The sequence below is a fragment of the Anguilla anguilla genome, chromosome 9, assembly GCF_013347855.1.
Source record: "Anguilla anguilla isolate fAngAng1 chromosome 9, fAngAng1.pri, whole genome shotgun sequence".
NCBI classification, from domain to species: domain Eukaryota; kingdom Metazoa; phylum Chordata; class Actinopteri; order Anguilliformes; family Anguillidae; genus Anguilla; species Anguilla anguilla.
The window spans coordinates 11,431,556-11,575,734 of NC_049209.1; the positions used below are offsets into that span (position 1 = coordinate 11,431,556).

The window sequence follows — 144,179 nt, forward strand, 5'->3', positions numbered from 1 at the left end:
TGTCGGACCATGCTTCATACGTAGAAGAGGACAAGTGACTGTCATGCATTCTGATAATGACACAAACTTTGTTGGAACCAAAACAGTTGTGTGAAGCATTCAAGAACCTGAACCAGGCCAAAATATAAGATACCATAGTGCAAAAAGGAATCCAGTGGATTTTAAGTCCACTTGCAGCCTCCACCATGGTGGTGTATGGAAAGGACAGATGCACACTGTAAGGAAGCTTCTCAGTTCAGTGCTCAAGAAATAATCATTGGACAATGAAGGCCTACAGACTGCCATGTGTGAAGCTGAGGCCCTCATCAATAACTGCCTGATCACCATGACATCAGATGATGCCAAAGACGTCAAAGACGCTGTTACCCCTAATCATCTGCTATTGTTGAAGACACAACCTAACATTCCGCCTGGTGTTTTCACTAAAAACATAAAAACATGCAACAGTATGCGTGCCTATGTTGGAATCAAGTCCAGTACATTGCCAATCTATTCGAGACCAGGTGGACTCGGGAATACTTATCATTACTTCAAGAACACCAGAAATGGGCAAGGCCCAAGAGAAACTTCATACCTGGAGATATCATACTGGATGACTCCACCCAATTAAATTCCTGGATAATGGGAAGAATTATCAAGACATTGCATTATACCAGCAGTACTGTGCACAGTGTTAGTGTGAGAACCAGAACTACCAATGTAAGACCTAGAACTAAATTCGGTCTGCTACAAGAAACAGTATGAGAGTTCATATTGAAGCCATCAGTAAAATGGCTTTATTACATTAGAGACGTTTTGTGGCTTTTTGTTTCTGCTTTTTAAGTCATTGGTATTCTCCACATGTAGCCACTCAGTGGTCAGAATATAATTTTGTATAAATAAGCAAAAAAAAGGGCATTTTTCTGTTTTAGATTTATATCTTAGTTCACGTGTGATTTCATAACTGTAATCTCTGAAATTGTTATACCAGATAAATATGCTAACCATAATTTAAGTGTGATAGAAATTCATAAGAACAATGAAATATCTTATTTGTATTTAAATTTACCTGTTTGATGTTAAATTAGACTATTGTCATCTGTTTGTTGAAGGAAGGCCACGGAGCAACATGGACATTCGTTAATATTTGTTAATATGCATCTGTAGCTTTTATTTTCAAGTAAACTTTTCGAATGAAGTTACATTGTTTAGAGACGTTTTCATCATGTCAAGCTTACCTATATGAAAACAAAAGGGCAGCGCCACTGCATCCACAGTGTACACAATGTTAGGCGAGCCAATGATGCAAGTGCAGTGAGCAGGTATCAGCTTTGGAGGTAAGGGGAGATGTTCGTATTTGGCTTCTGTAGTCAACTTGTATGAAAACATTACATTCTTTTTGATTGATGTGTGGGATGGGAAGATTTGTCATGAATATTTAGTAGAGTGAGAAATTAACAATGTGATAGTGAAGTAAATGTGTGATACCTTAGCATTTCCATTACATGATTGCCTATTTTCACAAATTTGCACCACTGACATAAACAGGCAATTGTTTTTGCACTATGAAAGCCAGGCGTCCCATATTTTAGTATGGCAGGTAACATTTTAACTTAATGAGAATATGGTAAACATGATCTCAGTGGCTCTGGAGCAGTATTGGAAATGTAATCAAGAAGGGGAACAGGTAATTCTAGGAAATAAAGGTTACAACTGTCAATCACAATTCAGCCAAAGAATCATTTCTGGTCATTAATAATGGCTTTAGATAGAACACAATTTTCTTTTGATGGATCTGGACAGAAAGTTCAGGAAGGGTGTACACCCACTATGAGCTTCACATTACATTTTCCACAAACTAATTACACAGCCACACTCAACTGGAGGAAAACAAGTTGAAGCGCTGACTGCTTTGATATCTTAATATCGCCACGCTTGATACAGTATAGACCCCATTTACCGCTCAAAGACACTGCCTTGGTTTAATAAAACAAATTTTATTTACAATTCATTTAAATTTTAATATAAACTTTAATCATATATACACTTATAAAGTCTCAAATGCAGCCAGTTAAGAAACAAAAAATTGAACAAATACTATGTCCCTTATTCAATTAAAATACTTTGGAGAGCTCCACCTCCATAGTTTTAAAAACATCTAGTAAAGTTACAAACAAAATAACATTATATGAAAAATCAACAATAGCTAAAGCATTTTAAGGCACACATCTTCAAAGTGGGTAAAAAAATAATAATTATAATGTATGTTTGTGTGTGTGTGTCACTGCGAAATGCGAACAAAATAATTTCCAAAAAGTAAATGAACTAATACAAAACGAATATCAGTAAATGAACATTTTGTAACACAATGCTGTTACAATTCCCATTATGCATAATGTCAGGCAATATGAAAGGGTTGAAAAGTGATAAGCTTATGTAAGGAACAATAGACAAAAGTGTCCAGTAGGTGGAGGTAACCTCAGTTGTTGCATTTTCAGTGCCTGTGAGATAAAGAATTTTTGCCATCCGTGTCAATTCTAAATGAATTTTTCATATATTAGGGCCATACTATTCATTCCTTTTCCATTAAAGTTAAAGATGATTTTGAAAAGCAAGCTAAAACCAGGCTTTAAGTACAAGATAACTGAATATGTAATTAAAGTGTTTAAATGACAGCTTAATTTCAGCATGTAAATCAACTTAAGGGTACAAACTGAATTAGAAAGCCACTTTCGCTGAACCTATTTAAAATGTACTTCACATTTTGAGGCCTTCAAAATAAAATTTCATCTTTCGAGTGACTTGAACTATATCAGTAGATCAACAATGAGACTGTTACGGGCATGTCTATCCAGATTGCCTGCTTCAAAACCTAGAGGTAATAACTTTTTAAAAGTACAATTTATAACCCTACGTCTGATTAACTTATCATTAGACATACATACACTTGCAATCAGAAGATTAAAGAACACACTACGATGTAATTTAAACCAAACAGCATGGAACTGTACAATGCAGGACAGAAGATTCTGTAGTACCATTTTCATTATAGATGGCTAAAGACAACAAAGTGGTGCCCTATCCAATCTTTACATTTAGACAATATGCATAGACAGAAACATACTTTTCTAGCAGTGATCCCACATTTTCTGTGCTGGTTGTGCATTGTTTGCCAGATATATCTCTGTGACATCTCTCTCTTTGACAACCACAAAACCAATTTCAGTCTAAGTCTATTGTGGCACAAGTCCGGCAAGAAGTCTGGTTCCAGCTTTAGTGTTGGAGTGCAGAGACTGTTTACGTCCTGGGATTTTGGTTGGCCCGAGCGTCTCCCTCGAAAGCCAGGTTGTCGTAGTGGGGCTGGCTATCCATTCGGACTGCTCCTGGTTCCGGATCCGGGCCGGCAAGCTCACGTACAGCTGCAGATCAGAGACACAAGTAGTTAGGGGACTTCACTCAAATTACGAGGTCTCACTATCTTGCATATACACTTAATCCAACTGTGTTTTGCCACACACCAGAAAGCCAAGCATTCATAGAGTGCTAAACTAGCAGAATAACATATGAAGGCAGGATGTGTACATACAATGCTTATATAAGGACAAAAGATTTCGCAATACTGCTTGTATACTGTTATGCAATGACTCGATGACAGAAAGCCCAGAGAAGGAATAAATAAGGTTTAGGAATGCGCTCCAATCAAGTAAATATTACAATAAAGCCTTGTGTTGACAGACATGAAGATAAATGTGTGGCATAAACAGAAGTACTAGCAAGATGGGAAAAGAAATCATGCAGAGAGCATGTGCAGACCAGACCCCAGATTTCAAACACAGGTGTTAAGACACAAAGTGGACTTTCCCAGAGCCAAGAGTAAATAGCCATAGACACTAGCACATATTGACAAGGTGATGCGAACCATTGAACTGGAGGGTCTATGTACAGAAACAGGAAGAAGATAGGACGAACAGTCACTGCATATTAGGAAGCAACGCCACAAATTGAATGAGGAAACGATTCATGTGACTTTTCAGCAGCACATTTCAATGAGCTGCTATTGTCTTTTACAAACCTGGGCATACAAACTGAGTTTTTTGGAAGAACGGAGTAAGTTTTAAATGAATTAGGCAAATTCTCATATAGCTTGCAAACAACCATAACTTATATTCGGTGAGATCAGAAACCTCACCACTCTATCCTAATGTTCTCAATTTGTCATATGTAGTTCTACTTCTGCTTTAAATTGAGAAGCTGAAGTGACCATGCGTTACGAATTTGGTTCTTATGCAGACATGGTAAAATTCATGATAAAGTATTTAAGTTTAAAGAAGGAACCCTTAAGCCTTAGAAACTGTATTCAGTTAAGCTCAGCTAAAGGGCAAATGTTCTAAAATAGTAAATTTCAATGCTGGTGGCAGTATGCTACTGAAACCAAAACAGGGCTCTGTAGGCAAAGAAAGAATGTTAATTAGCATGTAATGAAATCTGCAGCTCAGTGAGAAGAACAGCCCAGGTCAGTGGACTGTACTCTACTGTCTCTGTAGCATAAAAAAGGGCTTACTCTCAAAAACAGTGGTGCCTTCTGTGGGGATGGGGTGCTCCTCCATGCCCTGCACAGAAGCATAGCCTGAAGAGGCAGTCTCGCTGTGTGTGTCCTCAGGGTTGTAGGGGTACGATCTGAAGTCAGGTGGGATGGAGCCCTGATGATGGTCCTCCTCGGGCTGGGGAACATAAAGGAGATTAGTTACTTTTTCAAAATGAATTCATGGGGGTCTGGACTGTAATTTTTCTACTCATGATCCTGAGTAGTGGCAGAACGTGAGGCAGAACAAAACATGTAGGAGAGGCTGGGAGACATTTTGAAATTTTCTGTCCTACTTAAACATGCACATTGACCGACTGTTCACTTGAATTTATTTATTTATTTATTTATTTATTTATTTATTTATTTATGTATTTGTTTGTTTTCATTTAAAACTGGTATCTCCAATCCCACCCAATTCGCAAAATATATTACAAGCGTGCTCATATACAACTTGCGGTTCTCCACCGAAATGTGCGGTGCCAGCCAGAAGCTTCTTTTCACATCATAGCTACAATCCACATACGCACACTGGGGGCTGAGGAGACCCAATCATACTTGTTCTCAGAGAGTGAGCCACAGGCAGCCCCATGGAGCAACAGGGTTGCTTGAGCAATGAACACTGCTATCCCTGTCAACTGAATCCCTCCCATATAGTGCAGTCCACAGGAATTTGGACAGTGATGCATTTTCCTGTTGTTCTGACGCAGTATTCCATCACAATGAATCAAACGAAGCAATGAATATGAGGCTAAACTGCAGACTGTCAGCTTTAAATTTAGGGTATTAACATCCACATTGGGTGACCCACATAAGAATGACAACCCTTTTTACATGTAGCCCCCCCCCCCCCCCCCCCCCCCCATTTTAGAGAACCAAAAGTAATTGGACAAATTAATATAAACTTAAATATAATGTCATCATATTTAATATTTGGCAAATCCTTTGAATTCAATGACTGTCGGAGGTCTGCAACACACAGACATCACCACATGCTGGGTACCCTCCCTGGTGATGCTCTGCCAAGCATGTACTGCAGATAACTTCAGTTCTTGTTTTTTTGGGGGGCTTTCTGGTTTCAGTTGTCTTTAACAAGTGAAACACATGCTCGGTTGGATTCAGGTCTGGTGATTGACTTGGCCAGTCAAGAACATTCCACTATTTGCCCCTGAAAAACTTTGTTGCTTTAGCAGGTTATTTGGGCTGCTGCAAGTTGAAATGCATAGTTACTGTAGCTGCATGTCCAATGAGCTTCACGGCCTTTGGTTGTATCTGACTAGATAAGATGTTTTTGTACGCTTCAGAATTCAAACTGCGGCTGCTGTCAGCAGTCACATCATCAGGAGACAAGTGAGCCTGTTACAGTGGCAGCTGTACATGCCCAAGTCATAACACTGCTTCCACCATGTTTCACAGATGAGGTGGAATGCTTTGGATCATGAGCAGTTCCTTCGGTCTCTACACTTTCCTCTTTCTGAATTCTGTCACTCTGGTACAGGTTAATACTTGCCTCATTTGCCCATAAGACTTTGTTCCAGAACTCTATGTACAGTACTTTTCTTACGCACTTTTTTAGCTTTGACTCCAACATAGCCGTTCTGTTCTTGAGGCTTATCAGTGGTTTGTATATTGTAGACAATCCTTTGAGGTTACACTGGTATAATCTTCTCTTGACGGTAACAGCGGTCTTGTGTGATCTACCAGGAAGTTTGCTAATGCTGAGCTCACCAGTGCGTTCTTGCTTCACAACACTGTACCAACCAGTTGATTTTGACACACCCAATGTTTTGGAGTCTGTCTCTGATCAGTTTATTCAAATTCTTCACCCTCATGATGACCCGTTTTACTGGCGCTGAAAATTCTTTCATCCTCATGTTGACAGACAACAGCAACAAACACAAAGGTCACACCTAGAATCAACTCCTGACCTTTTGTTAGCTTTCTTGTGCATAAACTAATGATAAAGCAACACACAGATGGCCAAGAAAAAGCCAAGCATTCAATTTTCCGGTTACTTTTGTTCCCCTAAATCGGTGGAAAAAAATTACAAAAAAGGCTGCAGTTCCTATACCGATCCGCCAATATGCATGTACATACCCTCATACAAAATCAAATAAAAAAAGAATCAAATCAAAATCAATTTAGTGCATTTCACAAACAATTGTCACAATATGCTTCACAGACAACCCTGGCCTAACCCCCACAGGAACAAGACTAAGGCAACAGTGGCAAGGAAAAACTCCCTGGTAACAGATAGGAAGAAACCGTGGAAAGAACCAAACTCAAGGGGGGAACCCATCCTCCTCAGGTCAGCTCAGAGTGTAGCTTTGTGACCAACACGGTCAGTCAGTCAATGTACATATTGATCAGATTAGTGGCAGCTAGAGAAATACAGCTGACAGTCTGCACTTTACCCTCATGTTCATTGTATCATCATTTCAAATCCAATTTGGTGGAGTACAGAGCCAAAATATAGAAAACTGTGTTATTTATCTGTTCATAAGCACAGATATCTCTTCTAAAACAAATATGCATTTGCAGTTAAGTTAGGGCTTCCCTAGTGACGTTGGGACTGTGTTGAGAAAATCAAAAGTGCACCCACCTCAATCCCTAGGGCCTTCAGGATGTCACATTTACACATAGGACAGGTCCTGTGCTCCAGTAACCATGGTTCGATGCATGTCTTGTGGAAGAAATGACTAGAAGAAAAAAAAAGGATCAACACAATAGATAACAACAAAAAGTGGACAATAACAGGTTAATCTCATCTGAGCCACCAGTGGGCTTTTAACAGGCTTGTCGGAGGTGGACAGATCACTAATCAACAGCGTGTACAATGGGCAACCAGCCACCATCCACAACAGCAGCCACAGGGCAGCCAGATAAGTTTGTTTTCCAAAGGGCATGGGATCTGTAGTCAGCTGTATTGTGGGTAAGTCGAATCTCATCTTTAAACTGTGTTGCTTTCTGTGGAATGTTCTGTTGTAGGTCAGTCCTCCTCAGACACTCAAAGGCACTTAAGAGTGTTTCCAAACGACCTGTTTAAATGACTGCGAGTCAGAGCAGGTGTTCAATACCGCTAAGTGCATTAAAATATGCCAGGAAGTGTCCTGCAAGCAGTCTTCATGCACAGCAGCCTTGTCTCAAACATAAAAAATAATTTTACTGAAATGGATATGCCAAGACTTGTGGGTAAGTACTGTGGACACATCACATGGGTCCAAGCTTTTCAAAGATAAAAATAACATGCATATGAAATAGCACTCATACATTTTTTTACATACATATTTTCTTCAGAAGGGACGACCTTGCTTTTCAACATGAATGTGAAAAAAGTGTGCTCTCAATTTCAGCTTTACCTTCTGTTGCCAGTGCAGGTTAATTCAAATACTACTCACTTACACTAGGTAAACCAGTGTCTAAATATCATATTCAATTCAGCAATGTTGTTTGAGGTTCAGGTTGCAATACTTTTGGGGGGAATTGTCTAAGTATGAAAGTATGAAATTAAACAATAAACACACATCGGCATGTGCAATGACTGTCCACGTAACCCTTTGCACTGGCATGTTACAAGTGAATTTTTCAAAAGATGTTGCATCCTAAAAAGTACAAAAATGACCAGTTAGATTATATCCAGATGTGCAACAATATTTATTCTGCTTTGTCGGACTAGGCAAGTTAATTTCTAAAGCAGATATAAAACAAAACCATCAACCAAAATGCTGGACAATCGAGAAATACATGAGTGTGCAAAGCAGAGGACAAAACTTAAACCACGCAAGTACACACGAGAACAGGGACAGACCTTATGTGGAATTAAAAGCAAAGGAAAAAAGACTGGATTTGAAACAAAAATAAAACAATGCAAAGCAGCACTGTATGTAAAACTGCACCTTCATATTAGCACACCAAAAAAATGCAACAGCACTGAATAAATTTCACATTTATTCAGTGTGAAATATTTGCATGGCGTGGTATATCTGTGGAGGTTCTCTTCACTTTGAAAGGCCAATACCTACTTGCAGGTGAGTATGGAGAGCACGTCACCAGGCTTGTAGGCCTCAATGCACACAGCACAGGTGTCAGCATCTGGTCCCGTTTCCTAAGACACAAAAAGAAATTTTGGACTTTAAAGGCGAACCACGTCTCTTTGCCTTGGCTGATGATATACAATACACCAGCCACAGAACTTTGCATAAAATATAATGTCATGTGATTTCATTAAGCCAATCAGAATAATTTGACAGGTGTACCTGATCTCCCTGCTTCAAGGTCCGAATCTGCAGCTGGCCAATGGCTTTTTTTGCCTCTGCTTTCAGCTGTTTCTGCAAAAGGGAATGCAGGAACATGGTGAGGGTAGGTAACCACGAGCCTGTGGTACACTGGGATCTGTAGTCTTACATTATATTATTTGCTTTCTTCCCCTCACTAAGCCATTACACCTGACGCACTCTGCAGCCCTACTACACAGCTGAGTTTTACCACAGCTTAAGGGACAGTTACCTTGGCAAAAGGAGGCAAAACACAAGTATTACTCTGGGATTCATATGCTGTGTGCTTAGGGCCAGATATCAGGGCCCTAAAGACCAACCCACGCTGCTGTTTGCTCTCACTGTACAGAGAAATCACTGGGTAAAGGGCATAATTATGCATTCAGACAACAAGAACACCATTGTGCTCCAGCTGCACTGAAGCACTCGCATGCATCGTGCTTAAATAAGAACAAGCCTATTACAGGAAACAAATGACGTGGTGGACTTCGGCTAAACCGTTCGGTACAAATAACAGTATCCACACAACAGTGCAAGATCTTTTTTCTTTTATTACTCAAGTCAAACAGAAAGCCAGACTTCATTAAGTAAACAACCTGTATTTGAAATGCAAACAAAATCTGGCACTGTTTTTTTTTGTCAAGTCACCGCTACTCAAGGGCACAATTTGGTTCAATGAGAAAGAAAACAAACCAAAGTGATGATGTCACGGTCAAGGCCCGTATTCCCCTGATGAACCCAAGCACTTGATTACAACTTCATTAGGAGACATGACCGTGTTTGCGTTATTTAACTGCTCCTGAGAGGAAAGCTTCACTGGAAATATTACATCAGCTTCTGCAGATCGCGGTGTGCACCACCTCGAGCACCTAACGCAAGTTCCGCTCATGACACAGCCGTGTTTGTTTGCGACATACACATATTTCTAACAAAACTAAATTGATATTTACATTTAATTTACCGATGACAAATTTACACTGTGATTTTGAAATCAAAGAAAAGTGCAAATGTTATGAAAAGTAATATTAACCCAGCCGCAAAACAAGCCATGAGCAGAGCTGTTACATTTGTACGTGCCATTTGTCTGTATTTGGCCAGGCAGGTCACGTGAGACCTTTCTCTTCAATGCAGTAACGACCAGGGAAAGAAAGTTGAGCAGATAGTGCAAGTAATTGAATAGCCAGATGTAGCAGGATAATTAGGTGGAGGTTAGGACAGATTCAGTATTCCTGTGAATTTGACCAGGACACAGGGGTAAACACCTCCACTCTTCCAAAAGCACCATGAGATTCCGAATGACCACTGGAGGTCAGGACAGCAGTGCCTTGGAGTAGACAGGACGAAAGGGTCAGCACATGACTTCTGGTTCTGCGGTGAAAAGTCCACTGGAAAGCACCGATGCTCACTTAAGTGAATCACCAGAGCCAGGAATGTTTCAACATGTTTTTGGGTGAAGTAAAAAAAAAAAAAAACATGTCGCAAACATTTAAAATGCGTCATCAAATTTATGACAGCGAATGAAGAAATACAATGCGAAAATAAATTCAGTTGCACGTAATTCAGTTTCTCTCAAACAGGGCTGTTGTCATTTGGCAGAGAGCGAGATGATTTTGCATACTATTACGGCCTGAACAAAGGGCTCCTGTGGTGCCACAGCCGTCTGAGTGGGCGGGGCCCCGTGCTGGCCACCGCGTTCCTGCATAATGGAAGAATTTCCACGTCTGTCTTTCTGGTTTTCTACTCTTCCTTCTGAAAAATATGGGCCTTGTGCAAGGGTGTCCGCTTTTATGTGCATTCCACAAACTCTTCAAAACTTTTCAAACCACAGTTGCAATTCAATACGCTTTACACAAAAAAAGGGGAAGTGATAAAACTAAAATGACATCATTCAGTGATAGCAACAGCAGCTAAACAGAAAAAACAGCAAACAAGGTCAGATAACTTAGAAAAGAAGGACACTAATGAGTGGATTTAAAAGAAAAGAAAATCAAGGGATAATAAATACCGCTAGGTAAAAGAGATACCAAAAAGGTGTGTCTCATGATTCCTTTTAAGAATGTCCACAGATTCAGAGACTCTCAGATCCTCTTGCAGGCTGTCCCAGGGCTACAATAGCTTGAAAGCCTCTCCATGTTTTTTGTTCTAGCCTTTGGAACATTTTAGGAGACCAGTGTCGGAGGATCTAAGAGTTCCACACCAGTTTACGCTGTGGTGTAATGCGGGTGCGTTACAGGTGGACTCTCCTGGCACTGTCTGTTCTACGCTTTAGTTCAAGTGACAGTCTCTCCTGTTCGCAAAACTGAAAAATGACAGATAGGCTAATTCTGAACACAAAGCCTCACAAAGAGTTTCCAAGGCTTAGACTTTCCCAACTCAGAAAGAGAGAACCGAGTTCCTCTCACTGTCCACTGAGACATTGGGTGATAGCTGCTGGTGTTGTCTGAGGAAAACGCAGACTGGCAAGATTTATTTTTACCGCTGGTTAACACCGACGACGCACAAGGTTCAGTCTGCCAGCGTGAAGTCAAGAAGTCCTGCCAATTATAAATATTTCATAAGTGAAGCTCAACATCTCTCTGCAACAGGAACTCACATTTCACAGTAGGACTGAAGTCTGAGACCACAGTGCCAACACAGGAAACTTTGTGCTTTCTACAAAAAAAATATATATATTAGTGTTTCAGACTGCGGGCGCCTGAGACACATACAAAAGCCCATAAGCTGTGAAGATGATGTGTAATTATATTACAGCGCAACTTGGAGCACAGTGAGCACAGCAGGATTACGATTTAGGACTCAGGGGCATTCATTACACAGATTATCACAAATTATCTTGGTTCAAATGCAGCCCCGTTCAATGGCCTGAGCTCCCCCTGTGTGCCGAGAGCTTTGCAACATGGTTGTGCAACAAAGGCAAATAAATGTGGGGCAAATGCAAAAGGCTCTGACATCATTCTGCAACAATTCAACACCCAACCAGTTTGGCTATTTAAAGCAACAGGCAGGACAGGCGGTGTTCTGGACATATCTGTCAAACAACTTTAACAGGAAGAAATAATAAGAAAATAAGAAAATTTAAAGAAAAGCAGCCAATTCACCTCAGATAAAAGGTCAGATTGTGCTTCTCTGCTTTGGCTTGACTTAAGACCAAGTAATGTATCCTGACTTACGACTTTGAACCTTGATAAACCCACAAGTGTCAGAAAAGCCTTTGATTGCACGCTGACTCCTCACTGCAGATTACACACAATCTAAAACACGTTGTATTTACCTAAAACATTGTCTTTGAGGCTACTGGGCTGAATGGTGGGAACAAGATGCGTGTGTTCAGCTGTCGAGTGCTCCTGATTTTCGCTGTTCCACCAATCAAAGACAATTATTCATAGAATCCCTTTATTCCAAAGGACACATTTGAAAAAGCACTTCTTGTGAAACCAAATTATCCTGCTGCACAACCATGAGACACATCTGCGATGGCAGAGATACACTACACAGATTCAAAGAGCAAACAGCGGCAAACTGCTTTCCATGTTCTACTGTCCTACTCTGCATACATCACCTTAAAAATCTCAAAGCCCGAAGCTCATTATTGTAGTACAGTACAGGCATGTACCAGACGCTCTTATTCAGAGCGACTTATACAGAATTGTTTTGCATTTACACATAGCATCCATTGACACAGCTGGATAGGCTATATACTGAAGCAAAACAGGCCAAGTACCTTGCTCAAGGGTACAACAGCAGCATCCTTCCTGTGAATCAAACCTGGAACCTTTTGGCTAGGCCAGTTCCTTAACCATTATGATACACTGCCGCCCCCATGACATGAATTATGCAAAGAAATGTTCAAGTCCGCAGCAGCGACACATATATTCACCAAAGGGAAAACTAGAGCACTGCATCAGAATAAGATTGTTTCCTTTTACATAGAGCTTGGGCTCTCGGCGTCTCACCTGCTTACGGCTCTGTTGCCGGACGCTGTTCAGGCGGCGGGCCGAGTAGAAGATAAAGTAGCCGACGGTGGCAGCGGTCACCACGAAGAAGGAGATGGAGACAAAGAAGACAGAGTACTGGCTCATCCAGGGTCCGTGCTGCTTGCCCACCTCGATGCTCATGGTGACAGAGATGCCCCTTTTGATCAGGCTGACAATCTCCATGCCCCGCGTGTGTCCGATCATGATGGCCACAGTGTTCCCGGTGCCTGTGGGGGTGAAGACACCAAACTCAGAAAAGAATATTCTGTCCACTGTCATACCATCAAGCGCAACATAACATTTTATTTTAAAGCTCTATTTTTGGCCAAATTTTCTACCATCCCCAACAGTAAAATTACTTAAAAATTGCCATGAAAGGATAGGATAGAACAGGACACCTATCAGTTTTTTGCCAATACTGCTCCATTGAAATGGTACATTACTCAACCTTTGGGATCAATTGGAAAGCCAACTGCGAGCCAGGTCTAATCACCCAATCAATGCCCGTCCTCACTAATGCTCTTCTGGCTGAATGGAAGTAAATCACGTTATAACGCGTGATATTTACAATTCAAAATCGGGCTGACCCCCAAGCCGATCGGAAGGGTTAATATTCTGCCTGTAAACACCTTACAATACAAGATAATCTAGGCAGGTAATCGGTAATCCTGTAGTATGAGGGGATCAGCGATGGAATCTTGAACTGAAACCCGCCACAGCCAGTGAGAGCCCAGCTGACTCAGAAGTGGAATGCTTGTTTCGCTCTGAAGTCACACTGGATCATGTGAGTTTGAGCACTCATCATCGTGAATCATAAAATAATTGGCAAAAGGTTTCAAAAGTATCCTTGCTAAACTCTGACACATCTGTGATAATCGCATTTTACACTGGTCTTTACAATAGTAAAAAAAGAGATAAATTATACTTTAGTTTACTCAAAAAAGAATGGTGTAATTTTTTACCAAAAGAAGTGTAAAACCTGTGATAATGACAGGGAATGAAGTTGGTCAAAATGTATAACATAACATTAGGTGAATTATACTTTACGTTTGCTTTATAAACAGTTAAATGGACCACCCGACAGCTACACAAACAATAGAAAGATGACACATTCACAACCTGAGGGTTAACTATCCCTAACTGGAACTCCGGTTTGTTGCATTTTAGTATCAGCCATTTTCTCAACCATTCAGGAGACAAATTCAAGTACTGAGTACAGAAGTAGTTTCCTGTAGGCTAGTTGTAAATTCTTAATTTAAAATCAGTCCTTCCCAACAAAATCAAACACATACCCTTTTTTCCCTGTTACACAATAAAATTAATCATATTTTAATATATAGGCTACATTCAGTTTTCATTATGATACTGTCGCAAAAAGATAAGTAATGTCAATGGATAAGCAATCCATTCAATGCTTTACTTGAGCCACTCTTTTCTTGTTCATTTCTTTGCTGAATGCAGAACAGGTGAAGAAAGTTCTTACAAAGACTACACTAATCCACCAAAATAGTGAGCTTGTGACAAACCTTACCAGTTAAGTGACTGCTTTGGCTAGATATTTCCATATACAAAAACATGCATTTGGTAGTTCAAGTTTTTTCAGCTATGTCATGTACTTTGGTCCTGTACAATTCAACAATCCTCATTTAAAATAACCTCAGAACAATTTCACATCAACCAAATTATCCCCCATTGCAACCAAATTATCATCCATTTTATAAGACGCATCACCTTTAACAAATAAAACTAGTTACAATAAATTCTTAACCATCTCTATAATGTTTTCTTATTATAGAGAAAAACCTCTTGCAAATCCATCAAAATTAAAATCAGATATAAGCAAGGCATAGTTACCTCACTGATATATCTTGATGGGGAATGGCTGTATAAACAAAAACTTATAACAATAATTTAAACAAAATTGCATCTAGGTGGATCCTCGGACGTCAGTTAATCTGCAATCCTAAAGTACATTTACTTGTGAATATGCAAATAAAATACACCAACAACACAAACTGAGATTACACAAATGCACCCCTTCACTAGAACTATGAATTTTGTTTAACTGATTTCCTTATCTTTTATTTTCAATAGTTCGTATTAGTAAGTATATTTTCATAAATCTGGATAGATTTGTGTTTGTCCATTGTACTGGAATGTAAGACTACTAAAAATGGGTGGCTTAACCACTAGCCAACTCTATGAAAGTTATTGTTTGACAAAACTGTGTATTGTTCATTACACAAGCCTATACCATGTTGACAAAAGTAGTCATCTGAAAACTGATGCACGTGAGGTGTAATAAAAAAAGCAGGGTAATAAAAAATGGAAGACTTGCTGTGGTTTCCTTACCAAAGAACTGAAATTGCCTTTAGCTGAAGGTGTTGTAAACAAAGTTAATATGGATCTGACCCCCTCAGACAAACACTACAACACTACGGCATGACAGATTCCTCGCGTTCGATGTGGAACAGCACTTATGTAACCATTACTTGTGTATAATGGCTAAATTGATATGTATACATCAGTAGACCAAATTGATTTTGTGACAGAACAGTAATGGATTAAGTATCCCTGTTGCATACTAAGCAACTGGAACACTGGATGATACAGTGCTGTATAATAATAGAAACTGGTTTAACTGGCTTGTGTTTACTGTGGCAGATACTGCTTGGCAGATACTGCTTGGCAGATACACACGTCTCACACCAGAAACCTGTCGAACAGGCCCAACGGACTGTAGAGCACCATTCCGGCGAGTGGAATGTTTTTATTTTCTTCTGCTCGGCTGAGTGTTGTCATCCCTCTTTCGGGCTTGCTAACTGGTGGTCACGCCGAAACCACGCCTAAAATATGGTACGTCCGCATTTGAGGCAGTCTAAGGCTGTCAAGCAAGTTGTTAGGAATTCAATCGCTGGGGCAGAAGTAAAGCAGGTGAAAATGTGAACGGTGTAAAAGTTTTTTTCATTGAAACAATTTGTTGAGATTAAAAAATATATATTTTTGCACACAAAATATTTTTTCAGGCTTGCTGGTTCATCTCCACCTCCAGAAAGCTATTTTTCTGTGAGAAAAGGCCTACATTTTCATGCGTCAAGTCCAAAACATTGAGGCTTCCTGACTGAGATGAACATAAACACCAAGCCTTATAACAACCATGCAAGTGTTTCTCTTGACTCATTTGCACATTTTCCCCTGAAATTTCAGCAGAGCTTTTTTTAAAAAAAAAATTTTTTTATAAATGCAAAAGACTCCTTGCAATTTTGACCCTGTAGCCATTGTGATCAGACGCAAATCTCACACGTTCAGAAATCTTGCTGTGTGCACAGCCTACAGCTCAAACCCATGCAAATAGGAGGGGCTGTCTGGTACCACAGTTCACAAATGAGTGCATACACCCAGCCTGTGATCTTGTTCTGCTAAGTGCGGTGAAAACCCCGTCTTATGTCTTAAAAGCCAAGAAGATAGAAAATTGTCCACCCAGTAGAGCTAATTTCTGAAAGGAGTGCAAACAAACATATGGGAAAATATATCGCCACAAGAGCTGGCATTAAGGTCCCATAGCACAAGTGTCTAAAGGCTTTACTTTCTCTCATTGTTCAACAGAAAGAAGGCATTTGGTACAAGAATATGTGGATGAAAATTAGCCAGCTGGGAGAAAATGAATCAATTTATTTGCAAGCAGACACCGTTTTTTGTCTGCCTGTATCCATGGGGGAGGGGTTACATTTTATGGATGCATTAGGCATAATTGCACCAAACCTTGTTGTTTGAGCAAATGTATACACAAACAAGTGTTCTGCAAGGCCTAGTTTTTCCATTTACCAGCGTTCAGATCTTTATTAGTATCATCCTCCATCTTCTGCTTAAGTAGGCTTGCTACTACTAAAAAAAAATTCACACAACCAGATTTTTCTGGTTTAAGTTACAGCTGGGTGGGGAAAGCCCCATACCTACTCTATACAGCACAGAGGGTATGACACTTTTCAGGGTTTCCTACAGAAATAACCAAAATGACCACAGACTCTCAGCCCTGAAGAACATGGCCTTCTGTACCTTCTGACCTCATGAAAAACACACAGAACCCAGATACAACTGAACACGTTCACAAAACAAAGTCTCAGACTTTGCTTATTTTTCGTTCCCCATATTCTTCTTTTTCCTGCCGATTTCATCATCACAAATACTCCAATCCCACAATCAATAATTCTCTCCAATGGAGATTTAGCTACATCTGCCAGTAACAACATCTGATCCAGTTAGTCGGATCAAAACAGCCAATTGCAGGATACTGGGATAAATAGGCAAAATGGACATATAAGGAAGTGCACATGTGATACTATTTCAGCCAATAAAGCACATTTTTAAAACTTTGTGACTGTCATCTTTGTTTTATCTGAAAGCTAGCTTGCTTGCTAACAAATAATTGCCAAAAAAGTCAAATTATTGCTTTTACAGCTGTAGGCCAATAATATTTGTGGGAAACTCATGTATATTTCTGAAATGCATTCTCTGTCATTTCACATGCAAACCCCACATGATATCGTTTCATGACTAGGGCTGGGTATTTTTTCTGATTTTGATGATACCTGTACTAAAATGATACTTTTGAAACAGTCCAGTGCCTAAGGTAATCTACCTTTTTCAAATTGATATGAAAATGAGGCCAATTTGCAACACACAATCTCTATTCCAAAGCAATGCTACCCAATGTATCATGAATTATTTAATGAAATCGGCCCTGTGTTTTTCATCTTACCATCTGAAGAGAATGTGATCATTCAAACTTTATGTGTCTTATCAGTTTAAAATAACAAAGACTTTCCTCAAGGAAGAAGACACCATTCAAATTAATGTTTTTTAACAGCTGATACCTTTTCCAGAAAAGATATGTTTATACTTGGTTGTCAAGTTAATTTTACAAAATGTTTTTGTATATTTACAACTTAAAAGAAGTATTTATTGCAAAATAGATACTGTAAATAGATTATCATAGAGTACTTTATAATCACCATTGAGAAATTACTTTAGCAGCATAATGACATTCACATTTACAAACAAATTTACACCAAGAAACGTGCAATCATTTGCACCAGGGAAAGTGGGAATTAATAATAAAATATAGATAAAAATGACAAATATTTAAACAAATATTGAATCTTATAAACCTATCCAGACATATGTTTGCCCCATTAATGTACTGTATGTCTGTGGGTCAGATAAATATAGCCAAATAAGCAAAATAGTATAATTTATTTAAAAATGTGAAATAATAATAAATAAATTTGTGAACACTTCCCAGAACAAAATAATGTCAATACTACTACTACTATTCATGATATGCTATTCAAGCACTGTATGGAGACAGTTGTTGAAACATATAGTGTAGTCAATTAAAAAATGTAAGCATAACAGCTAAATTGCAGATTACTTCCACTGTAAATGATTGCCATTCCACATTTTCATGTGACACATAAATTTAGATCACATTGGGCCTCATTCACGAAACATGTGTACGATCACATTTGATTGTAAATTGCGTGTAAGAATGTTTCCAAGAACATTTCGGCATTCATTCTTTTTTCTTATCTGCATTTGTTCATAGCTGTTTCCTTATGCAGATTACATGAACAGGATTGCGCATAAAATTTACAGCCAGCATTCATCATTTCATACACCTGGGATATGCGCAAAAACAAAGGTCTGCACATGGGTCATGAATCTCATATTGTTGATCATAGAAACATTTTTAAGAACAAAAGTAAGAATAATTTAAATAGAGTTTTGTGAATGAGGTTCATTCTCTTCAGATGTTAAGATGAAAAAACACAGGGCCAAATTACATGAAATAATTTAGGAAACACTGACAGCACACCTACTGTTGGCAGTGTAGGGTTAGAAATCTGTCCTTAACCATCACAAACCTCTTGAGCCAGGAACAAAGACATCAGTCTTGGCTGAAAACGTGATGGTCAATGGCCCTATTTCGAATCCTACAATGTGAACAGCCAATAGGTGCGCTGTCTTTGTCTGATATCAACACACCTGAGGAGGGCTAAGATAAAAATCTCCAAAAGAATCCTGTTGGAGTGTTATAAAGTGTGAAGGTGCATGATTCCCAGTGTTTGCAGAAACTTAAGATGTACGAAACTCTAAGACTAAAAAACCATGATTGTTGTTAAATGTGTGAGTGTGTCAGACTTTAACTGTATAGAAGTAGTCTCGTGTAAGACCAACTTAATCATAGTATTAAACGTTTGAATTGTCTCGGAGGCAGTTATAATTTTGATTCTGCATCACAAATCAAACAGATTTCGCTTACTCCGGAACACTGCAGCTATTGTGAATGAATATGCTCAAACAGATCATTTCCTTTAGGCACATTCTTACACTAAGTTCAAGCGAGAATTGGGGGAACATTATATCCTAACTGCTCTAAACAAGACCACCAGGGCACAGTTAGACAAAACGACCTGAGAAAGAAACTATTTAAAATGCGTGAAAAAACCATGAAGTTCTTGTCGTGCCTGCTAAAATGCCTGTATTTCCAAAGACCAGGTGCATGGCAAAGACATATTATGACATCAAACAGAAGGTATGAACCGTCTTCCTGGTTCCAGGCAAATAATTCAAAGGTGAACTGACACAGAATGGTAACATGAAATTTAGAAAACAACTTAGTTCAATTAGCCTATCTTGATACTGAGTTTTGTTTCCAATCGACACCTTTACAAATGTTTGAATAACCTGGAATTTGAATAACACCCATCAACAACTAAATAGTAACAATCCTAAAGTCACAAGACCAAAGATAGGTTAGGTTGCCAAGCAAAAAAGTCGCGTGTATCTGTAATTAACAATAAAAATACATTGATCCATCACGTTCAAAGCAACAGCAAAAGTAATATTCGATCAAGGTGCGCAGCTGCGTAAAATGAACACAGAATTAGAGAAGACATACCTGGATGAGACATCTGGATCACCCTATTTTCTGTGCCTGGCTCGTTATAGATTACGACAGCTGTTGCTCCTTTACTGGCCGCAATATTGATCTTTTCTGTAAAAGTACATCCATATCCACGCTGAATCAGGGCGATCCAACTCTTAGCATCGCCTGGTACATCATATAAAGTCTCCAAATCACAGCTGTGGATCGGCTCCGGTAAAAGCACTTCCCCAGTCACAGGCTCTCTCGGAGAGTCTTGCCCGTAAAGTCCACTTTCCTCTTGTCGCCAGAACGTTTCGTTGTTTTCAGAATCAAAAAACGAGACATTCAAATATGCAGTATATAAGTAAGTCGCTTGCGCGAAGTGTAAACTCGAAACCTGAATTATATAAGCAACAAACAACCACGAAAGCAAATACCGTTTCGTATGAGGACCCATATTTCTTATTTGTTGTGTTCTTAGTTAAGTGCTTTTCGGATGCAAGTTACCATACGAAAATGTGGTTTTTAAAACAAGACTAGGAAGCAAGTCAGAACTCCACGAAGGCTTCGTTGGACGAGGTTGACAGGTGAACTAGCTGAGCTAGTTGGATAAAGCTGCCTCCCCTCCTAATGAGGTCAAACTATATTTGAACACACCCATCTAGTCCTTAAAGCGACATTGGCCGATTTTCTCTCAACCAGGAAGCGACTGGTCCAGTTCAATCTGTCGTAAATATCCGAAACTGCGTAAAGAAACATAACACCACTTGTACACTTTATTAAACGATGCGATCCCCACTTTAGAGTAGCTTTTTTCATGACCTTTGACATTGCACTGGGCACCTCGCAATACACTGCCTAAGGTGGTCTTCCCGTCATCGCGTATTTCAGTGCACACATTATTCTGCGCACGTACATAATATGAGAAAAAAGAGATCAATTTACACATTGATGTAAAGCTGATTATACGATTAGGGGTGTTTCAGAACAGTTTATTTAAAAGCACTTTAATTGTTGTCTGTGAGTCTAGGATTAAAAATAATGACATTGACAGTGGAACAGTCAACATACAAACGCTCGCGCATGTATAATGCCAACAACCATTATCTGAGAATACAGTGAGCCACATAAGACGCGCCGCAAAGATTAACATATTCAAATTTCCACATTAGCACACGTCGCCATCTATCGGTTGATGCAAATAAGACTGTAAATAAATTCAATATACAATTTCGCTTCAATTGTGGCCCATTGGGCCAGTGTTACGCAACTCCAGATCCACACATGCAGTTTCTGTGAAACACTCATTATTAAAATCACGAAGCATGACATATATTCCAGTATGGCATCACATTTAAAATACACATTTTAAATTTACAATTTTATCCTACCCCCTTGTGACCAACCTCAACCTCTCCCATGAGTGCAGTGACCAATTTCGTAAGGCTCATTTTCAAACATAAATGAAAAATTCTGTATTTCCCAGTTCCAGAAAGTGTCAGCTAGCCCATGCTGGATAAACTTTGTGTTCAACAAAATTATTTGTTTTATAGCATGTATTCATGCAAGTCAAGAACTTACGGCTTCTGTGATATACAAGTGAGACACACATAAACCTCACAGCACATCACAAACATCTGAGCTTATTTGCATGTTTTATATTCACAATAGAGAATAACACAAACAAGATCCCCCAAATATATAATTTCATAAAAAATGAAAAAGTAAAATCAACACAAAATTTAATAGCATTTGGCTTTCAGTCTATGAATTAATTAAAAATCATCAATGTCAGATATATCTAAATCAATCAGGCTGTAAATACTAACTGTGTTTTCCCTGGATTCCCCTATACTAGCAAAGAGGGCAAACAATGACCATTGTGCTTTTACTGTTCTGTTTATTAACATGTTAAGCTTTCCTTTAGAAAGATTTGAAAAGAAGAACTCTGTATACGTTTTAAAACCATTTTGTATGATCAATAAGCCCTGATAACTATGTAGAACGTATAAGAACACTGCTTGAAATTTTAACGCTTAATGCAATCAAGTGATATAGTTTAACACTTTATTTATATTTGAGTAATTATCTGTATCATCCTGTATTTTAGTTCTCGATGCACTTTGTGAAGCACTTTGTGGTGTACTGCTGGAAAGGTGCTGTACAAGTAAATATTTTATAAATTAGTTTTTAGTATTCATGCAGTATTGTTTCAGAATTTATACTTTACGGATACAAGTGTATTGACACGTATGCAGTTTATCAATATTTAATAATTTATTTAGATTAGAGATAAATACACAATTTCAAGCTGAGTGGGTAACTGTAGTTTGAAGCTTTGGTGTCTATTGCAGTTTCAATTCTGATGTAAATAAATAAATACACCATTCACATTCTCTGTTTCTATAATTTAATGTTTCACTAAATAATGCAGTTTAGTGGAAAAACATGCTTGCATACTGCAGCACCTAGCAACTGTTTTGTTTGTCTGCAATACTGCTGCACATCACCTGGATACAGAAGAGTCTAGAGAGGAACACTGATGCTTCATTTGCCTGATCTCTTAACTACGAGTGTGAAAACCCACATCCACAGCAACACGTTGGCTCTTACTCAGATCGCAACTTTATATGTACTTTACACTCTAATCTCAGGACCTTCTGAGTTAAAGTAATGATGAAACAGTGCAGAAACACTATAACCTCACTTAGTCTCCTAGTTTCCTTATATAATGAAATTCATTTTGCAAAACACTATTTCTGCAGGAATAATAAATGTGAAATCTAATACCAGGCCTCTTAATGAATCTCCCGAAATGGTAAGAATCTCTGGTACCACATTTTATTTTCATCAGATACAATGTTTCCCATTGGACAGGACATTTTTGTTTGAGAATTTTTTAAATGGCGTTCTCTGTATTATTTTCTATATTTACTGTAATCTATCGCAGCACCACAGGCATGTACAATAACTTCATAACAATCAGTATTCATGCAGAATTTGAATAAATGACATGGCTCATCTATCGACAGCCAAAACCAAAAATACATTAAAATGAATGCCAGAGGCTTAACTACATTTAAATACCTAGGCATGTGGATTCAAGTCCCTGGAAAACATAGCAAAGACAGGCACCCTTACCACGGTGTATCATGGGGCTTTTCTCATCACCAGTTCCAGCCAGGTTGTAGATCACCGCAGCCACAGCTCCATTTTCTTTAGCTGCCTTGATCTTCTCGGCAAAGGTGCAGTTCCCTCTCTCGATCAGGGCAATCCAGGTGTCGGCTGAGCTATTAAAGCTGGTGTACGGGCCACAGGCCAGGGGGTCAGAGGCAGGCAGTTCCACCTGCCCTACTACATCACCAAGGAGAGAGTTCAGCCCATACATGCCACACTCGCAGGTCTGCCTCACGGTCTGGTTGTCAGTCGAGTTCCGGTAGCTTATTCCCACATAGGCTGTCCAAAATACCGTAGCTGACCAGGTGTGTCGAATGGCTGTCATGGCCAGCGAGAGCCACAAAAAGCAGCTAATGTCAAAATGTGTTCCTCGCCTTCCCATTATCTTAAAAAACACGAATGCCACACAAAAGCCTTCAGCTTACTTCAGCAGGAGCTCGTTTGACCCAGGGCTGCACCGAATGGCGTTGTTGGTAAACTAACACCTCCCATTCGTAATCCTAGCTCACCCTACGTCAGCTGCAGTTCCAGTTCTGCGTCAAGACTCAATAACTTTGCTCAAACCCTTTTCATCTGAGCGAGCCTGCCTGTTTAGACAGGACCGGAATATTTGGGAATGGCTTGTTCACTTCATTCCTCTGTTTTAGGAGGGGGTTGCTTTGCTCCTGTTCTATCACAGTGCTAACCCTTCATATTAACAGACTTGCCTACAGTAGGTCTTAAAATAACTGCAATTTATTGAAATCAGTTTTCACCCAAAGTTGTTAAAATAAACGACACAATCCAAGTGCGGGTAATGTAAAAGAAGTGGGATATGAATCAGGAATCACCCTGAGCCAGTTCGGGACATAGCACATGCATTATGCAATGTTCCATTGGATAACTTTCTCCTGAGAAACTAGTCCGGGCAGTTACCATGTAAACACCAGAACAATGACTTGCATTTACTGTGTTGAAAGTCTGTGAGTTCTCTATGTCAGTTTTTTTTAACCCCTCTGCATCCTTCGGAAGACATTCCATCTTATAGCAGTCTATGTACTTTGTGAACATGGAGGTCAGAATTAAAAGGAAGTTGAATTATTGCTTATCCTTTAAAAAAACCACTGGACTTATAAAATAATGAGTGAACAAGCAGAGTATTAAACAGAGTCCAGAATATGCCTACTCGTGTGTTATACTCGTGTAATACTTTTGTGGACCCCAGGAAGAGTATCTGATTGCCACGGCATCAGCTAATGGGGATCCTTTAAATAAACAAATAAACAAACATTTTTTGTGCCATGTTACATCTGTATTACATAGAACTCACAAAGGGAAGGGAAAAAGGAAAGGGCAGCCTATTCACTACATCTTCATTTGGGATCAATGTTCAATGTAAAAACGCACTCCACACCCACTGTCGTTTCATCAAAATCAAAGATAATCACTGACCAGTACAAACTACTTAGTACATTTGTAGCCTTTACGCAAATATTTTAAATGAAATGCTTCACAAATATAAGGCCCTATACTTCAAAACAGAGTAACTGAACATTAATGTGAAACTAGGGGGATCTATCTCTCAGACAAATCTTTGACCGCATGCAAAATTAAGTAATATGGACACGTTGTCCTATACAATAGGATAAATAAGGTAGAATGCAATTACATAAAAAGTCAAATAGAATTGGGGAAATATGACAGACGTTAGGATTTGTCCCTCCTGCATTGCTCACAAAGAATCTCTACCAATGCAACATCTGTCATCTTATACATCTCTTTGATGAAGACCTTCACCTTCTGCCCTCCTAGGTGACAGAAACTAATCAGGCATACATGCCTTCCACCTCAGCTGTATGATGTCACCTGAAGAAGCAAAATCAAGCATTAATTAAAAATCCATCTATTAAGCTGCCCAGTAATACTTAAAGATGTATATATTCCTAGGTATATATCAAGCACTACACCAAAGAGTACAACAGTTTCTGTTCATCATGGACTGCTTCATCCATGTCACTCATTCACAAGTCAGACCCCTTGAACCGCAGTTCCTTAATGCTGCCTTGTGATCCCAGTGCTTTCGCACGAGGAAGTGCGCTCGCCAAATCGTACAGCTGTGGATGGAATTCACGAGTGAGCGAGCATGCCTCTGATGTGGCTATGCTCTGCACTGGACCGTGCGCTCTTGTGTAAATAAACTCAGATAAAGGCCAAGTCTATGAAAGGTAATACTGCGTGAACTGCCGCAGTGAACTAACCATGTACTACGAATAACAGTTGGCTTAGAAATGACTGGGGGCGTCTGCCCGGTCTAAAATAAGCTCTCCATGCTCCCCCCCCCCACACACACACACTGTGTTTTATTTTGGTCAGGGAGAATGGGGGCAAATGATGGGGCTGACAGATCCGGTGGAAAGGCATGAGACCAGCACTTTGTTGTCAAGGTCTTGCGGCAGTCCGGCTTTCTTTGGGTCACCGGAAGACTGGCACTGGCATAAACAGCATGTCAATGGCTGTCTGCTGGTTTAGGCCTGGCAGAAAATTGTTAAATTCATTTTGCCATCAGTGTGGAACTGAGCGATTCATTGCCATTGGTGTCATGGCATTCAGGCGCTGCCACTTTAGCCTTTCAAGATGTTTTTTGAAAATAGATTTATGTGCTTAAATGCTCCCTTTCCCCCCGACTGTCCTTCGACAAAAGCCAGGTAACAGATTCCTCCCACACAAAGATCAGCTTGCTGCTGGGTCTGCTAAAAAAACTGCAGTGTACTTGGGTGTGAACTGCATAATGCATGAGCGGGCGCCTGGATAAGGGAAATGGTAAAGTAAAGAGTGAAGAAGAAAGTTGTGTTTACATGCATCTCACAGTCTTACTGAGCAGAATACGACTGACCTTACCCAGGATTATGATTCTGAAATAACCTTTGCAGGCTACTGGAGTGTTAGTTTAGGTTTTAGTTGGGCAGGAACTCATCCAGTGTACACTTGACCGGGTGAAAGTTGTTTTTTTCTGAAGGTATTTTCTGTCCCCAAAGCCAAATTTTTGTGGAATGCACTCTCGCTCCAGGCCAATGTTAAATGTTCTAGCAACTTCCCTCCCAGCAATGTCCATGTGCGGCTTTCCCACAATGCACTGAGGCGGTCCCACACCAGCTGTTTTTCCTGTACTTGGGCCTTTGTACTGAGCAGGCACCCATTAGGTAGGGAAATATAATTGCCTTAGGCAAAAATATGTAGTTACCAATGGACACGACAGACAAACACACCCAACAGCCCAGAGGCTATATGATTAGCCTCCATGCTAACAATGGAATGCTGTGGTGTCATGCCAAAACTCAAATTGCTACAGTTGTGGTAACACAGAATAACAACTAACTGCAGTCACATAATTACTAAAATATATTTGAGGGAAAGATAATGAACTGCTGACATGCAATGATTATTTAAATATTATCTGTACATCAGTTTTGACACAAATAATCAGTTTAAGGGTAGGGTTTCTGCCTCCTGAACTGAGGTGGTTTTGTGTACAGTGAAAACATTTCTCTTGCAGTGCCCAGCATAGAAATGCCCTCAGTTTTTTCAGGATGAGTGTTTCACCGTGGATGAATCCACCAATGAGATGTAATTAAATGGTATGAAAATGGGCAATTCTGTAATTGGGCTACAGTGATTTTATACCTGCTGAATTCTGAATACAGACTGCACTCATTTGCACCTGTTCTTCCGTCGAATACAGATTAGCTTAAAGCAGTGATCATTCAAAGGTAAGCTTATGCAAAAATCTAAATGTGTAAGTGTGTGTGTGTGTGTGTGTGTGTGTGTGTATAAAAAAAACCATTAGATATATACCATACAACTTTTATAGATTGTTGTATCAGCAAGCTCCTGATTTAAATGACAAACATTCATGCCAGTGGAGATAGGGATTTAAATGGGTGTTCTTACAAATAGGTCTCATTTGCACATGACTGTTGGTTATATTAAGAGTTGCAATATTGCAATAATGACATTTTGTTACATTGTAGGCCCCAGTGGAAAACAGTGCAAAATTATTATTTATTTGTTTTTGTTTAACTCTTTGGATTTATCTGTTAAACGCTTGGAGCACCATGAATGAACATTTATGACCACTATAAATTGTCCTACAGGGATCCTCTCTCAGAAAGTAATGCACAACACATAACCGAAGGAAAGTGTGGTGCGAATGCAGTACAGGGGCTGAAGGCCATTACGTCTCCTCCTGTTTCACATTGCCGTCTGGGCGTGCTGAGCTTAGAAAAATACAGCGGCATTCCTCAACACGGAGACCATAAAATACCCCTGGCAGATCTTCAACCTGTTCTATTTGCTCAGCAATTTGTAAGGACAGCACACCGAATGAAGCCGGTTTTCTGTTGCTTAACTGCGCGTGGCTAATCCTCCTTCATTCACGATTCGCCCCGGACCACGGGAGAACCTGAGGCCCTGCATCATATCTCTACCGCTGCTGCATTTTTTTGCCATTTGTGCGGTGAGAGGACCGTGTCGGCAGACTGTGTGCCACTGCTGAATGAAGTCTGGGTCACGGTCACGGTTCAGTGGTCCACTGGAGGCAGAGACCTGCTGACACCGGAGCTCTCTGGGGTGACCTGAATCACACAGCATTAGATATCCTCTTCCAAATTCTCCTGAAGAACTGCCCTCATTATGTCCCTTTGTAAAATGGCAGGACTCCGAATCTGTACGGGGACTATAAAATGTGAGGTATTGATAATGGGCTTTCTTCTGGTGTTGTGTTTCCATTATTCCTGTAGATCCCTTGAATTAAATAAGTATTGCAAATAATAGCAGGCCTATGCATATGCTATAAATATGTATACCTGTCATTTGTTGAACAATGTCTCCAAGCATCCTCTTAAAAATACACTGCAACATTATTTTTAATTTAGAATATTTTCCCAAAAGCTCATTAGAGAAACAGGCCAGTACATTGATTATATTGTAACAACTTCAGCAATAACTCCCTGGTAGTCATTTTTATGTATATATGTACAGGCACTGTATGCATGTATACAAGAGGGCAGAAAGCTGAAAACATCTGCACTTCAAATCCTTTTCCAAAGCAGTAGGGGGTCCTGATTAAAGAGAGCATGAGTGCTTGAGATTGCATTCTGGATCACACTTACCTGTTCAGCAGGCTGCAAAGCAACCTGTTCTATCTCTGGCAACGTCACATACTGCACAGCTGTGGTCTGGCCCTGAATAGCCAGCTGCTTGTGCTCTTGATACTGCAAGCTCTCCAGCCCCTCCTGCAGCTTGCTTGCAGGAACTACAGGAACCTCAGCTAAAAATAAAAAATAAAAACATTACAGAATGAATAATAATTATGTCAGTGATCAAACCCACAAATTGTAATATTTCAGTTTTTATAAATAATGATATCTAAATTATTTCTTAATGCTGAAGAGCACTATATAGGTATATCACTTCTCATTTTTAAACTAGTTTCCAGTTGTGTATTCCCCTGAACAAAAGGAAAGACTGAGCAGTGTGTTGAAAATATATTTTTTTTAAAAGATTTATATCTGAATGGTTCTCACCAGTGTCCTCGGTGATGTCATGGGTGAAGACTGGGGCTGCTGGGTGAAGCAGTAATGGCCGCCAATGGCCGTCTTCTTCAGCACTGAGCTGTCCTTCAGAGTCTTAGTCCACTGGATGAAGGCCTTTACAGCGAGACTAGAGATGTATTACATGTATGACTGGCCCTTGTGATACCCTGGCAACAAGCATATGTTGCTAATCATTACTGATTTGTTCCAAAGTCTAGCAATGACACATACATTTTTCATAAAGCAAGGGTGGCACTAAAACAACCCACCAGTGGTGAATATCTTCTTCTCACTGGAACTGGTGACCACAGTGGAATCTGAGTTAAGACCAGGTATGTCACTGTATTGTGGAGAAGGTTAGTTTTTCATAGCTGTTAATTATTGACCTTTCATAAATCAGATTGCTAACACTTGAATAATTAATATAATTGTACAGCAGACAACAAAGAGAGCAACATTTCACCTAGTTCCAGCTTTATTAGTCTTATAATTAAATTATACATAATTATACATATTATCCATGTGGCTGTATACAGAATGAGAAGACCATAATAAAGGGAGAAACTTACTTGGATATACCCCACTAAATATTTCAAGCTGCGATTAAACAAATATTTCCAGATGGGAAATGGGGAGTGTGAGGTTCGGTCTATGGCATACCCATTCAGTATTTCTCAGGAACTGAAAAAGAAATTAAAAGAATCTATCCAAATCTTTGACTGTGTGTTAAGGGACATTCAACATTTTTTCTATGGTTTTTCCATCTCATAATGTGGGCAGTTGAGGGTTAATAGTGGAACAATTTGACAGCCTTGGAGTTCAATTCTGTTTGATTTTATTTACTATTAGCCATATCTTTCATTGTTTTTTTTCCATCTAAAACATCACCAAGATGAACATTCAAAGTAATTTTTATCAAGTTTTAGGAGTTATTTTAGTGGCAATTTTCTGAAATCTTTTATGCAGGCGACCATGTCCCTCCTCAAACCCCCCTCTTTTTGCTGTGATGAGGACCCACCACACACTCCACAATTACTGGACAAAAATATTTCCCTCCTCCCGTTTCTACACACACCAGCCATCATGCTTTTTACACTGTTACCCAATTGTGTAAAATGGTGTTATTACATTTATTTTAACTGATGTCTCTTCTCACACAATAACAACACCACATTTGGTGGAGGATTTGCGGGATCCATAATCTAGCGTGTGGGTCCTCAATATTCCACAATGACTGTAATATTTCCAACTGATCCTAAAGTGGCACATCAATACGACTAACTAGAACGTCAATGGCACCAAAACTTCTTAAAAAATACATCTCTTTGCAGTTATATTTTTTTAACCTGTTAACACAGAAAAACATGCAGTGTAAACAAGGGAAAACTGAAAGTCTTTAGATAAATAGAATGAACACCGCCAACACGTCAAATAGACGCATTGATTTTTGACATGTTAAAATTTGACATGTTGACCTCAATTAATTCAAAATGAACATAAAAAATACAGTATCTGTTATCTCTTTTTCTGTGGAGTTTAATGGCTTTTGTCATCCTTAATGGTGTATTAGTACTATCTTTGGTTTTTTGACTGTCATGAAGTTTTATCAAAATACAATCCAGTAAACCACATTAATTCAAGAAGTGAAACATAGACTTTCATACTCCATTATTCCATTCAATGTCAGATGCTTTAATCCAGATGTTAATAAATTCTCAATCATATAACATCTCTTTCATATTTACTCAATAGCCTAACACATGCTCCAAATACTCCTCTCGACATTCCTCACACACACCAGTTGAGTGTTTACCTATGGTATGCAGGTTTTGTTTTATCGAGTGTGCCATATCCTCAATCTGGAAATAATAACCTCCTCACTTCAGTTCCTCCCGATCACTCACGGCATACAGTACAGCTCCATAGTGTAGATGCAATCTCATGCTACAGACCTTCCTTTAGGGGGCATCAGAGTGCTTCAGCACATTTCTGACAATGTTGTCTACAGGTCCCGAGTTCTTATATAGTTGCACTAGAAGTTACCAACTATTTTATGACAGGTTACTGGAAGGTGAGTGAATTCACTCCTCAATTTTGTGGGACATTTTCACAACCTCAAAAAAATAATTACAACTTCTCAGGTTTAAAAAATCCTATATTTAGGGATTTATCCCCCAGTCTCGCAAACCTGGACAGTGAAATCTGAAATGAGAATTTGGAATGACATGTAAGATTAGCATTTAAACTATTTACTGCAATTACTATTTGAACATAACAGTTAAATACAGTAGATATAAACATATTTGTTGCAATGGCAGTGCAGCTTCCTATATTTCTGACCATCAGGTATTTGGTGAAAACATATGAATGTAATATTTAACTAATTTGAATATAGGCCTAATATTTAAACTGTAATATATGGAAGGATGTGCTCTAACCCCTGCTTGTTTGGAGAGAGATCTGCCTAGTTTTTTTTTTTTTTTTTCATAGGCCACGCACTTCATAGCAAGAAATCCATTTATCTTACAGGCCATTGCTACCTGAACTTTAACAATAGTAAAGGACTTTTATTCAGCAGTAGTTTAGTATGAATACCGTTTCATAAATAAATAACAGTAAACAACCAAAAAAATGACATCAAATGAACAACACAAAGTTATTCTCTTGAAATATTTATTTGAAAGATGTAACACATCTAGATTAAATAAAAAAGATTCATATATCACGGTCACAAAGTTAATAAGCTGTTTCAGAATGTAAACCTTTTATTTTTCATATTTGTTTTAAAACAATATTAACAATATGTTAAAGCTTATTCTGATGGTATCTGTACAGAGAAACAAGCCATACAAGGTCATCGACTTTGTGCAACACCAACTCGCGCAACTCAAGAATATAAAGACTGCACCTTTCCCAATAAGACACTTCAATAATGATTCTGTTACAAAATACATCTGTTTGTTTTACTTTTAATCATAGAACATTTATAAATGTATTCCAATCTATTTAACATCATATAAAATAAACTACTATTTATTCTAAAGAATTTTTGTACATTTTATAATACAATATCTACAAAATTTATTCTGCTGCGTGATGGCAGAAATGGCTGTGGTTTTGTACCAGATTTCATTTCAATCATCTTGTTTTAAGCCAGTACATGCAAAGGGCCTCATTTAATCAATATTTCATTTTCTACCTGAGTGTCATTCCCACTCTGCCAGAATGAAAGAGTTTAAGAACAATCTGGCAACTCACAGAAGGACAGCCCAAGTGTGAGCTGCGCACATCCTACACACTGCTGAAGCCTCAGGGGCTGACACTCGATGGAAATTACTCGATAAATGGAACCCGAGACACCAAAACAAAAAGTGCATAATAAGTCAGGGACAAACAATTGTTACAATACCAAGGACAGACCAGTACCATTTAATCTAGTAAATAAATCACAATGAACAGGTACAAATCAATAAACTCTAAATTCAGAAAAAAACTGAAGCAATGCACAGCAAACAGGCAATGGCTTCCAGCAATATTGTTTCTTTCTCTCTTTTTTGAACATAAATACCTGCAGTTAGAGAATTAATTGACACCTGGGACAATACCACTGCTTCATGAGAAAATTGTCTTTCTTATAAACTAATTTTTTAAAAATTAGTTTAATAGGCAATAGAGTGCACACTTCCTTTTTACCAGCACTTATTGACCTGATAAGATATTCACAAGCTGTGGTGACAGTTTAGAACACATGCTCCAGGTCCTTCAACCAGTATTAAAATATATTAAAATTACATTTCAAGTCTGTTCATTATCAATGACGGTGCATTCAGTATTCTGAGGGGAAAAAAGCATTAAAAAGTTGAGGCTTTCTATGATAACAAACAAGATTCATACAGCGAGCCGAGCTAAGCATGTTGAACTGCTATACGTTTCAAACTGTAAGTGGTACGTATCACAGATGTCAGAGACATACTGATAGAATTCCATCAGATTAAGATGAATAACAGAAATGTTTTACGAATGTGCTGGGTGTTTACAAAAAGAAGGTTTACTCTGAAGTGCTGTGGTTAGGGGCCATTGCAGGGTATGTTAAATGCAGAATTGTACAGCCTCCTAATTTGCTAGTGTTCAGTGAACTCAGAATTTGATCAAGTGCTTTCTGAAGAGTAGGTAGCTCATGCTAAACACACAGGAGGGAAACGTCTCTTTGAATGGTTACTACTGATATACATGGTTGAAGGAATGTCTAAGATATTTTTGTACAAAAATATTTCAATCTCATTTACACAGTACCTGGTTTATGCTATTAAATATTTCTCTTTTATACATGAAGACATATCTCTCAAAAGACATCATTTAATAAGTATAAATTAAAACATTCTTGTTTCAAAAAACAACATTGCACACAGTAAAGGGTGAAACTGTGTAGAGGTCTTTGACAATTTTCGGCTTCAATCCCTGTACATCTGAACACAAAGAGCATCCGGCAGGAACTCAACAGTGACAAACTGAACGGGTAGTGGGCAGGACAGTCATTCAATGTCCACTCTGAAGCCAGGGGTCTCACACAGAGACAGGCTGTGTATAAAGTCAGATGACAGCAAAGTGCGAAAGACTGCCCTCATATCTTTACAGCATAGGCTTAAACGCCAACTCAAAAATGACATTCACTTTCAAATTTTGGCAAACTTCTAATTAAGAGTGGTACTTCAAAACTGACTTTATTATACACCTTAAACTCTGTTTATACAAACACACAAAGTGAATGAATGAGTGTAACCTCTCCCAAGTAAAGAAAAATGTACAAAAGAAGCAATTTGTATTAATTTGTCCGATGACTTTTAATTTGTACTATAACTTAAGAAAACAAAAAAGCACGTCTGATCTTAGTCCTTTAGTTTTTCAAGGTAGCATTTCAATTTGAGATCCAAATGAAAGACAGACAGCATCAGATCATATGACAAGGAGGGGCATTTCAAGTGTAATGCATTATTATCTGTTCAAGTCACTTCAGATATATTGTATATGTTAAACTTCGTAATAAAATTTTTACGTAGAGAATAAGCACTGCAATGGATAACCCTTCCACGGGTATGCAACATACAACAAGCATGGTGTTAAAAAGGAGTCAAAATGCTATTGTTATCTGAATTGTTCAGTTGTTTTTCTTCTGGATTACATTCTTCCCCATATATACATGGATACCAAATTGGACATTTAAAACTTCAGAGTGTACATAGTAGACCATGGAAATCTGCAAACCCCTCCATTGTTTCTTATATCACAGAACTAACTCTTACAACGCAAGAGAAAATAAATCATCAAATTAATAAAAACTAATTTTTTAAAATGCTGTAATGTAATACTGAGAACTTTGTTTCCACAAATAACCTGAGAAAAGGTAAATGTAATCATTGTATAACACCCACAACACGCTATTCCTCATTTTGCAGAACCCTTTATATTAGAGAGTGTTAGGACATCTGAAACATACCATCATTGCATGTCTTTTGTAGTTTGTCATTGGGAGTTCATGTACACTGGCATTATGACATCACTGTCATCCATACCTTAATGGAACAAAAATTCTTCTTTTATTATTATTCTTGCAAATATATGAATAATTTTTGAAAAATGATTTCATTTCATTTGTCGTTAATTTAAACATTTAAATGAATGATATACTGAAACTATGTAAAGATTTTGTATGAATGCTGAATCACATATTTTTTTGCAGATGCAAAGCTTTGAATGAGTCGCATCTCATTAGTGTTTTATGGTTTTGACAGTGAACCCTAAACTATCCATGCAGTAGTGAGAGTTTCCCAGGGAAACAGAATTGTCCAGCAGGAGGATGTAATGGCCAAATAGCATAACTGCCCAAGCTGAAATGTTTTCAGATAGTAAGCCCTTTCCTATTAAAGAATCGATGTTTCTATCTGGGTTTTTGTTTATAAAGCTATTACGGAAAAAGGACAGAATTGGAGAGAAAAATGAGCCATTGCACTTGGATAACTTGGTCGACCAATAACAAGACTGTTAAAACGGTTAAATACTGCATTCATGTAATACTGTGAGAGGGAGGGGGCTTTTCTTGTTTCCATATTTCGTTTTTCATTTTACAGACTGCTTCACAACTCCTTAACACTAAACCAAGAGGTGAGGCCTGGTACAAAGCAACAGCAATCAGGTGTACTAATCCAAGACAGACACTATTTCTGTGAAATGATGTGCACCTTTTTTTCCAAACTGTGGCAATTACAGGACATATGGTAAAACTACTGTAACATTACAGTACGACAGCTAATGACAAAATTCGATCACCTCCTAAAGAGCCAATCACTAGCAGGTACCTGCAACAGTGCAGATTTTCCACTAGGATTTCTTTCTTTATGTACTAAGAAGCCCTGCGAAGCATGAGACTCAGTCGGAGGGGCCCTATCACAGGGCTGGAGGTGACCTCAGTGTGGCACGTTAGTGCTTCCGTTCAGACGCGTCGAGCACAGAAAGCTTCCACTCGTCAAGGCGGATCCTCTGCCCGCGATCCGCGCTCGTGTTAAGCACAAAAATAGAACTGTGAGTCCACGCAGAAGGCAGAAACTTATCTAGAGAAAGGCCACCTCAGCCAGGGCCTCCTATCTCAGGGTTTGCCGTCAGGGGTCAGGTGGCTTCCGCTTGACGCAGCACGCTGAGGCCCATGGGCATGGCGTGGCGCGGGCCGACTCCGCCCGCGCGCACCTTCGTATCCTGCTGTAGAACCACAGTCACAAAAGAACAGTGCCTCCTGTTTGCTCCTCTGGGGCTACCGCGTTAGCATGTTTCGGAAATCTGAAATGCCGCCCATCTGGTTTTGAGAGTGACGGTGCTGCTGCTGCTGTTGCTGCTGCTGCTGCTGCTGCTGCTGCTGCGGTTGTTGCTGAATGTATCCCATAGTACTTTGCTGCGGGATGTGGGTTGCCTGGAAGAGAGTCTGGGTCTGTCCTCCATGCAAGAGTCCCTGGGGCTGCATCTGCGGGCGAGAGGGAATGAGCGTGAACCCCTGTAACCGTTAGAGCAAGGAGACCCCCTCTCTTTACTCCCGGCGAGAGCTTACCTGAAAGAACTGCTGCGGCTGCTGCAGCTGCAGAGAGTGCTGCGCAGCCTGCGGCTGCGAGGCGTAGGCGGGCTGCGCCTGCTGGGGGATGAAGCTGTTGTGGGGGATCATGATGGGGGAGCTGAAGACCGGCGAGGGGACGATGACGGCGTTGCAGTTCACCTGCTGCACGGGCAATGAGGGGGCGACCATCTGCTGCTCCAGGGCATACCTGTGCAGAGACGCAACCCGTTACCCCACAAGCACGATGCTCTTCTCTCGCTGAGGTCCAAACAACTCAACATTTTTGCACGCGCGAGAGAGGAATCCAAGTCAAGCGGGTCCTGCGACGCTGCATTTATCCTACTTACTGGGGTGTAAACCTGCTCCTCATACATGCCAGGCCCCTCATGATATTCTACACTGAGCGTGTTCACACAGCACCAAAATATGCTAGTTCCCCTCTTCTCTAAACGCATTCAAGTTCATACACTGAAGAGCTACACAGTACAGCACTTCAGTGTATGCATTAGTACAGCTACCACATAAAATGCAAATATCCTCTGCTCTTCGGACAGGGGGTAATGACCTTGTACAAGTATCTACTTGACACAAGAGCACTGAGGGATGTTCCTTACTACCACTGCAGAGCCAAAATGTAATGCGTGTAGACTAGCCACATTCACGGCTTTAAGGGGACCATATCGAAGCTGGCAGTAGCGTGAGGAGGCGGAGCCTAAACGCTGAGACATGCTCACTTGGTTTGCTGCATGGCTGTACTGCACTGGGAGGAGGCCTGGGAACTTCCGCTGTTGTCTGCTATCAGGGTCTGCATTGGCTGGTTGAGCAACATGCTGCCAGTGCAGGGAAAAACAAAAACTGGTCAACTGAGGAACTGAGCTTCTGTCTGGTTAACTGGTGTACTAGATTGGTGGTGCTCAACTTATATGGCCAAGATGTGCTGTTGGTTCTTGTTCCAGCCAAGGCTTAATTAGTTATCCTGGCTTAATTTTCTAAATGGCTGTGTTCACCAACGCTGGTTCACTCCTAACCTGAACTGCAGTAAAATGTTTTTAGCCAAGGATGCACAGGTAGTTCACATATTCCTCTTTTGCAAACAATCTGAAGAGAAATTGGCATGACTTTCAGATCTGAATCACTTTCAGTTACCACCATAGAAAAAGATCCCCCCCCTTTGTATTTACTTATTAAAAAATGACAGGAAAGTTTACGGTTAGTCAAGGCTACGAGAATTACAAATGGACCTTAGAATTGGTCAGACAAATAACTTCTTAAAGAGCAGGATGGAGTTTACTGGATGAGAAAGCCACATTATTAATATCACAGAAATCGATTTAATTCTCTTATCATAAAATTTCACATTTTACTCCTTGCGCTTAAATTATCCTTCAAGATTGTTGCTCATATTTCAGTGAATTCTGCATACTATAATACAATACGTAGCTTAAAGGCCTTTCATGTTGCAAAGAGGATATGTTCAAATTTTGTCCCTCTCCTGGAAATGCAAGTGAACTGCGTAACAAACACATTGCAGGAACAGAATCTAATAAAACAGGGCGAGGGTGCACTCTCAGAGACTGACTCATCTTTCCCCTCACCAGAAGTGGAAATTTCCAGGTGTAGTCACAATCTGAACAGCACAGAAACACGCTGACGAACGACATTACCAGTATAGAATAAATCCACTTCCTGTTTGGTACAGCTGGAGACGGGTTACCTACCGTAGCTGTCCCTCTTGGCTAAAGTCTGCGTCCGAATGTCTTTGGCTAACGTCCTGGGACATGGGCATTTGCAGGGGCCGTGCGCTGGTTTGGGAGAACATCATGGGGTTGCTGTAGAGTGGCATTGTCAGACTGGTGTGGGTCTGCACCGGAAGGCTCACAGTCTGCAATGATGAGGCCCGTATAGACCGCTGCTGCAGCACCTGCCGAGAGAGAACACAGGCCCAGCGGTGATTTAACGTGCGAGGCTGAGGACAGACTCGATCCCCAACTGACTGGTGCCTGTTACTCCAGCTAATGCAGAACATCATTAAAAAGTCTCTACCGGAGATGTCGAACTCCAGTGTTTGCAGGTTTTTTGTGTTGGTTTCCTTCATTAGGCAACCAATCTTAAGGTGTGTGGACTCCCCAGCCAATCAATGACTTAAAATAAGCACATAGGTGTGGGAACACACTGAAAACCAGCAGACACTGGTGCCCTCCATAGACTGAGATTGACATCCCTGATCTAAACAGCTGTATCACAGGCTGCTGCACAATCACAGCATCGCAGCAGTACCGGGAGGCACAAAGTTGTGTCAGCTAGGTGGAATATGAGGCCAGGATCCATTTATGAATAACAGTTAAAATTATTTTTATTTCACAATCACAGTTTGATTTCGGAACTCACTGAGCTGTGTTTATCACAATTCTTTTTCTCCCAATTTCAGAAGGCCTATTTTTACTTGCCAGTCAGTCTTGAAAATAAAACAATCGCCTTCAGTATGGGATGGTGCACATTGTGTGTCCTTCAGAAGTGTGCAACTGGTGCAAGATGACCAGTATCTGATTAGCCAGGGCAGAGGTCCCCAGCCCTGGTCCTGAAGCCTGACTGTGGATGCTTCTTTCCAAACATAACCGCAGTTCTCAAAGTATAACCAGCAGTTCATTGTTTTAATTAGACACGTTTAATGTCTAAGGAGGGATGACTAATCCTCTTAATGCCAAATCGTCAGAACTCCATATTAGGAAATTTTCACATCACAAAGAATGAATATTCACATCACCTTATAGACCGTTTCTGTTCTTAAGACTACTTTTGTTGTAATCTTAGATTGGCTGGAGCAGAAACCAGCATACATAGGGGACCCTTTGTATGAGCACTGAAGACAGAGATTTAGATAAAAAGTACAGAGGTCTGCTTGATTACATGGCATCCTCTTTTGATTGAACTAGGTCCTTTTTGTGGTGACTTGACAGAAAAAGGCTGCCCCGATCAAAGTCCATTGTGATTACAGTCTCAGCATTCTATTTCAATCCAGAAAGACTGAAGAGCTGATATAGACCCTGAAACCATGGCCTGCTTGTAGTGTAATTACAGGAGTTCTGATACTAAATCTGGATGCTTTCCGTAAAACGTCCTCACATTAGAACAGAGAAATTAAAGGAATAGAAATGGGCATGTTTACTTCACTGAAAGGAGACTATGCCCTTGTAAAATAAAAGCTTTCACATTTGGGCTGGATTTTGCAAGATACGTATATGAGAGTGTGTGTCTGTGTTCCTGTGTGTGTGTGTGTGTATGTACAAATCACACTGCAAAGTCACAAAGACTTCCTTTAGCTACCCTTTTCATTCTTAAAAGTGTTACTCACTTAAATAGTGCTCATTAGTGCAGTGTACTATAGTAAGAGGTAACTTTCAGTTTTAGCAACTTGCTTCTAGCTGGATTGTGAATGTCTCTTCCTTGTGTAATCATACTGTGTGTGAACCTGACTGAATTAAAGAGAAGAAATAATTTTTCTTATTTAGGCTCTGTACAGACAAACATGATGCAGAATATCAATAGGGGTCTGGCTGGCACAGAACATGAACAGGCTTTTAGTGATGTACTGCTGACAAAACCAAGCACTGAATTCAGTGCTGTGCCGAATTGAGATATGGGCAATTATGGGCAAAACGTCCAGAGCCAGGAAGAAAGAATGACCCCATCATAACTAATTCCTCAGTAATTCTGCCAATTTGCAAACAAGGTAATAAAAACTCTGTAATCCATTGTCAAGAACATCCTGATTCAAAGTGTCACCATAAGGATCAATTTCCAAATTAAAATCTTATGTAATGGTAAAATGTTATCATCATTAACATCACAGCACAGGAAAAGGGCACAAATTCTTCAAATTGGACTTGTTGTCTTATGCAAGAACACAAATGTTTCAGTCCACTCCCCTTTGACGCACTGAATGTAAGAGAAAATAACGGCAAGAGAATAAAAATGTCTTTTGTGGGCGTGTAAAAAGCATGTTTCTAATAAAATTGAACCAAATTCAACTGATAAGAAGTAGCACTATTCCATTGTGCTGACCTCACTCATGAACAACCAATACCAATTTAGGCAGGCTAATCAAATTACTCCAAACAACAGTCCACAGACAAAAAGCAACACTGTGTGGTATAGTACGTATATTGGTCTGGGTGAAGAGACCGGGACGTCTTGGAGGAATAGTACCTGTGGGGACGAGGTGCTGGCTTCTCTCAGGAGCGAGTGGGGTGAGGAGTTATGAGGACCGCACAGGGTCTGCTGGGACGACTGCCTGATGACGCCAGAATGGGACTGCTGGGCTGGTCGGCCTGGGCCTTGCTGCTGCTGCTGCTGCTGCTGTTGCTGCTGTTGCTGCTGCTGCTGTTGTTGCTGCTGTTGCTGCTGCTGTTGCTGCTGCTGTTGCTGGACCGTGCTGAAGTCCATAGGAACAGGCGGCTGAAGCAACATCTATGGAGACACACAACATGGTGAACATGGACCAGCAAAGGGCACAGAGCTTGGGTTGTGAGCTCTGTCAGAAAAAAAATCAGTATTTCTTTTGTGGTTGTCAATAAAGCATGATGCAATGTAAACTTGATTGAAAAATTGACTGAATTATACTTTGCGTCAATGTTTTACATACTTTGAATTTACATGAGATCTTCAGCCTGAAAACACGCAAATCAAATACAGTAAAGCCACCTATTTATTGTTTTTCCCCAAGAAAGTCGAGTGGTAATTTCCCACTGTGTTTTTCTCTCTCGCTACGTCCTCAACCACAGAGAGAAAAAGACAGAGAGAACCCACTTTCCATCTGCGTGGGTGGAGCACATCAATTTTAAAAGCAGCCTGAATTGATTCACTTTGATCTCCCACTTATGGAATGCAGCAAAAGAAAAAAATGCAATGTAACCACCTATTCCATATTCCCCATTCTTTTACATTTTTTGAGTGATGGAACAGAAAGTGCCAGAGACACGTGGAAAGCTCTTTGGTGTGACAGCCTGCTCAGCGAGCTTGCGGGCCTTTGGGGTGGGGGGGGGGGGGGGGGGGTGAACAGGTCCTGAGGTGCTCACCTGAATGTTGGAGCTGTTCACCAACTGGAGCTGCTCCCTGATGTCGTGCAGCTCCTGCTGCTGGGTCATGATGTCATCCTGCAGAATGCGCGTCCTCTCCTCCAGCTGCTTCTTCAGCTGGTGCATCACGCCCAGCTGCGGCTGCTGGAACTGGTACACGGGCGTCTGCAAATTAAGACAGGGGGCCGTGAGGCATAACGGCGGGGGGGAGGGGGGGCAGGAGCCATGGCACACAAAGCTACAGGTCTCAAGAGTCTGGACAACCACGGGGCTCAGGCTCCAGAATCAGAGCGACAGTGCATTAGGCCAGAGGTCTCCAAGCCAGGTCCAGGAGAGCCGCTGGGTCTACTGGTTTTTGTTTTCACCTGAAAGTTAGCAACCAGTTCTGACCTATGAAACAAGGTGAGGCAAGTTTGTGCTTTAAATGCTAAAATAATTGCTAAGCAACAATGAAACCCAGCAGAGAAAAGATGAGCAACAACAGCTCAAGTGGTTGATTCAAAGGGATGACAGACTGAATGAGATGCTGAATGGGTGGAACAACAGCCAGCATAACAGCCACCAAATATATAACGTTTGGAATACTGCCTTTTCAAAAAGCACCATACAGTGAACATAATCAAGTAGGACATGCATAAACAAGTATATTTAATCTACTGACCAACTAACTAACTGACCATTGTCAAAACAGCAAATACTAATTATCATCTCATTTCTAAAAATATCTCTGGCTGATTTTAATTATAAAAATTAGGGTTGGAAAAAAAATGAAACTAAGGTACGTTATAGTAGTATCTGTCCATCCAGATAGTTTCGTGGAAAAGTGATGTTTTCCATATATTTTCTGCAGCTCAGCCTGATAAAACGCACCTCGTGGGCCCATCTTGATGTGGCCTCAAAGCGCCGAAAAATCAGAAAAATTCAACATAATCGTCTTTTTCCAAATATAATCCTCTGGTTACTCACTAACATCCACAGAGCTGAATTTTTGAAATTGTTTCATCGATAACTACCACTGAACAACGCCAACCGAGTAGGCTATATCAAAACAAAGTCTCAACCTTAAATGTCGAAGCTGTAATGCCCTTTAATAAAATAAGTTGCTAACAAGTTGCTATATTGAAACTACATAAGGTTGCATTCCAAGTTTCATACTAAATCCATCTGCACAAGACTTTGCGCAGATATAGGCTACACAATTGGGATATTTCGGTAGAAGAAGTAATTCAATGAAACCGTGCAGAAATTAAGCTCTGTGGATGTTCCTGAGTAACTGGGGGATTATATATTCATATATCGAAAGAGATGTTACTGTTGAATTTTCTGAATGTAATTTTTCGTGCTTTGAAACCACACAAAGATGGACCCATGAGGTGCATTTCATCATGGTCAGCTACAGTGAATATTTAGAAAACTCGTCACATTTCAGCGAAACTATCTGGAATGATAGCTACTACTCCAGGTAAGTGGAGACATACCATAATTTAAATTTTGGGTGAATTGCCCCTTTAAACACTGTTGCTCTTCCCAAGTCTTTTGACCCACTGTTTATCTCTGCACTGGAAACATTAGTGTGTCCATTAACATAATACAGTGTTTATAATCAAGCTGCTACTGTACATGGTGCTTTTAGGTTTAAAACGGCCACAATGGCTTCATTTTGAAATGCAATGCGGATGGAGTGGAACAGTAAAGCTGACGGAGGCGAAACACCAACCATAGCGGAGTGCTGACTGCAGGTGGGGGAAGGGGGGATGCTCGGCTGGGGGAGGAGGTCAGAAGAGTTTTGCCTCTGTACCAACGTCTACGGGGAGAAGGACAATAAAAACACAAGCGCGTTGTCGACAAGCGTTTTCGTAACGGATTTTCATAACAAATGCGCACGGGCGAGAGCGAACCTTCGAGCTAGTGGGCTGGATCCTGGACGGAGCCTTCTCGGGCCTGATGGCCGCAGACTGGCGTGATGGGGTGCTTGGTTCTGTGTACCGAACTGAGGAATTTGCTGGAAGGATCAGGAAAAAAGCAGTTAATGCAAGGACAATGTCACATGAAGGCGCATTAAAAAAAAGAGTCAACAAGTTGCTCAGGTTCATTTCCCTGGCAAATGAGGGTTTAACGTAAGGAGTAATATAGGCTTTACAGATTGAATGTTTCAGTGTCAGTGATGCCTTCTGTAGCGTGTTTTAAATATTCGCTTAATTTACAGGGGGTTTATACATACATACAAGCTGAATCAGGTGTAGAACTAAAGATATAATGTATATATACTGGTTCAGATGAAGTGCATAGATAATTAACTATGATTCAATTCATTGAAAACCAAGGAAACAGGGGCGGAAAATCACCTTTCAATACGTGGGACACATTTAAGACGGCAGCAACAGGATATACTTTAAAGCTTTTTTCTGAGAAATGGCGGGCTAATCACAGATTAGGGGAAGCGGCAGTCTGTGTGACTGTGGGTCAGGGCAGCTGGTTGCTTACATGCGGAGTCGGTGTGGGAGGATTTCAGAGAGCTCTGCGAGGACACCGACCGCGTCCCGCTCGCTCGGTCCCGGGGCCCCTCAGGGGGCGGAGCAATTTCAGGGTACACCTCGTGGCCCTACAACGGACAAGCGAGTGAGAATCGTGGATACACGCATGATAGCAAGAGAGGCTTCAACATCTGAATGTCATAAGATCATCCCAAATTCCCAAAATGCAAGGACATGATCTCGGGTGAAAACGGTTGAAAATTTTGAGATTGAAAACTCAGGGATTGAAAATTTCTATCATGTTTATTATCAGCTATCAGCTAATGCATTCACATTAAAGACCTTCCCTTGTCCTGATATACCGTATAATTTTCTCATTTTGTGGTAGAATTTATTTTCATAGCCATTTGGCCCAGTTCCATACCTGACAACCCACAAATGATTCTTTAAAGGCTTTGTTATATGATTCACACCTCTGTACCTCATATCCTCGCTCTGTCTGAATAACAATTCACACAAGAATAAAAGGTTGCTAGGACAGCATGTGCTCTTTAAGGAAGTGAGAGGAATCACCATGGAAACGCTGGAGAGTCACCAAGTGAGTCTCAGCCGCCTGGTTGGTTACTGGCTTACCAGGAGACAGCACTACATAACACTCTATACCAACACATCTAACTACTGATTCCCTAGAGATACACTTCGAACTGGAATTGTAATTTGATGTGCAGGGTCTTTCCAGCCTGCTATACAGTAATTCTGAATCCTGGAGAGTAGAATCGTACCTTGACGGATGAGGAGGCCAATTCAGGCAATGCTTCCTCCAGACCAAGCTCTCTTCTCCTCTCTGCTCGCACCTCAGCATAACTGCCAGAGAGAAAGATTTCATTTCAAACAGAAGCCCGGTCTACATCCAGCTTTAAGCGGCTGTCTCACAAGCACCGTCTCCATCCAGCTTAATCTAGCTAGTATATGAACAACAAAGTCGAAACTCTTCTGAAATGACCAATGGAAACTAGTGTAGCAGGACACCGAGGTCACCCTCCAAGAATTTTAAGCTTACTCAACAGAGGTCTTATTTAAACTCGACGGTTGTTAAATTGACAGAAATATATGAAAAATGCCCAGGAAGTGAGGAGCAGAGATTCTTTAACCTGCCTTTATGTCTTGTTATATTTATGAAACATTTATTTACTTATTTATTCTTTAATGCCTGTGTGCACGTATTCCCAAGATACATACATTTTCATTCTTTAAAAAAACATGATGTTATCATTTTCATATACATTTATTTTGACAGGTTTAATCGTAAATACTGCTCAAGGACACAACACTGTATTCATAGGGAATTCTTGATGATTAGGCAAGATACCGTACAAGGACTCCACAGGCTCGGGCAAAGTATTATAGAATTTTACTTCAATGCAACTCTCTTTTAATATCATGAGTAAAATTCAGCAGCTAAATTTAAATATTTCACATTTGTGTGCTCTGAGTGCCTACTGGCCTTGGACACAATTGCTATTTCTGTTAGATTCTTCCTGCATGTCAATGGAAGTTCCTGAATTACCGAGCAAGAAGGCATCAGTTTTAAAGGGGCATAGAATTGCATGTATTCATTAAGTCTTGACAACAGAAAACATCAATACTGTAATCAACTGGATCTGAAATGTGTCTTTCACTGGCTCAGATGAAATGGCAGTTGGAAAAAGCAGTACTTCCGTCATACTGCACTCAAGGCTTCCCTACATTTGTAGTAAAATAACCTTAAGCACTCATTGCGAGAATGAGAAGGCTAGATGATAGCCACAGAAATAACCAGGGTTCCTTTACGTATTTGCCTGTATCAGCTGCTAGAGTGAGATGTGTTCAGTACAACAGAACAGCTGTACAGCTGCCGATAACCCGGACATTTCTGAGCAGTAGAGGACGCAACGGTCGAAACTTTACCTTACAACAGTGTGCGTGCACACGATAAACTCAGGCTTGGAGTTCCACTGGTGGTAGGTGATGTAGTAGTGCGTCTGCAGCCAAATCCACTGCTGGCCTTTTGTCAGAAAGCGGTAGTAGCAGGACTTTCCTTTCCCAAACTGCATTACTGGTTAGATGAAAACCAAGCAAACAGCAAGAATGGTTCAAATTCAATGGCTCACAAATCATGTTTATATTACAAACTGCCATAGCCCTCTGTTGCCACATAGTACGATGTATTTAACAAATTAAGCATATTTATTTTCATTGTTTCTATCACATAAGATAATCAAACAGCCCTCAAGGCCCCATGTTTCTTCATCAGCTTACACTGTGTTCGTTGCTGCATGGAAAAAGAAAAAAACTCGCTTCCTCACTTGACCTATTTTTCTGAGATGGCTGCCTGATCCAGTAGCAAAGAACACGGGTAGAAGGGAGAAATACACTCACATTGTTTATGACACTGTGCTATAAGTTCCAGGTCATCCACATGATAGTAATCGTAGCCAGAGGTTCCCAGAACTTCGAAGGGCAAGTAGCCTATAATAGGTGAAGCCCTGAAAGGTGAAAAAGTTTTCATGAATTCCCACTCATCACACAGAAAAGAAACACCAGCAGATAACACATTTGCTATCAGCAGAGTGGGGAAAGGGGTTAGTTTTGTTACCCATCTGAAATGCCACACCAGATGCCACATCATCTGTGAGAAAAAATGATCCAACTGCAGTCAGACCGAGGAGACGCATAAATTCTGTACGGGTGGTAGTGTAATATATGATTAGGGAACTGGGCATGTGACTGAGATTGTAGGTTCAATTCCTAGGTGAGGCACTGCCATTGTAACCTGAATTGCTTCTGTAAATATGCAGCTGTATAATGGATTATGTGAAAAAATGTAAGCTTTGTAATGGAGGAGGCCTGGAAAAAGAACCAACCTTCCCTCAGCATCAACCTACAGCTCAAGGATATTATTATCCAACCATATGGCCAGCTGTTCTGTGTAGCACAAATAACAGTACAATAGCATGGAGTATAAAATAACCGTTGTGTTTGCATACAGTTGATTATGTCTTTCAAGTCATCTCTCTATGTCTTTTTGAAATTGTTTACCAAATAATTGTTTTGTGCCACAAATTGCGCAGGCTTTTGTCAAATAAATAGGTCAAACTGACTAAAATTAAGGTATTGGTAGATCCCTGAATTATTATTAATTGTTAATGGTAACACAGTAAATAGGTGCCTTGTTATTGGAGGAAAGCCTTGAGCCACTTCTTACCTAGATATCAGTGAAGAGTCATTTTTTAAGCACAATCGTCGGCAAAATAGGGAACACAAGTAAATACAAAACAATTGATTTGAAATTTTAACAATCAATAACTTAATAGCATGGGAATTGAGAGTTTTGGAATATTTTATCTATACTTATTTTAACACTCAACTTTTATTCCAAACCAAATACAGAGGACATATCTTCAGAGAAAGACAACATTGAAGTCATACTGATCATCAATTAAAAAAAAAAATGTTCTGGAAAGTGAGGACAAGGAAAAGCACCGTCTAGACATGTGATGAGACATCCCACACTGGCCGAAGGACACCTGAAGATCCAGACCAGTTTGACCCACAGGATCTTTCAACAACTAACCAGACGGAGCGAATGTGATGAACTAAATTAAAGGCACTGATCATTTCTTCCTAAACATTATGAACAATTCATATTATTTCACTACCTGGTGCCCTTTGTTACAGATATGGCTGCATACATAACAAAAGAACATAACACATTACTCTTTCAAAAGACAAAAAGTCAGGCCATTGCACAGTAATATCACTTTCATGCAACAAGGAGTATCCTGCTTTTGCACATGAAGAGATACATCCACATTCCAATATGCACCAAAAATGAAGAATACAAATACCATGGTAGGAGAAAAACTGACAGTTCAATAAAACTATTTTGAGTAAAGTTACTGTGTTGACAAAAATAAAAAAAAATAAAAAAATAAAAAAAATGTCTGGCATCTAAGCTTAAAAAGTAGTATCGACATAAGCATCAAGTTCTGGAAAAAACAACAGCCTCTGTGGTCATATATCAAAACTATGAACAGTTGGGTGAACAGATTTCCCACTAGGACTCAAAAAATAACAGCATACCAGGATTTTATTTCTGCCACATTTTACATTTTCAGCATTTATATAGCTGGATATTTTACTGAAGCAATTCAAATTTAAGTACCTTGCTAAAGGGTACTACACCGACAAAAAATACAACACCACCTCAGTTAGGTATTAAACTTAAAACCTTTGGGTTACAAGCCCAGTTCCCTAACCACTACTGCAGCCACAGTTTCTATGCTGAGGCACAAAATAGATTTCTAAAAATGTAGAAATCTATATTTTCAGTACCCCTTAATCAAAGCAGAAAAGAAGAAACGCAAAGGCCCTTGCAACCACGCAGATCTCAAATACCATGCAAGTCAAATGATTTCAGCTGTCACTCGCTGAGACGGAGGGCAACAGGTTGCAGAGGAATCGTGGGCACCTAATTATAGCCATAAAGAGTACTATTTCCTCTTGGTGACGTAATATCCTTCTAATGAACGGGTTTACAGCACGGCTATATGGACAAATTAAAGTGGATCTGTTGAGCGGCCGAGGATTTGCAACGCTAATTCTCCAGGCTTTCCATGAAAAACATCGCCATGCAACTGTGGGAACAGCCCTGTGCATGGTGACCCCTGCCTCATGTGTCCTGAATCACAGACCGCAGTGGAGCGGAAAGGGAAAACTGGAACAGGAAGGGGGGAATAGAATGTAGTTTTTGACTGGACCGCAACAGCGGTGCCAGCCCTATAAACGCAAATGTCTGTGACTGAGTGGCTGAGTGAGTGATGAAGTTACACCATTGGTCGGCCGAGTTATGAAGTTACACCATTGGTCGGCCGGATGTAGTGTGTTAGGTCCAGCCATATACTAGGTTTTGACCTGGTCTCACATTCTTTTTACTCCCAGCTTTTACGAATTCTTTTAAAAGCCCTCCAGTGAGGGGTACATGAATTCCCGACGACAGGCTAACAGGATATCTAAAGCAGCCATGTACACACAGATATGACACCAGCCTATAAATATCCATGGCGATAGCAAGGCACACAAGACGCAGTGGTCAGCATCCCGCTTGACGTAGCAGGAAAAGGATACCGGCATGTGATGTGTGCGTATTCTAATCTTTCCACACCTCAAATAGCGGTCCGCCTAATCCATCCCATAAGAGCCAGGCCGCAGAGCTGGGGGGGGGGGGGGTGACAATGAGTCTACAGAGCTCACAGAGAAGAGGTCAGGGAAGTGCTCCGAGCAGCCTGTCATGTGAGTCAACTGCGCATACTTTTGTGCCTTATTTCCTGGCATCTATCCAGCTCATCGGATACACAGAAAAAAAAAATAAGTCTGTTCTCCAGTCTGTGAGGAGAAATTGTGCTTCGCAGGGAACACAAAATTTCAGAAATTTTCACTTTCACAATGTCGAGGTAGAGGCTACATCCTGGTAATAATAAGCCCTCGAGAACAGGATACACTTCTTTCAGGCATTTCCATTTCATGTAATCTCTAAGAAGCTTATTGTCAATTTCTTAATGAATAGTTCGTCTTAAGTTGATTTGAGAGCAAATTTACTGTGACGTGGTGCCTGGAAAAACCAGTTGACTAAAAATTAAAAGCAAGAACCCAGTTTGGCAAGTTCAGCAATTTGCCAAATATTTCATGACGTGTTTACCTGTTTGAGTTTACCTGGAAGTTTAAGGACAAACTTTGATTCAGCACAGGTGTTAAATACAAGACTAAAGAGCAAATGAAAGAAAAATAATGTGATCTCTTACCTGTGATCTAAAAACAGAAACTTCCATTCAAGACTATGTCTGGATGTAAATTCATCACAAGGATCTTCCACATTGCACAGATCCTGATTAATGACAAAAAAGTAGGTTTAGATGCAGGACATTGAACTAAGTACAAAATGTTTAATTTTAGATTAAATATCCAAGATCCAAGATCAGACCTGTCTATATCATGTATTCTGTATTCTTTTCACTGTGACACCAAGAATACAGCTTCTGAATTCCTAACCTCTGACTAGAACATTCTCTTCCATTCCCATTTAATACTGTCTCATTAATAATAATAAATAGTGATACCAATTCCTCTTACTTAAATATCATATTTTCCTTGATGGGTTTAAACAGTGTCTAGCAGAACTGTTTTGTAATGACAGACAAATAGAAAAAAAATAGAGCCAATTATTGATTTTTAATACATTTTACAACTGATTGAAGCAATTCAAGTTTCCTTATTGAATGTGATGTCACCCATTGTTGTGACACCTTTCTGATAGTACTTGCGCAATTAAAAGCTCATTATATACCTTAATTCAGCATTTGAAACCTATTTAAACTAGGGCAATACGGGTATTACCTTCAGAAACTGTGGAGTGACAAGTCTGACAGTTGCAACAAGGCAGACTTGTTCTTCTAGAGATGACTGGAGGGTCCTTGGTAATGCCAATTCAAAGCCATTACAGGAGGACGTAGGCACTAGGGAACAAATGAAGTGAAGTTGAAGTTGAAGTTGAAGCATGAAGTTTGTGGGTCATGGCAATGGGGTATATCTGCAACAGCCACTTTAAATAACCCACAATAAAATAACCATAAGGGATTGAAATGACTGAATTTATGGCTTTCGATCAGACATAATTATCTACTGGAACTCTCAGGCACTTTGAGTAGGAAAGGATTTCCTCATATGCAAAACTTTCCAGTCAGAGACTGAACTTGGCACGCAAAAGTCACCAGGAAACATCAGCCTGGAAAAGCAGTCACGTTTTAGGAGGTTTTGTCAGGTCAGTCTGTGACACAAACTTAACACAGAAACAGATCAATATAATAGCAGTTCATGGCATGTCTACACATAACAGGTCATACTGCATTATAATAAAAGACTGACAACATTTGCTTTATAATATCATAGCTCCCACACGTGAACTACTAGCTGAATTAACCAGCAGCATGTTAGAAGGGCTGACTTTGCTCAAGGGTGACAATTACTTGCAGTTGTTTATGCATTTAGAAAACACTCTTATCCAGAGCAATCTACACAGCTAACATTTCACGCACATTCCTGATATCAAATTATAGGAGGCGGATGAAATCACTGTAAATGTCTGCTCACATAAGCATGCATAGTGTCCACTCCGACAATCGCCATAAATGGTCACAATGAACCGGTTTAGCATTTACATATCCCGTTCATTTGCCATCCATAAGGCGGAATATCGGAAACAATGGCAGGTTGGAGTGTGAAGAAAAAACACATTTTTTAATAGAAGAAGTTCACAAGAGAAAATAAATCCTCTTTGGGGGCCTGAGTAGTGGTGTGTCAAACAAAAATAAATATGTGGAGTGGCAGAAAGTTCCTGAGGCAGTGAATGCTGTCAATTCAGAGGTGCACACATTACAAGAAATAAAAAAGGTCTACCATCTACAGATTAGCACGATCATGACGCAATGATATATGCAGTTGTCAGTATATTATTTGATCAACCATGAAGGTAATCAGGGGAGCTGGCATAATTATCTGTCCATCAAGTTACTGGCATAATTATCTGTCTATATTGTAGAGCAACTGATCTGTGAGTAATTTCCTTACTGCACCATGCAGTTGGGAAAAACTGAACTAAACGGGGACAAATAAAACACAAATGGTAAATTATTGTAGTCAAACATTACGTCATCACACAGAGTAAGAACAGCAAAATAATTTCCAATTAGTTTCTTTCATGACTGATTTTTTCGTCGCCAGTACGAGTAGCCAAAAAAGCTACAAAATCAGTTCAGTCTCCCTGAATTTCTGCGTACGCCAGCTGCGAAATATGCGGACAGTACACACCTTCTCACATTAAGTCTTTTTTCATAAATATTGATCTCTGCGTAGAAAGTTGCTCAGCATCCTTTTTATGCAGACCTTTCCTGCATACATGTGGGCCCTGCTCTTATACTTGGTTTTGCTTATTTTTTAAAATTTATGCAATAACACATCAAACTATTGACACAACGAGCTATACCGCGGAATTATTTGATGAAACGAGTCCAGCAGTTTTTTTCTTCTAATTTTCTTCATTAATCTTACTTTCATGTGGTGACATTTACAAAAGCAGCACATGCCGCTAGATGGGTCATTTCAGAGGATTTGACCAAATGTACTACATTTACATCCTGATGGGAGATTTGTCTCTGCAGACAGAAGTTGAACGTGCAGCGGACTGCATTCACGCCAGTTCTAATATTTATTACAAATGCTCCATTATGAATTTAAAGTATTTTTTTTCTTTTGGTATAAGTTATTAGTTATATCATACCTTTTAAATTTTTAACATAGGCTAACTTAAATTTTGAGGCACTCCTAGAATGATCTGACGGTAACCATGCTGCTCTACACCACCTAAAACACAGTTACTACCTTTAACCACAACAGTCAATAGCGAACAATGAAAGTGAACATTAGAATAACATTCAAATTTTAATCTAGAAGCAATGCAAAAAAAACACAGCACTTACCACTGTTATGAAACTTGAAATCTCCTACAAATTTTACATATTCATATGTAGCAGGTTCCTTTGGGTCAATGTTTCCTCGGGCTAAATGACAGCAGAACTCGATGTGCGTCTCATCTGGAATGACATTCAGGGAGAAGCATGAATATTCCACTTTGTATTTCACTCTCCGTGGCTATAAAAAAGACCTTGACAGCAAGAGAGATCTGTGCTGTGCTGTGAAGGCTGATTCAGACAATCATTTTTTAAATCTTTATTTATAGAGGGTACGCTAACACTAACGCTAACGCTTCTGCAGCACCACCCTGTGAATGTCCGCCAAGTAGCCTAAGCTGGGTGTCTTTGGATTGTGGGAGGAAAATGGAGTACCTGGAGGAAACCCACACCAGCACTGGGAGAACATGCAAACAATGCACACAGAAAAGGCCCATCCAGGATTCAAACCCAGGGCCTTATTGTTGTGAGGTTACAGTGTTATTCACTCAATCACCATGCTGACATATACTGTTATAATGATTATTGTGAGGACAATGAGTATGACCATGATTATGATTATGATGACAATAGTGGATGATGATGATGAAAATGATGACGTAAGTAATTAAGATGAAGAATGTCTACCGTACGGTGTCATTATTTCCATTATTCTGCGTAATTCAAACGACCCCGTTCTTGTACAAAGCCGCAGATGTACTCTAAGGTGCAAGCCACGCTTCTCCGATAAAAAAAGCAGGATGATAATCATTAACATTTCACGTTCTGTTCCTTCGCTTCCCCTGCTGTCAGCTCTGACTGCTTTCTGGCCTAAATTACACAGCAGAAAATCTGGGACATGGCTCTCTCCACACGCCATTTAGACTGCACACTGTCGGGTCTTAGTCATCATAAATACTTAACCACGGCTCGACATTTTCATCGCATGCGATTTGCATAAATGAGACATAACTTGGCAAAGGTACGGACGCAGGGGACCGCAGAGGGAAGAAACCATGTCACTCTGCCATCAGGCATAGACTAATAGAGTACAAACGCTCCAGTCATGTCCCATATGGGACGGATGGCCTGCTGATGACACACAAAATTGAAAAAAAAGAAGAAAAAAAACGAAAAAAAAAAAAAAACCTTTTTCTTGCTGGGCAGCTCTGCTGTAGACTTTGCAACACATGAGTCAGACCAGGTGTACCTTTAAAATCTAATTTAAACATCTTAGGAGCCGCAATGATTTCTAATTAGATGTGCAAACCCGGTCTGACTCTATTGAACTGACAATATGAGAGGTTAGATCCCGGAGGTACGGTGGCATTTAAGCCAACGAAGGAGCAGCAGAAAATAGATTTATGAGAGGATGGCGCATTCGGGTCTCAGATCAAAGTGAAGAGTCTCCGGGGTCAGTGCTGTAAATGCGTTTAGTGCCCCCGTCATCGTGCGTATCAGTTTGGACTTTGTTGAGTAACAAGTGACTCAATCTGCTTGGTACCATTTCCATTCTGACGCGATCTGAACACACTGCGCCCAGGCTGGGAGACGATGACATCAGCAGCAGACTGCTACAGGGCTGAACAGCAGAAAAAAAAAAACTGGCCTGCTGTACAAAGTTCAAAATTTGGGGGTGTGTGGTGGAAAATATCCCCCTACCAGGCTGAAGCAAGACCTTGAATATGGACCAGTGAAAGAGAGTTTCAGCTGCATATTGATGCTTGTAGCAAGCCAGTTGTAGTGCAGGATTAAGGTCACAGTCTACAGCCCTAGATGCTGCTCTGGATTAGTGCTGCAACCATAACAGTGATTAAAATCCTAAATGGCGCCACAGAGAGACTATAATTAGCTGATAGACTAATAATAGAACCATATTGTAGAGAAAACCAATAAGCTGCCCTACCACACACTACACACGAAGACAGACCAACTAGATACCGGTTTTGATCAACTGATGATTGGCCTGTCATTATAACTGTAAGCTACTCTTACCATATAGTATGAAGACATGATTTTAAATACTCTTTAAACAGTTTCTGTAACAATTAATACACAGAGCTCATAGGCAAGCATAGAGCAACAAGCTACAAACCCAGTATGACATCAAGTTTTACTGCCAATTTTAAAACAAACAGCATAATGACAGGAAACAAATAAGTGAAAAGTTTAACATTTTATAATTACACAAGAAGCAAAATTTTTTTTTTTAATTATACATTTATTTATTTCCCTTGGTGCAGGCACATCATTTCTGCTAAAGAAGGGTGTGTGTCTGGGTTATTGTAAGGATTAATGTATAATTCATGAAAACACTCACAGAAAGGAAAGCACCAGCAAACATCAAAAGAAGACTGAAGGTCATCCCTACCTCAGTCTTAGCTGCACTCCTTTAAATAATAATAATAATAATAATAATAATAATAATAATAATAATAAAAACTGTTTCCAAGCAAAAATAGGAAAAATGGGACACAGATTCTTTCCCCAGACCTAGAGTAAATCTGAGGAGTGAATTCACATTGAATTATTTTAGTATCGCTTCACCCTCATGATAGAATTCAGGCTGTCCAATCAGCAGACAGTGCTTTGCTATGCCATGTCTAATAAGCATCTGGGAAGGAGTCAGGAGGATACTCACTCTTCAGGAAGTCGGCAGTAATTGGGTCGGTCATCAGCATGTGAGATGACAACAGCTTGTAGACGTCCCCATGTTCACGTTCAGGGAGAAAGTTCAAAATATTTTGGTCCACCATATCTGACTGATACAAAATGAAAGTTTGCCACAATCAGTCCTCATGCGCATTTAAAACAATACTGACTTGAAACAACAGCTGTTCACCCAACATTGCTGTAAATTCACTGATGCTCAGAATATATATATATATATATATATATATATAAAACATTTTTGCATGGCAGAGAATAATGAATACACATTGAATTAAGAGCCACAAATTAAGAGCCAGGAAAAGTCCCAAATCAAAAATAAATTAAACAAGAATCCTAGCTACACTATATGACCAAAAGTATCTGGACACCCCTTGGAATGAGACTGTTTTTCATGGTTTGGACTAGGTCCCTTAGTTCCAGTGAAGGCAAATCTTAATGCCTAGCACACAATCATATTATAGACAATTCTGTGCATCTCCAACAGTTTGGGGAAGGCCCTTTCCTGTTTCAACAAGACAATGCCCCAGGGCACACAGCGAGGTCCATATACTAAAGAAATGGTTTTGTTGAGATTTGTGTTGAAGAACTTGACTGGCCTGCACAGAGCCCTGACCTCAACCCGATCTAACACCATTGGGATCAATTGGAAAGCCACCTGCGAGCCAGACCTAATCGCCCAATCAGTGCCTGACCTCACTAATGCTCTTCTGGCTGAATGGAAGCAAATCCTCGCAGCAATGCTCCAACGTCTAGTATAAAAGCCTTCCCAGAAGAGTTGACGTTGTTATAGCAGCAAAGGGTGGACCAACTTCATATTAATGCCCATAATTTTGGATGAGATGTTGGATGTTAGGTGTCCACATGAGTTTGGCCATGTAGTGTAAATATGATAGAAAAAACAAAAAATACAATAGAAAATGTAACATATGGAATGTGACCCATATGAAATCCAATGGTAATAATATGAATGTTTTTTGTTTTTACTATTTTTGTATTTTGTACTTTGTTTTTTAATGTCCTTTCTATTTTACTGTTTAAAGTACTTTCTATTTTACTGTCTTACTTACCTGCCCAGGGACTACGGGTGGAAATTAGCAAATTGCTATAACCCGGTACATTACATCTTTCCTTGTTTTATATAAGGTTAATGTTCTTTGTACACTGTCCCTGTTTAAATAAACTAAATAAATAAATAAATAAAAAATAAATAAATGAACTTTATGCAATTTTCTGTACAGGCTCTCACTTCCTGTTTAATTTGTGTAATACTCAATTTCCTTTACATGCCCAAAGATATTATGAGAGCTACGTAAGCATACAATTAGTTCTTTTGAGGGATCCTCTATGCATTACAGAACATCTGGCATCTCCACAGTGTTTAATTGAAAGCTTTTCTAGTCCTGTCACACAGAGGGCTGAGTAAGTGTTGATGAATGTAGGTGTTAACGTCTCTGTTAAAGCTGAAAATGAACAGTAGTTAGGGGAAAGATGGCAGAGCGCACTGGCAACTCATTGCAATGCAGTGGCCGACCTACAGTTACTGCCGTCAGAAAGGCTCCCACTTACCGGTAAATGGCCAATGAGCGAAGAAACGCTATCAGACACGTATATTATGTTTCCGTCTGTTGTAAGTGCTATGAGGAAACCGTCTAAAGCCTGTGAGAAGAAACACAAAGAGGAAAACTCAACATTGGCTCATTGGAATGAAGGCACTCTGGCCACTTTATTACCATGACCCATGTTTTCACTGTTGCATGCCAACCTCATCCCATTTCATTGTATGTATTGTCCATCATTCCGCAATCTATACACAACAATAAAAATTATGAAACACAATTTCAAGTGAGCCTACATCTGTTTTAGGGGATTCATTTCTCACAAATGAATCAGGAAATCAGACAAACATACATGGACAGCTGCAGTTTGTTGCTTCACTAAGATAAGTGGGAAGCTGTAGAGAAAAATGACTTTCCATTTATTCATCCATTCTTAAGTGCAAAAATGTGCATATTCTGTTGAATGTGTTCCACACTAAGGATGAAGAACAGCATATAAAATGCATATGGCTTTTGTGAATAGGCTTCATATTCTAATCAGGCATAATACACACAAATCACTTGTTTCAGTGCACAGCTGAAAAGGATCATCTGTACTACAACCTATATTCAGATCTTATGGTGATGTTGGTTGCATTGATTCTGGCCCAAATACAGACCTCCAGCATCAGCTGGGTGAACTCCTCATTGCAGAGGAATGAAGGCTTCCAGTCCTGTTGGATCTCACACAGCTCTGTCTGTGCGGAGATTTCTGAAACACAAAGAAAAGAAACGACGCAGGACCGCCAGGGTTTAGAAATGCTACAGATTGGAAACAGCACAGCCTAAGACATCCAGTAAATGACAATAGCTGTGATCTTGATTTCAGGAGGAAACATAACGCTGTCATATTTCCTTTGGGTTCCCCTTTCTAGGGTCCAGAAAAGACTAGATTGCGCAATGAACTCTCCTCAGTATTTCCACAGTGTGGCACCTTCTCTGTAAGAAGAGCCCTGTGGAACAAAAAAGTCCAACTCTACAGCTAAGTCAATGTCTTGATCTCAACTGTGGGGGAGCTGTGGTAAAAAAAAAAAAAACACACATATCCAATATGAACGCTAGCAATACAGCTCTCTAAGTGCTGTTCACCAAAATACTGTAAGCCAACTGCCTTTACATTTTTTAAGCTTTTAGTCGTCAGGAGCCTGTGCAGAGCTTTTATCAGTGGCAAACAGGATGGGCTGAATTTGCATTAGGGCCCCCATGGGTTTTACCTCTGTGTTTCTGCAGGAAGTCGATGGTCCTCTGCAATATGGTGGACTTATCCATCTTACGGGGATAGCCCTGTCCCTGCAGCATGGTGCACAGCTCCTTAATAAGGACATTGAACTGGTCCCGTCGCTTCTTCTCTGACTTATTACGCGACGCCCTTTTGAAAAGACAACAAAAGGAAGTGATCAGAAAACAGCAGGGTAGACGTGGTAATGTACCTGAACCTCACCACCCCATCCCAAATAATAAGGCCATAAAACAGACACCATTAGACAACATTATCAAAATCTGTGCTGGCAAAAGGAAAGAGGGATCAACAAGTATGGTTAAGCCTAGTTTTCATTTAAACAGACTTCTTCACTACATTAAGAACCATTATCATTACCCTGTTCATCACAGATACAGTACACATCCTCGCTGACCCTATGAAGACAGTCATATTTTTTTTTCTATATGTAACACATTTTACAAATAGCCCTTTCATAACATTTGTCTGAGTGCTTTCGTAAGCTTTCATGTTCTGACAGCACTCTTCACCTCTCAGAAGTCCTTTAGTGCCATCAAAGCCAGGACATCTTGGCCAGTACCAGTAAGAGTTTTTGATAATTAAAATGAATGACATTTCAGAAAAAGGTGAGGCTCATTTGGAGAGGAATACCTTTTTGCCCTGTCCTTCTCATCTTCATCCAGCAAGTCATCCACACAGCTACTGGTGCTGGGGGACCAGAGGGGAAGAAAGCATTAGTTATTGCACATCAGCAATGTTATCGGCAGACAGACAGAATACAAGACATCGACGGAGAACAAATCCTTCCGATGCCTTTTCCATCCACAATCACCAGCAACACAGATGAACAGGAGACCACAGAGGATAATGTTCTATAATGTTCATTTCCAACTGGTTTAAATGAATTTAAATGTGAAAACTGCCATTTGATTCAAATCTTTTTGTATACGTATTTAATGTCTCCTTGGTGTATTACCATATTCATAATACAGGGACAATTGGACTCGTATCTATTTTTATCAGCAGGTAAAACATGGCCCGAATGTTACATTTTTCTTGCTACAGTATCCCTTTTCCCAAACTGAGTGGTATGCCATTTTTGCAGTACTCTGAGATTAAGTGAATTCACGTCTAAGCCAAGCCCAGCCAAAATGTCTGACAAAAAGAAATTAAGTTGTCATATGATGAGGCAGAAGAGGATTTAGGGCCAACATTGAAAGGGAAGGCCTACATTTGAAGGGTAATCACTTTGAGGTGGGTTTGGAAATGGTATGAAAACTCTCGCCTTTGAAGAGCTGAGATGCCCTCTGATTCTTGGGATTGATTCCACCGATGGAACAAAAACCTTTGTAACGTCTGGGGATTGGAAGAATTTCCATAAATGACCATTTAAGGAAAAATGGTCCTGTTCAAGAGACCACTCCCCTCGAAACAGCTCTATTCCACAGCCGTGTCTGAGTGAGTGAAAGAGGGAACAATCACGTGTAGAACTCAGGAGTGGGAATCACCAGGGACCTCGATATTGTCATGATACTTGGATATTGTGTTTCAAGTATTGCAATTAGATACCGCAATATATTGCTCTATTTTATTGCTTTATATTTGACTGCAGTAGAAAGTTGAAATCACTCGCCTAAGGACAAAATATGCTAAAATCCATTACACCCTATAATAAAAAAAAGCCTTGCATTTCAACTTCTGCAAGCCATCGGGGTCCAGGATGCATTTTGAGGAGACAAAATTGTTTCAGTTAGCCTAATTATCTATTCACCAGCTACACCAATGTGAATGTGGTTAAAATAAATTTAAATCATTCTGGATGACTGTCGGGGGGGACCCAAAACCTTCTAAAGGGGTCCAGGGCATAGAAGATCTTGGGTCTCCCACCCCCCACCCCCACAGTTTTCCAAAATCCTGTGGAAAACACTAGAATGAGTGTCTGGTTGCTAGGTAGTATGTATGATTTGGACTATTTGTTGGATGTATGAAGTAACATAACACTGTATTGTAAATTAATGTGTATTATGGAATGGCAGTAGTTGTTCTCCTGATATTAGTCTGACCCTCAAGGGTCGCCAGGAAAACTTGAGTTACATTTTTTTCTCAAGTGACCATGTTAAAAACGGGAACGGGAGTTTTTAACATGGTCAAAAAAATAAAAAATTTTATGACTAAAAAATAGTCAGCCAATCACTGAACACAAAATGAAAACGATGCATCTAATCACAGGTGAACTTGCAACCTGTCCACACCTCTGTGACACGCTATCAGAGTTGATCAGTGAACCTCCCAGCCAATTACATTCAACTTTGGTACCTGCTTCGAACTGCGCAAGAGCCATAGGAAACAGCAGATTGTCTACAACTGCCGCATGTCTAGAACTACAGAAACTATGCGTTTCATATGCTGAAGAGGAAACTTAAGGCAACTAGCCACCAAAACAAGCAGGAGATGGCTGCAGTACAGGTCTGGCAGAGCATCACCAGAAAATATACTCAACACGTGGTAATCTCTATGGGTCACAGACTTCAAGCAGTCATTGACATTGCATGCAAAGGATATCCTACAGAGTTCTAAACATGACTACTGTCATTTATATAGCATTATTATGTCCCAAACAATATGGTGCCCTGAAATGGGGGGCTATGTATAAAAACTATTGTAATTTATACATGGTGTTACAACCAAAATGTATGAAAGAATACCCTTTTAATAGAAGCTGAGAATCTGAACTGTGGATCGCATGTGAATTTTTTGATTACAAATCTAAAATTGCAGAGTACAGAGCCAAATAAAGAAAACATTTTGTCACTGTGTGTACACACACACACACATTACTATTATAATTTGTCCAATTTTCTATCACTGCGACCAAAATGAAAGCACAGCCTTGAAATTCATTTGTAAACCCTGCTTCCAGGAACTGATTTAGGCCAAGCTGAGTGAGCTTGTCATCAGCTCCCGATGAGATACCCGAATCAGTGTGTGTGTGTGTGTGTGTGCGTGTGGGGGGGGCACTTACTCCCAGTCTGTGCGGCTGGACGGACAGAGGCTCCCAAACTCCGAAAGGCTGTCCATCCTCACTCCCTCTCCTGAGCAGGGCTTCTGTGAAATCCGGCTTGTCCCATTCGCACGGTGTGCACTGAGGCTCCCTCTATTTCCTTAAACTTTATCCTCCGTCAGCCTCTTCCAATGGAATCGGTCAAACAAATGAAGACCAGAATCTGCAAAAAAACAACAAAATGAATCAACCACCAGGACAGGGAACTTTGTCAGTTATTTTTGCACTGTACAGCAGGGCATGTTCCACTGGTGTCCTATAGAACCTGTCATCTTGAGACTCTCTCTAACCTGGTTACTGTGACGCTGATGCAACATGGCCCCGCACAGGAAATGCACACTGAGCTATATTTCTGCTGAATGTGAAACAAAGTTTCTGAACATTTCCTGTGATCAACGACATCCATGTGGCAAGGGGCAGCACTTTTTTCTGACTACTTTTAAAGAGTATAGATAATAGAACCGGCTACTGTTAGCACCACATCATGTATTCCCGTGAACATTCTCATGTAATATTCAAATTATGTGCATCCTTTAAACTTGAGCAGCACGGAATACATACATTTATTTTTTCAGTTAATTTTTATGGAAAAAAAAATCATCAGGCAACGTTGCAATACATTGGTAGGGAGGAAGGCCCGTCAGTAAGGTCTCGCGTCTTCTGATTGATAATAGACTATCAGTAGGCTACACGTAAAAACATGTGTTTTTGAGAGTATACATAGAGCATGAGGAATTTCTTTCAGATTATGGAAGTAACTTAAATTAATTTTGGTATAGATGCAAGCTTGGCCCCAGGCCTAACCATCTGATGTACATATTTAAATGACATTTATATTTCATAAGCAATTTCTGCAGAACACATACAAAAAACCAGGGGACACAGAAGTGGTACATTACATGAAAATGCCTTAATAGTTAATAACCCAGCATCCAAGAGGGCAGCTGAATATTTCATTCTGCAAAAGGTTCTCAAGATGAAGTCATTATCCAAGCTGTGCCACCCTAATTTCCAAAAATCATGAGTGATCTAAGGTTCTTATTCATTGTGTCGCCCTTGTCTGTCACAGTTTGGATTCTGCGTTAATCAAATATGAGGGCAGTATAATGGGATGCCTTGCAAATTGCGGAGCGATGTTACTAAGAGCAGTTTTAAACTCAGAAAATGCTGCATGACCTATAATCACAGCTTGCTTATTGATACAAATGCGTTTAAATACTCTCTGTAATGAACACTCATTCATGAGAAACCCTCAAACTACACTTTGAAAATCTTATTGGGACTTGACTTGATTTTCTCTTCAATGGAAATGCAGCAATTCTTCCTTTGGTAGACAGCTTCTGTACTCATGATGCAACAAGCATCATTTTTCTTGCAAATACTAAGACAGACATAAAAAATAAGAAGAGAGAGAGAACACAAGCCCACCCAATGGCATTGCTTGTCTGAGGTAAAAAGGACTTTGTTGATGCAAATCACATGGATTGGTTGCCTTGATGATGAAACTGGAGTAAAGTATACTAACCATCTTTAGTTACCACTTTGACACCGTGTTAATTCAACACGGTGGAAATCTTACATGCAGAATCTCCCCTGACCTAGAAACATCCTGGAGATAGATAAGAAAAGGGAGGTGAACCCTCCTCTTTTCAAATTTCTGCATAATAAAGGGGAGACTGATAATCCCTTTCCCCAGCTATGCAGGAAATTGTGAGGAAGTGATTCTGGATATGAGCAAGACCTTTGAGAATTCAAATGTCTTTTCTTCTGTTACAAAGCTGTAAAGAAATCCACCCTGGGCTTCAACTATATATACTACCACACAATATCAGCTTACTCAATTTCAAAAAGTGGGTGAAAAGGATATGGTCTCATGTCAAGGATAGACTAGAGAATGTCTTTCACATGAAAGGTGTTGTAAACTTTACACACCGAGGGGAAAGGGTAAAACACAGCAGAGGGAAGGTGACTGTTAGCTGTAGGTGGGAGCAGCATTCCAGTTTACTAATTTACAAATGGCCAGCAAGACCCAGCCAGTCAAAATAGTGTAAGAGAAAATATACTGCATACAACCAATAAACACACAATGTCTTACACACAATATGTACATATTTGTTCCCTCAGAAAAGTATTGCATTCCCTTGTAAAGGTATGAAGGAATACAAAACCATCAACAAAAAAAAAACGAATTCTCACCATGGTCTCCGCAGAATGAACTGCTTTACAAAACTTTGCCTCACAACAGCTGTACTCCATTCAGACTATTTGACAACTAAAGATAGAGCCCTCATCTATTTAGGTCAGTTTATCTTGGTTTCAAGCCTACAGTGACCTGGTTGGCTCATGTGGTACTGGGTTAGACGCGAGACATTCCACCAATTCTCCAGAGTATTCCCCAGGTCAAGCCAAGAAACCACTGCCTCAAGTCAGCCAGCTCACTCCCAAACTTCTTGAGCCAATCAAGCGAAACGATCAAAAAGGACTTCGGAACATTTACGTTCCACACTGGAATCCTGTTACAGGGTTTCCAACTGGTTGGCAGAAGAAAAACACAAATACTTTTGCATTTTCCTGTTGAGGAGACAGTGGTTCAAGAGCTGGAGACGTTTTGCAGAGTGTAATAATTATGGAGCCTGTGAAGAGTAACTATGATGGTTTGGTGGCTGTTTTTTTTCCATGTGTGACTCTTGCAGAATGATGTCTGTGATTCCTATTTCCACTGGGCTGAACCCACAGAGCTTTACTGCACAAATTAAAGGTGAACTACACAGTAGCCACCAGAGACAGGGGTTTAGACTCTGTTTAGCGTATTTCTTTCCTTTAATGAAACACATGTGTCGGCAAAGGGGACACTGCAAAGGCCAGACAATAACAGTTCCACTACAGTGACCACAGGGATTCACATTGCATGGTGACAGAGACAAGCAACAGAACACAAAGCCATTTCAGATGGAGGTGCTCTCTGTAATAACGGCCGCAGGATTAGAGACCACAATTTTACATGTTCACCCTTTCATGCCTTGCTGTGCGCAGAATGAACACATTAAACCCCACAGAATGAAAAGAGCCTTTGAAAATGGTCATTGTTAACGTGTGATGCTGTGGCAACACTAGCAAAAAATGCCTATTATAGTTACGTATCTCAGATCCTGTAGAAAACAACAGGCACTGCTACACAGACCTAATATTTAAAATATTATTATAAATTATTACACATATTTAAATTGAACATTCAGAATTGTCACCATGGATATTTCAATACAGAGCAAAACATTTTAATTGGAAATTCAAAAACTCAGGCCAAAATGATCATGCATGTACACAATCCTAACTAACCTAAAAGGTTCATCTAATGCAATGGGTCTTGAAAACAGTTACAAAAGAACCGCACATTTAGGCTACAAACACAGGCTTAGCTATAGCTATAGTTATAGTATAGTTTTGACGTTGCAGGCCTGAGCCAGGGCTACGTCATTAGTTGGCTATAACGAGGAGTTGGCAGGGGCAGGGCACAGTTTATTCTAGCCTGGCATGGGTGTGTTCAAAGACAGCTTGGGTTTCGCGGATTACCCCTGCAATAGTTCCTCCAAACGAAATCCCAGACAAACAGCGGGTAGTCAATGAGGGCTACGCCTCTCCTCACATCAGGGCTAGCTCTCTTGTTCTACTGTGCAAACTGTGGCATGGATGGGTACAGTCACAGGCAGATGGGTGAGTGGACTGGGCCGCAGACATTTCAGCTGCCATTGTTTTGGATGACTGAGAGTGGCAAAGAGACACAGTTGGTGATTGTAAATTCGGATTGATTTTTAAATGGGGGGAAACCATGTAAAAAATTAGAATGTAAACGGGGGAAAATATAACTGAAAAAATATTAACTGTAACTGAAATAATATATAATTCTGGAAGATAGTGCTTGATGTGCCAACTTTCATAAGAATCAGAGAGTGCCATGCCAAAGTCGGACTGATTTCACTTGAGTGACCTGCTTGGAAAATGCTGTGGGAGCCATACAAAAAAATTTCTAACTCTCCTATCTCCACTTTGTGTCTGTTATCTGAAGTCTGTTATCTCCTATCTCCACTCCACAAAATCAAAAGTCATTTTATTTTTAAAATGCAGTTTATTCGTGGACTTGGCGGTGCTTTGATACTTTCATATGTTTAATTGCATAAATGTGCCAACACGTAACCCACACCACTCCACTATAAGCTAAAGTCACTTTAAGTATAATTAAGCTCAGACCATGAAAATGTCAGACCTTCCATGAGATAAGAGCGTAGAAACTAATTTAATCCTGTTGCATCTTACAACTCAAATACAATTAAAAGAACAAAGCTTGATAATGACAAGATCCATTCTTATATAAAGCCTCAATCGTCAGTGGAGTGAATGCACCATCATGTATTTTCTGTGGCAGTCAACAGTGTTTTATGAAACAATATCAGTTTATTAATCTCTATAATAAAGAAAACACAATAAAAATAAAAACAAGATCATAACATTAAATCATTTGCAATTTACTGTACGAACCTGGCCTTGGCTTTTCACTTGAAGATGCTCAGTTTTCACAGCAGTGGTGTAATTTTTTTTTTGCCTTTTGTCATATCACTGATGTTAGTTTCAGTTCCCACCCATTCATCAGTCATCGAGCTTATCAAACTGACACAGTAGTAATGAACACTAGTATTGGAAGGTATCTTGATTAATCGGTACCTAAAGGGTATATGTTACCAACTAAACAAGAGTTATTTATAGGAGTTATTTTATGGTAACAGCTTTGATGCGCATTCATACTTCAACTCAAAATTCTGGGTTACTGAATACAAAAGAAAATATATAATTTATCCTGGATGCATTAACCTCTTTACAGTGACATCATCTTTTATTTCTCCACATTTTCCAAGAAGACAAATGTGATTTTTTTGTGTGGGAAGACTATAATTTCAGTAAACGTCCTGGGATGTTGCAGCGATGATTTTTATTTTTGGTGATTTTGCTTGAATCTTTCTTAAAAAAATAAATGTTCAGTATAAACTGTTGGAAAAGGAAAACACTTATTTTAAAAGCTTATTATTTTTGTTCTTTGCCTGTTCAATTTTTCTGAGCTGGATGTGTATCAAATATTTGGACCACGGAACAACTCTCACCATATGAATTTAATAGAAATTCTGGCTGATGTCTGATGCAGCTACGAGACAAGATGGAGGCCATCCTCTAGGAATTCATTTCTGGATCCTTTATCAACAGAATTCATAAAGAAAAATGTCTTCTTCACATGAGTTGCTCATTAAAATGTTTTCTCTTGTTATGAATTATAAATGAAAGAAAAAGAAGATTGTCAAATTACAAAACCTAAAGACATAGCTACCAACTGTGACTACGGTAATCAGTGCAGGCACGGATATGGAATTTACTCATGGCAAAACCCTTAAGTAACTGTAAATAATATCTGAATTATACTTAAGGATACAATTTCATGAGCTAATAATCTGTGTATCATGTCAAGCAGAACACAATGTTTGTTCATTCAATAGATCTGCCTGTTAAGAAGAGAAGATCATTGACACGGGTGATGTTATTCAACCCATGCTTCAGTTTCCACGAAATGTGATAGCAGATGCTCAACAAAAGGAAAACAGCTCTGAAAGACCCAAATGTTAATAACAGGTCAAACCACCCAGTAAACACACATGTGACACAGCTTGCATGTAGTAATAATTGCACACATAGCATGTGAGGTGATCAAATGTGATACATTAAACTGCACTGCATTATTTTAACCTTAGCATAGCACTTCTAGATTAATTTACCTGTGACTCAGTGAGACCTATTGTAATACCACTAGTGATAAAAACACTGAATCTTTTGCATTTTGCATTTGTGACACAGAACAGCACAAGAATGTAAAATTAGATTTGCACACAGCACAGGCTTTTGGGTCCCTGTGTTTTTAGAGCTTGCACTGAGTGGGTGGTATAGAGTCTGAGTCAGTTGTTTGGGGGTGTGGACGAGTGCAAATGGCAAACACACGCCACAGGGATAGTTCGGCAGATTTATGGGAACTGAACAATACTACACCGAACATGTTTTCTTAGCACACATTCAACAGTGTGGAGGCATCCACACAAAGACACTAAGAAACAATGTAATCAGAAATCTAATAGCAGTTTAATAAACAATCACTATATACTGTTACAGAACAGTTTTTAATGTTTTATTTTCAAACACTGCAAGTACAAGTACATCCATAGACATACAATTCAAATAATGCACAGAAACAACATGGAATGGCCGCTAGTCAACCCTCTGTTGTGTCTTCAGCTAACTAATGCACATTCCTCAGAGGCCACTGATTCAGGTGTATGAATATTGTCATGCAGTCACAACATGCGGGCAGTTGAATAGGTTCTGCTGCACAGCAACAGGCAGACCAACGGGCAAACAGCAGTTTCATAAGCTAAACCATAGATGCCATCTAGATATGAATCTATGATCAAAGTACTTTTTGATTCCAAAACAACAGACACCCTACACTAGTCAGCTCCATCTTTATCAATGAAAGCATGATTTGCAAGATTCTTGTAGCAGAGCTGAAACCAGCCATGCTGCATCTCCTTCTTGTCTGTGGCAACAGAAGATTTTTTGAAGCTGTATCACTCAATACTGTATTGGGACCTATTCTATCAATGTTTCAACCAGAGCCAACTATCCCTGGTCACAAAACTGCACACCTGCAGATGGTGTGGCACAAAACTTCAAGATAGCTACAAGAAAGACATTCTTAACATGCCTTTCTGATGTACCTGTAGTACACCAACATATGTAGAACTGCATATCCCATGATGAGAGAAATGAACAACTTTCATCTGTAATTAGTTAAAAATAACTTCATTTAATACCTCAGGAAGGGCAAAATTGGCAATTGAACACGAATGTACCTTGATTGAGTGGAGTCAGAGGGCATTCACAACATAAGCAAAAGAGAACAGGGACATGCAACACAATTACTCATTGGAAGTGGAAACTGTGTAAGCAGTTCTGATAGGCCAGTGCAGCCACACCTTATCCACAACCTCAATTAATTTACTCTGACTAGCTGTGCTTTTCGCCAAATGCGTTAACAACATGCGTTAACATCTGCATATGTGTAAGATCCATGTGTGTCAATCCTCCCTCCCTAGAGGAACTGTACTTCATTTAATTGCATGAATCAACCCCTTTTGGTTGTAACTGTCTAAGTCCAGAGGAATTCCGTGATAATTGCCATTTTGGGCAGTTCAGTTACTTTCCTAGATTATTATTTTTTTATTATTTCTTTTTTTAACCATTTCCGCAATTTTTTTGGGTGGGAACGGTCATCCTTAATGTGGTCTACAGTGTGCTTGGTAGCCTATAGACTAGGCCTGTAGCATTCTCACCATATTGCCAAATGCAGGGTATATGCTACCTCAGAGACTCAAACCTCATAATGTAAAACATGTTGTACCAAAACAAACTATCCTATCCTGTTCTATTATTTTAATAGGCCTAATGTGTGTTTCACATTCTTAAAGGCTAAAAAGCATGCTTTATTTCCGTGATGGACCAAAGGCATTTAATCTGCACTGAAGGTATTAAATCTGAATTTTACCTATAGCGCCAACTGCCCACTTTTTATAAATTTCAGACACTTGTTACTATTGCTGCAGTTGCACAAGCTATTTCATGTGTTTCACACAGCTCTATTAATTTAATGAATTCAATTTTTTTTTTTAACACTGTGGCTTTTTTTCTGTTTTCTGTGATTTTCAACAACTTTACCACAACTGCTTCGTGACTTAGCAAAGCCTTAATTATGTATATTATTAGGTATATACTGCACCACGGGGCAGTGCCATGTTTTTATTGTATATAGTCTATTATAGTAGACAATAAAAATGGAAAAATGTAGGAACAGACAGGAAAACGAAAGATTTCGGTAAATAAATATAAATAATCAAAATATTACTGAAACCTTAAATGTATTGCAGACTAAATCCTTAAGTTGAGGTTTAATGTGATACACAATTCTACTTTGAGTCTACTTTAAACTCACATTTTCACATAATTTTCAAAGCAAATTAACACACAGATTGCTTAGAACCATCAACAGTGTTCAAAGAACACTGGTATTGATTGGGTTTGTATCCTACATGAGGCCGACAATGTTGAAAACTCAGCCATTTAGAAGGCACAACACCTGTTGAAATAGCTACAGACTGCGGAGCAAGCATTTCTGAAACTAACATCATTACCCATAAAACAAACTAGGCCTACATAGTGCTCGAGCAGTCCTTGTCTTTCGAGCACTCGAATCCTCGAGTACTTGTGCCCATCCCTAATTGTAACACCTATATCTGCTTAAAGAAACCAGTTTCAGCAGGTTTATGGGTAGGGCTGCTTGCACAGGCAGCAAGAGATATACTTTTAAGCTTAAACACATTACTGTTTCTGTATTTTGTAATGTGGTACAGGATGACAAGTATTTTAACCAAAAAAGCCCTTAAGCAATAAAGCTGAGTGATACCTTATTTTCATTTTCCTGGTAAGCTTGCAACAGTCAGCTACTGGCCTGACACATTCAGTCAATGCTTAATTACCATTGTAGTCTAATGAAGAAATACTATATGACAATCACAAATAACTGGCTTTAGTTACAATTTACAAACGAAGAGATCATATGAAAATTTACTCAGGTTGTGTTACAGACAGTGGAAGAAATGTAAAACCTCATTCCAAACTGGCTTAGTACCTTTTCTCCAAATAAAAACCATACCTTACCAGCTACAATTTTACAGCTTTTAGAGCATAAATGGCAGACTGACTTTACATTTTGATTTGATCAATAAAACAAAAATCAATTATTACATTGCCTGGATTTGTTCTTCTGTAAGAATTTCCATTTGTTTTTTTCTGTATTTGTTTTATCTGAAGACACAACAATTTTGAAAGTGAGGAGGACACCGCAGCCTGGAAGGAATTTAAGGCTAATGCTGTCCTATGGTATGTCCTAATAGAGATATAAAATAAAGGCAACCTTTTACTTCTAAAATTCAAAACAGTATAAATGCACATCCCCAATAGTTTAGATTCACTGCACAAATTTCACAACTACAGACAGTGCCCACACTTTTAATTTCATACAACATCTACAATGTCCAATTAGATTTTACTAAGATTTCAAGCCAAGCACATATTTTAAAATAAAAATTTTGAATCACCATCACTCAGCACACTATGATTAATTCACTACTGTGAAACACATTTGACTGTCTGGTAATGGAGGCAGGCAGGCAGATTTGAAAATGAAACTGAAATGAACCTTAGACTTTAGAGGAGGAGACAGCATTTTTGTCCCGTGTATCACACAACTCAGAGAAGACCAAAACAATAAAAAAATAAAAAAAAGATTAGTCCAGCGACGTGAGGCAACACCCAGCCACAAGTGCCTATTAAAGATATGAAATTAATCACACACATGCATGAAACAAACAGATATCCGCTGTTAAACAATCTTTAATCTCCGTGCACACGCAAGACAGTAGGCTATATCCTGGGACTAGGAAAGCCCCCTAGAACGACACAAACGTACAGGTGTTTTACCGTGAGCTATACACCGAGGACTCGTCCATTCCAAAGTAAGTCGAAGTAGCACTAATTTGCACACGCATGTCTCGCCAATGACAATGAAATCTTACAGACTATACGATTTCCGACATGTTTCTCAGAAGATTCAAATTAACTACAGTTTGCCTTAAAGCCTTATGTAAATATTTAACTGGAAAACTTTATAAAAACAGGAAACACCACTAGCCTGTGCTTATTTTTCAACAGCTGATTTTTACGCAGCACAAAGATATTCTCCCTGCATAGGCTACTCATATCTTTAGTAGGCTTGCGAAATGTCTAAAAGGTTGTTAATACCATTTTAAGACTGAACATTTGAGACGTCGTTGTACCGTATTCTCATTAACAAAATGTAACTTCGTTTACGGCAGCTGCCGAGCTGTCAATCTTCATTGGATGGAAACACAAATACGTCGATCCGTGCAAATGGTAGCCGACATGTCCACGTACGGGGAAATAGTTTCGTAAGCCACAGCATAAAAACAATACGCGAACGCAAGACGTACCTTAAATCAAGCACCTCTGATGGCTTTAAGATCCATACTTCAGACCCGTATGTCTTCGTTTTCCGACATAGCTACAGTGCTGTCCACATCAAACCAAAAAACCTGACTTCTCGCCATATGCAAGACATTCACCAAAGACACATGAAAATAACATGTAGCCGAAGAAAACGCGTTTATAATATGGAAAACAGTGATTTCCAGCAATGGGTACGCGCAAGTGTGTGTCTGACAGCGTGTAAAAGTGTTTTTCTGCGATATTCCGCTGTTCTCCTTCGCTTCCTCCAGCTCAGTCATTCACTACTGACAGCCTCGGGTAAACAGGACCGGCTGAGCTTTTGCAAACTGAGGAAAGTAGGTCATTCGGCAGCTCAGTCCTTAACTACATCGTCATTCGCAACCGACATTGTAACTCACAACTGAGAGCTGTATGTGTACAGGGAGAGTGATGATACATACATTGACGCACTATTTTGTCAAATACAGCAGCCTAGGTCATTTTAATTATTTTTCCGCAGAGAAAATAAACATGGTAGGCCTAAATGTTGCCATTTCCGCTTCCGAATTGTAAAATACACAGATGACCTATATTAAACATGAAGAAACTGAACCATGGGTTTAAGATCATCACAGACGTTCATCCACGCAATGATTCGACAAATTAGCCTCCATGAAATATGAAATGTCCAATCAATATTAGTGCATTGGTATAAAATAAATAAAATCGGATATAAGTGCAACAGGTCTAGTTATATTGCTTTCCAGAAATTAGGGAAACTATCAAGGGCTCTAAACGTACATCTAAACGGATTTATATCTATACCAGCCATGCTTGTCATAACTCAGTAATGAACATCGATATTTACAGTGCTCTAGTTTCAGTGTTCCTTTAAAAATGTATGATTGGAATTCAAGCTGCTGAAGTTTACACTCCTGACCTAAGCAGTTTGCACCTTTACCTAAATGTAAAGTAGAATACTCTTCCCAGAATGTTTTGGAATATCTAGTTATGGCAGTCAAATAATTTCAAATAATTCAACATAGTTTCACACCTGCTTTCAAACATTATGTTATGATTTTCCAGGAACTAGTACTGCATCATTTAGTTTAATGGGAAATGAACTCTGGAACATTACGGTATTCACCAAATGAAACATTTAAAAGCCAACAATAACACTCATAAAAGTAATCAGCCCTTTGGTAATAAATCAGAAAGATGATATCAAAGTCTACTGAACTGAAAACAAACAGCATGTGATGGCACAACATTCCCTGTCATTGCAGTGTTTCCACATCTGGATCATTCCTCACTCCTCTTTAGTCTGTACCCTACTGTCATCTCTGGGACATTCATGACTGAAATGCAGCAAATTTGCTCATTAAAATATCTGGTTCTGAATTTTGTCAATTTTTGAGCACCTGACTGCTTTCACTGTGGTGCAAATGATCCTATGGTTAAAAAACTCTGGTCTTCAGTATCACAATCAGACATTTTGTCATAAATCGAAATACCTTTTATTAAAATGCTAGCATAATTGTTAATGTCACAATCATTAAACAGTTTATATCACCAATTTGCCATTTAAATATCAACTCCGGCTTTTAATACAAGCCTTAAGTTATTTGTCAGTTGTGTGTAAAACAGCTGTAGCAATGTCTAATGCCACTGCAAAAGAGTGAAAACACAGCTTAAACAGCATTTTAAGTAAATGGAAAGGGGGCCATTTTAACAACAGCTGACATTACTCTGATATTGCCAACACGTTCATTTAGAGATACCAAAGATTGTTTAGTTTTGACAGGATATTTATAAACTCTTCAAATATTGCATATTGTCTTCACTGATGATAAAGAACATAAAGCAGTCCAATCACTTTATCATTATAATTAGGATGAGTACAATCATAATGTCTTGGTGGCTGAGAACAAGATCCACCCTTCTCCAAAGTGGAAAGAAAGGCCACTAATATTGAAATATTATGTGAAATGATGTGATAATGGAAATTTGATCCACTAACCTATCAGATAATTAAATTTATTCTTAATGAGCCAAGCACACATGAATGAGGCATCAATTGTAAAGCGATTTGGATAAAAGCGCTATATAAATGCAGTCTATTTACCATTTACCACACAGATGCAGATAAATTTTAGGTGTAATAGAGCTCTCTTCTGTACAGTGTTAACTAAAAGCGAGTGGTGGTATTCCCAAAACATGCTGTGTTCTTAGTTTTCCTAATGAAATTTCCACTTAGTTAACAAAACTGAACTGAACATACAAAATCAATCAGTGCTAAGCATGGAGGCTTGAAGCAGAGTAGTTTACATTTTTTGTTTCTTCTATTATTTTCACAGCATGATGCAAAAAGACACCTCTAAAAACTTTTGACATTGAAGAAAAAAATATAATATTTTTTTTTCTGCTCAGCACTCTAAAATAGATAATGGTGGCAGTATGACACAATGGCTGGGGAACTGGGCTCACAACATCAAGGTCATAGGTTCAATTCCCAGGTGGGGCACTGCCGTTGTACCCTTGAGCAATGTATATAATTGCTTCAGTAAATATCCAACTGTAAAATGGATACTACGTACAAATTAAAGCTGTGTGTACAGGACAAAAGCATTAAAAGCATAAATGCTTAAAAGTAAAAAAAAAAAAATTTTTTTTGCTTTCAACATTATGACTGCATGCCACATCTCTCATTTCCATTACATTTTCATTTGTAACAGTAGGTAGGAATGGCCTTTCTCTGATTGGCCTGGATATGTGACCTGAGCGTATGTTCGCCTTTTAATTTATACTTTCACATCCAGTGTCTAAGGAGCAGGATGCTTTCGACTTCTTCACACAGATGTTGTTAATGGGCAGGACTCCCTGACTGCGCACATATTCTAATAAATGCAGCACATGTCTCAGAGAGACATCAAAGCCACTTGCTGCAGTTGCCATGGTTCCTTCAATTTCTGGATCAATTTCAGTTTGAGAATTCAAGTAACAATTAGTCATAGCAGTTCTTACTGAATGTCGACACTACGAAGAGTTAGCTAGGTCTTGTTGTGTGAGTCATAGCCTGTTGTAATTTTCTCTGTTGCTCCAGTCAAATAAAAATATGGAGGAGCACTGCTGGGTAAATATCGCAAGTTATTTTCCAGAAGATGGTGGAGCTTTAAGTAAAATGATTGTGATCCAAAGTGATCCATCCAAGTGGCCCAGTGTGTTTCGTAATAGAGGGTTTTTCTCTCGTTAAAAAGATGTAGATCAAAATATAATCTAGCTTATTACTGTCACAGAACAGCTGACTTGAAAAAAAAAAAAAACAATATAAATTATGATCAATCCAACTATTTTCAAATAAAAAACTTTGGGTTTTTCTCCCTACAATTTTTGCTTTTATCCACAAATTAAATTTGTAAAACATTTTATCTAAAAAAGTTCATGTTGTAAAACTGGAACCTTTAAGTATTAAAATTGAAAACAATGCTGTAACATATACTGTACATAGAGCAGGACTGCTGTTGCAGGTTATATCTCTGTCCTTCATGTAAGTGTTTCTCTTCCTGTTTAAGCATGATCCCACCCTTCCCTTTCCCCTTCCACACCTTTATGACTTCTGAATTTGGCACTCTGTAAATACAAAACATCACTTTCAGGATTAGGACTTTCAAATTGATGAATACAACTGGAACTTTAAACTACAAATTTCTTCATGAATTATCTCCTTTAGGCCTACCTCAAGAAAAATGTATTTTTCAAAAAACAGTTCTGTTTCAAAGGATGTCTATCCAAATTAAGCAGTATATGCTCTTTAGTTTTATATGCTTTTAGTTTCTAAAAGCATATACATCCAAAGCAAATAGTTTATTAAAAGACCAATCATGGTGCTGTTGCAAATGTATGTAAACTTGGCTTCAGAGCTGTAGGCAGACATTTGAAATGTTGGCAGGAGGTCGGACAAATTGGCAGTGGCACATTAAAAATGTTTCAACTTCTAAGATCGTCACGGCATACCTATTCCGTAACCACTCATTGGCAAGGCATGTTTTGGGAAGACAATTGACTTCTCCCTCAGCTGACCTAAATAACTGACTTGTGACTAGCCAGCATAGCTATTCCGTCATCCATATTTTCTATTTCTATTATCAAGCCAGAGATCCCTCGTCAGAAACAGAGGTTACATGTCTACGTCACAAGATAGAAGAAATGCCAGCAGTAACAATGAGTTGCCACGAATGGCTAGGATAATGCTTGCTGTCATGCTGGTTTTTCAAAGCAAAGAACACAATACTGCAAAAAACAAGTGCATCAATGAACATAATGGAATCACCTTACTCACAGGTTTCTGTGAAGAGAAATCCATTTCCATACTGCCTTTGTTTTTCTCTGATAAAGAAATCTACTAAGTATGATAAAACCAGCTTACTTACTAATTTCTAGATGTTGCTGGCTGGGCCCAGATGACTAGACAGCAGTTGACCCACGACACAGAATCAAAACTGGTTTTGCTACTTCTTCAGGCAAAAAGAAAAAGTGTAAGGGACAAGTGATGAAAGCCACAAGAGTCCAACTTAGCCTACTTTACTGGCTGCAATAAAGACTTATTGCTTTGTTTACCAGAGAACATTGAACTTCAAAAGATGACACGTTTCTGAACAATTTTCAACTCTGGGGTTAATTCATAACTAATTACAGCCCTCTGCTTCCTGGAGTGCATAACATAAAATAACAAATCCTGTTGAAGTTAACAATACAGAACTCATGTCTGGAAACAATTTTATCCCTTGCATACCCACATAGGCATTGACTTTATAAAAGTGGAAAAATTCCATTCATACACTGTCCAAGCACTGTCCACTAGCAAGGTTTTTAATATAAAGGCCTTTAAAGACCTGCCAAATGAAACATTGCAAGGATCAGCCAGTTGTAAAAAGCCAGCTGTGTCATCCAGGGCAATTGCAGAGCTTATGGTATTTTACATTATACCCAAGTAGATTAAAAAAGTACAGGAACAGGCCAATTTTCAGAAATTGTGTTTACTCTATAAATGGATGGAGAAATGAAAAGCACAGCATGAAGTCATAGCCTTAACCCCACTACCCAATGCAACAACAGTGCACTTTATTCTTAACTTTATTCTGAGAAATAACAGTAAATATGCATTTTTCATCATTCATACAGCCATATGCTTTGAGGTCTTTGATATTAAAATGTGTATCATAATGTAACACCCGCTAAAACGTGGCACTATGAAAGTGTAATTGTCTGGTTGAGAACTTTTAAAATTATATTAAATGAAGCTACATATAATATTGGGCATTTGGCCAATAGCCTTCAAAGCCCATATGATACTTATGACGTTAACATGATTTCACCTATTCTGTGATGACATCTAGGGCCTGCTGCATAATATCAGCCTTGTCCACAGGTCTTGTTTCAAGTCTCATGACAAATGGTATGCATGCACCAAATCTACAGCAACACAGGAATGCTAAAAATGTGACATTGATGTCTTTACACTTTTCCTACCCTTTGTTGTACTACAACTGAATCACAAGACACCCCACATAATGCTCTCATATAACAGATACGAATCAGGCTTTCTGTCATCAAGGTGACACATGCCAGATCTTTTTCATAGTTTTTAACTGTGAGGGCCTATCTGCAGCTTTTTCCACCTAAAATGGATTCCCATTAATCAGCTGAACTGACCGGGCGAAGCAGCATTCCGTTCATCTGCGAATCCTCACACACCTTTATGAATGCGCCAGACTTTTACACTTTGATTCTATGGGGAGTTCCAACACTGTGACACCACATTTCCCTGTTAGCGTACCCCAAGCTGTGTCAGATATAAGGGAAGGCGAGGTAACAGATAATACAGACAGACCCATTCCATTCAAATCAGCTCAAACTAGAAAGCATTGTGTACATATTTGTGCTTGTGTGCATGTGTGAGAGAGACTGCTACCCTCTAAGACAGCTGTACCAGTGTGTCAGAGACTCATAATTAGTGTGTTATTTCACATTGGCATTAGGGATTATGTATTACTGCCATTGGTATGGGGACATGTTCATTCAAATAACTAAAGTAAATAATATGGTAAGTAACAGTGCTGAACAAATATAGGATAATACTGATAGAACAGATAAAGATTTTTTTTTTTCCATGTATGGAGATCCAAATGGCTTTCTTGATTTGTCATTATTATGAAATATGGGGAACGGGGAAATGTGTTACACATAAAATAGATTGTCCTATATAACAAGCATCACTGCTGTGGTCTCAGTGGGATGTATATATGCAAGAATATAACCAATAATCTATTAGTAAGCAAAACGTACAATATAATGTATTGGAAAATATATTTGGAGTGCCCCTATATATGAAAATGTATTACTCCATATATATATATATATATATTTCAATATATGCAAATATATAAGGGGTTATTGTAAACATACTTATACTGCTAAATTCGGTAATGGTACTGTATCATGCCAGATCACCAGATCCTATTTGCCTTAAAAGATAGATATCCTGACCAATAGCCAAAATTTTTTAATTTGTCATTTATTAACATGTTGAGGAATTTATCTGTAAATATTTAAGCATCTATGAAATAGGAGAGAGTGGGTGCCTTTGATTTATACAGCAGACTATCTGCTGGACCAGTCCTAATCGCAATAATTAATTATTCATCAGCTTTCTGTGCTATTGATGGCATTTTTAAACTGCCTGGGGTGTTCTATAGCGAGAACCCTTGATGGTACAAAATTTGACTGGGCAAAAAAGAAAAGTGGGAGAGATTGCATCTTGTTTCTGTGGCAACCGGGTCAACAAACCAAACACTGGGCGTGCGTGTGTGTGTGCGTCACACTCTCATACTCTCTTTAGTTGGGATCTAAGGGTTTTCAAAGAGGAGCCATGTCTCGAATAATGAGGACAGAAGTGATGCACGAGGAAGCTTCGCCACTAGAAGCATCACCCAATCATCTAAGAAACAAAACAATGCCCATGCTGATTAATAAATACTTTCTGGCTATACATCTTGGGATTTCTTATGGCAAGGGTACCAAACTTGTGGTTTCCTTTCACTCAGTAGCTAATAAAGGCCTTGAAGACAAGGTGTGCGGATTCCGTAACCAGTCAATGGTAGTGAAACACAGCAGAAAAAGCATACACTAGCCCTCTTTCACTGGATTCTGACGCTACTGACTTACGACATCTGGGCAGTACAGCCTGGAGGAATCCGGCAATTACTGTTGTAGTCGTTCTGTTTATCGTTACCAACGTACTCTGATGGGTGGAGCTCCTCTGGTTTCTATGTGATGACACACTTTCCCTGTCCATATTTCATTATGCCTGTTCACCACCAACCCTGCCACCCCCACCCCTACCCTCCCCAACATGTCAGACCAGTGCTCGTTGTCATTCTGTGTAATAAAGTGAACCTCTTATGCAAGTGGTTTTTAAATATTTCTGATAGACAACCTGTATGAATTATTTCAGCTATCCTTGATGAAGATGGATGAACTGGACTTTAAAATGGGTCACTTTCTTGCAGAGGGTAAATCAAATTTACCGCAGATTAACTGCATGTGAAACAGATGGGTCAAGGTTCTGATTCATCTTGTTCATTTTTGGCAGTATAACAGCTGCATTACTTCTTCTACTTCCATCAAGCCATCAGAGGTCAGCCTTAATGACATGGAGGGTGTCACACTAACACTGTTTTATAATCCACACACAGTAAAAATGTCCAATGTTCATTCAACTCTGAGTCCAATATGTACTGAACATTTTACTTTTTTGTTTTTTGACAAGGTTATTGGAACAAGCCTCAGGAACCAGACAAAGGTGTGATAGAATGATACAGTGTACTGTTGGGCTTTGCCAAACTGGAGTTATTTAACTCCTTCCTTTGGAGCTATTTTATATTATCAAACAAATTATTCACAAACTAATAAAAAAGGTGACTTTTTTTAGCTAAACATTTGTCAATGTCATTCCTGTCACATTAAAAATGCTCACAACTGATGCCTCAATTAAGAGAATCAGATGCCCAAGGACAGAATGAATTTAAAGCCATTTTTCTCCATTTTGACAGCAGATTTTTACACTCAGGGGTAGGTACTACCAGTTCCTAGAGGACTGGTGTGTATGTAGGCTCTCATTCCCACCAATTAATTACAATGAATTAATTAGCTGTGTACATCAATGCCAGTTCACACATGAAATCACAGTAAAACAGTTCATACAGGGGAGTGAGAAATCTTTCAGCTGCTTTTTAAGAAATGTAGCTAAAACATGAGATCACATAAAGGATTGTGGCTAATTAAATCATTCAGATCAGAAGTGGAAGTGAATCGTAGAAACAGGGCAGCCCCATCAGAGGAAGTGTGAGGTCACTCATGTGGTTACCATCAATGAGCACCTGGGCTTCCCACTGTCACTGCTAAGAGGTCACACACACAAACACACACACACACGCACAATCCACTATGTGGTGTGATTTAGAATCATTTAGAATTACAACTATGTCTTTATAGGCTGACTGGAGTTGCATTACAAATTTATATTTTGCTTGATGTTTCTGTCTCAGTTATTGCATGTGTTTGATTTATTATAAAGGAACACACTGACAATGAGTATATTGGAATGTCAGCATCCTAAATGACAACTGCTACTGTATGTTCACCATAGTTATGTTCACTACAGACAGCTGACTGGATTAATATAAACCGGTAGGACCAATATACAGTCTCAATGTAAAAGCAGCATGGTATGGATGATGCTTTATTGACCATAATGATGAAGCAGGACATGCATGGGCAATAGTTGGAGAACCGCAAAGTTGGAGAACCGCAAATCAGAGAAATAAAAAAAAAGTATTATTCAGGATGAACAACCTTAAAGAACATTGTTATGGCAGTGAATTACTGTTAAAATATGATGTAATATAGCCTAAAAAGTTTTGAATTAAGTGGATGTCCCTATTTACAAAGGTATCTTAAGCTACGATATTATGCACTGACCTTCTGTTAAAATAAATGTGAGCACTGGTACTCTAGCAAAGAGACACATGACAGCTAAATTTTTATAATCCCCAAATAATATTTCAATAATCTGTTTCTGTTGAATTTTCAACATATGCAACCCACTATGATTCAGTTAATCTTTATTGTGTATAGCATGATTTATACTTAAATTGTTACACAGTGATTTGATGTGAATATTTTCAGTAGGAAAATTGTATTTTGTATCTCAGTTTGCATGTGGCTGAAGTGAACAACTGGGAATTAGTGGAATACTAAATATGGCATTAGATGAATATCTAGAGAATGGTTCCAGATTTAGGCTATCCAGTTCTCGGTGTGTAAGTTTTGCCTGCAGTACCATTAAAGACCTTAGTACATTCGGGGATTGTACTGTGGAAAACGCCAGGCTGGTGGCATTTAACAAACCGCAGTGTTCCTGAGCCAGACAGTCGAGACCAAATGCATCTTGTATGATTCATACAGAATGACCAATTTTTTGCATTATTCAGAATCCACCCACACGGAGATTAACTCCTCTTGGTAATGTAGGTCAGACAATTGGACAATGGGATGAGAACTCGTTTTCATAAATGATCTCTCTGTTAAAGCAGCAATGTCGTGGCAGGTTTCTCTGTATGCCTAAGCACAGTGGATGGGTTTGTACTGTGCAAAAGGAGACATCGGAAAGGTACATATGATGTAAATTTCAGCCTGACGTTTCAGCAGCACATTACTGCTGTGTAGCTGTGTGTGTTTGTGTGTGTGTATACATGTGTGTACTTATATTAAAAAGTAGATATAAGGCCCTGTTCTGCAGTTGCTCAACATCTGTGCCAGCATTTAAATCCCCGCCTCTGTTTTTGTTCTTGTACTGCCTCTCTGACAGTCCATGGAAGTGTTCTTCTCCTGTTGTTGTTATGGCAACTTCTCACTGCGGAAGTGCATGAGCCTTTTCCACCTTAATGAGCAGAGACATGGAAGTGGTCTCTGCTGGGGGGTTTCTACACATTCGGTCAGTGACACTGCATTTGTGCATGTGTCTATACCTTTAAATGTATCTTTACTGGTATATGAGACCATCCCAGATCTCCAGCTAAATGAAATGGAAAGGAGTTCTCATCATGCAATGCTTTCATTTAATACAAACAAACGTTCACAGCTCATAAACAGCAGGAATCAGGGATTATGAATGACAACCCAAGGGTGAAATATTCTGATAGTTTGCCTTTTTGCAATTGTAAAATGTAAAATGAAAGCAGATACAAATGTTGCAAGGATATGTCAAAAGATGAATTTTCAGGAGCAGACCTCAGAATCAATTTTCAAAAACGGTAAAATCCTGACTTGAGGAGTGCTTTTAGTGCACAACCAGCTATGCAGGACTATAGTGTATCTGAGATAATCATTTCCTCACTTATACAATCGCTAAAGTCTAAAATAGCTCCCTATATGAATAACAATCAGTTTCAGTTTATCCCAATAAACACATTTGCCATTGTAGCTCCAAAATGAACAGAAGGAAAACTCATAGTGAGTACTATGATTGAAGTCTATCAAAGGCTTAAATCTTGCCATTTATAAAGGGGCGGTCCAACCATCACTAAAGAAAAACCGTGTGTTTGTGTGTGTGTGTGTGTGTTTGTCGTAATCCTGTCCTTCACCATGATTGCATTTGACTAGAATGTTGACATGAATTTAATTTCTTTGGATAGTTTGCTTTTGGGGGGCTGCTGTGTAATTATCAGATTCATATCACTCCTCAAAAGGCTGCCGGAAAATAAGTACAGTCATAATAGAGGTCTCTGTCAATCATAGCCTTCCACTGTCAGCTGAAGTAACCAGCATTTTTGCATGTTTTTTACATTAGTTCTTCCTCATGAGATGGTGACAAAAATTACTAAAACAAAATAAATCAGAGAAATTTGCCAGAGAAATATAATCTTGAACTCAAAAACAGTGAATTAAACAGAACAATGGCAATAACCTTGCAATACTTTCAGACTTTTGTTCTGCTGTTTAGAGGGAGAAATAGAGACAATCAATTGGGTATACTGTGTCATTGTCAGCTGTATTATGTTGCTCATTCAGCACCTTGCTCTAGGTGAAAACGACAGCTCAGACACGTGATAATCCATCCAGATATCATACAGGATGCACGGATAGTGGGCTCTCAAATATTAAGCCACCTGACTGCGCCCCCAAAAGGGAGCTTAGCGGCTATATTTAGTGACTCCGAAAAAGAACGCGTCTGTTTCCCCTCAAGCGGAATGAATCTCAGGCAGGAGATCAGCTGAGTGGAACTCGGAGCAGAAAAAGAACGCTCAAATAGTTTTAGCATGTTTGCTTTTATCTGAACACTATATACCCCTGGAAGTTAAGGTTGGGGGGCGGGGGCAGAGGGCATTCAATCTTGGCCTGACACCAACCTTTAAATTGGGGCTAAGAAACACATTTGCACAGGATGCCTGATAGTGTGTGATCTTTTACAGAAGTTGGACTTGTATCATTTATAGATGGAGGCAGCGAGGCATAAAGGATGACTTATTCACATCCCTTTCCTATTACATGAAGTGAGTGACATCTATGACCTGCCATATTATGAACATATCTCTGTTGGTGGTTGTCCCCTGCTATTTTCATGTTATTTTGTCAGCCATTATAGGCTTTCAAGTTAGTGGACCATAGCCCCACACATTCGAATCTAGGAAACCGTTGCGCTGGAAGTGTGATCCTTTTCCATTTGGTCTAAGTGTCTCTACAAATGCTCTGATTAGTTTTGTTTCAGTTTGAAAAATCTGGCTGAAAGAAAGAACAGACCTTTAAGTAAAAAAAAAAGATGCCTGAAGTAAAATATTTCACTTACAGGTTCACCTGTTCATTTGGCTTGCCACTGAATATTTTTTTTTTCTCATTTCAAAGGAGATACTGCTATGTCATTCTGTTTGTGCTTACATTTTTCCCCAAAGGTTAAAGTCATTTAAAAAAAAATAACACATCACTTTATTACATGCTAATTAATGCTGATCCAAGCTTTATGTTTGAAATGGGAGCTTCTCAGTTGACTGCCTTGGAAAGGGGAACTTCAGTTAAATTGTTAAACTCATGGAAATATATTTAGACATTTAGATGTCGTTAAGATCAGAAAACATTTTAAAAGTCATTTTAAATGAGTCACAAGAATGACAGATTCAAATATATTCACATTTCTTGACCAATATCTTTACAAAAATATTTCTTGGCAATAAATCCTGCAGTATACACAATATACAGAGTATACATTATACATTTTAAAAAGTCCAAGAGCGATCAAATGTTATATATCGGAGTAAAAGTTCCTCTCTAAGTTAATTAAGCATTGAACATATCACTATGTAAAAGTGCAATACAGATTTATCCTCGAGAGAGAAAGCCTTTTCACAGCCCAGATTATGACAATAATGATTATCACACACGTGGCGTGAGAAAGAAAATGTGGGTCACTATTGCGGAGTGCCGGAGTGAGAGTGCTGAAGCACAGGCACTGTGAGTAGTAGCTCTCCAGGTGGACCTTTAATTGAATTGCGGGCCACCTTGAGGTCAAGGGTCTATCAGGGCACCCCGCCATGATGCTGAGAGCCCCCGCCATTTCCTCAGGTGTGATTCAAACAAGGAAGACATGGGAAATGAATCCCGCCGTCCCGCTGTCTGACCCCACAGATCTGAAGCACGTAGCAAAGACTCCATGGAAAATGTGATCCTTCATCTGTGTCCCTTACACAAAGCCTGACTCCTTTTTCCATTTTGTATGAGGTCATTTTTAACATACCTCAGACCCCATTTTTCCCCTCTGGTCAATGCTTTCCGTTCCTTGATTTCTGAGAGTGATCATGTTCCTAATGGAGACTCAGATGTGTGTCATAGGCAAACAGAGATACACTTTGAAATAACATCTGCTTATCCTCAGACCATGCTCACTACTTGACAAATGATCATCTCCAGCAAAGAATTCCTAAAGTAGAGGTTTTCCAACTGTAGGGACCCACTTTGTAAACTGGTTTTTGCTCTAACAATAAAAAAATCTCTGAATGATGAGAATATGTTAATTGCTTTTAATTAGACATGTAATTACCCTGTAAATCGACTTTACGGACCACATTTTCCAGACCTATCTATGCATGCCATGAAGCTTAAATACCTCACTCACAACCCTGGGCTTGTATTCAGAAAATTAACTAATGCTTTCATTTTCTGCAAAGGATTGTATGGTGAATTATTCCTCTAGAAAGAGTGAACTCAGTAGGGGTGATTAGCTGAAAGTGTGGACACCTGGTCACTGAAGGTACATAATTTGTGAAAAACAGCAATGAGCCAAACCTGCTTGGTGTTAAACAAATTTAAGGAAACAAGACCAGGTTAAAACCTAGTATATGGCTGGACCTAACACACATGATCCGGCCGACCAATGGTGTAACTTCATAACTCGGCCGACCAATGGTGTAACTTCATCAATTAGTCACAGACATTCGCGTTTGTAGGGCTGGCCCTGCTGTTGCGGTCCAGCCAAGAACTTACTGAGGAACTTAAACATGATTTTCAACAAACCATAACTTATTAAGAGATTGTCTATAAAAAATCAGAATAAACTCAGTTTAGAAACCCCAGCCCAAAAGCGTACTATTATCCAAATGTAACTGTCCAAATCTTTCACAATTTGTACGACTGTATACAATAATGGTTTATAATGTTAAACTGGCCAAACCCTTTGGTCAGTTGTCTTATGATTATGGAATCCAGCACTACAGAGCAGTACGTTCGCAGGTCTTATCAGATGTCTTTTGTAGGGCATGGGGTGTACAGAATGTAGGAGTGTCCTTTGATTAATAATCATATTACACAATGGATGCTGTTACTGCCACTCCCTTATTATTACCTTCACATAAAATAAAACCTTTAACTGTACTGTTGTTGATTTAACCTGAACAATAATCTTATGTATAGAATTTAAATGAGAAAATATAGATTGAAGTCAACTGCTTTAGGTGTTTCCACTGAGCACGTGCAAGGTATTGGAGTATTCTGCAAAGACCATGCATTCAACATATTCCATAGCTGAGAATGAGCAAAAACCAACAACAGTAGAAGCATGATTCCTTAGAAAACATCACAATAGCTTGCCAAGATGCTACTTTCTAACCTATCTGCAATCTTTAAAATTCAAGTAAGTGAACTCACCCACACGCCAAGTTTAAAATCTGATTTTAAAAAAGCATTGAGGTCATTCATGTGAGGGACTGTCACATACTGATTGTGAAACATTCTTCCTGGGGGCAGACTTGTGAGGCCACTCCCCAGTGGACCGTGATCCTTTACTTCTGAGACAAAGGTAAAGCCTGAACTGACAGGATTACTAGTTTGTGTCAAGAATAGTAAGGGCCAGAAGAAAGAAGGTAAGAATAGCACAATTAGAAGACACCAATGTCTGGCGAAGGCTTAGAGAACTAGAATAGCACACCTCAGTGCACACCTCTACCCTAGTCGATCAGCTTGCCCTTTATGAAGTGTACACACTGCATTGTGTGTACAGACCAGTCTGTGTTTACCCACAACATTAATCTACTGGGACCTAGTACCCAGTAGCTTGTGGGCGAGGAACAGGAAAGTGAACTTCCCTCTTTCATTCGGTAATCTAAATCAAATACAAGCATACACTTTCACAGAGATGCCCTGTCACGAGCCACCCCTTTCTATGAATTCCACTTTGAAGGAAAAAGGGCAAGTACATTTCACCATCTTAATTGTGGCCTAATAGTATTGTACCTGGAGCGACCAAGGGCAAAGACTAAATGCTGAGAAGCAGGAGGGAGGCCACATCAGCAGGGCAGAGACGGGAATGACGTCTGTACTATTGGTTATATAACTGCAGATGAACATTTCATCAGTCACGGTTAAAAGGTTAAAGAGGGTGACATGAATACCAGACATACCCTCAGAAGTCATGTGTAGCATAGTTCCAGCGGGCAAATGAAGCCATTGGCAAGCAATCACAAGAATGCCACTGCCCTGGCTGGGTTCAGGCCTTGGCTGCAGTTTCCATCGTCAGCTAAACTTTTAATGCGCGGGGCTCCCTCAAATTTGTCAGCTCCTGATCTTTGTGATGATTTCAAGGGGGTCTCTGTGTGTGTCTGCGTGTGCATGCATGTGTGTGTGTGTGTGTGTGTGTGTGTGTGTGTCTGTGTGTCTGTGTGTCTGTGTGTATCAGTGGGTTTGAGTGCATTAGAAATCTAATGGTCTTGTTGCAAATCATTTGCTGAAATGAAACCTGTTTCTTTTCTCATTCATAAATCAATGGTAGATAAAAAAAAATCAGGCACATTTTTAGTAAGTCATTACATTAGTTGAGTTAGGTGACACCTTTGCACCGGGATGCTAAGGATACTTAGAAAGCTATATATTAGCATTACGTATTTGTGCAGATTATGAGTGTTATGGATGTTAATGGTTTGGAATTTAGTTCTATGCTCAAGGGCGAAACAGAAATTCACAGGAAAAAGTACAAAACATGACCAATTTCATTTACAAAACATGAATATATTCCAAACATCATGGTGCCCTTAAATGGGGGCACTATGTATAAAGAGTGCTCTAATTTCTACATAGTGAAACCAAAGTGTATAAAATACCATTAAATAAAAGCTGAGAATGTGCAATTTAACCACGTGTGAATTGTTTGATTACAAATATAAAACTGTGGCATACAAAGCAAAATCAAGAAAAAAATATATCTTTGCTCTAAACATTGTGGAGCTCACTGTATATTTTAAGTTTCCTAACCACTTTAAACCACAATACTGAAGTTGTAATAAGCTAACGATTAAATAATGATTAAGCAATGCTCAGTGACTAATTGTCACATGGAGTGACTGTTACTTCGTTCTGAAAAATATGGAAGACCACCAGAGGACACATAAAATCAGCACCTGAAATAGATCCAATCCTACAAGAGAGGTGCATTCCGATCCAGCCAATTGCTTCTAGTCCTGAATCTCCAGTGGTTGGACCGCTTTTGAAGAACCTGGGGTCAAAATTATTTGTTCTAGATCTTATAATGTTTGACGTGAATGACTTTTTTTTCACAATTTTGACAATGGTAGGTTTGACAAGATGTACACTTTATTAGATGCTTCAAAAATAAATGTGTTCTGGATAGTGCATGGTTCTCTGTGAGGTTCTTTTTAAAAGGAACTTTCTTGCATTTAAGATGCCACGACATTTACAATTATGTTTTCTGTCACATTATTGGGGTATGGTCCAAAAAAAAAAACATTTAATTAATTTAATTTCCGGTTTCACAGTCAGAAAGACACAAATATCCTTTAATTTAGACATGAATTAGAAATAATTAACAAATAATAATTAATAAATAACAAACCTTCCTCATTATGTGACCTTGGCTATGATGTAATACTGGCTGTCAAAATATTCTTAGAAAAAAGTAATGATTTTTGGGTTCTTTCAATTAAAATGGGTATTATATCCAGGTTTATGATTCAGTGAAACACAATGGCATTTGCATGTACACATGTGCAAATACTCATAATGAGAGTTCTGGGTCTGTCTTTCCAGTAGAGGGCACTTCAGTCTCTGAGTTCAATCAACAATCCATCTATTTTAATTCAGTGAAGTCAATTTTATATAAAGTTTTAAGAATTTGATAAGATAAACTGAAAGTGACAAGTTGTTAAACGAGATCTAAATTGTTCTTTCTCTGGCTAATTCCTGTTTTTTAACCAATGTAGGTCACTGTGAAATTGATTTTGGATCCTGAACGTACACTTTAAAGCAGAGAGCTTGTGGCCCAACACTTCAAATTCAGCCAGCTTCTCAGAGTGGGGGTATGTTGAGCTGAACCATGCAAAACTCCCAGGGAGAACTTCACCTGAGGCAAAGGCTGCATAGTATTAGCATTCATTCATTGTATATTTCTATATATCCATTAAATATTGCTTTTGACATACAGTGGCAAAGCATATTTATTAAAGAAATATAATAATTATTTGATGCTGATTGTTATAAAACTTTCCCAGGTTTCATAACAGCAGTTAAACAAAAAAGCAATCATTACTATAGCAGTGCTCCGAACAATTAGTTCTTTCCACCCTGAGTGACTTGCTGACTTTAAGTTATTTTGTCAGCTACCTTTATCAGGCCAGTTCTTTTGTAAGTGACTACTTCCAAAACATTTTCTCACATGTCTCTTCGGACACACTCAAGAACTTATAGGTTTTGACATCTTAACACAATGATTTCACTGCACACCATAGGATCCTCACAAACCTGCTGCCATTAGTATATGGCCAATGGGGTCTGAGCATTCACTGTAGCTCTATGAGGAAACGCCGGGTTTCTTAAAGGTACAGCGCACTGTAGTCAGCTCAGTGCTACTGTGAAGCTTCCCTCCATTTCAGCATGGCAAGTCACACTAAGCCGCTCCAGCAATCTTCTGACTGGCATTCATTTTAAGCTTGCAGGACACGGCCTAGTAACCTACTTTCCCCACAGAGCGTTCTGTAACATCTGAGATGGGGCTGCAGTGTCATCAGTTACTAAATGTTCACATATGGCAGCTTTTTAGTCAAAGGCGAAGACAATCCCCTCCTTAGGGAAGCAGCCATGAAACCTAGTGCTACCTCGAGCAGAGGAGCAGCTGATCAAAACCATAACCTGCGTCACCAGGGATCAGATTCCCATTTAGACACTCTCAGGAAGCACCTTTATTTATGACAAAGTAAAATGGATCTGTGCTACCCGTACACAACATTGCCTATTCTGCTCCTCTTTCTACTGAATCTCTTACAAAATAAAGCACGTTGTGGGGTTGGGGACAGGGGGCTGTTTCTGCAGCTGGTGTGGGGTGCACAAGCAGCAAAGGCACTGTACTGCCAAAACCAAAATCAGCTGGAAAAAGCACAGGCCATTGCTTTTGTTTGTTTCAAGGTGATTACAGTATCTGTTATTTTAAGCTCTAGCAAACAGTGCATGAGAGAGAAAGAGAGAGAGAGAGAGAGAGAGAGAGAGAGAGAGAGAGAGAGAGAGAGAGAGAGATGGATGGATATCCAGTCAGCAAGTACTAGACACTGAATGATTTACCTCATTGGTAATGATTTACCTCATTAACCTCATTCTGGCTCAGGAGTGAGCCAATGAGGGAACAGCTATCCCCTAACTCTGTACCAGAATCTACAGAAACAATTAGGGGGCTTGTAAAGGGCAGCTAGCACCCAAAGGGAACAGCACAGCGACACAGTGCCAGGCAGAGGCCACAGTGCTCAGCTTAAAGAAAACACAGGTTTATACGGTTTATTTAAATAAATAAATGCACTTCATTCTCAGTGCTGTCCTTAACTGAGGTGATGGCTCTCTCTTTTCCACAGAGTCCAGTGTCCTGCTTTGAAAACGTATACTGGGCTGCTGGGTGGCTCATTTAGTTAAGGCCCACGCTGTGGTGCATGTATGAGCCCCATGAACTGTGCCATGGCTGACTGACTCCATAGGGCAAAGTGAAATTGGTGATCGCATTGTCTAAAGAAGTGGTTTTCAAATTTAGTCCTGGGGTGTATGCTGGTTTTTGTTCCAACAACAATCACATGCCCAGAATTCTAACAAGCTTTTACTTTTTCTTAATCCTTCTAAACTTGAAAAGCGTAATTATTTATCCACTTAAGCCACATTATATCAGAAATAGCTATGCATACCATGAAGAATAAAAGTCCCATATTCACATTGTGCTTGTTAGCAAATGATTACATAAAGCGGTATACATTTTTAACACAATGCAGGTTATCATTTTCTTTGAATTTAAATTCTTCATTATCAACCAAATTGCTAGTTTTACAGGCCAAGAGTCCACACACTCACCAGTTAGGAGCCTTTTGTAGCATCTTAGTCTTTAAGTTGATCAGTTAAAAAATCTATCTATCTTTATGTAATCATTTGCGGTATCGTACAATGTGAGTGTAGAACTTATATTATTTATGGCATGCATAGTTGTTTCTGACATAATATAGCCTAAGAGGGTAAATAATCCCTCAAAACATGAAAATTGTAATTAAGAAAATTAACAGCCTGTTAAAATTCTCAGATTGCATGGTTGGAATGAAAACCATCAAACACAGTGGTACCCAGGAATGAGTTTGAAAACCACTGGTCTGGAGTATGGGAGGGTTCAGTCAGTGTGGGATCCACAGTTCATCGCTATCTAGCGACTCCTGCTGGTTGACTGGGTGCCCATACACTGCATATGAAAGCCACATATGAAAGGTTTTCCTCTGACTCCACTCAGTACAACCTTGGCTGTATTCTGCAGTGTAAAACTGGTGACTGGTGACACCACATGTTTTGGAGGAGACCCATGGTTGTCTACATTCTCCCAAATCTGCAGCGGGGATCACGCATGAGATCGGCTGTGGCTGCAGATAGCTGGCCAATCGAGATTAGGAAGGGAATTTTACATACTCAGCCCCACATTAAATGTCCCCATATCAAGAGAGAAGGCCAAATCAGGCACCATTGCATCTTTGTCATGCCAGAGGCTAATGTTAGATGTATAGAACTGAGGTGATGACTTGAATTCTAAGGTGGCATAGATTACTACATGTTTGCTTCATTTAGAGATATTATTACCAAGCTTATGAAATTCCCAGTAACATTTTATTCTATCACTCATCACTGATTGGCTGTAACAAAGGCTGGTTTCCTAAGAAACGTAAGCCAGAAATAATTTTCCCCTCTCCATCTGAATGGGAGCTGGCATAGTGCTGACGCACACATTCAGGTGAACTGAGGAAGAAAACCCAGTCACCTCACTGTGACGTACAGTTAGTCACTGCCTGTACCTTTCCTGGTGCCTCAAAGACCCTATGCTCAATGACCTGAAACACACACATACATATACAGACAGACAGACAGACACACACACACACACACACACACACCTTTTAAACACACGAGACAACATGAAAGAAACATTCCATCCTCGTGACTAGCAGCTGGTTGGAGAAAGGCAAAAATCTCACCTTTAAACTGACTCTTACCCCATTTACATTTACTTGCATCAATTAACACATTTATCAAAATGACTAATACCAACAGGTCTAATGATTGCCAGTTTAATTTCATGACAGATTTGTTGTTCTTTACATCATTCTATTCTATATCTATGGATTATCTGACGTATAGGGAAATTCAGGGAAATCGATGAGGTAAAAAGCTGATCTAGTAAGACAGAATGGACTGAACAGTGACCTTCATACAATCAAATTTTACAAATAAATAGGTGTTTTTTTACTTATTCATTTACAACAATAACTTCCTGTCAACTGGATTCACAGGGGCCAGGATAAATTTAAGTGTTTGTCAAACAGAAAATTAAGATGCAAACAAACTGTGCCTTTCCACCTGAGTTTTTCCATTTATTGTTTGGACCAAAAAGCCAATACCATTCATTTAGTGCAAACTTAAAATAATAATTTTACTTAACATTCTCAGAACTGTATTTCACTGGGGCTCAATATTTCCTCTGTCACTTTTGGCAGTAAAAATGCTATGTTAATTGAGTGCTGGATCCATGGAACTTGACAGATGGTGAATTTGTCATTCACAAGCGGCATCACACAGACCACTTAATCAATGACTTACATATACCCAGGGTGACTAATACAGATCCAGCACCTGAATTACTTTTCAATTCCTGCCCCCTAAATGTCACATTAACCAAATTTTTCAAACATTTTGACATTTTTCTTGCCAATCAACCTTTACCCATCTCATTTAAAATGCAAAGCAATGACATCCAGGTTATATGGTGAACAGATGCTGTCACTAGGATGAGGCTAATGCATGTAACCATGCAACTGAGTGGAAGGATGGAGCTTTTAAAACATTACCAAGTCACTTTTATTTTCAGTCAGTATTACTAAAATGAAGAGCTGCCAGTTCACTTGACATAAAAACACACTCCAGAACTTTTTATTTCCCTTGTGGTGATCTTTCCATTTCAGTAATTGGGATAGTAATTATTTTAAGGCTTTCATCTGTTACTTCTTCAACATGCATTTCAGGACCAGGAATTATTTTATCTGAAACACTGTATTCCCAAATCCAAATGCATAGGCCTTAAAACTTTTCCATATATTTAAATACATTATCAATGGATAATAATTTCATCATGACAAATATTGGAGTGTCTGATTTTCATGTACAGGGCCCATTACTTCAGAGCAAACATATTGGAAATGAAATTATAATCTGTCTATTTGGTGGCTCTCATTTTATTTGATCTGTGAGTCATATGGCACTGACCTATTTAAGAAGCAACTCTAATCAAACACTACTATATGTACTTAGCCATAATAAAAATGTGTAGATATAGCATACATGCAATGAATATTTTAGCAATAAATTGATGCTAAGCCTATTTAAGCTAAATAATGCTCTGGAAAAAGAAAAATTGACAAAATGACTTGACTAAAATGCATCATGTATTTCTTGATCAATTGAAACTTTTAAAGGCAGTTTCAGGCTTTTATGGTTTAACACAATTAAATATATTTTCCTGTCATAGGACTGTGCCATGTTTGGTTGAATTAACTTGAATTCTGGAAGGCCCAATTATAATACTACAAAGTGACTGTACAGATGTAGTGACAGTGATTTCTTATGAGGTGATAAATGTTACTATTTGACAGAACAATTTTTTTAAAAACCAGTTTTAATAAAACATTTGAAATCACTACGTTACAGTACCTCTAACAATTGATAACAATGTCCTTTTGTGGAATTTTACAGTTGGGTCTGCCATGTAATACAAGTTATGTGTATCATGATTCTAAGACAGTTTAAAGGCATTCTGTGCAGGATTTTTACCTTGAAAATATTATAAAATAACCATGCTAACCATCTGTATTTGTTACTCTAAAATGTGTTTGGGATGTTTCCAGGTATGGCACTGTTTTCTGTGTGGAAAGGGGTGGGGTTGGCTGCAGGACTAGCTAGCAAAAAAGTCCAGATACAGCGAAGCAAACAGGGCTCGATCAAGAACTACAGTAAACATTGGAATTGCTTTTCCTTGGTGGCACCGACTGAAGTTCGCCAAGGGGATTAAAAGCGACGCAGAGTTGGACCTGTAAGTAACGTTACCAGCAGTGTGAAGCTGGCAACAATGAGGACTTTTGCGAGGTTCTCAACAATAAAACCACTATTACGTTCCACATAATGTAATTAATTAAGCTACAGTATAATTGAATCAGCCTTCTTACTATCGCTCATGGTCACTAATTTCACAGTACTAATGTTACCCCTAGACATTCACCTAGCTACATGTAACACAGGCTAAGTAAATCCTTCATAGTATGCCTTTAATTTTGCATAGCTGCCCACAGAAACCTCCTCTGTATGAGTTGAACTCTTTACATAATGTGAAAACAGTACATGGGGAAATAACTGTTGCAGTCATCTGTAAATAAAATTCTTTGTAACATGTGGTACATAAATAAAATTTGATTGATTGATTTTTCTGATAAAAAAGAAAAAGCAAGCAGAAGAACAGCATGGGTGCACACCCGAGTTTCAAGGTAACATGATAAAAGTCAGCTAACATTTAGAACTGGATTTAAGCAAATATTTATAATGGATAATAGCTGCACTAAAAAGTTTATAAATGCAAGAACAATGACTACATTGTTGAGTTGTCAATTTTCATTATCTATTTACTGGCCATATGGAAAGGTCAGTTTGTTTGCAGTGCTGTGTTTTTTGTCCTATCAAATAACCTGCCATAAAATAAACTATGGGTAGTAGGTGCAGTCAGAGACAAGTAAAATAGGCAACACAATAGAAAACCTATTCTGTCACTCATTTAGGCATCCATAGGCCCATTTTCCAAAGCCATGTCGACTGAAGACTCATAAAATTCTAGAATCACTGATAAAGTGTATTGTGTTCTCAGCTTTAGATGAAAATCATGATGCCATTCTCACAGTGGAAGTGTGAACATTACCACTAACTCACACAAAATAAGGCATGCCAATTTCTTTACCAGAGGACACATCAATATGCTGAACACTCCTACACATGATCCATTCAATTTAATGAAAAAAATCAATGAGTATGAAAAATTCTACTACAAAGCTTTGTTTTCAGAAACATTTCAAACTCAGAAAAAATAAACTGCCATTTAAAAGTTAAAACAAACACGAGTGAAGAGTAAATATGTCACAATTAATGATTAAAAATGGTCCGTGAATTTATTGGTAGTATTTGGTTGTGAATAATACTGTATTTCAAGTTTTGACTGCTTTCAAGCTTACATTCAACCTTATACACATTAAATTAACTACAGTAGAATTTCTCCCATCGATTACTCGCATTGCATTGTCCGGTTGGGACCACAAACCTGACATGCACAAATAATTTGAAAACCAGACAATCCAGTCAAAAAACCAGAAGTCTGGCAACCCAAGCTGGATAGATAAAGGTAAAGATACTTACAGGTCCAATGGAAAACAAGCTAACTCAATTCCAAGGTTAGCTATAATTCTTGAATGAGGACTGCTGGCTAGTCTTTTTGCTTAGCTGTATCTGAGCCAATACATGGGCTAGCTAGCTCACAACAAACACTATGCTGCTCTGTAGCCACCCCCACCCTTCCCCATGCAGAAAAGAGCACCACATCCAGAAATGTTCCAAACACATTTTAGAATAACAAATACAGGTAAAGGTGGACAAATTCGGCAAAAGTGTGTAAGGGCAGAGATTGCCACAGCATCATATGATATGCATTAGCATGGTTATTTTATAAAATTTGCAAGGTAAAAATCCTGCTGAGTATGCCTTTCTTTCAAAGTCTATAGCTCAACACCTTTGCATTCTGAACGAGACCTACAATAAACAACCTATAACCTTGGAGGTGACTTAATGTTACTTTACTGGTATGGCAATTTCTTTTTTAGAATCTTTTTTCTGTGACAAAATCTGAATGTCATTCAGAGGCTAGGTTTACAAGGGCAGTAAAAGTCTTACTGTATTCCACTGCCATTTATTTCCCCACATCTAATCATGGAGTGAGGGTAGATTCAGTCATCATGCACAGGCCACAATCCTGACATATTTGACAACTCTGTGACACATGCTGGTTTAACTTAATGATCTTGAGCAATTGTGTGAACCCATGACCAGCCAACCAAAAAAGAGGCAAAGCTGGACTATGCAATCCCACAAAACTTATCTGCCCTGTTGTAAAACTGGAAGCTTCGACAGCAACATTCCAGAAAGGCAGACATAACAAGAACATGTTGGCAGTAGCATTTAACTCAATCAATGAAAACTGCCAAGGTTTTAAGTTACCATACATCCCTATTGTATAATATGTTGCACCAAGGCAGATGTCCTTAGTCCCTGAAACCATGGCTCTTTATTACAATGTCACAGGGATCACTGGAACTCTGAATATTATGTTAAGTCTTTTTCAAGCTCTGACACTTAACTACATAGCTGAAATGTATTGTTTATTAACTGCTGCTGCTACTAGCAGTTTTCAAATCTGACACTAAACCATTGACTGTAGCATTGGGGGGGGGGGGCACATTTGCACCCCAGCCCCATACCCCTGCCTGCCCCCACAATAAATATTAGTCGAGAAGTTAATTGGTTCCACCAGAGCCAGCTATGGATATTACAGCTGTAGACACATGGTAGCCTCACCCATTCTCACCTGCAAGAGCTGGCTTTGTTGTTCCTTTATTGTTCTGTATGTACTGTATGTGAGATATCTCCTAGTGAGTGAAAGGCTAACAGTAGACAACCTCAACAGGGTGCAGGAATGAAACTATCATGTTAATCAACTTAATTAAACCTTATTTAATCCACTGATATCGAAATGTGTTAAATACATCACAGACGTGTTGTTTTTAGACACATAACTAAATGTGCATATAATAAATGAGTAATAAATGTGTCTTACACAGAGACCCTTTTCAATAAACAATGAAAGAGAAAATCACTTGAGACATTTGACCTGCTTAAAAGAATTCCAATAATATACCAGAGTACTTTTTCATCTAAGTCTAAATGTATTGTTTCGTAGAGATACATTTTAGACAATGCTATAGCCATATTCCAATACTTGAACATACAGTGTGTTGTATTTTCAGTGGTACCCGTCCTACCTACGTGCTGTTTAAAATGAAGAAGTTTACGTACCGAGCACCGCTACACAGACAATCGTGTCATGCAAACGTACTGTATAGACGGCCGGAGTATAGAGGTAATTACGGAGACCTCTTGTTATGTAACGGGGCTGACCGGGGAATCATGAGCCCGTCGTAATGACGTCACGCCCGGATTGGGGAAAAAAAGTCCCGATCAAAGAACCTGCTTGTTTCGTGTAGATGTGTCCATAGTTCAGAGAACCAGCAAATAGCCGGCAGATGTCCTTTGAAATGTGAACCCAATTTCTAACATACAGATCGTAGATGGTCCCAGTTCAATTATGTTTATTTTGAAAGATTTCCAAATTGAATAGTGTATACCCCTTGTGTTGCAGGTAATTTGGGTTCACATATGTTCCCATGGGTAACAACCCAGGACACTTCTCTAGAAATTACAATGACAAGTAGCCTACGGACCCAGGCGCTTCCAGCAATAAGAATTTCCCGCTTCTAGTTATCCTCATCGGTCTGATTCAGAATATCGACACCTATTCGGCCAGCGCTGCGCTGTTCGTCTTGTGTAACACAGACAATTCCAAGTAGCTCATGCTCATGGACAAAAGTTCATATTTCGGAACCCCCTTACAATTCGCCTAGGTCGGTTTTAAAAGAAGAGGTGAGCTATGTTGAAATCATTAATGAAAAAGTTTAAATTATAAAGCTCATAAGTGGGTTCATTTAAAAACACTGCAAAGGAAAAAGGAGGCTGCATTGTATGTGAATGATAAAAGACAACTAATGTGTTCTGATCTCAGGAACGTTTCAACTATACAACGGGTAGATCTTCTACGTAGTAGCAACAGCAGTGCATCTTATGGTAACCCGTTATAACTGCGATTAACATAACTAATCAGATCAACGAAGTTCATAGTGAATAGGCTATTCTATAGGCTACTACATGTTTAGCAACACAACAGAAGAAAGTGTGTAGAATAGGGTCTATACACTTACCCGTGTCAGAGCAGCAAGAAGAAGTAGATTCCAGTTCAATGGAGCAATCTTCATATGAAGAATACAAAAAGGTTTTACCTCCCCACCCCCTTCTTACTCATGAAAGATTGTTATATAACTGGCACAGTTTCTGCGAGCACTGAGTCGCAATCGCTTTTTTCATTCACCGATGTTCATTTCCCACCCCACATGTTTTACATCAGCAGTCGTCGTCGCCCCATGTAAGGTATGAAAGGGGAGTGACCACAGGGAGTGCGTAGTATCCGGATACGCTAAAGATGGAAAAAGGCGCACAGGGACCATACGAATGGCTCCCCCCGGCCAGTGGGCTGTATGAGAACGTCGGTCTCTCAATGTCATCCCCGGAGAATTAAGGACACGGTTTTCCACGCGGCGAAGTCGACAGATTCGATTATTTCAACTTCGGTTGAGAGAGTACACGTCAGCTGTTCCCTGGCCCAAATCCTTTCTCGCGGTGATGTAGGCTATGTAAATTTAATAGAGGATAGTAATTTATGGGTCAAATATGCTATTGTTTAGAAGAAGACAGTAGCTCTTGTAGGTGGAATTAGGTCTCAATGAGAAGCGTTTGGTTTATGGCAATTGTTTAGGAGTCTTTGTAAAACATAGCTACTTTATGTTGAATTAATAAGAATGATCAAGAGCAATTACATTACTGATGGTTCCCATATTAATTTTGTATTGTAACAAATGTAGATAGGGAATGGGTTTTACATTTTTTTTGTATTTTGTAAAAACAAAAAAATGTCTGTTTTCTCTTTCCTAAATACATATTCTGTACTTGCCCTGCGATAGATTGGCGACCTGTCCAGGGTGTATTCCTGCCTCTCGCCAAATGCATGCTAATTAAGATGTTTGTCCCTCATGTGATAGCCTACATATTGCTTTCACTTACATTGGAGAGCATCACTGTAGATCACTCATTATCGTGTGCAAGGTACCTGGGCTGTGTAAATGTCTGGCAGCACCAGCTTGGCCCTCTTTGGTAAAAGGATTATATCCTTGTCTAATTCACCTCACATAACGCTGGATTCCTTTCCCCTAAGCCCCTTTGAGATCCTCTTATGTGGAGCAATGACTTCACTGGTTTCTCTTCTCCGTCTTTCATGCACAGTTGCCTGCTATCTCCAGTGAATTTTCTCTTATTATGCAGCGTTTAAAATTGATATGGGTGAGTGCTATTGCAAAGGTGTCAAATTCTGCCACACCAACCTTCTCGTGACCTTTCCCTGGGAAACAAACAAACCATAAAAGTAGGGAATAGTCTGTGGAAGCACTTCATGGTCTGGTATGAAATCTGACTGTTCAGGTGTTGACTTTGGCCAGTGGCCCTGCAGGCATTCGTATGGCTCTCTGGGAGTTGAGGTTGAGTTGATGGGATTGTCCTTGTTTCGTTGTGCAAAAGAAACTTCCCTGATCCTCTGCTGGTGGTGGTGCAATGTAATGGTTTCGGAACTGGGCTTGTAATTCAGTGATTGTGGGTTTGATTTATAGCTGAGGCACTGCAGTTTTATCTATGAGCTGTACTAAACCTGAATTGCTTCATTTACAGTACCCAGTTCTGTGAATGGACTGTTTGTAAAAATGTACTCTGTGTAAGTTGCTCTGTGTAAATGGTGAAATTCAAATGTATTGGGGTGTCTGTCTATGCCAGCTATACCTGGCATACTTCTCCTAATTCAAGGACTGCAGTGCTCAGCTGGTGAACAGTGGAGAGAAAAGTAGTAGACATGCACATTCCAGAGGAGAGCACAGGCCTGTCTACACTCTCATATTAACAGATATCACATGGGCCAAAGGCCAAAATTTCACTTTTCACTGCCTCTCAAGGTGGCAAATTCTAGTCAAAAATTTCAAAAAGGTATATGTCTGTAGATTGCATTTTGGTACGATAAACATCGCTTAGTGGTACAGCAGCTTTGAAAGAGTTATCAGCTCATGAAGTTAACCACCCTGTAAAGTAATTTTATGCAGTGGTGCATATGCTGTTTTACGCTCAATTTCAGGACCTGTATTAACCTTTTATAAGCATATGTTTGACATAATTTTAAAGGTTAGCTTCTTATGCCCAGTGAGTGAGTCTGTCAATTTACAATTACAGAGGTTGCTAAAGCTCTTCAATGTAACAATAACACACATTTGTTTTTCCCTAAACGATAGTATTTATTTGAACACTGTGAAGTCTGGGAACATCATAGACACAAAGTTCAGACAAGAGTACCCATGGAACACTAACGATGCAAGAAATGTACCCGTACTCTTTCATTCTGAGTGATGATTTTGGGCCTTAAAGTAACAGAATGACTTCTTGAACAAAATCCCTAATGCTCTCGTACAGTCCATGGGCCAGATTTTACAACCATCTGAGTTAGCAAAATCATTGATGTGTCAAATTGTTTGTACGCTCCATATGAATAGATTACTGTGTGACAACCTTTCTACAACAGTAGATTTATGCCTATTTAATGCTTAAATAATTTAAGTCATTTCCATAGAAAAAAAAAATAGAATTTTGTCTGTTTACTGTATTCTTTTAATATTTTAATTATAATCTAATAATATGCACACAAGTAGCCTAAGCAAATCAGAGTGTGTGTGTGTGTGTGTGTGTTTGTTTCCAGGCAACAGTTGGACTTTAAAAGACAAACTCAGGAACGTTATTCTGAATCTAATATTTTTCCTGACCCTAAATGGAGGAATTTATTGAAAAAGAGGATGTTCTAACATTGAGTGACCCATCATTTTGAAAGGTAGGTGCAGTGGTAGGTGTAGCCTTTAACGTATTATGCAGAGCTGGGCAATGAGACGTCAAATTCAAATCTCAACCATTTCACATATTTACCTTGATAATTCTAAATTAGTCATATTTGTTAAATGTTGGTTCACAAATACGCCAATTTGTACTATCGTTCTTTAATAGCATGACTGCTAACGAACCTCGCAAACCTAGCTAATGAATGTAAAGTTGTATTAACCTAATAAGAGAATCGTAATTCTTTTATTAACTTAACCAAATTAAATGATAACAATTTTGAAGTTAAATGTGCACAATAAATTTTTACCAAATCATGATAAATAACATTTATGTGCTTGCATACTTAGGGACATAGCTCAGGAGGTAAGAGCGGTAGTCTGGCAGTCGGAGGGTTGCCAGTTCGATCCCCGCCCTGGGCGTGTCGAAGTGTCCCTGAGCAAGACACCTAACCCCTAACTGCTCTGGTGAATGAGAGGCATCAATTGTAAAGCGCTTTGGATAAAAGCGCTATATAAATGCAGTCCATTTATCATTTTACATACTTGACTTAGCCCCACCTTTACCAAACAAACCAACATGAGCAAAATTAGGTTGGTGAGAGATTCTTAAGGTAGGTAATAGTAAATCTTTGGTATACCACCCAGCCCTAATACTGTAGTGACATTTATTTAACCAATTTATATACAGTTCTTCACTAAATCTGGTACTGTATCTGCAGACTGAAAATAACAGAATTATGGATGCAGAGGAAGATAGTAACCCTCTGCAAAAACTACCATGTGGGGACTGCCTTACACACAGTTCCCCTGAGAAGGATGATGCTCATTGTTGACTTCCCAAAGTGTGGAGTCATAACAAACTCTACTGAAAGCTGCTGAAATATGGAAGCTTGTCCCTATCCTGGAGATTGCAAAGGATATGGTGAAATACAGTGAAATACCCATGGTATCCTATCATAGGAACCTTAAGAGCATTTTCACCATGAAAAACCTTCTGTGTGCAATTGCTGCCAAAGATGTTGGCATGAGTAAAGTGACACAAGAAGATGAGCGTAAGTCTGTAAGGTCAGCATCTGAAGAGTATATGATGCCATATGCATCTTCTGTCAGAATGACACTATCCAACAGTAATGGGTCAAAGTGCAAGACCAACGCAGCTGCTCTAGGCAGAGAATTAGAGAAAATTGTGTCACCCGCTGAAATAATTCCAAGACCATCAGCTTGCATTATAGATGGGATGAGTCTGATGCAGAAGATAAAAGGAGACAGCGAAATGGTAAATTTGGCAGATGCAGTCCTATCTTGTGCTTTGAAAGGGGGAACAAATTGTCATAGGAGCAATGTTATGTTTGATGTCTACTGGGAAATGTCCATAAAAAATGCAGAGATGTCCATCTCAGGTATGCAGTGTAAAACATTCCACCAAGACATACCATTTTTCAGTGGAGAAAATTCTTGTGTAACCCTTCAAACTAAACTAGTCTCGTGAGTTTCTTGCCTGAGACAGATAGAAACTTCAAAATAAGTCACAAACCAGGGGAAGAAACTACAAGATCACTGGGAGGAAGTTAAACTATGGTCTACACAAGAAGAGGCACCAATATGATTCTCCATGCTATGCATGCCGCAGAAAAAAACCTGTGTTCATCTGTGCTGAATACACTGATGTCCTCATGCTGTGCCTTGGATTCAGCAAAAATGTGTCATGTTCCTTGTATTAGAAATGTGGGATAGAGAATTTTACATGATATATTGACATATTGGCAAACTTGAAAATTCATTGAGAGAGACAGTGAGTGTTAGGCTGTCATGGGGCTGTCATGCCTTTTGCAGTTTGTGGCAAGCTGGTTGCACTGAATCTCAGAAGTAGTGAAATCTGTCAGGAGGTTTTCAGTTCACTGGGTCATAAATGGGACCTGTCTGATGCATTGTATAAGGAATTTTAGGCTTTTGTATGTCACCTGTATGCACCACAATTAATCATCAGTGATGTTAATAAATTACAATATGAGCTCTTCTGTCTCGAATGAGGGGAAGTGGAATCTGTCTGTTATTGTATGTACTCCAAGCCAACTATCAAGATGGAATTTGGAGATGTGGCCTTGAGAAGCAACCTTCTGTCCTAATTCCTTTGAGTTATGGTTGGACCACAGATGATGATGGAAGCACAATCACTGAATGGATGTGTGGACCTCCTAGAGCAGATGTTGGCAATACTGTCTTGCAAGTGTGTGTGGTCCTGCAAACTACCAGACTGTCTCAGGAATAGACTAGTACACTGATAAGTCCAAGCTGCAAACCTGAAGCAAGCTGCATTGATCAGAAACATGAAGATGAAGAGGAAATGAGGTGAAGCTTGATCAGTCTGTCATTTGGAAGAGTTCTAGTGACCTTAGAAACTATCCTTCAAATGATACAAACAGATGCTTATACATTTTTAATTGGGCTCCTGAAAATAAGTTATGCATCAGGACATATAATTCAAATTACTATAGAGGTTAATTAATTTCATGATCTGGTAACTCTGACAAAGCTATCACTCAGCAGTAGCTAACTTACCAAAATATCACCTACATACATGTACCTTTTCAAAATCTTTGACTAGAATTTGAAATCTGGAATCTTCCATGGATTAAGACAACTGTGCAGGATGCAGGGTTGAGAAAAGCCTACTCTGAGGGCAAATGAGGTGCTCCAGAAAATTGGACAGCCATCCTCTTTATTATGAGTTCTAAAACCTTAATGGCTTAAGCTTTCTCAGTTCCTGCACTGTTAAGTCACACTGGGGAAGGTCAATCTCTGGCTGCCCTCTGCTCTGTTTATGCATGAATAAATATTAAGTATATAAGTAAATAAGTTCAGCTCAAGCAGATTAAAGTCTATTGTTATAATGGAATACAACTACCCCTCAAGTATTTTCAAAGATTTACCCAGGTTGAGGATGATGAAAATGTAAATTTAGACAATAAAGGAGGTAATGCAAGCACCTGCTAATTTTTTGAAAAGTAGAATAGAACTTAAAATAAAATCAGCCCAGTGACCTCAGTCCTTCCTTGATGTAAACGTGGTAGAAGTGCATCTGGCATTACAGTATTTCATAGCAAAATGCTTTCTTTGGGGGTGCCAAATCCAGAAACAGTGATGTGTCCTGTTGTGTGCAAGCTTCTCGCTGCACATGGGATTTCCTGTAGATGATCAGGCACCTGGAATCTGCTTGCACCTGCACAGGTGCTGGATTACAGAGTGCAGGTGTTTATGTGCACCCTCCCGAACTGACAGAGGAAGTTGCAGTGGTGCAATTTGCCTATAGTTAGAAGTTACTCCTAAAAATATTTACATCTACAAATGCTGAGTTCTCATTACCATAGACCTCAGTATCAGGGAAATGTGTGAACTAATGAGAAGGGTGATTCTTCCCTCATTTTTAGACAAGTGTGTGACTGAGTGGCTTACAAGTGTAAGAAACCCCTCAGATACATCGAACAGCGTCGTGGTTACCAGCTGTGAGAAACCAGAACTTATCACGTCAAGGTCACCAATGGTAAGAAATTCCTCCAACACACTAAGCAGCGGAGGCATCTGACCCGGTGCTACTGGAACAGGATTAATTTAATGATATCTCGATTATCTGACTCCAAAATAGTGTTTTAATCTTTTCTCTGTGCTAACAGTTATGCATAGACGTAGAAGACTACTTTCCACCAGTAGTGTGGCTCTATACGAATTGCTATCTATCTTGGTAGACATTGACTTGCCTCTAGCTCGTGTATCCTGCTACAACACTATATATGTATGTAGGCGAGTGACTACGGGGTGCAGATATCCAGAGTTCTATGAATATGTTAGGATCTTAAAACTGCTAGGTGTGCAGTGGTAAGATTCAAAGACAAATGCAAGGTTAAAGTGAATGCAGTTTATTGTACAGTATGTTAATAATACCAATATACAGTAGTGCAAAATGTGTGCACAATGAGATGGCTACACTCATATGATGCATTGGAGACTGTGTTGACGAGTCTCCCTGAACCATTCCATGTTTCCTCTTGTATACCCAAAAGCAAAACACCCAGTCATCAAATAAAAACACAATTATGACAAAACAGCACCCACCAACAAGGACACTAACTTGTTCCCCGTGACATTGGCTTTCCAAAAATTCTAAATGTGCTTATATTGTATTATGGAGAAACTAAGGTTGACATAATGCTGATTCAGTAGGATGTTTTGCAACTGAGCACTGTCTCTTTATCACACCTGCTGACTCCCTGTCAGCACAGCAAACAGTTTGTTTTCCTTTGGGCGACACTGTAAACCGCCTTCAGCAAGCCAGGTCCATGAGGTGTTTCACATCTAAAAACATCTCAGCTATTACAGTAGATGTAAATGACATTGATCAATTATATGTAATGTAGACCAAAAATATCTAATTTTGTTACGCGTGCTTAAGAAAAAGTGATTTTTTAAAAAGGGGACAATGGTGGATGGGTGTTATGAACGTAATACTAGGCTATTTGTTTGTTTATATACTGTATCTGAAATGAGCAAAACTTTTTAGGAATTTAGAAATCCCCTAATGGTTTTTTCAGGGCCAAAAATAGGACCTCTGGTCAGCCTAGTTAATTGCGTAATAAATACATGAATGTCTCAAGGATCTTCAGCTTTGACTTCAAACTCATTAATATCAGGTCTTTACAAAATTAACCATTGGGGTGAAAGTCGCAATATAATAGATTTAATTATACTGAAAAAAGTACTTCATTTGATAAACCTAAAATTTTACTTTCATTTTTTACACCAATATTGTTTAGGTTTTCCCAATTGGATAGTATTTCATATCTAAATAGTATTATTAATGCAAATTAAGTTTTGTTTTTTCTCTTTCTCCCTAACCAGGTAAAGAACAGCCACTTTAGAGGGGTACAGAGGACAGAGGTCATTCCACAGTTTTATTTTTTCTTTTCCTCCCTAGATTTTTCCAGCTGCACACAGTCAGTTTAGGCTGCTGAGTGGGTCAGTGAGAGATGTTTTTATTGCACTCCCCATTTATTTCATAAGTCAGTCAGTGGAGATTTAGAGCAAATGAAATGTGGGGGAAGGCAGTGTTGTTCAAGTCCCATTTTTGGCTATCAGACAATAGTGGTTGAGGTGTAAAGTGGAGACAATTTTATCACAACAAATTGGCAGTAGACAACAGGAACAGAAACAAAAAAATATCAGAGCCAGCTCAGATTGTTCATATTTGACTTCCTGTTAAATTCCAAGATATTTTGGGAAAGTAACACAATTTATTAACAGCTTGGTGAATCACCAATGGTAGTTACTGCACAATGAAAATGGAGGATGTTCAACAAGTGTCCATGGTGATGGGTTGACTTTGTTCTGTTTCCCAGTCTTTTTCTTGTACTCTATATATTTGCGGGTGGCATTCAACATTCATTTTACTGAATTTTACAAAATAGTTATGACAAACTAAAATAATGTCAGCTGTGCAATATGTGTTAACTGGATTTACTTGGTTGCAAACCATGTAAAGTTGACTGCAGAAAGGAATGCTGAAAGATAACCAAAAGTGCTTACATTAAGTTTAGTGGAATTAATTAATATTTCACTAAATATTTAATTGATATGACCAAGTGTCTCCGTTGATGCTTTCTGTCTCACGCAGTGAGCTGTGGCAAGATCACACCCCACAATCAAGACCGTCAGAATCTTGAGACGGGATATTCAAGAAGGCAGTTGTTATTTGAGCAGAAACGGTGCAATAATCAACACCTCACTGTTGCTCACCTGTCCCTCCCTGACCATGAATAGAAGCTTGACAGGCAGAATGGTTCAACTGTTAACAGCATCATATCCATTAAACTAAAAAACCTTAACCAGGTAACACTCTCTCTAGAGGGCTGCAGAGGTCATTCCAGATTAAGCACACTGTGCTTAAATAAATAACATTTTTCTGGACTTGTCTATGTGGTGAAGGTCTTACGCACAAATAACTTGAACCATTGTGTATTGTTGGATTTTGTTGTGTCTCACATGTATATAACATGGATATATTGTTTTTTCATACACACACACACACACACACACACAGACATATATATATATATATATATATATAGAAACATGACAATTCACTGAGAGTCACTTTGGATCTCACATAAAATACTGAATTTCTTTCTCGGATATTCAAAAACATCAGCCATGCAGTTCTCCCTCCACTTTGGTTATGTTTACATGAGCAGTCAGTTATTTTAAGCCACCAGTGGGCTGAGAATCTAAAATGGCCCAAGTAGAGGAAGCTTTCCAACCAGCTCATTCCTCCCTCAAACATTTCATAAGTCTCTGATTGGTTATTGATGCTGGGCAGCATCTCCATTCTGCTTGTAATCAAGAGTGTGACAGTGGCATTTTTTTTTGTTTGTTTTGGTGACAGTTCAGTTGGTCTTGATGTATGGTGAGGATTCATAACCACATGTAACACACACACCTTTCTCATTGCGGCATTGTGGCATTCACGTAAGTCACAGTGCTCACTGCAAAATGGACCAGACTCATTGCTGTAAACCTACATCAGCCAATTGCTTTAAGTAAATAAAGTAAGCTGGTCTAAGCTGAAAAGGCAACCTCCAGTTTTTAGTAATCACAGCAAATATTTGGGTCAAATGCTGACATTAGATCGCTTCTGATGTGTTCACACATCATATCATATCAGCCTACTTTATTTTGGATATAAATTAACCCAATATTTTTGATTTGGTCATACTTTATTACCAATGTAAATGGATGGATGGTAAATGGACTGCATTTATATAGCGCTTTTATCCAAAGCGCTTTACAATTGATGGCTCTCATTTGCCAGAGCAGTTAGGAGTTAGGGGTTAGGTGTCTTGCTCAAGGACACTTCGACATGCCCAGGGCGGGGTTTGAACCGGCAACCCTCCGACTGCCAGACAATCGGTCTTACCTCCTGAGCTATGTCGCCCCTACGACGTCAAATATTTATTGGGAGTTTGAGAGAACCATTTTCTCTTTGAAGAAGTTTTTGCAATAAAAACATACCCCTCGACTACAGTTTGGCTGAGCCAAAATACCATATTTTTCATAATCTGCATGAAAGGTGTGAAATGTAAAATGGAGGACATTTAGGATATTGATTTTTTTGTCAATTTGATTAAAGGATCAGTTCTGACTCATTTTGACATGCTTGAATGCATTTTATTGTGTCACAAGCATTACCTAACCTAATGAGAGGGGAATTTGGTGCAGAAAAACACATGAAGGAACCAATATGTTCTACTTATCTAGGGGTGGCCACAGCCATACATTTTCAGCCAATGAGAGGCCACTATCTTGAACGAGCTGTGACTATGCATGGCAGTTATGACCAGTTACTAGCTACTGTACAGCTGAACTAGCTGGGTGGTGTTGGGCAAGTGAAGATTATGTAAAATGTGTTTAACTTAAAAATACAGAAGTTTTAACAGCCAACCTTTAATGTTTGGCACTCAATACCGAACACAAGTACATCAACAGTTAAAACCCCTCACTTATCCAACATGTAAAATACATTTTATTTAATTTGTTAATTATTATCAAAGATATAGAATATTAATTAAATCACCAAATTTGTTGATAGAGAGAGCAACCTGTTGGATCCTGGCCCATGCAAAATTAATGATTAAGTAAGGGGGAATCCCAGGAAAACTGGTTTCTTCCCTTTTATATATATTATTATCTCTCTCCTAGTAAACATTATGGTTACATTAATACTAATATTTTGGATCTTTTTAGAAGGGACAACTTTAGCTATTATGTAAATGTTTCTGAGCTACTATGTAGAGAGACTAGATTAGGCAATAATTAAACCAAGTTACAATGCCAGCAGTGAAGCTTTTTATTCTGGCTTCCACTTTATTCTGGTATGGCCCAACAAAGAATATCCAACATAGTGCGTGTAGGTGTATTTTTTAAGGTATGGAATCCTGTGAGTATGAGGAATGCCAGTGTGGGGTTTCCCAAGCCAACCCTGTTGACACATACACGCATACGCCCACACCCACGCACACATGCATTCACACCTAAAAAGGCTACCCACCCCCAGTTCCTGCTCTCTGTGTCTTATCTCTAGGGCCGCCCTGGGCCAGCCCTTTGAAGTGTTCTATGGCTTGAACAGGCCAAATGGTGAATTAGAGGTTCCTGACAGTGGATAGTTGCTTGATAACTATAAGCAATCTAACGTGGCTTGTCTGTCCAACAAATGCTGTCTGTCCAGCTGTCTGTAAATTCACTTCCTGATTCCCAGGTTGCTGTGATCTGGCCATTCAGCTACATTGAAACTGGCAGTGTGGAATCAATCATGAAGATGTAGTGTTCATCATTTCTCCATCTACCCAAAGAGTGTCCCAGATTGCATGCAACGATTGCCACTGTGTATTTGGCTGTAGTAGATAAATAGTTTAGTGTCAGTAAATGGATTGCTGCGAATACCTAGATGGTTAGATAGTTTACTGCTTTAACCTAGTCCCTCAACATACCATTGTCATATCTCTGTCTAACAAGGCTTAGACAAGGCATTCACTTCACAGTCAGTCATGAGGGATAAATTGGTCACACTAACATCAAAAACATTTCAGCAACATTCCAAATCTTTACACAGTACCATGCTCTTCTAAAACATTGATGTTTACATAAAATATTCAGACGGATGACAAACTAACGGAAAAAACCAACATAACGTGTCTTAGTAAGGTGCTGGGCCACTACAAGCCACCAGAACAGCTTCAATGCGCCTTGATATAGATTCTACAAATCTCTGGAACTCTACTGGAGGGATGTAACACCAATCTTCCAGAAGATATTCCCTCATTTAGTGTTTTAATGATGATGGTGGAGAGCACTGCCTAACATGTCGATCCAGAATCTACCATAGGTGTTCAATTTGTTTGAGATATCGTGACTGTGGCCATAGCATATTATTCACATAATTTTCATACTTACTAAACCATTCAGTGACCCCCTTATGCCCCCCTGTGGGGGCATTGTCATCCTGGAAGAAATGTTTCATCATAGGATAAAGGTGATCGCTCAGAATAACTGTATTGATTTGCAATGACCCTTCCCTCTAGGAACAAGTGGACCCAAACCGGACCCAAACCATGCCAGGGAAATGCCCCCCACAGCATAACAGAGCCATTGAACCCCCCTCACTGTAGGAGTCAAGCAGGCCTGTACCGTTCTCTTGGTGTACACCATACATGCACTCATGGTGAATAAGGTGAAGCATTACTCATTTGACCATTTCACCTTTTTCCATATCTCTACGTATGGGTTTTGCACCACTAGACTCTCAAATGTGCATTTGTCTTTGTAATGAGGGATTTATGCACTGCAACCCTGCTATAATGTCCCTCTCTATGTAGTTGCCAACAGACTGTTCTTGCTCACCCAATGCACAAGCATCACAGTCATCTAATGCAACCACAACTGACCACAATTTCTGACCCTATTTACAGATGTCCTTCCTGTAGACCTATGTAAATGCAGATGTCACTGTTTCTATTGAAACACTAGCCAGTTGAGCAGTCTGTGTGAACGAAGCTCTTGCACCAATAATGAACCCTCTTTCAAAGTCACTTAGACATTTTACTCTTGCCATATCTTAATTCAAAATCAAAGGTCAACTGGGCCTGCTCAGCATTTTTAGACATGCCATAGAGTATGATAGGATTTGAATTGGTTAATTGTATCATGCAGTACACCTGTATGGAAGCATCTGCATTTGTTATGTTTCTCCACTCATTAATTTGGGTTTTTCATTTGTCACCCGTCTGTACATAGGAATCTGAGATAGTTTAAACAATGCTGCTGTAAGATGCTACCAGTTGTTTTCATGGGCAGAAATAAATACAGTATTAACTGTATCAAGCTCGAGTTAAAGCTATGGAAAAAGTGTAGGCCTACTACACAGTGGCATAAATCAAGACCTTTTATGGTTTGGGAGGCAATTAGGGTTACTCTATGCAGTTCTGGCTCAAAGAATAATTAAGGATAAACACTAACCAAGATAAACTGTGAATGAGAGTGAGGCAGTCAGAAGATTGACTACATGCCAATCACTTTATTTACTATAGACAAATAATCTTTTTATAAGTTTATACTGTACGTGTGTTTGTGTGATCAGAGCCACAGGGACAGTTATACAACTCCCCAACTGACCTCAAACACAGGGAATTCTTTTCAAGGGACCAGGAATCCTACATCAGCTCATGACGTAAATGTTGTTTTTTAAGGCATTCTCTGTAGCCTCAGATTCACAGTGAATCACAATACTTTGTGTGTAATACTTTTAGCTTATGAACTGGGCTGTAAATGGGCATGGCCTGTCCACCTCCAGGCGGTAAAGCAGTGAGAATCTGCTGGTAGTCATACAGATCATTCAATTCATTCAGCTAGGGCGTTGTGAAGGAGACAAAGCTGCCAGGCTCTACGGTAGTGTAGCCCGAAAAGTATCTTGATCAAATTAAAAATTATGAGGTTGAACATGGTCAAAAGCAGTAACTGAATCCAGTGGATTTACCTTGATAAGACATTGTCCTCTAGCAGAACTAAATATAACTACATTTAATAGATCCAAAGCCAAAAACCTAAGTTCCTCATTCGAATAAGCTCTTTGTAAATGTATTTAACTTGCGGAAACAAGAGACTTAAAATAACTCCTTGTGCAAGACCCACATGTACAGTTCAAATATGAAGTCTAGAAAAAACTGCAGCAATAGCTAAGATAGCTTTCATACAGTATGATTTGTTTTTCAGCCTGACGTTTGTGTCACAGGATGTAACATTATATTTGATTAAGTATGTTACAGCAACAGAGATAGAGGGGAAAATTCAATGTTGTACTATAATCAGAGTTTATGCATCCCACACACATATGCATATCTCCACTGAACAGAAAGCAAACCATGTCAAATAGAAAATATTTGAATCATTGAATGCCAACTTGTGGCATTTGAGCTGACAAAAAATGCATCTGAGAAGGATATTTAAATTTCTCTGTATAAAACATTTCAACAACACAGAATGAGAACATTGAAATCTCAACATAATATTATTAAAAACAAACAGAACAAAAAATGCTGACTCAAACTGAACAAATATTGCAGTACTTAAAGTTTGGTAGAGTGTACTTCACTTAATACCATTAATATAATTTCTGTTAAAGGCAGAAAAAGCTTGCTGACTTTGGACACTAGTAGAGATTGTATTGTCCGGTACTATTCAAAGTTACATTGATACAATGCAGTGAATTGTTGCAATTATCTAAAACATTGTATTCCAACAAAATGTGGAGATTTGCCAGGATCCTCGGTTTCATTTTTATTTTCACAGAGGAATATAGGAATATAGATATTATAGGCACGTATGTTGCTAATGATGAGTATTAGGCGGGGTGGCAGTATAACGAGTAAGGAACTGATCTTGTAACCTAAAGGTCAAAGGTTTGATTCCCGGGGAGGTCACTTAACCTGCAATACTTCAGTATATATCCAACTGTATAAATGGAAGCAAAGTAAATCCGTAAGAGTTGTGTATGTCGCTCTGGAAAAAAGCGTCTGCTAAATGCCTGTAATGTATTAAGCCAACAAAAGTAGCACTTCGCTGCCCTCTTGAGTGAATGTAGGCCCCTACACTAAGCCCCCTGGTGTGGTTCAGTACAATAGACTTTGCACAATAGAGGTTTCAAAAATATCATTTTGTTTTATGACAGAATGGTGTGTGTCCCCATCAATGGATTGATGACCAGTCCAGGATGTCTTCCTGCTTCTCGCCCAATGCATGCTGGGATAGACTCCAGCTCCCCCATGAGCCTGCCCTGGAATTAGTGGGTTAGATAATGGATAGATGAATGGTTTTATGACACAGGCCAAAATCCTACTTTCGATATTCATGTATTACCTAAAATGTAAAATTATCATTTTCTGACTTAAGTTCAATAGTTTCACCACAATTGATGTGGCTTTCTTTGGCCACAGTTCAGAAGCTATTACCCTTCTATAATTTCCTTATTTGTTTAGTCTCAGAATATGGGATGCACTGATGAAACCTGCAATGCAAAGCAGTTTCAAATGATTTTAGCTATACTGTCATACTGCAAATTAGACCATCTCCTCATATTGCCATATCACTCTCCACGGGGATTTTGGCAGTAGTTTGAGTTGATGACACACTCTGAAAACTGTGTCTGTGAGCTCAGAAGCTCCATCCATTTGTCAGGCTTTGGTGTGACTACACATCCCACAGTATGGTTAAAAGACAGCTGTCAGATTATTGCAAGAGTGACATCACTCAGAAAAAAATGTTTGTCCCAAGCTGACACCTTTTCACTGGAGAAATAGATCAATAAATAGAAATATATATTTATAATAATCAGGATTTGTAAAGGATGTGCACTCCAATCCAAAATGCAAATGCAAGGCTACTTTATGAGCTGGTTTTCATTTCAACTCCCCAGCTCTAATCCTTGAAATACTTCCCTCATATTTACAATTACAAATACATTGCAAAAGATCATTTATTAAAAATGACTGTCTTTGGAGTATTACTGATGCCAATGAAATGAGAGGGGACAACATCTTTATATCCTCTAAGACTTCAGTTTGAATGCCCTGAACAGGGAGATAAGACCGCCCTTAGATTTACTTTCACTTAAAGTAAATCAATCAACTGTTTGATTACATATTAGATAGATCACAATTACATAGTAGTGTTATGTCTGCCTTTTTCAGAGATTCAGAGTATACACCAGGATAAAGGTCGATATGAAATTTAAGAGCAGTAACATGATCAAAGCACATACTCATGTACCAAATAACTAGAAGATCAGAAAATGTCCTGAAATAAAATGTATTCATTACTCCACTTCAACTGATACATACTACATTGCTTATCACCTTGTTACAAACCCAGCTCCTCAATAACAATATGACTCAATAATTTATTTTACTGGTCAATGAACATATGTTACAAACTTGAAAACTTGAAATGAATTTTTAAAAGGGATTTTCAACCTGATAGTGTTATCAGGAGGCTGATTAGCTCCCTATGGTTGGTGTGGCCATTTGGCCTCCACATACCTGCCAAGTTTTGTGAATTTTGAACTGCTGTGGCACTTACAGATGACAAAAAGGTTTACCATTATCATATTTAGGTTTTCCAAAAATATTAAAAGAGCAAAATAGTGTATATTTTAAAGGACAATGGTGGAAATTATGATACTGCTTGGGAAGCGTATTTTAAATAACTTGGGCCCCCTCTAGCCCCTGGCCTTTTTGCCCATGTACAATGGTACTGACTCTTTTAAAACTGTCCTTTTGCTCTCCGACAAGCCCTCAGTCTTTCCATGAGTTTCATTTAAAGCATTTTTGGCTCTACCTAGCACCTGACTAATGAATTAAAAATGATTTATCACTTCCTTCTGGACAAGGCCTTATTTTCCTTTTTTTGAACTGCATGGAAAGAACAGAACATTATCCAAAGCAGAAATGACCATATGTTGTGAGTTGGAAAAGGTCTTCTTCTGAGCAGAAGTTTTCCCAACTTATATGTCTCTTAATTGCAGGGATACTCAAATATGGCCCTCAAGGCCAGTAGGTACTTTCCACAGGATAGAAAAGAAATTGATTTATCATCACTGATTTTCCAGACATTGCTTACACATGGTGTCCAAGGTCTAAACCAGTGCTTGCGGGGAATAATGAAAACCAGCAGTATTACTGGCTAGGGGTCGGTGGTACTGGTACACCCTGTATCAATGTGAATACTGGTAAGACAAAGTTCCACTTTATATATATAGTGGATATTATGACAAAGATTTTTTTATCACAAATAAATAAATAAATAGCTCTCCCTGAAATCAAGCCTTTTCAATACACTTTTTGTGACAGAACATGTCTTCAGGTTTTATGTTTGTGGATACTGATGAATGTCTTTGGTTTGCACACAACCCTGAAGCTGCTATGCTATTATGGGTTTCCTAAAATGTTTCCTTATGCTAATCATCACCAACAGACAAGCACGTTCAATTTACGAACAACTGAGATTCACTGGCAGAGTTTAAGAAATGTTTCGTGAATTAGGCCCAGATTAAACATGGGCCTCCGGTACCTTCTAGACTGCACTTTTGTATTACTGAGACTAACACTGGTGTTCTCCACTTCTGTCCCTCCAGATAAGAGCATCTGAGAAGTGATTGTAATATCAAGTAATCTAATGTACGTCTTACTGGCCTCAAGGTTTCTCAAATTCGTATCAAATTCCAACTTTATTGGATTGTGCAGGTTAGGTTGTACATTTTCTTCACCTTTCTCTCAACCCTTACAACTTTTGTGGGCAGAGTTAAACTGGGTTTTTCTCCCAAGAGAAAAAAAAAACAAAAAAAAAAAAACAAGAGAAAGCAAATTATTCAGTGTACGTATCGACAGTCCAAATAAAATCAATAAAAAAATTTCTTTTAAAAAGGTACGTTTATATATTTTAAAACCATAATTACATAAAGGCAACTTCCTGCTCCGATATTTTTGTAGTACAGTCCTTGATCAAACATGAGCACTCTCTATTATAAATTATTGCAACTACTCACAATATTGTCATTCAGTGCCCACCAAAGTGTACGCAGATCCTGGACATTGTAATTCAGCAAACTCAATGCTTATTTTCCATCCATCTACATATTTAAATGAAACAGGAAATGATGTAACTCAAATGATCACTGTGAAATGACAGCATAAGAGGATCAGCTGCAACAGAACAGACTGGCATGAGTGCCAACATTTGAAACATGGAAGAAACAGAAAACCTACAGTAAATCATCAGAACACATGGTCTGGGAAACACCTGGGAACCACCTTTGTATTTTTTTTAAACAGTGACTGCAATTTTTTTGGGTTTATTTTTTTAACCAATGGTGACTTCATTTTGAACTTTCTGATGACTGAGTATCCTGATGTATAAGAGAAATCTCCAGCAGGTTCCCTTAAACATCCGGAGCAGTGCTGCCATTGCTGTAACAAGCACTAAGCTTGTTAAGGTCACCCCAAAATGTCAAAATGAAATGACTCAATGGTCACTGCGGAGTTCCAGTATCTCCTGGAATATGGCCACAATGTGCCTTGTGGTCTTCTTCATGTAGTCTTCCTCAACAAGCCCTCTGACTGCACGTTAGTCCTGCTTGCCCACTCTGGACTGCTGAGAACCTTCATTCCAGGCAATGTACACAAAAAAAGCCAACACCACGTGCACAGCAACCACCGCCACAATGGCTGCATAGAAATAGCTGTCATTGCTGGAAAACCCCATCGAAGCTGGGAACAGGAGAAATGGAAATGGTTACTGCTGTTTGACATTTACATTTTTATTGGACCTTCAAGGAGGAGGAACAAATAACAACAAAACAGTTTCTGGAAGATAAGATAGATTCTGAGAATGCATTTTTCTACAGTATGAGATGATTCAAAAATACAAATACATAAATAAGGAAAGGATTATTTTTGATAGTGTTTTGATTATCTGACCTAATGGCAATCCAGTGTCAAAGTCTAAACAAGCTGTTTGATGTTACTTGATAATATGCATACTGTACTGTCAAGCTCAGGTTCTCATTGATACATCACATATAGCTATACACTATAAATGTGTGCATAAACATCTTACAAACACAACCACGAGCAGCCATATCACAAACAGTACCAGGTGTATTTAAATAAAAAATAATATGACTATTTAATTGCCTAGTTATTAGTTAGGCTAGAACTGAACAGTTCATAACATCACTACAAATTAATTTGATGTGTTCATTGCATTGTTGCATTAGCCTTTTTATGTAACCTTCTCTAATACATAACTATACGTATTGAGATTGCGTTTTTTTGATATAGTTTTCCTGCCACTTGCTGAAATAATCCACTATGTCAGTGTCCTACTACAACAGCACAGCACACTTGATTTATGAACAAATAATGAACAACTAAGATCTGGCGATACAACTTTTCAGCCAATGAAAATTGGTCTGAAATTTGTAATTTTCCAGGCAAAGTTAAATAAATAGATAAATAAATAATTGCTGCTCTGGAACTGAGCATACACATATTACACACAAATCTGTGTGTAGTGTACACCCTTGATAAATGAGACCCCATTCTCATCCTTACACTTGTGAACTTTACAGGCTTGACCAAACACCAGAGCTGCGTGGCTACAATACTGGTACAGAATTAAACATTAATGTTACCTTCAAAAACATACGCTTTAGATGTAAAGTATAATCCTATTGGTAAGGTGATCATCAAGATTGTGAAAAACAGCAACGTCTTCAGAACAGATGTCAAGGACCCATCAGTCCTAAAATAGAAAACAAAGAGATGCCTGTATAAACATTTGCCTCAGACGAATAAAATAGTGGAATTTGCAAATAAATATCAAAGTCACTGGCTCACTTGTGAATTATCCATCAATCGTGTCACATTTGGAGGACATAGGCCTATATTAGTCACACCGAAACACTGTATACTTCCATATTTTTCAAGCAATGTTTTAATTTAACACGACAAATGAGCACAGTTCAAGAAAACAAACGTTTTGATGTTACATTTCTGCACCTGCGAACTTCAAAGAACCAGAAAATAGCTTTGTGCCAACCAACCCCTGTGCCAACCAGTCACAGTCTCCCCTACATATTTAAGTAAAAGACAACTGTATGTTCACTAAAACGTGCTTACAAAATATTGTAATTAAAATTAATGTTACATTGCGCTTATAACGTCTAAGGAAAGTGCCTATTTTCCACAACATGGCACAATCAATGAGTAACAGATATGTCCTTGCTTGGGTGCGATTAACTGATCATATGAACGATGCATCGCCATTCCAGATATGACGATTATTGGTCAGGAACAGATCAGATTTCGTACAATAAAACATCGTGAAGTAGGCCTATTTATCAACGTCAAACATAGTTTTACAGTAGACTGCAACTTAAACTTTAAAGAAACCAACTGTTAGGCTATACGGAGTGACCTGAAAAGATAGGTTAGCAATTCTGGAATAGCTGTAAGAGCACCATTTATTAGCAAAATGTCGAACGTGTTAAAAGCATGTGCGTTAGAAAGGCCAAAATGCAGAGGAACATATTATAGTGAGGTAGCTAGCAAATTCAGTTTCTGAAAATATGACATGACTGAAAATGTGACAGGAGCGAACAGAGTGCTCTTAGCAAAAACTAACAAACAAACAAAACAAAAAAGCCATCTTTGTCTAAGTCACATGGACTCTACATTTTGGGTAGAGTTGTGCTATTCTGATTTAACCTAAATTGTAATTTGGTATAATAGGCTATTACGTTACACGTGAACTGCAGATATTGCGACAAAGTCAGCCTTAAACTGGGCCTAGTCAGCTTGCGTTGTCTTTTTCCATTCAAGCTTTTCTTACCCTCTAAAATCTTGCACTGGTGGTGGCATAGCATGTTGTGATGTTTTATCAAATCGATCCATCTCGGGCTAAAAATAAAAATGTCGAAGTCGTTTCTGAAAAAGTATTTCTTCACATACGCAACAGAATAATATAGTCACGTGATAGTTCCGGGTGCAGTCACATGACAACGGCATCCAGTGAGTTGTAAAATGTAAAATATTATATAAGTTGGTCGAATAAAATAGCTAAATAAATAATGAAGGATATATTTCATGCTGTTGTTGTGGCAAGGTACGTACTTTTTATTTTAAATTGTGTAAAATATCAAATTGACATTGTTTTATTGCAAAATAAAGATTGACATAATTGATCCCCTCTAGTGGGTGCATATTTTGCTTTCGAAAATATATAATTATTACAATAGTTATTATTATTTCTACCATTTTAAAAATAATTCTCAATGTATAAAAAATCGAATTTCTTAAGAAAACACATCAATATGCAAAACACACAAAACAGCAAATAGATAATACAGTGTCCATATGAGTCTTAAGGTTACCATAGTGCAAACATTGTTAAACAATGACTCTCACACATCATCGCTTCGGCAGGGTGGTATATCCTAAAAACAGAAGCCATCCCTGGTAGAGATTAGGGCATAAATGATGTGCTTCCTGACTCAGGAGCTCAGATGGCTGTTCCATTCAGCTGTTCTAGTGTCTGTGCTACACCCTCCCGCAAGGAACCTGCTACAGTTCATAAATCCCCTCATTCGCTGCCTCCTCAAATAATGCCCAGCCAGCTGTATATGAAAGCAGAGCAGACATGCCAGCCCAGCCAGACATGCTAGTCCTCCTGCAGCTCTGTGTTTTTAAGGCCCTAAAGCTCACCTATTTAGATAGGAGCTTTACAGCCCTCCTGTGCCTTGGAAGGTCTTCCTAATATTACTTGAGTGTCCTCGCTTGTAATATTTCTGCTATAAGAAAACAATATCCTTGCAATTTTCTGCAAGAAATACTAACTTTCTGAAAAAAAAAGTTTATCAGAGTCCTATCTCTTTATTGTTTTTGTTACTAATCACATGTCTGGAGTTAACATGGTGAATAAAGTAAAATCCAAGTTAAATCAGAAATGTAACTTTCGTAAATGTTCACACATTCCGATTTGGATTCTGGAAAGCTGCTTGGTTTCCGTTGTTCTGTTACTCAATCTGAATAAATGAACAACAGCAATAAAAAAATATTTATTATATGATTAGAATGTATGCACAGTATGTATGGTAAAATTGTGATAGTATTAAATGTGGACTTTGAAATGACACAAAACAGAAAATATGTCTGTTGCAAATTATCAGCCGAAATGGCTTTTAAATTTGATTCCAGTAGAACAAGTAAAGGGCATAAACTTCATTTCCTCAATGTGCTTTGTTGGGTGAAGTGATTCAATTTTCTGTAGAGGCTATTGAGACCATCAATGTTATCTGTAGGAAAGGGTATTGCAGTCTCAATTGCCATAATTGATGACATTTTCATTTTGTCTTCAATATAGGAATGATCTCTGAGAATCCCGACACAATAAGCTCCCAAGGATTGCTCAGTGAATGCTTGCCCTGAAATCATATAAGATAGAGTCATTTTGCACAATGCTGATATTTTGGAGTGGTGCAAATGGCAAATATAAGTTAGGGTAAAGTTGTTTTTACCAATTGCCTTTATATGCTTATGGATGCAGCGAGTCAAATCCATTATGCTTTGTTTTAACACACTGGACAGTAAAGCAGCTCTATGTCAAGAAAAGTAGCCCAACAGTGGTGCTTTTCTCTGATCCTAAATGATTTGAAATAGTACCTCTACTTTTTAGATTAGTGCATCCTGCCAAATCTCAGAAGCTATGGTTCATTAATTTGTTAAACAATGTATCTGGGAGATACTGTTTCGGGGTACAAATTGTGATTAATGGTGTCGTGCAAGAGTATTGGCATTCACAATCTTGAGAAAATATAAATGTTTGCAAATGTAAACAGACAATAACACTGATCTGATGCTGTTGTTTCAGATTAGAACTGTGTTTTATAATTATGGATTCTGTGATTTTACAGTTTTCACAGTGATGCATATGACCTAGAGTTATGAGGATGATTTATTGCTGAAACAAATTCATTGACAGTGTTCCTTATGTCTATAATCTCAACACTTTAGATAAGGAGTGTCAGTCACAGTCTGAGTGAGGCCTTGCTCTTCCCGTGGGTGTAGTTCATGGTGTTCTGGCACACTGAAATAGACAAATCACTGTCATGATAATAATACAAACATTAGAAATGTGGCTATCAGCTACACAAGTAAAATATTGCATCTCTGCTTCAGATAACATGCCCAACACACCACAGCTGACGTCTGGCAATCACTGCCTCGATTCGTGTGTTGGGGGATGCCAGTATGGGAATCTGTCTCTCCATATGAGGTCAAATATAGGAGGTAGGCTTCTGATGTTGAAGGCCTCAAGTTGCTTAATGTGTCTTCAATACAGGGTCCAGGCTTAGGCACCAGATGATACAGTCGAAACACGGACTGCCTGGTAGACTGCAACCTTAGTAGAGGTTTTTGTTGTTGATGACCTGAGAGCAAAAGTGACCAAAAGCTGAGGAGGCAAAGTTGATTCTAGGTGCCTGGATGTCCTCATCAATGAGCCCACAGCCACGCACGGCAGTGTTATGCAACAGTAACAAAGGCTCATTCGGTCAAACAAAGTTGTTTCCCAGGTAACCAAAATGCCAGTGCAAGACGTTAAAAATTAGAGCACCACAATCCACAAGGTTCCGAAAACTTAGATGTGAATGAAGGGGTGTGCTGATCCTAGAGTCACATCCTGACTCCGTGGTCCATGTTCCAATGGTAGGATGTAAACTGTAGACGACTAGAAGAAGGATGGAGCTGCTGGTGGCCTGCACTTATCACAATAAGGAAAATTTGATATATTTTTGTAGAGATTTGAGTGATGCCACTCAACTGGGCCCTCTGTGCCCGATAAAATTCCACTCTTGGTTCATGACTACTTGCTCATGTAACATGAGATCATACGGTGTCTTCTGCTTATTTCCTGGCTGGCCTTTAGAGGCAACCTAAAGAACCTGTGGAGACAGTTGGTAGGAGCCAGCTTTGCCCCAACAATATTTTGACATGAACACATGTATTAGACGTAGATGTAAGTAGAAGACAGGGTATTACGAAACAAGGGCATCATGTTTGACATCACATTATGTGAGAAACAATAATATCTTTACCTCCAAGTTGCTATTTAACAGTCATTCCAATTGATCCCTACTATTACATTTAAATCAGACTGCCCCAGAACATCACTCACACATACCAGCAGTGAGCTTTGTATTGTTTGAATACAAAGCATTAATCTTTCCCTTGCCCTCCTGAACCTTCAAATTCGCAATTCTAAAATAAAATTGCGGTCTTCCCCCATGCAGTAGAAATATTTGTGAAAAGGTCCCAGCCTTCCAGGATTAAGCCAGCTGTGATTCTCATCTTACATGCACATGGGGAATCACACTTTCCAATCTCACAGAGATTACTCCTGAAAAAATGTGATCAAGGAACGATGGTGAGTTTTGAATAGCAAAGAGAATGAGATAGTGATGGCTAAACCTCGTTATAGGCTTAAAAACGTGAAAGCCTTAGTCCCATTATTTGCTACCCCTTATGCCTTATGGCAGAGCTGATCAAAAGTTGATGAGGTCTCCTGTGAATATGCTGTAGTCTACATGACAAGTACCTTTGGGAATCAACCTGAAAAGCAGTAGCAGCTTTGTGAATGAAAACTTATTGGAGTTTGGCTACGCATTCATTAAATACCTTCCGTGGTATTGGTGGAATTTTTCATACCCAACATAAAATGAGGGAAGCACGTTCATGGGATTTGTCCATATTTAGCTAGCCAAGAGATGCCAGTCTTCATGTAAAAAAATTACTTACTGCTAAGATTATGAATTTTTAATTAAAATTTTAAAAAATGGAATAAAAAAATATATATGTTAATGGAATTAAAGACCATCTTGGTTAATGTCTACTATGTGACTAATGTGTCTGCAGTTTTGAGGATAGTTGTTTTTTCTTATAAGCACCACTAGGGGGTGCTGTTTATCCATTATTATTTCCTTCTTATAAACCTTCCTGCTGTTCATTAATGGATTAAAACGCTCCTTATAACTTTAGAAGTGTTTCATATAGAAGATACTACTGACAGGGTATGCATAATGTACAGAAATTAGACCTCAAAGAAAAAGGGGCACACACACCATCAGTGGGATTTTCCTTGCTTATACCTGTGAATGTATTGATAACTAGGGAGTATGACAATTAATTGTAGTAAAATTATATTAATGTATACAGACAGTTCATGAAATATATCTACTTTGGATTCTACCTTTCTTTAGATGCGATTTTTGATTTAGTTATGAAATAGCTTCTTTTACACATCACGTTTGTTTTTCTTCAAAAAAGTAAATTAACTTGTCTTCTCAGAAACCTGTAAATAAATTAACACATTGAGCAGGGTGAACTCTGCATACGATGTGTATAATATTTTTCTTTGTAAAATGCCAAATTTCACTTTATGCCCCATTTTTCATTCCTCAAAAAGTGCAAAACTGTTATGTGCTGATTATATTGTATACAAGCTCTCTTTGACAAAACAAGAAAACAATGTCAGAGCCAGTACTGATGTAAATGTCTTAGGAGCTTGTTTAGTCTCACCAATGAACTACTTGGTATGAAATATATGAATCCAAAAAACAGAACAGTATCCACCTGATGAATCTGTGAATGTCTGGTCTGCTGAAATGTATCTTTTCAACATGTTTTTCAATTCCATTCAGTTCAAAAGTGTGGCTGAATCAATATTGGTCCATGCAAATATCTTTGAGTTTCAAAGCTAGCCATAACCAAATCCAGAGATGTTCTAAATGCTATTGTTCCAACCAATTATCCTGGCTTCATTTTCAAATTAAGCTGGCCCACTCCTGTACTCGAGCACAGTAAAACATTTTTTTCAAACAAGGACACATGTGCAGTTCTTAGAAGTGGTTTGTTGTGACCTTACCAAAAATACCAGACCAAATAAAACCTTAGGCTAAATAAATAATTTAGAACAATTGCCATGAAATCCAGAAATAGATTGCCCCTTGTTGAGTGGCCCTGGGTTGATATTACCCATAATCGCTACGAAACAAGTGTGTAATTCATTGATGTGACATGTACATATTAAAAACCAGGATGAAACCACTGGTCTGTCTGTTGAATAAGTAATTATTCAGATCCACAGTGACAATTTCCCCCCCAGTGATATACATTCATAAATACAACTGTCTGATTTCACACAGATTAACATGTTCACAATGTGCTATGCACACTGTGGTGCTCATTTTAAATGTACACAGCAGCGTATTCAACAGCACTATAAAAGCTTATAGCTCAGCTGGTTTCCCTCCGCCCTCCCTCGTCAATTAACTAAAAGCTAAATTTTGGCCATTTTCTGCCAGCAATGGTCCTGCAAATTCCACCCTTGTGACCGATCTTGTGCTTGCCTGAATTCTCTCCATCTAGTTATGAAACATCGATGTGATCTAGTTTTCTTCACTATCCGAAAGTTGCAAATTGGAATCTGTTACTTTGCTGTTCTGGCAGTTCATGTTGCCCATGAACAATACTGCACGTTTTAATAGTGCTGCCAATAAAATTCAAGCAGTGGAATGATGGTTCATGCAGGGGTAATTGGCATGGCTACGTAATCACGCTGCGGTATATTTTATGGGCCTGCTGTTTGCTTCATTGCTTACTTGAGCCCAGTTCTCTGACCTTTCTTGTCAAATTCTCTCTTGTCGTATTTCCAGATGATCTATACCTCAGTGATCTGTAACCCTTGTATTGTCATGCTTAAAACACAGTATTGAACATCTTGGAACCTTGGCTTACAGATGTGTGCTGACTCCAACAAGAACAAAATAATTCATAACAAAATATAACCTGTATTTAAATAAAAAAAATACAAAATATGTCGTAAAAACCATATCCACATTTGTAGCTTTAGTGGCAAGAACATCGCGCAGCACCCATTGTTTTCTTTATAGGCAACAACTAGGCGGGCATGGCTCCAATCCAGTCTGTCCCCGAACACAACTATCCGGGCTTTCACTGAGAGGGGGTAAATGTCACGTTGGTCCACATGCTCTAATCCTTACCCCTGCTCAAGATTGGTGACATTTCATTTCTGTAATTGTTCATAATTCAGTGACATTAAAAGCCATTTTGCTTTGTGGTGTTGGGGTCTGCTAAAGTACTGGTTTTCAGTATTCCTATTTTTGAATCCTGTCTGTACCAGTGCCAGCTTTGAGGGGCAGCAACACTGTTCAATGGTGTGTAATTGGCAGTAGTGTTGCAGAGGATAGATACAGTAGGTCTCCGATGCCAGGGCTGTCACTATCTAAAAGAGTGCCGATTGGCCACGTGCAGTGTACCAGAAACGACTGTGTGAGAGGTGTGCTCCTCTGACTAAATGGGAGTTTCAGAATAGCGTAATGGTCAGGGAACCTGACGTGTAATGCAATGGTTGCTTGTTTGATTCCTGAATAGTGTGCTGGCTTCGTACCTTTTGGCAAGGTACTGAACCTGAATAGTTTCAGTATATATCCAGCTGAAAAAATGCACACTATTTAAAATGTTAAAAAAATATTTTGTATGTTCTGGATAAGAATGTCTGCTAAATGGCAGTATTGTAATCAATGTGCTGCTCAGGTAATGGTCTTCAGAATGAAAACAAGTAACAAATGGCAGCCCTTACATTGGACACAGACACATGCTCATCTTTTCTGATTTCTAATCAAAAGAGGATGTTGCAGTGATGCAGACAAGGCCGCTAACATGATTGGGCATTTCAGTCTTGGAGAAAAAAAATACAGGAAAAAAAGCAGTTCAAATAAAGCATTTCAATCAGTAGAAGCAGAATCAGGCCAGCACAAATCCCGTGACTGATGTTACATTTTACAGAACTTTTTGCACAATTGTATAGCATGGTACAGTACACTAAAAATAATAACCTAATCTTTTTTGTGGATGAAATGCACTTTCATGCAATTTTGAAGAGCCAGGGCTGTGAGGTGCTTGAAGAGAAGGGACAGCCAGCTGGTGTGAGGAAGCTAAATGGAGGGGTCCGGTTTGAGTGGATGGTGTAATTTTCTGAAGACAGGAAGTGGCAGTGCCATTTGCAGCTTGGCATGCCAGTGTGAGTGATTTGAATCGAATGCGGGTGGCTAACGAAAGCCAGTGATGGGTGGTAAGTAGTGTAGCAGGGGTGAATTTTGAGAGGCTGAAGACCAGGTGAACAGCAACATTCTTTACCAGATGCGGTGACCCGGGGGCACAGGCTATTAAGCTGACCAGCCAAGCATTGAAAATCATCCAGATAAGAAACTATGAGAGTTTGAATGAGTACCTGAATAGCCTCTGGAGTGAGGAAGGGGCAGATTCTCCTGATTATCTGAGCAGAGAATCCACATACAGACCTGCCCACTGTTCCTGACACACACCCACAGTCACACACGGGTCCACCCGCAACATCACCACATCGCCATGATCATGATCACCCACAGGCCTCTCTTCCATTTAAGTTATAATGTGATTATCATTAAAGAAATGATGGTCATAAAAGCCAGACACCCCTGCTGAATGCAAAATTAAAGCCACCAGAGTAGAAGAAGCCTACTGCAAGATAATGTTGAAAACATTAGAGATGCAATAGAACTGAAAACACCTGTACCATTTTTCCCAAATCAATAAAACTAATATCAGGAGCCAAATGCAGGTGACCCAACATGCAGCCCAACAGCCAAAGATTCTCTCCAAATCCCTCTGCTAATTAATTTTGCATTAAATTGGATGAAAAAGTATATATATTAAAGGCACTCCCAGGAACATTGTAGCTGATGGTGTGGGATGACTTGGGAAGCTTTAATGAAAGTAAAGTCATTATGATTGGGGGGATATTGCTTTTAATGGCCGCAGATAACAAACTTAATTGCATTTGGGAAATATTTTTCCGTAGTCCATGGAAGCAGCTGAAATCATTTTGAGAGTGCATCATTAACTTTACAAAGAAGTAAACGGTAACAAAGCATCTAACTGAAGACAGGTGTGCTTTCTTTTAGCTTGGGCTGGAGAAGTACTGCCCAAACATACCACTAGAACACAGCTGTGGCAGAATCATTTCCAAATATTAATTACATTTTCATATATTCTGGAAAAATGCATTAATTAAAAAAGTCTGTTTCTCAAAAAAGTCACCTCTGTTTTGTTGGATTCAGTCAGTGATAAAGCTATTTTGAAGAACTTTAAATTGAGTTTGTTTTAACTTACTTTTTTCCTGGTCTGGCAACCTGGACAATAAAAAGAAAGTAACTAAACCAAAGTGTGAGGTTGGGTAGCAACATTGTTTGACCACAACAAACAAATATTTCCAAAGCTTTTCAACAAATATGTTTCACACAAACGGAATTGTGTGTTGCTTTTCTGCCCCTTTCTGAGTCACAGATTTCCCTCGGAGATAATGAAACATTGCACAATGTAATTGTAAATGCATTTTAACAAATAAAAGGATGATGCTTTCATATCTTTCTATGTTCCGAAGTTTGTTTTTCAAGAAATGGGAGCAATGACAGGCAGCACTGCAGATGCCGGATTTGTCTGTGGCTTGGCAAGGTGTAACAGAGACTAAAACTACTTTCCCCATTAATTATTCATCCTTGTGTTGGCAGGGCTCCAGCACCACATTTATGCATCTGAAGCATCCATCAGGTCTGGCAAGGACAGATTGGCATAGTATTGACACTGTTACATATCTGACTGTTATTTGTCCACTTTGGAAGCTCAGTCTCACAGGGGTTATTTTATGATAATGCCAAATCTATTAAAAGTAATTATTTGTGTCTGGGATATGGAAAGGAGATCACATGCAATAGATAAGGTTATGGAAATGCCACAGGTGCTTCATGGCATGGTGCCTGAAAGTTTCTGACCAAACTTTCATTACAAAATCACAGCACAGAATGCTTAATTTTGAGTGCCGTGAAGTTACAGTAAATTTAATTTGCAGTCACAACTCAATTGAAGTCTTTCAAGGTTCTTAAGTCAATTACAAATGATGCTCAATTGTGATTATGTTGTTGAATGTTAACCCATGTTAATACACATGACAAAGTAAGAAAGTAATTTGAAATCTATGACACATGATAGAAAAATACTGATGCTGAATGTGCATTGCAGGCGTCAAAGGCTGAAATAGTGCACTACAGAAATGACGATAAAGCCCTGTTCAAACTAGATTTGTTTTATCAGGGCTTGTGCGGTAGGCCTAATAATTTTAAAGTGAGTTGTCAGGTCCATTCATCTCAGTAATCTCTGTAGTTTTCCTCAAATCACTACAGATGTACAGCCCGGATGTAAACGTCATTAATGTAATATATCACAAATCCGTTTTTTATAAACTGAAACCTGTTTTTCAATAATGTTAATGTGTTGTCCATTTGTTTAATGTTAATGTGTGTCATAACTTAATTAAGGCTGGCAGAACAAAATACCTCTGCCACAGGCTCCATAATGGATGTGGGAACCGTGCTTCTGGGAACATCCATCGCCCAGTGTTCCAGTGCCAAGCTATTACATTACAGTGATGCCAATTTGAACCAGGTTCCTGCTACTGAAGGACCTCTGAGTTGCATATCTGTTCTGGATTTAAATCACGTGTCCTTTTGGTAATTCCTTAAATGACTGAAGCCCCCTGGGTGGAACTAATCCAGTTCCATTAGGGCTTAAGAACTGACGTAAAATATTTAGATTCAAGGGCCAATGGCACTGCTGGAAGACCTTTTAATTAGCGCATGAGAGTGCTTTTGGAAGCCTGGCACACCAAGTGTGTACAATTAAATAAGAGTAAGGTAATAAGAATAAGGTATTCATTATGCCGAGCCCCAAAGCTCATTCGCATATGCACAGCATTTGGGCCATTTGTGAAACATGCATATTTGTGATTGACACAATTTTCTTCATTTGTACATGTTTTATAAATTATGCACGTGCACCTTTTAGTACATTGTTGTACGCTTAAATATAAGATGGGATATCCCGTTTTTTAAGGAAGTTACTATTTTTTAAATAACAAGAAGAAAAACAATAAAATACTGGCACAGGAAACTTTGGGGTTACTTACAAATGGATTCTTCTGATAAATGAAAACAATTGTTAATTAAGAAACTAAATGAACAGTCATTGTTACAGACCTCATACTGTAAATAACTTTTGTGTGTCCTTGTGCTTATGTGTAACCAAAGTGCCATGGAATATGCTCCTTTTGGTGATAGTATAAAGAGATAAAGCATCAGAAAGGGCTTCTCTCAGAGGTTACATATGGTTCAACACAGTAATTTAAAAGCCATGTAAATTATAGCTTTATGGCAGCCTTAGTTGGGTAGCTAACCAATTCACTTTTCACAACAATAGCCAGACACATAAGGTAACAACTTCACAATGTACTATAGTATGCAATGTTAAAATCTCCATTCTGATGACTGTAGACTCTGCAGTTAAAATGCTTTCAATATTTTTCTGATGTGTACTGAAACACCATTTCCATTTGCACTGAAAATTACTTTCAGTCAAGAATGCATTTTACACTACACTGTGTGTTAGAATGACAAATGATAGTCATGAATGACCCATGAAAAACAACCATTAAAGATGGACTAGTTTATGAATGTACACTGTTAAGAATCATTTACTGGTGACCTGAATATAGTAATATATTTTAGAAATAAATAACCAGAGGGAGAGAAAAGGTAATGCTTTGCAAACAAGAATATCCATAAATAGCTCAGAAGAACAATGCTCTATAATGCCAGTGGCAAGTGTGTCATTTTGATGATAAAATAACACAGAAGAGAGATGAAGAGAGATGCACTTTCAAAGCAATACACTGTAAAATACACACATGTGTATGAAGGAATGTGTGTTTAAAATATATTTGAAGGAAAATTGCAATATTTAGTTTCCGTGACCTGAAAGTGACCCCAAGGACCATGTGTTTCTGAATATGCACATGTCTATAAGCTTGGGAAAAGTACTATGAAAAATTTAAACTTAAAGTAGATAAAGTAGATTCAATGTACTATGCTCAAAAAGGGTACAGAGAACAGTTCTTACTATATATAGTAAAGGTGAAGGTAAAAGAAAAATCATGTTGGAACTGAAGGCTATTATCATGTTTTTGGCTGCTATGTGAATGCTCAGCTTTTTCAGTCCCCCCCCCCCCCCCCCCACCTCACCCCCCCAACAGCTGAAACCCATTTCCCCAAAACTATAAACACAACCAAAACCGCATACTGATCTGTACAAACCTCAAATTTCTGACAAAATCAAATGCTACTCAAAAACATGTCAGGCCAGTTTCACAGACATAGATTATACTTAGTCCTGGACTAAACTGAGATTTGCAAGGAGAATCTCTATTCAAAATAGAATTTATTTTATTTATGTGATGCATTACTATTTCTTCGCTCCACACAGTATTATAGTAGAGCAAACAGTTAAGAAAGCAGAGTACAGCACTCCAATGTTACAGGAGTGTATATAATAGTAAATGACCTTTTTCCTTCTCTGAACGTCCAGATTATAGATGCCAGCGTGAAGCGGCTCAATCTTGGCTGTACTCTTTGCTCAGCTTCCCTAATTGTTATACCGCGGACTGGGACACGTTCAGCTACAGTTGCATGGATCCCATCAGATACAAAGGTCCTCCTAGCCATTTGCCCTTCTTCTCTTCCTCTTCCTCTCAGGCTTCCTCGTACTTTACCTTTCTGAATTGTTTGGATCGATTGTTTCAAAGCGTATGAACTCACCTGTGGTCCATTTTATTCATCCTGGGGTTCTGATTGGTGTGTTCACAATTTAGCTTTTTTTGCACCTTGAGAAGTGTGTGTTAATTGAGTTCAGGTTGTGATTACCTGACATACTGACATCGAATGCCAGTGCTTCCTAAATGAGCACATGCTGCAACCCGTGGTTTATAAAGAGATTTGTGGGTAGAGTTTACACAAAGGGATGAACAAATCTGCAACGTGTGAATGCATGTGAATAGTGTTTATAGTTTTGGTAAAATGAGCCTTTATTTTGGTAGCTGATGTAATGGTTTGGGATGTTTTTCTGATAGAACCAGTTTTAGTGTGTAAGTGATTGAGAAAACATGTGACAATTTATTTTAAGGTTTATTAAAGGTTTATTTCCCAGAACCCTTTTGGATTACGTGGAATATGACATAACAGAACTATGGGTAGTACAGAATAACAAGTCAAAGTATTTGTGACTTTGTTCACTATCATCCAGTTTACATTTAGAGACAGTGTTGATGAAATGTAGCTAATTTTAGCTATGCAAGTGAGTCAGGGAACTAATGAGCCAAAGACTCATGTTAAAAACAACTGGAAAAGATTCATTTATGGATCAAAACAAAAAAGTAATCGTGACCTGAGTGCAGCAACACAGCAATAAATGCAGTGTGTGTGTGTGTGTGTGTATGTGTGTATGTGTGAGTGAACATATACACTGATAATAGTAAAACAGTAACTGGCCCACATGAAAAGCTTCCCACACCGCTGATTCTTCTCTGCTACTGTAGTTACCCAGAAGTCTTCACTGCGAGCCTGTTCATTGTGCGCCTGTTTTTCAAAGGGCAGCCATTGTCAGCTTAGTCTGTAATTGGCTTTACCTGTGCAGCTGAATGCAGAGAGAACAGGTTGCCATGGTTTTCACAATTGTATTTCTATGGCTAATGAGTCCTCCTCCTATGCCAGTTCTATACTGCACAGATAAGTCCTGACACCCGTCAAAGCAGTGCACAGAAAAAACAAACAAATAAACAGAAAAACAAACAAAACAAACAAATTTCCAAGAAGTTCTGTAAGGTGTAGAGGGTATCGTTCCAAAGCTCAAATCATAAATATTTTCTCACAAATTACAAATCTGTAAGATGCTAAATAAATAAATCAGGGGTATCATTTTTAAATGCCGGCACTCCAAATAGACATCATGCCCCTCCAAAAAGTCTTCACAAATTAGCGATGAGTATGGCATAACATTTCATTAAAATAATCATTAATCATCAAATAATCATTTAAATGGAAAAACTAGTTTTAATACAAATAAAATGGAATGGGACATTTAAATAATTCATTTAAATCATTGCAAAATTAAACAACAACAAAAAATTCCTGTAACATACATTATTATAAATAGCACTGATTACGAAAAGATTAAAATACAGTGCAACAGGCTTTGTGATAGCAATGTCTGTCCTGGAGAATTTCATCCCTTCAAAAGGTGAAGTGCATTCGAATCAATAGAACAAGCAAATATGGACCTCTCCTTTTTCCCCTTTTTTTTTCGCTCTCTGCTCTGAAGGCTTATTCAATCAGAAAAATACTCAGAAATACTGTTCAAAATAACAAATAAATTATAATAACCAGGTGACCTCATTTCTAATTGTTGGTTAGGTAACAAAAAAACAGGTCAGTGAAAAAAGACACTCCATCAAAGCCTCAAACCTCACAATATACTGTACATTACTTACATGTACAATATCTAAAACTTAAAGAAATTAAAGCAAATGCACAGTAACCCTGTTTTTTATTACTTTAGCAATACAATTTTAGTATGCTCTATAGCATGCTCAAACAAAGTTCTGTTTCTAACAAAAGCTATTTCCTTGATGGACAAAAAGCGATTAAATGCACAAGCCCATCAATGCATTCACTTGTATTTTTTTACTAGCGGCAACTGCCCACTGGTTTTTTTTTTTTTTAAACTTCAAGCATTTGTTACAGTCACTACAGTTCAACATGTTACTTCAATCATTTACCACTGCTATGCCTGTGATCTATTGTTTAATTAATAATTACATAAAAAAACAATTACATTTCTGCCTCTTTTTTCAGTTTTTTATGATTTTTAACTATATGACTTTAGCCAATACTATCCATGATAAACACCCAGGCTTAATTATTGCATGGCTGCTTAATCTGTGCCATATGATGTTCTTATTGCAAAGATTCTCTCTGTCCATCTTCGAGACCAAAACCAGTGTCTCCATCTTGCATGGCCCTTGATTTACATTTGTTTGAATTGTTTGAACGTCAGTAAATTCAACGAAATAGGTAATCAGCCACACCTATAATATCTCCGCTCGTTATTTGCACCTTAAACATATATGCATTAAGGAAAGAAACACACCTTGTAAGGACTACATGACACACATACTGCACATCCAGCCCCATGTGCCTGTTTGATACATCAGATGCATGTTTCTGCTTGGTAAATCTGGCCCTGTGTTTGTCACATATGAATACAGTGCATTTTGTACTGTTATTTTTCATAAGCCTAACTCGTGGTTCATTGTGGTGACCACGTATTGCTACAAAAATATTTTCCTGTTTTCCTCTGATTTCGTGGAAGAAACAATGTCAATGAACATATTCCAAGAAAATAAATGAGAGTATAAAGGATACTTCTAATTTTCATGGACATGTGTCGTGGTTTTGAAAGCCTTACTTTGCCCTCAGAAAATTTTGAAAATTATTTCCGCTTCAGAACTCTAACCATAACTGTTGAAGCTGGTTTGTTTGTTCTACAGATCTGTGAGCATCATGTGAGCTTAATGTGACCCAGAAAACTTGAAAAGGATATATTCAGTCAATAAGGAACAGTCATGGGAAACCGGATGGAACACAGCATTGCTTCCAGGAACAAGACCACTGGCCATATTTATTAAGCATCTCAGAGTAGGAAATAGGTACTAGGTGCCTAAAAATTCTGAGTGACACAAGCATTGGTCCTGCTTTTGAATTACAGTGCCCTCCAAAAGTATCGTAAAGGTAGACTAAAATTAGTTATTTTTGTGAAATCTGTTGTTTTAGGCATGTTTCTGTTTTTTCTTATTTCTCAGCCTCATAATGGCTTCCTTGACTTCCATGGGTGTATGGGTATATGAAGTACAGCAGTTTGGAAAGTCTTGAAAAAGAAAGAAACACACAAATACACACAAAGAATACAACTTCAGTTGATAACAGACAAATCCTGTCAAAGAACTGTGAAGAAAAACCATAAAACAATGGTCAGTGATATCACCAGCAGACTCAGGAGTGAAAATATTACAAACCACTGTATGCAGACTTTGAATTATGAAGGCTACACTCAGTGGCGTCACTAGGGTTGGTGACACCCGGTGCGGTCGACCGTTGGTGTCACCCGATGTTGTCAATGGGGGGGGTTGCTGTTGGAGTTTTATGCATTCAAACGACAAAACGTTTCTAGTCACATTCATACTGCTAATTAAATCAACAGGCAGTAAACTAAATCGGAGAAATGAGCTGTTTCGACCCACCGCTACACAAAACACTGCACAAAAAATTTATTGCCAGTCATTTCGGCGTCACCCCCCTCTGACAGTGTCACCCGGTGCGGTCCGCACCCTCTGCACCCCCCTAGTGACGCCTCTGGCTACACTGCAAAATACAACTTTCTCACCAGCAGAAATAATCGAAAAGCCAGATTATAATTTCACTTAAAATACAGAGACCAGCCAGAAGAGTTGTAGAATAAAGTTGTATAGACAGATCAGACCGAAATAAACTGTTTAACAGAGTAATGGAAAGCTGAAAGTGTGGAGAAAGGAAGGAACAGCCCATGATCCAAAGCATACCACCTTATCTGTGAAATATGGAGGAGGTAATGTCATGGGTTTGGCATGTATGGCTGCTTCTGGAACAGGCTTGTCTTTGTCAATGATGTAATAGAGGTTGGCAGCAGTGGGATGAATATGGCATAACTCTAGCATTTAAAAAAAAAAGAAGATACAATACCAAATATTTGGTGACGTCAAAGGGGTGTAGACTAGATGCAGCTATTGCATTTAAGGGCTATGCAACCAAATAGTAGAATTCATTTCCTTGATCTGTTTGACAAGGAGGCAGTAGTGGCAGAAGGATTTGTGGCAACTTAATATTGCCTCATACAGCCCTTGTGGGTGATGTATCAAAGACCACTTATCATAAAAGAACAAAATGTAGAAGTCGTGTAATGTTATGACATAGTAATCCGCAGACTTGAGTACAGGGAACTCACTCTGAGTGAGAAGTTGGCTAACAATGTATAACTAGTTTAGTTAGAATAAGAGTATTAACAGAGTTGATCACAGCTCATAGACTATATTATTAAACAGCCAGCAGCTAGTTTACAGCTAGATGTACCAAAGGCAAATATGCAATGCCATGAAATGACCTCAACAGTTTAGTACTCCATTTGAACAGTGAATTCCCAGTTGATATAGAACAGATTTGCTTTCCTAATGAACAGATATTTTGTTAACAATTATATTTCAAGATCACCCCATTGTTGTGGTTTTATTTCAGTTGAAAATTTCAGTAATTTTCACCACATTCATCTGGATATTTATTTACTGAAGCAATTCAGACTATGTATCTTCCTCAAGAGTACAATGGCATTGCACCTCCTGAAAATCAAACGTACACATGCTACACTGTGACACTAATAGCATCTACCTGCAGATGTGGGTCATTCCTTTCCTGCTCGAAAATGTCTGTTGTAGTTTTTTCTCTCTGTTTTCTCCCATTAGCACATTTTACAGTCTATCCATTCTCCGGACAGTTTCATCTGTGGTATATTTCAGGGCCCCAAGCTATCAATTTATGAACAAAGGCAAAAACCAACACTCAAGCCATTTTACCATCTATAGCTACAGGCTTCAAGAATATTTATTCCAGGCTGTAGAAAAACAGTTTATGTCAACTGTAATGTGCTGAACTGTTTATTTTTTGAGTGCCATCAACACTCTTTAGAAAAGGGGCTCTGTGTTAAAATTTCATTTTATTGCGGATGTTATATCTTCAAGACACATCGAGGTCAAGAGGTACTTGGGCTATGTGCTGCTATGCACAACATACAGTATGAACTGGCAATCTGAGAGGCATTAGAAGCAAGGAGAGCAGGTTAGCTTCTGTACTGTTGTCTAAATGAATTTAAAGTTACCTAGAAATATCAACATAGTACAATATTCTGTGAAGATGATCAAAATAAAATTAATCAAGCATGTTGCCTTGAGTGGATAAAGAGTTTCTCCATGAAAATATTGTTTAGGGGGTGCTTAGATTTGTGGACGTGGAGACGGGATGGGGTGCTCACAGCATTGCTTTTAGGCTTAAATGGAAGGTTGGATATGGGCTGTCTTGTACTAAGATTTTATTTACAGTACAGAAATCAGATAAATACAATGAAAAAAGCAACAGTGCAAATAACACTTCTACTTCAGTTGTTCCATAACTACATTTCATCTTCCAGGTGTGGACAAAAACATCTCTGTTGCTGATACGAAAGTGACCCTTTAGATAGGCCCTTTGGGTTGACTGTATAATAAGCAGACCATAATAAGCAGACTTGTGTTCTACATTCTACTCAGGTACATAATTTCTGAATCAAAAAATGATGTCTCAGATATTAAGCGCTTCATTTAAAAGTACATAAAATAAACTGACACTAATGTCTCGATGAGCAGAAAGTTGAATATCCATCTTTACATTTCAATTGGGGCATTAGTTACAGTTCGCTGAGAATCTCCCCTCAGAGTACTGATTGCAGAAAAACTAAATGACTACCCTCCAGACTACAATAGCACAGCATTGGGACAGCCATGTCTAGGTGAGGCAGGTAATGAATCTGGCTTCCTGGTGACAGAGCAGTTGTCTCCAAGGCCACCCTGTCAGGGGGAGAAACAGGTGGGTGGACCAGGTCTGAAGGGTTTTGGTTGCACTGGGAGACTGCAGTGACAGCAGTGTCTGTTGTTGCAGTTGGATGAAGAGATTGAAATAGAACCAAAAGCGACAGAGAGAGAGAAAGAGAAAGAGAGAGATGGGGGAAGGTTAATGTGCAGTTTGTCAGGAGGTAGACATTTCTTCTGTAGTGTACAGTCTGTTGGTTATTATTGGTTACTACATTTATTATGATTGGTTATATATTTTAAAGGGATAAAGAATTCTCATGCCTTGAAAGAGTTCTTAGAGTCAATATAATTAGTCACGTAACAACCCTTTAGGGGCAGAACAATGGACACGCTTTACAGTATGTGTGTGTTTCTGGAATAAACTCACTATCAGTGGATTTGCTTTTGTCCTGAGAGTATTGTATTGTTATGTATATACACTACATCACCAAAAGCATGAGGACTTATAGTATGTAGGCAAAGGGGCAGTCCCTGACAACAGGGGTAAAAGAAGTAGAGGACAAACCTATGGATTGTGTATGTGAAAATGGTACCATTGGTAGTTATTCAGTGTGGCCTCTATCATTGCTTTGGGGTATAAACAGCATTTGTCACATTTGATTACATCCAAATGAACAGTTTGGTCTTGATCCATTTAGTCTTGGCCAGTTCCATGTTAAAATATTTAGCAATGTTCATTGAATCAAATCTGAAATATTTCAGTTTTCAGATTTGACTATTGATAAAGATTGCCTGCTGTTATTTGAAGGAATAGTCTGTTGACTATGCACGGCACATGAACAGGCTGTCAAATGGTGCCCCTCAATGAGAACATGGGCCAGCCCGTCGTTCAGGTTATTTTCCACACCAAGAAAGATGGAATGGAGCATTAGAATCTGCACAGCGTGCAATTCGTAGGAATGTTTACATTTTTTACATGGGATGTTTTTATCTTCCTCCCTGGACCTGCCTAACCCCTACTAATAGAAATAATGTTTCTGAGCATGTGCACATCATTTCCACAGAGGCTCACTGGGTTGGTTAGCTTGAAATAATTGCAGTGCTTATCAATTGTCCATTATCGTGTAGCTCCTGTGGAGGCCAGTACATGCATGAAGGTTGTTTGACGCCTTTTCACGCTTATTTCTCTAGAGCACAGATGACTCAATCTACTTACCCTCATGATTCCCGAAAGCACTGGTTGTCAGTCTATAACGACAATAAAACTCATACGACTTGCACAAATCCCTTACCACTACGAGTAGCATTCCTCTCACAAATAATACTACTTTTAATACTAGTTAAACGCACAAAATGGAGTCTGCAACAGTCAGTGCTATAATGTCCGTAAAACCAAAGGGTAATGTAACACCCTGAGAATGATGCTTGGGTGCAGCGCTGACACAGAGCAGCTGCACCTCTGCAGATGATTAGCAGAGCTGTCACGGCACTGCACAAGGACATGTGATAATGAAGACGAGTTGTTTTCTGCGCCAGGAAACCTAATGGAGGAATCCATTAGAGCAGCAGCGCTATGGAAGGGAGTATGGCAGGCACCTTGCTACTAGATACATAGGCAGAACTATGCCAGGTTCACGGCGACGCCCATGGGGGTTCCTCTTTTTTGATTAGGCGTACGGAAGGGTTTCGTCTCTCTCACGCAAGTTAGAATCCAGGCCTGTCACACCTTATTCTGCTTGCACTCCAACTTTTTGTGACTGTCAACTCCTTTCAGACAAAAAAAATTATATTTTGCACTCTGTGGGGAGGCTGACACCGCTTAGACTGTGCCGGATCCTGCCGGAGAAGGATCCGGGAACTCTCAGTTTGGGACTGCCTGCATTCCGGGAACTATTTGCGTGGATACGATGACTCTCGAAGAGAAAGAAAATTTTTTACAAATGAACGTATTGCACCCAAAACAGTTGGCAGTGCCCCGGTTGTGTACAGTACAGGGCATACTTCATATATGCACATAGATAATTTGAACATCCAGCCATTCTGGAACATGCCTCACATACTGATGTTTTCCATAATGAATTTCAGTTATAATTGCCCTTTATCGTAATCACCATGTCAATTCCCACTCAATTTCCCTTCAGTTTGTACAATTTGTGGATAGCATGGATACGATTTTGTTAAACAAAAATGGGTGATTAACTGATTTCAAATGTAAAAGTTAAAAACACACAACATCAGTAAAACTGTGGACAGCGACAGCAAATAATATACACATGCTAGCATCATGACTGTACGCTGGTATATGTACAGAAACAGCTAAAATATACATATATTTTGATAACATGATTCTGTATGACACTGATGTCATGTTTAGTTTTGAATATGTGGTAAAACAACTGAATTTGAAGATGAAAACCTGTGAGGCTACTGGTATTAGAAATGCACATATATGTCTGTGTAAAAAAGCACAATGTACAAGTAGGGTCCCGGATCCGTGCCAGCCATCACAGGAGCAATATAAATTTGATATGACATTCTGTCAGAATAAAAAAATGCTGGTAAATCTAGAATTCATCATCTTTGGTAGTTATGTACCTTCAGGGCAAAATGTATCATACTGCAGGCATGAGTGAGCAAATCTGAAACTTACATGTGTTATGCCTTTGCATTACTTCATGAGCAGAGAGACACCAGCGATTATGAATGCTCTGTGGTCCTCGGTTTTTAGATCTAATCCATCTGAATACACTGAGAGGACAGGAATGTGAATGTTCCATTTTTATTCCCTGTTGAATATAACATTTTAGCCTGAATTCTGACATCCAACTGCAATCTGCAGCCCTTGTTTCACACTTACATAGCAGATACAGAAAAGGTAATGTATTTTTGTATTTGTTTTATATCTTATGACAGGTTTTGCTAAGATAATAAATTACAAAAGTCAAGCAATGGACTATATCACTTAGCACAGTAAGCTATGCAGTATATGAGAACATGAGAGTGTGTGATGTGTCTGCATAATTGTAACAGCACAATGATGATTGAAATTGCAGACACAGATAGGAAAAGCTTGATTTTTGAAAATGTGTGGGGCAAAGACTTCTTTGACAACCACGTTTAAGAAGATCTTTATTAGTCAAGATGTAAATCTTTCGGGAACCATGACCTATATGAGATCATTTTTTGTCTTTGAAGTTATTCACAGTCAATCATGTTCTAAAGTGCTTTTTGAAGAAGACACTGACCTGACACATTGCTCTGAGGACTGTACATTTTGTATAATGTCATCCTGAGAGATTATTGAAGAGTGCAGGGTGGGGCAGAAAATATTCAGCTGCATTTGCTGGTAGTTTACTTCATAATGGAATTTTAAAGAGGTCCTGAATATTGCCTAGGCAATGAAGCATGCAATATATGTCATTCACACAGCTAATTCAGAATGCATCATCAGGCTGTGTGGTAAACACAAACACATTTATTTAAGACAAAGCCTAATTCTCAATAGAAGATTTTATAGCCTATAGAAGAGTTTATAAAATACCAGGGAATGTGGGCACATTTACCTCAAAATGTGCCCACATTCCCCAGTATTTATGCTCGCTAGCAAAATTAACAAAAATCCAAGATTTGTCATTATGTTGATCAAGTATTGGGAATACATATCAGACCAAAGCTGTTGTTATATGACAACACTTTTTAAAAAAATGAAAAAGCAAAATCTTACACCAGTATGGAAGACAACACAAGTATAAAGACTTTCAGAATAGTACTCAGAGAAGACCATAGTGATGCTGACTTCCCGGAAAATTAGACAACACATTTTTAAGATCCCCTTACACTGAGCCTTCTCCCAGTGCACATGCCTTTGGAATCAGACACATACATCTTTCCTTGTTGGGGAAAGATTCTCCTAGACCACAAAAACTGTCAGTACTCAGTTCTGGAGTGTCATAGTATCTTCTGGTTCTCAGCACAAGAGACTAATCTAAGTCATTGATTGGCTGGTGATTGAAAGGAAATCACAAATACCTGCAGACGCTGTGACCCTCCAGGACTGGAGTTTGACATGTGTGCCATAATCAAATGCACTTAAGGGCACATGCAGTTCAACTGACTTTTTATGATTTAATCCAACAAACTAACCATGACAAAGACTGCAGTCGAATAAACGGACAAGATGTGACCTAAAACTTTAGTTATACACTGACATCCTGGCCTCCTTTTCTTTTAATTTTTAATTTTTAATTAACATTTAATTTTAATGCCGTTAGTGTAAATGACTGAAGGTATGACAGCTCAGACTTTCCACTGCTGCACTGAGGCTTTCAGCTCAGTGCAAATTTTAAAAAAGGACCAAAATAATTGTAAAGAGATTTACACAATTTTCTGACCACTGAATCAACTCAGATTATGAGAAACATTAATTGGTGTCATGGCTTTTCTCCCTCCAGAAACAGAAATTTCTACCCTCAAGGTAGTTTTTGAAATACCATGACACCATTTTAATTAATGTAAAGCATTGCCCAGTGGACCTTTCCATGAATCTATTCTGCATTGATCCATTGGAGAAATAAACTCAGTAATCCATAACAGAAGGAAATAAAGTTAATCATATATACAGCTTACTTTTTTTCCTACGAAAGTCCACCTCAGAGAAATTATGATTTTCATAGAAGCAATTAAGTTGACCTTGATGTTGGATCAAGATGGCAAGAGAAAAAGATCTAAGTGACTTTGAAAGAGGGTTCATTATTGGAGCATGGATGGCAGGAGATTCAGTCACAAAGACTGCTCAACTGGCTAGTGTTTCAGTAGGAACAATTACTATAATGATATCTGCATTTATATCTATGGTAAAGTCATCAGTACACAGGGTCAAAAGGAAAAACAAGAGCAACTCTTCCTAAGGTGACTGAGAATGTCAATGAAGGACATGATCAGACTGTGTCAGCAAAAACTACATAGAGAGGGATTTTATAGTAGGGCTGCAGTGCATAAACCCTTCATTACAAAGATGAATACACATTTGAGAGTTCAGTGGTGAACTAGCTTTACTACACAATGTTGACAGCTTTACACGCTGATGCCAATGATCTATTCACATATCTTCACATTCCCATTGATTGTGCTATTGTACTATTTTCCATTAGCCATGACAAAGTGGGTCAAAGAAAATAAAAGCACTGACCCGGGCAATTCATAAGTGAAAACTCATTTATTTCAGTTTTAGACCGACACCATATTTTTGACTTATAAGCGAAACACCACTCTGAAAAAGTTACACTTTGTTTTGTGGCCTTTACAGTGCATAAGTTTATAGGTATTGTGATAACTTGAGCTACATTCTATACGCGAGATACAGCAAGTGTGTTGTCATGATTTGTGACCAGAAATAAATCCTCTTCTCTGACTCATCGGCAACTTTAGAAGCTTTAAAGTGGGTCACCCAGATCTCATTTTATAACTTTTAACTATGCTCTACAGGGTGGAACATGCAGGGTGTGAGGTGGATACCAGCATGCGTAGGTGTGAAGGGTAATGAAAAGGTAGACTGTAGGTCAATCATTAAGAAAGGGATAATGAATCAGTGGCAAAAGCAATGAGCTCAGAAGAAGAAAGATACACATGTGCACTATACAAGTCAACAAGGCAAAGATAGTTAGTCATGGGTAATTAAAGAAGGAATGAAGTCTTGTACACAAGACTGCAGTTTGGACACTGAGGGCTGGCTGGAATAAAAGAATAAAAGGATTGGTGAGAATGAGAATGGACTATGCCGAAGCAGGGAAAGAGACTATTAAACATGCATGGTTAGTACGTGAAAAATATCAAGTGGAAAGAGCTTTATTTTGAAACCTGTCAGATGCTGGAATGACTACTTTTTCACTGAAGACTATAAAGACCAAATGATAAATAAAGTGCTGTAGCTTGATTGGAACTTCATTTTATTTATTCAACAGGTCTACACATAATGCTATAAGGCCTGGAAATGATGACATATTGCCATACCTTAGTTGATTGGAGGATGGCAGCATTACGCTGAAAGGTGCAGTCTGCCGTCAATCTACAAGAAGAAACCCACTTCTGAAAAGGCTACCTGAGCTGCCTTGTGTCCTTTTCCCTTCAAGGCACCGCAATTTGACTGCATTGTTCATGGTTAGTAACTTCCAAAATTATGTAATCAGCTTCCTCGGTTTTGGCATGAAAACAAAGGTGAAACATAGCTACAGCCAGCGGCTTTCTACAGTAATTCACGCCACCCACTGGACATGAAGTGTGCTACAAAGAAATACTGAAACTGCAGCCAGAATACAGGGTTTTTGTGGATTATATATAGCACTTTTTTGACCTAGCTGCAGAAATTTAATTATAATATACACTCCTGGGCAAAAAAAATGGGCCAAGCCCAAAATGGCAAAATATTAAGCTTTTAATGGTCTTAACAAATCATTGGTCAGAAAATTAGCAAGAATTAAACAAATGCGCTCTTGAGACCTCCTGTGCCACCATTTGCTCGTTTACTTTTGCTGCAGTGAACTGTTTGGGGAAAAGCTAGAAACAGGGAAATTCACTTATACAGTAGACAAATTAACATAATGTCAAATAAAAGAGTCATGTTCTGTATTTGGTTGCATATCATTTGCATGCCATGACTTCCTGATGTCTGTGACCTATCAACATCATCAGAGTCTGGATATCTTATTTTCAGGTTGTCCTACAAGCGATACAAAAACTCTTTACATTTGAATGGATCTCTATGGGAATTGGGGGGTGGGACTAGATTCAGCTGTAAATTATGCTGATACAGTATGGAACACATTTGTTGGCTAAATGGCTTTCAATCATCAAGGGTCAAAGGTATCAAATGAGCCTCAAACCACCGTGCTGCAGCCAGATATGCAGTAGATACTACAAGCATTGTTTCTCCTGAATATTTTTTCCATTGAGTTCAACAGGAAAATTAATCAGGAGTACATTTCCACTGGCCCTGGTTCCAAAATGACTATAACCACATGCAGCCTATTTGCATTAAAACGTGTGAAAATGCCAATCTACAGCACTGGTTAAAAAAATGTATTCCTTTATTAAATATGAATTTGCCAATGACTGCCACCAAATTATGGATGAGCTTTATCTTCCTGAGTGGTTTCAAAAATGCTGAGAACCATAGATGACTTCTGGGAATTGTGAATTTCAAGGTGAGACGCTTGCAGTTTAATTGAGGATAAAACCCCCATTTGACTAGAAATTACTGTAGCAGTTACATTGAGGGCAGAATAAACGCTGTTCCTTGCTGCCGGAGTTGGGCAGTTCACCCCTCCTCCAAGACAGGCTCTGGTTATACATAATAGATTTTAGTCTTCCACATTGTTCGAACTATGAATGTGATAACTTAAGCTACGTTCACGAAATGAAACACAGATGTTATGTCTTGTGATCGGAAATAAACCCACTTCTGAAATGACTTCCTCGTGCCCTTTTGTAAGCTCCCCTGCTTTATAACAGGTACAGTATCATACACGTGTGTATGTGTCCTATCAAATAAATAGATGAGGCAAATACAATGATCGAGAATACATGTTGAGTACACGGGACGCAACAACTGTGCAGCTAGCACACGCGCGCACACACACACACACACACACACACACACACAAACAGACGCAGACAGTTTCTAAATGACTCGATTTAACCCCCCCCCCCCCCCCCCCCCCCCCGCTCCCCCCCAGAGAACCCATTGCCAGGGCTCAGTTTTAAGTGGCAGAAGAACTGCCATGGGTGGACACAATGAAGTGATTTGTATTTCTGTATTTCTGACAATCCAATATTGTATTTGTGCAGCACTGACACAGAGGTCTCATACCAACTGATTGCAGAACGGGGGCGAGAGGGTGGTGAGGTGGCGGAGAATGCGATCGCGGAAGGGGACGGGGGGGATTGTGATCGCAAGAACATCAGCTTTTTTTTTTGACACACAACATTCTGAGTGGGCCACCTCAGGCCCACCCTCCCAGTAAATTACACACGATGACATTAAAACATGATGACAGCAGTAGGCCAACACTCACATACTGCTTTCAGTGCACAGAGCCATAGACATGCAGCCAAATGCTTTCAAATGTTGAGCCGTAACATTTTTTTTTCTGATCAGCTAGAAGTAGGTCTACACATAAAGGGCTATTAAATTACCTGCATGAAAATTGTTAAATATGAAAGGCTGTAAAAAATGAAATGATTTGAAAAAAAAAAAAAAAACAACATTCAATCTTTATGATTATAATTGATCGCTGTTAGTGTTTGTCTCCTCATTTTTGACAGCATTCAGTGTAAACCTTACAGTATGTTCCCTGTATTCTCATCCCTATTCTTCAACCAGAATTTTTCCATGTTCCAAAAACAACTTGAGTGGTGTCCGTGAACCCTTGTTGCTCAACAATGGAAGTACTGGGGATGGCACAGTACAGCAGAATAGCAACTGCTCCATCATAGTTTTCCTGTGAAGTCTGAACCTTGCTCAAAAGTGGTCCTTAGAAGCGCCAAAGAGCTCAACTTTCTGCTTGGACAATGCTTAAATTTCTTTTACGTCTCTGATTAAATTTGTCACCATCTGGGAAATTTCCCCAAATATTATCTCGGCTTTCTAGAATTTGCAACTATTAACAATGAACAGATGTTAAGACAAAGTTTTATTGTGTGTCTATATCAGAGGGTATACAAATTATTATTTGTAAAGAATTGTCATTAGGCTGTTGTTCATAGGCTGTGCTCATTGCAGTTGTCCAAACTTCTCAAAGGTTGTCTCACCTCTGAACCAACCACTGTAAGAGCATAGTTTCTTACCCGGTGTTCACACAGCGAGCAACTCGGTTGATGAGTTGTTCAAGTATACTAGGCTGAGGGAGGGGCAGAAGCTTCCCATTGTATCCTCTTAGTGGTCTCGTGCTGCTACATATTATTGAAGAGAAATAACGGCATCATCAAAGATGTATATTTGCCATATAACCACATATCATCTCTTTTAGTTTCTATAGTTGTGTCAGGACACTGATAAATATTATTTGTTACTGCTATATCACTAGCCATATCCCTCTCTCTCTCTCTAAGTTTTAGACGCTTGTCCCTGTACTCTTTTTAAAACTTTGTATAACACCAGGTGTGATTGTACCATAATGAGAAGTTGTTCCTCCATTTTTCCTCATTGATCAGAACAATAATTCACAAAATCATATTGGTTTGAAAAATTAGAAGCCTGGAACTCTAATCTATTTCGACACCTCTTGGTCTGGGGCTGTTTTTCATGGTTTTGACTAGGCCCCTTTGTTCCACTGAAGGCAAATTTAATGCAGTGATATTCTAGATCATTCTGTGCTTCCAACTTTGTGGGAAGGCCCGTTCCTGTTTTAGCATGAAAATAACCAAGGCACATAGTGAGGACCATATATAAATGGTTTTGTTGAGAACAGTGTGGAAAAACTTGATTGGCCTGCAGAGAGCCCTGACCT

At 39.0% G+C, this 144,179-nt stretch overlaps 3 protein-coding genes across 9 annotated transcripts; all 3 read right to left on the reverse strand.

The window, feature by feature from the left end:
- Nucleotides 1–1,956: 1,956 nt before the first annotated feature.
- On the reverse strand, nt 1,957–23,390 carry rnf128a (ring finger protein 128a). Of its 2 annotated transcripts, none has more exons than XM_035434400.1 (7): nt 22,879–23,390; nt 12,789–13,036; nt 8,818–8,889; nt 8,584–8,666; nt 7,164–7,260; nt 4,541–4,700; nt 1,957–3,398 (listed from the first exon to the last, which is right to left on the reverse strand). In XM_035434400.1, exons 1-7 carry the CDS (start codon nt 23,294–23,296, stop codon nt 3,277–3,279), a joined length of 1,200 nt encoding a protein of 399 aa, XP_035290291.1. In that variant the 5' UTR covers nt 23,297–23,390; the 3' UTR covers nt 1,957–3,276. The 2 variants fall into 2 exon arrangements, with proteins under 2 accessions (XP_035290291.1, XP_035290290.1); XM_035434399.1 differs by lacking the exon at nt 22,879–23,390 and adding an exon at nt 19,771–20,363.
- A 7,750-nt stretch (nt 23,391–31,140) lies between these two features.
- Nucleotides 31,141–96,759, reverse strand: npas2 (neuronal PAS domain protein 2). 6 transcript variants are annotated; one of them, XM_035434559.1, is made up of 22 exons: nt 96,601–96,759; nt 60,179–60,380; nt 57,808–57,864; nt 57,152–57,306; nt 56,558–56,649; nt 55,909–55,998; nt 54,311–54,431; nt 51,700–51,813; nt 49,562–49,680; nt 48,970–49,052; nt 45,548–45,654; nt 45,077–45,224; nt 43,912–43,993; nt 43,140–43,257; nt 42,554–42,657; nt 42,373–42,459; nt 40,656–40,820; nt 39,787–40,047; nt 37,299–37,501; nt 36,315–36,410; nt 35,578–35,788; nt 31,141–35,493 (listed from the first exon to the last, which is right to left on the reverse strand). In XM_035434559.1, exons 2-22 carry the CDS (start codon nt 60,232–60,234, stop codon nt 35,287–35,289), a joined length of 2,676 nt encoding a protein of 891 aa, XP_035290450.1. In that variant the 5' UTR covers nt 60,235–60,380; nt 96,601–96,759; the 3' UTR covers nt 31,141–35,286. The 6 variants fall into 6 exon arrangements, with proteins under 6 accessions (XP_035290450.1, XP_035290452.1, XP_035290453.1 ...); XM_035434561.1 differs by lacking the exon at nt 96,601–96,759 and adding an exon at nt 74,797–74,896; XM_035434562.1 differs by lacking the exon at nt 96,601–96,759 and adding an exon at nt 74,706–74,725.
- A 17,102-nt stretch (nt 96,760–113,861) lies between these two features.
- LOC118236787 (vacuolar ATPase assembly integral membrane protein vma21-like) lies at nt 113,862–117,017 on the reverse strand. Its single transcript, XM_035435420.1, has 3 exons — nt 116,860–117,017; nt 115,661–115,770; nt 113,862–114,734 (listed from the first exon to the last, which is right to left on the reverse strand). Exons 1-3 carry the CDS (start codon nt 116,919–116,921, stop codon nt 114,592–114,594), a joined length of 315 nt encoding a protein of 104 aa, XP_035291311.1. The 5' UTR covers nt 116,922–117,017; the 3' UTR covers nt 113,862–114,591.
- Nucleotides 117,018–144,179: the final 27,162 nt, after the last annotated feature.

Excerpts from the sequence above, each read along its gene's own strand:
- rnf128a (XM_035434399.1), bottom strand. The coding sequence starts at position 20,194 with ATGGGTCCTCATACGAAACGGTATTTGCTTTCGTGGTTGTTTGTTGCT. Across the intron at positions 13,037-19,770 it reads GATCCAGATGTCTCATCCAG|GCACCGGGAACACTGTGGCC; the intron begins GTATGTCTTCTC and ends TCACCCCCACAG. Across the intron at positions 8,667-8,817 it reads CCTTGAAGCAGGGAGATCAG|GAAACGGGACCAGATGCTGA; the intron begins GTACACCTGTCA and ends TTTGTGTCTTAG.
- npas2 (XM_035434559.1), bottom strand. The coding sequence starts at position 60,234 with ATGGACAGCCTTTCGGAGTTTGGGAGCCTCTGTCCGTCCAGCCGCACA. Across the intron at positions 40,821-42,372 it reads GCAGTCAGCACTCCGCTATG|ACGCCCGTGTACCAGTTCCA; the intron begins GTTGGTGTTTCG and ends CTTAATTTGCAG. Across the intron at positions 35,494-35,577 it reads AGCCGCAGCAGTTCTTTCAG|ATGCAGCCCCAGGGACTCTT; the intron begins GTAAGCTCTCGC and ends TCTCGCCCGCAG.
- LOC118236787 (XM_035435420.1), bottom strand. The coding sequence starts at position 116,921 with ATGGATCGATTTGATAAAACATCACAACATGCTATGCCACCACCAGTG. Across the intron at positions 115,771-116,859 it reads CCAGTGCAAGATTTTAGAGG|GACTGATGGGTCCTTGACAT; the intron begins GTAAGAAAAGCT and ends TTTCTATTTTAG. Across the intron at positions 114,735-115,660 it reads TAAAGCGTATGTTTTTGAAG|CTTCGATGGGGTTTTCCAGC; the intron begins GTAACATTAATG and ends TCCTGTTCCCAG.